This window comes from Meles meles, chromosome 20 (genome assembly GCF_922984935.1).
Source record: "Meles meles chromosome 20, mMelMel3.1 paternal haplotype, whole genome shotgun sequence".
In the NCBI taxonomy this organism is placed as follows: Eukaryota; Metazoa; Chordata; class Mammalia; order Carnivora; family Mustelidae; genus Meles; species Meles meles.
Window position 1 is genome coordinate 13,904,528 of NC_060085.1, and position 136,250 is coordinate 14,040,777.

Below are 136,250 nucleotides of genomic sequence, written 5' to 3' on the forward strand. Positions count from 1 at the left end.
TGACGAAGGAATGATCACTTGGGAGGGGGTGGCCATGGTGGCGATCCAAGAGTCAGCCAACCACTTCAACGCTCGGTCCCCAGCTCCGAAAACCTGAATGGCTCGACCGTGGCAGATGAGGGGCGAGGAGGCTTCCGGGCGGGGTCTTCAGTTCTTCCGGTTTGGCCCCTTTAAGGGGCGGGGCCAGCGGGGTGGGCGCTCGGAGCGTCAGTGCGGCGCGAAGATGGCGGCGGCGGTGGTGGGTCCCGAGGCGGCTCAAGCGCCGAGCTCGCTGCTGCTCGTGGTGGGCGGCGAGTGCGGGTGCTCGGGTCTGCTTGCCTATGTGCTGGAGGAGCTCGAACGAGGTCGGGCCGGCCTGGGCGTGGGGTGCGGGAGGCGGGCGCGGTCGTTCGTCTCGGCCCGAGGGCCGGGGGGTGGGGCGGCCGGGTTGGGGGCGGGGAGGGAATAGGATTCGGGGGTGGCGGGATCCTGGGGCCGGGAGGCTCGGTCCTCCTCACCGTTAGGCGCATGGCGCGGGCTGAGGCCTTTGGTGCTCGCGGAGAAGGCGGTGCCCGGGCCTGGGTTGGGCTGGGCTGCCCCGCCCCGACCCGACCGGGGTGCAGCCCAGGGACGGGACGCGGGGCCGGGGCTTTGGGACCCGCGTGATTTGGCAACGGACGACGGCTCTGCTTCACGCCAGACTGGCAGGCCGAAGGGAGGGTGGGGTCACCTCGAAGTACCCGGTCTTAGCATCCTGGACGTTCTGGAAGGAGGAACAGGGGTGCGGAGGCTGGGCCTGGAGCCCCAGGGCCCACTTTCCGTTGCTCCACAAGGAGCTTGCTAATTGGGGTGTGGGCGGGCGCGTCCTGGCCAGGGGATTTGGCATCAGGGGAGGTGAGTCATAGATGCACCTGCAAAGTTCACCTGCAGCCACTTGGCACGGTGGAACTGGCGGGCGTGGTGCACCCCACACCGTGTTTGGAGGGCATTCATTCCCCACCCCCCAATCAGATGGACAGGGCCTGCGGTCTGGCTCCTGTAAAATGGGAGACAGCACACACTTCGGTTCTCATGCTTGCGAATGTTGTCGTCTGTGCGTGGGTACACCCACCCCCCCCCCCCACCCCCCCCCACCCCCCCCCCCCCCCCCCCCCCCCCGCCTCCCGACCCATGTGCTGGGATAGTGTGGGGACCACAGGCAGGTTCAGCTCTGCTCTTACAGGGCCAACAGTCTGGTAGGGGGATGGACCCAAAGTGAGCGAGGAGATAGAACAAGTTTTAAGCTCACCTGCAGTCAGGAGTGTTCAGAACGGTGCGAACGGCTAAGGACCTGAAGGGTAGAAGCAGAGGGAAGGGCCTCCTGAGAGTGAGAGCAGCTGGTGCAAAAGCCAAGCGGTGGGAGTGTGGGGAGTGTGTCTGGCGGGGTGTAGAAGCTGTGAGACCAGTGGTGGGGGTGAGGGCAATGATGGAGGGGACGAAGTGACTGTTTAGGAGGTGGGAGCATTCTTGTTGATGTTGATTCTTCTCTTTGAAATGCTGAGTTATGCTTTGGGTTCCTTGAAACGATGCAGGAAATCCTAGGACACTTTGAGTGGTTCTGAGTCTCCAGGCTCTTGCACTGGGGGGCAAGTGGAGGAGAGGGGCTGGGATTGCTCCCACTTCCCAGATACTGGTTATTAAACCGTTCTCAGAGCCTGGGAGCCCAGCTGAATTCCTACCTCACTTCTCCTACCCCCTCTCCCCTGCAACAGGCATCCGGTCCTGGGACATTGACCCTGGCATTTGCAGCCTTGATGAGCAGCTCAAGGTTTTTGTGTCCCGGCACTCGGCCACCTTCTCCAGCATTGTGAAAGGTGAGACTGGAGACCCTACATGCCTGAGTTGCTCCCCTTCCACGCATGAGCTAGTCACGTGTTCTCTGAGTGCCAGCTATGTGCCAGGCATGGGGTCAGGTATGGCTATACGCAGCAGTAATAATACAGCTGCGACCTACAGCATGTGGAGCAGGGCGGGCCCTGACCCAGCTCCAGCCAGCTTACTCCAGCTGTACACCAGGCAGGAGCTTGTATTTTTGTTCCCATTTTGCAGATGAGGCAGTTGAGGGGTGGGGGACAGGGCGACCTCCAAGAGTGGGTTCTTTGGATCAGAGGCATCTGGGACTGATGTGTCAAGTGGATGGAAGGGCCCAGGCAAAGTGAGACGATACTTGGGAAGCGAGGGGCTGCAAAATGGGCTTGGAAGGTGGAGTGTGGGCCCCCCGTGGAAGGGACTGTGTCTTGCTCATGGCTGTGTCCCCTATAGAGGGCTGAGTGCACAGTAGGTACGCAATAGATGGGGAGCTGGGAGAGGAGCAAGATCAAGGAAAGGGTCAGATGGCGGGACTAGCCCCACAGAGCCCGGATGACCCACCGCACGGAGCAGCTGCTGGCTGGGTTCCAGGTGTTAACCGCGGCCCCTCTTGCCTCAGCCAGCCCATTGAGTCAGCCCCAGGCTGCTGCAGGAGGGGAAGGAAGTGTCCTTCGCCTCATTGTCCTGGCCGTTCCTGGTGGCTTCCTGACCCTTCGCAGGACTGAGGGGGGGCGGGGGCTGGAAATCCCATCTGCTCTGTGTGACCGCGGCAGCTACTTCCTCTATGCCTTGGTTTCCCCACTGGAATGGGGCAATATCCGTACATGATGATAAGCCTGTGATAAACTGATAAAAGGTTGCCCAGTGCCACAAGGTCCCCAGCCTCAGGCCTGGTGCTCCATTTTTGAAACATCTGGGATCTGGGGGGCAGACCAGGGTTCAGATTCCAGAATCACCTCCACTCCCCTCTTCATGGCCCAGGAGGCCTCCCTGCCCTCATGCTCCCCCACGCTCCCCTATGCTCCCCTCACTCTGGCCTCACCTGCCACTTCCTGATCCACAGACAGTCCTGCCTCAGCCCTTGCCCATGTCTGCCCTCTTCCTGGTATACCTCGTTGGCCCTCCCTGGGCTCAGGCTTCTTGCCTATAAGATGGGGGTGACGGCCCTATCCCCCATAGGGCTGATTGCTGTGAATTGGGGGTGGTGAGCAGTGGAGGTCTGTTGTCACTGTTGTTTCCAGTGTGAGGCCTGCCAAGGCGGGTTTCCTGTTCTTACCTCATCTTGGCCTGCAGCTCTGCCATGTGCCTGTTGATCCTCAGACGACCCCCCAGCTAGGGTTCCTGGGAAGCAGAGTCCTGGAGGGGCTTGTGGCTGCCTGGAGTCACACAGGGAGGGAGGGTTCGACCCCAGGACAGCCTGGCCCCACACACACGGCCCAGCCCCAAACTCACTGCGCCCAATCCTCCCACAGGCCAGCGGAGCCTGCACCACCGCGGAGACACCCTGGAGACCCTGGTCCTCCTGAACCCATCAGACAAGTCTCTATGTGACGAGGTAGGGAATAGTCTGGGAATCTGCTGGGACTGGCGCCATCCCAAGTCCTGCCTCCCTGCGGCCCTGGCTTTGTGCTGTTTGAAATCCTCTTGACACTCTCTAGCATCACCGCCTCCTTCAGGAAGCCTCCCCAGAAGGCCTCGGCTGTAGCTTATTCCTTCCTCAGTGGTGATGGTGGGAGTGGGTGAAGTCAGGAAAGACTGGAGTTTGGGAGGAAGGAATGAGCGGGGAATGCCTGGGGGCAGGAAGGTAGGACTTGACTGGTGCTTGCGTCTCGTGCCTCCCTCCTGGCTGGGCCCCCGGAGTTGTCTGACTTCTTAATACTTCCAACTTATGGACGTCTGTGTCTTTCTCCCCGTTACCCATGGGAAAGATGAACAAGATAGAGTCCCAGGACACTCCTCTAGAGACCCTTGTACAGGTTCATTCTTCTGATCAAAATTGCCCCGTTTTGTTCCCTTGAGGAGCTCTGAAGGGGATAAGAGTCAGACACAGAAATCCTCCTTCCCATGGCACTGGGCTGGGCCAGAGAGAGAAGTGGGCTGGAGGGAGTCCAGAAAGGTGGGCTTCTAGGAAGAGGAGGCACTGGAGCCTGGCTCTAGGTTGAGCGACAGGAGTTTGGGGGGGGGGGGGGTGCAGGGCTCCAGCTTCCTGTTGAGTACCAGGGCGGGGACAGGGGTGGGGTGGTTATATGTAGATTTGGGGTTGAGGCCATTCGGTTGGGGGGTGGGGTGTGCAGGCTTTGTCACTGCACAGAGTAGGGGCTTTAACCATCTCCCCTTCCTTAGCTCCGGAATCTTCTGCTTGACCCTGCCCCTCACAAGCTGCTGGTGCTGGCTGGGCCCTGCTTGGAAGAGACAGGGGAACTGCTGCTCCAAACGGGGGGATTCTCACTCCGCCACTTCCTCCAGGTCCTAGGGGACAAAGAGGTAAGCCACCTCCTCCTCATTCTGCTTCCCCTGGCTTGTCCCCATCGAGCTCTCTGGCCCTAGTGACCTGTTCCCACCACCCACTACAGTGTGTGATTTGAGGCCAGGCCTGTAGATGAGCAGAGCTCCCAGAGACTTCAAGTGGCTCCCGAGGTGCTAGGTCCCAGCAGGGTAGGGTCCTCTCTAGAGTCCTTCGTCTGGATGGGACAAATGAGCAAAACTGTCTGGTAAACCACCTTTTCACATTATGAGAGTGATGTAATGATGGGTGAGATAAGAAGCAGATACGGGGGTAGGAGCCACAGAAGGTCTCCCTGGAGGAAGCTGTGCTGTAGGAAAGAACAGCAAGTACAAAGGCCCTGGGGTAGAGAGAGTAAGAGAAAGGGTGGGAGAGGGAAGCAGGTGGTGAGGCAAGACCATACATTTCTGTCGACCATGGGAAGGGCTGGGTTTTGTCCCAAGGGTGACCGGGGTTGGGCAAGAGATTCTTCCAGGCCCAGGATGCAGGATGGGAGTATCCTGGCCTAGTTTTCCCAGGGGCTGCTCCTGTTACCCCTTTCGCAGATCCGGGATCTCCTGGCATCTACACCCCCACCTGCAGACCTGCCCAAGCTCACCATCACCTGCCCCACCTTCGGCGACTGGGCCCAGCTGGCGCCTGAAGTGCTGGGCCTCCACAGCGCGCTCCAGCTGCGATGGAACCCACCTGTGCAGCTGCCGGCATCTGAGGGCCTGCGCGAGTTCCTGGAGTATGTGGCTGAGTCCCTGGAGCCGCCGTCTCCCTTTGACCTGCTCGAGCCACCCGCATCCGTGGGCTTCCTCAGGCTCGCCCGGCCCTGCTGCTACATCTTCCCCGGCGGCCTCGGTGACGCCGCCTTCTTCGCCGTCAACGGCTTCACCGTCCTGGTCAATGGGGGCTCAAACCCCAAGTCAAGCTTTTGGAAGCTGGTGCGGCACCTGGACCGAGTGGACGCGGTGCTAGTGACCCACGCGGGCGCTGACAGCCTCCCAGGCCTCAACAGTCTGCTGCGGCGCAAGCTGGCAGAGCGCGAGGAAGCGGCGGCCGATGGAGGCTCCGGGGACGACCGGCTTCGCAGGCTCATCTCCCCCAACCTAGGGGTCGTGTTCCTCAACGCCCGCGTTGCCGCCTCGCGGCTGGTGAGTGGCGAGGACGAGGCAGAGCTGGCCCTCAGCCTCTTGGCCCGGCTGGGCATCACACCCCTGACTCTGAACCGCGGGCCGCTCCCGGCAGAGCCCACCGTGCTCTTTCAGAAGATGGGCGTGGGACGGCTGGACATGTATGTGCTGCACCCGCCCGCGGCTGGTGCCGAGCGCACGCTGGCCTCCGTGTGCGCCCTGCTGGTGTGGCACCCTGCCGGCCCCACGGAGAAGGTGGTGCGTGTGCTCTTCCCTGGCTGCACCCCGCCCGCCCGCCTCCTGGATGGCCTGGTCCGCCTGCAGCACTTGGGGTTCCTGCGGGAGCCCGTGGTGACCCCCCAGGACTTGCTGGGACCTCGACGAGCCGAGAGCAAGGAAAGCGTGGGCTCCCGGGACAGCTCAAGAAGAGAAGGCCGGACAACAGCACCCAGCAGGCCAACCCAGGAGCGCCCTGGGGTGGCCCGGAAGGACCCGCCTCGGGTTGAGGCCCCCCGCAGGGCTGAGAAAGAAGCCAGAGTCCCCCGAGAGGTGAAGAAGGACCCCAAGCCAAGTGCCCCTCGGACCCAGCCCCGGGAGGTCCGCCGGGTGGCCTCTGCTTCAGTCAATGTGAAGAAGGCAGGGGCCCCAGCAGCTCCCCGACCCCGCCGAGCACCCAATGTCTCTCGCCCAGGTGTCCCACCGGCGGCGAATGGGCCCCGCAGCCCCCCCAGCTTCCGGTGTGGAGAGGCCAGCCCCCCGACAGAGCCCTGCAGTTCCCCAGTGTCCCAGCTGGTGGCCACACCCAGCCAGGAGAGCAGCCTGGAGCTGGAGCTGGGGTTGAGCCCGGCTGGGGAAGACGGCAGTGCCTTGGAGGAGAAGACGCTGGAGCTTCTGCTGGATGCCAGCACCCCCCGGCCACGTACACCCTCACCTACTGGAGCCCAGCAGGGCCCAGCCGAGAGCAGCGGGCGGCTGTCGCTGAGCCCGCTGCGTGGTGGGGAGGCAGGGCCGGACGCCTCACCCACAGTGACCACACCCTCGCTGCCTGCCGAGGTGGGCTCTCCACACTCCACGGAGGTAGATGAGTCCCTGTCCGTCTCCTTCGAGCAGGTGCTGCCTCCGCCGCCGCCTGCCAGTGCAGGCGAGGCTGGGCTGAGCCTCCCACTCCGAGGCCCCCGGGTCCGGCGATCAGCCTCCCCGCACGACGTGGACCTGTGCCTGGTGTCACCTTGCGAGTTTGAGCACCGAAAGGCTGTGCCCGTGGCGCCGGCACCTGCCTCCCCCGGCAGCTCTGATAGCAGTGCTCGGTCCCAGGAGCGGGCTGGAGCACCAGGGGCAGAGGAGACGCCCCCCACATCCGTCAGCGAGTCCCTGCCCACCCTGTCCGACTCGGACCCCCTGCCTGCCGCCCCTGGGACCGCAGACTCAGACGAGGACATGGAGGGCTTTGGGGTCCCTCGCCGCGACCCGCTGCCCGAGCCCCTCAAGTTCCCCCCGCCGCTGCCCACCCCACCTAGCATCTGCATGGTGGACCCTGAGATGCTGCCCCCCGAACAGGCCCGGCCGGCAGAGGGCCTCAGCCGTACCCGGAAGTCCCTGGCTCGCACTAACCCCAGCACGGCCGCCTCCAAACCCACTCCAGCTGCCACTGCCAAGACCAAGGGACCGGCTGGTGGAGACCGAGCCAGTCGGCCGCTCAGCGCCCGGAGTGAGCCCAGTGACAAGGGAGGTCGGGCACCCCTGTCCAGAAAGTCCTCAGTCCCCAAGGCGGCCACTCGGGGCCCATCTGGTAAGTACCCAAGACCCAGGGTCCTACAGTGGGTTACTGGTCCAAGTCTTTGTTCCCTTCTTGCTGTGTGGCCTGAGCCACACCTACCCCCTCTCTGGGCCTCTGATTCTCATATAACACGAAGTTCTGGCTCGCTGTTGAGGCACGTGTACTTCCGAGGCATTTAAGCAGTGCCGTTGGTGCAAACAGAAGTGAGTTCAAGTTCCTCATGAACTTGCTGGGGCCATGGTGAGTAAGAAGAAACAGCTGAAATTAATTTTATAGCACATGTAACCCCTTTGTACGGAGATTCCCAAGCCCATCGAACCACCAGATTCAATGCTGGGCTGGGAGGACTCAATATACAGACTTCTCGTGGCTGAACTGTATTAGAGCAAAAGCGTATGGAACAGAATCAGCGAGGGTAAGGGGGCGGGGTTCCCTGGGGGGAAACCAGGCATAGGCTTCTAGAGCTACCTCCTGGCGTAGTAGTCACACCAGGTGCCTAAATGCTGGAGCAGCGAGCGGTGGTGACCCTTGGGAGTTGGTGCCTCCGGGAGGCTCATTAGAGACGGAGTGCCCAGGGTTTCTGACGGGGGCTGGTCACATTGGCCCCCTCTGCCTGACACACACCCAAATTCCGGGCTCCTCAGGGAGGGGGAAGCAGGAGTTCAGGAGCTGTGATGCTGCGAGACCCGTGGGCGCAGCGGGCCATCCTTGTCGCGCAGGCAGTGGGGACCTTTCTGAGATCTATTTTCCCCAGACTCCAGCCAGGGGCCACTCTCTAAGTAACCTCTGAGGCCGGGCAGTCTTGTGTATGCCGTGGTAACTTTTCTCCCAGTTTTCCTTAGTTGTGGTGAAATGTATGAGACGTGACCTCACCTTAGCCCTGCGGAAGCGCACAGTTCAGGGTCAAGCACATTCACATTGTTGTGCAACCATCGCCAGGGTCCCTGTCCAGATCTCCTTTTATCTTGCAAAACTGAAACTTTGTCCCCATTAAATACTAACTCCCGCTCCTCCTCTCCCAGTCCCCGGCACCCATCATTCATTCGTTCCACTTTCTGTTTCTGTGGCTCCGACACTAGGGATCTTGCGTAAGGAAAATCATACTTTATTTATCTTACTTCACTTAGTAGAGTGTCTCCGTGGTTCATCTGTGCTGCAGCCTGGGTTATAACTTTTTATAACTTTCTTCCCTCTTTTTTTTTTTTGGTTAAGAATTTCCTTTCTTTTTAAGGTTGAATATTATTCCGCTACGTGGATGTACCATATTTTGTTTATTCATTTACCTGCTGATGGACACCTGAGTTGTTTCCGCTTTTTGGCTACTGTGGAATCACGTTGCCGTGAACACGGTTGGACGGATATCTTTTGGAGATCTTGCTTGCGACTCTTTTGGGTATATTCCTGGAAGAAGGATTGTTGGATCATACGGCAGTTTTATTTTTGATTTTTTTTTTTTTTTTTTTTTCTGAGGAACCGCCATACTGTTTTCCACAGCCGCTGCACCATGTTAGACTCCCACCAACGGTGCAGAAAGTTCCAGTTTCTCCACATCCTCGCCAATACTGCTTTCTGTATTTTCTGATCGCGGCGGCGTGATGGATATGTGAGGTGGTATCTCACGGTGGTTTTGATTTGCTTTTCCCTAATCAGTGAGCACCTTTTTCCTGTACTGTCGGCCATGCTATTTATATATCTTTTTTGGAGAAATGTCTCTTCAGGTCTTTTGCCCCTTTTTAAATCTGGTTGTCTTGTTGGGTTGTGGGAGTTCTGCATATGTTCTGTACAGTAATCCTTTATCAGATATATGATTTGCAAATATTTTCTTCCATTCTGTGGGTTGCTTTTTTATTTTGGTGATAATGCTCTTTGCACAGAAGTTTGTAATTTTCATGAAGTCTGGTTTGCCTTTTTTTTTCCCCCTCTGTGCTTTTGGTGTCCTATCCAAAAAATCATTGCCAAATTCAATCTTGTGAAGCTTTTGCTTTGTTCTAAGAGTTCCATGGTTTTAGTTCTTATATTTTGCTCCTTGATGATTTGAGTTAATTTTTGCCTGTAGTGCTAAATAAGGGTTCAACTTCATTCTTTTCCATCTGGACATCCAGTTTTGCTAGCACCAGTCTTGGCATTCTTGTCAAACATCATTTCACCATATATGTGAGGCTCTATTTCTGGGCTCTCGGTTCCCTTGGCCTGTTACATATCTGTCTTTCGTCAGTAACACACTGTCTTGATTGGTATCCCTTTTCCGTGAGTTTACAAATCAGGAAGTGTGAGTCCTCCAAACTTCATTCTTTAGTATTGTCTTGCCTTCCGGAATCCCTTAAGATTCCATATGAGTTTTAGGGTAAATTTTTCTATTTCTCTAAAAGGCCATCACTGGCACTTGGACCATGACAGCATTGAATCCATAGGTCGTTTTAGGTAGTGCCAGCCGCTCCGTGGATGGTAAGTCCCCCAGTCTACAAATATGGTATGTCTTTCTGTGAATTTCTATGACTTTTTTCATTTCTTTCAGAAGTGTTTTGTAGTTTTTGTGTATTTTATTTTCTTGGGTGAGTTAGTTTCTAAGTATTTTATTCTTTCTTGATACTATCGTAAATGGAATTGTTAATTTCCTTTTTAGGTTGTTCACTATTAGCATACAGGAGCATAACTGATTTGTATGTTTATTTGGTTATCCAGCTACTTTGCTGGATTTTTTTATTCTAGTAGATGGGGTGTATGTGTGTGTGTGTGCACGCTCACGCATCAGTTGCGTTTTCTACACATAAGAGCATATCCTCTGTGAACAGAGATAACTTTAAGGTATCCAGCACTGTGTTGACTAGAAGTGGCAAAAGCCAACATTTCTTGCCTTATCCTTGCTCTTAGGAAAAAAGCTTATATTCTTTCACCAAGTGTGACGTGAGCTGTGGGTTTCTCATGTATGGCTTGTATTACGTTGAGGCAGTTTCTTTTTCTTTTTTTTTTTTTTTCTAAATTTATTTGACACACACAGAGAGAGAGAGATCACAAGTAGGCAGAGAGGCAGACAGAGGGGGAAGAAGGCTCCCTGCTGAGCAGAGAGCCCGATGTGGGGCTCGATCCCAGAACCCTGAGATCATGACCTGAGCCGAAGGCAGAGGCTTTAACCCACTGAGCCACCCAGGTGCCCCCGTTGAGGCAGTTTCTTGCTACTCCTAATTTGTTGCGAGTTTTTAATCATCCAAGGGTGTTGAGTTTTGTCTAATGCCTTTTCTGTAACAATTGAAATGATTGTGTATTTTTTTTATCATTCATTCTGTTAATGTGATGGACTGTGTTGATTTTTCTCTTATTTGAAGATTATGTTTTTAAAGGGCCCCTGGGTGGTTTAGTTAAGCATCTGTCTCCCTCTTCCTCTGCTGCTCCTTCGCCCCTGCTGTGCTTTCTACTCTTGCTCTCTCAAATAAATAAATAAATAAAATCTTAAAAAAAAAGATTTTATTTTCAAGTAATCTCTACACCCAACATGGGCCTGTATATTTTTTTTTTTTTAAAGATTTTATTTATTTGACAGAGAGAAATCACAAGAGAGGCAGGCAGAGAGAGAGGAAGGGAAGCAGGCTCTCTGCTGAGCAGAGAGCCCAATGCGGGACTCTATCCCAGGACCCTGAGATCATGACCTGAGCCGAAGGCAGCGGCTTAACCCACTGAGCCACCCAGGCGCCCCAACATGGGCCTATATTGATTTTTTTTTTTTGGTATGTTGAACCATGCATCCCAGGGATAAATCCTGCTTGATCACAGTGTCTGATCCTTTTAATATGCTGCTGAATTTGGCTTGCTAATATTTGTCGAAGATTTTTGCATCAAGGTTAATAAGAGATATTAGTCTGTAGTTTTCTTCATAATGTCTTTGACCTTGGTATCACTGGCCTCGTGGATGAATTAGATGTGTTCCCTGCTCTTCAGTGGTTTTGGTAAAGTTTGAGAAGGATCGATGTTAGTTCTCCTTTAAATGTTTTGTGGAAACTTAGTGAAGGCAAGGTTTTAATTACTGATTCGGTCTTAATAACAATGAATCTGCTCAGCTTTTCTGTTTCTTTGTGATTTGATCTTGGTAGGTTTTGTGTTTCTAGGAATCTGTATAATTTTCTCTAGATCATCCCGTTTGTTGGTTGTACAGCTGTTCACAACACTCATAATGCTTTTTACGTCTGTAGACTCAGTAGTAGTGTCCCTGTTCTTACTTCTGAGTCTTTGCTCTTTTTTCTTAGTCTAGCTAAAGGGCTGTCAATTTTGTTAATCTCTTTGAAGAACCAACTTTCGCTTTTGTTGATTATCTTTTGTGTTTTTCTCGTCTCAATTTTTAAAATCTCTGCTCTTCTCTTTATCATTTTGTTTTTTTGGCTAGCTTTCCTTTTGTTCTTTTTCTAGTTCCTTGGGTTGAAGGGTTGTCACATTGAGTTTTGTTTTTTTTTTAAGATTTTATTTATTTATTTGACAGAGAGAGATCACAAGTGGGCAGAGAGGCCAGCGGGGCGGGGGGGGGGGGGGAGCAGGCTCCCCGCAGAGCAGAGAGCCCAGTGCAGGGCTCGATTCCAGGACCCTGAGAATCATGACCTGAGCTGAAGACAGAGGCTCAACCCACTGAGCCACCCAGGCGCCCCAAGAGATCTTCTTTTTTAATATAAACATTTCTAGGTGTAAACTTTCCCTTTATCTCTGATTTCTCTCAAAGGGATTCCCTCTTTGTCTTTCAGCAGTCAGATTATAGTGGGTCTCACTGCGGATCTCTTTGAGGTCATCCCACTTGGAATTTGTTGAGCTTTTTGGATGTTCATACTAACACCTCTGATCAACTGTGGAAAGTTTGGGGCTGTTATTTCTTCAAATAGTCATTCTACCCTTTTCTGTCCTGGGACTCCTTGTGCGTGTTGGCCCTTTTAATGGTGTCCTGCAAGTCTCTGAAACTGCTGCTCACTCTCTTCCGTCATCTCTCCGCATTCCTTGGACTTGATAATTGCTCTCATCCTATCATCAAAAATCACTGTTCAGGGGCGCCTGGGTGGCTTAGTGGGTTAAAGCCTCTGCCCAGCTCAGGTCATGGTCCCAGGGTCCTGGGATTAAGCCCCGCATCAGGCTTTCTGCTCAGCAGGGAGCTTGCTTCCTCCTCTCTCTTTGCCTGCTTCTCTGCCTACTTGTGATCTCTGTCTCTCAAATAAATAAATAAAATAAAATAAAATAATCACTGTTCGAATCATGAATTGAATTCTTCTGGTGAATTTTCATTTCAGTTATTGTACTTTTCAGCTGCAGAATTTCTTTCGGGTTTATTTCTGTGTTTCCTGCATCCTTGGTGACATTTGTTGCGTTCATGCGACGTTGTCTTGCATGTCTTCCTTTCTTTCTGAGCGCCTTTAAGACTGCTGTTTTCAAGTTCTTGTGCAGCCGCCATCGGGCCTTTCTGCTTTCCACTGATTTTTTTTTCCTTTTTTTTTTTCCTTTGAATAGGCTGTACTCCTGTTTCTTTTTATGCCTTGTGGTTGTTGCTGTTGCTGAAAACTGGACATTCAGATTTAATAGTGTGTTAACTCCAGAGATCCAAACCTCCCCCTTCCGCAGGGGGAGGTTTATGTGGCTTCTCTGGTTAATGCTGGGTGCTGCTTCCGTGCTGGAGGTCAGTCTGTGGGGGAATCTGAGAGTCTTCTCAAGTCCTCTCTGAGCCTGTACCTTTCTCCTGTGTGTGTGAGGACTACGCTAAATCCCCTGTATGCAAAGTGGCTTTTGTTTTTTTAATTAAGTTTTTTATTTTAATACCAATCTAGTTAACATTCAGCGTTACATCAGTTTCAGGTGTACAATAACAGTGATTCAGCGCAGTGGCTCTTGAATGACTTAGTCCTTGCATGTCTGGCTCCCCAAAAGGGGGAAAAAAGTGAAAAAGGAAGGGAGGTGGGAGGGAGAAAAGGAGAGAAAATGTTTCCCGTCTTTCAGTCTCACGTAAGTTGGGCAGCTTAAGTTGGGGAGGGGCTGCCGGCGCGACTCTCCTGTCCTCTGGGTCAAAAGGCAGATTCCCACCATTTCCCGCTGTGCCATCAGCCCTGAATCCTGCTGATTTCACTCTGTCCTACCTACCGCTCTATCGGAATATTCTAGTGTGTCATCGATATGAAAAATTACTAGCTAGTTCTGCTTCCCCTTGCCACACCATGTCCTGGATGCCTGGGGGCGCCTGGTGGCTCAGTCAGTTAAGCATCTGTCTTCAGCTCAGGTCATGATCTTGGGGTTCTGGGATCGAGTCCCGTATTGGGCTCCTTGCTCAGTGGGGAGCCTACTTTGCCCTCTGCCTGCCACTCCCTCTACTCATGCTTGTGCTCTCTCTCTTTCTCTCTCCAAAATTATGTCTTTACAAAAAAAAAAAAAAAAGCCCTGGGTGCTTGCATGTGTTTTGCAGCCCCTGCTCGTCTCAGCGCGTACCTGCCACATTGCAGTGGTTGGTGACACCGCAGAGGGCGGTGCAGGCCTAGAAGGACCCAGGGGCTCGTGGGAGAGCAGTGACGACAGTTGGCAGTGATCGTAGCTCGAGCTCGTGTCCCTGAGTGCTTGCTCACCTGTTCCTGGTGCCTGGGTGTCCCTGACCGTGGCTCTGGCTTCTCTCGACCCGTGGCCTTTCGTTGGCTCCTAGCCTCAGTGCCCACCTGAGCTGCCACTTTTACCCTTGTTGGGCACATTCCAAGGGAGGCACCTGACGAGCCCCTGTGAGATTTGGTAGGTCAGGGGTCCCCAGCACGGTAGCAGGTGGCTCTCTGGGCCTGTGGGGCTGGGCTAGCACCTGGAGGCTGGGAGTCCTCTAGGGCCCGGTCTGCCGGGCCATTTGGCCACTTGGGGTCTCCTTCTCCTACCGCCTTGGACAGACCGACCCTCTGTGCTAGTGTCCGTGAACCGCGCCTCAAAAGAACCAGAAGATGAACGTTTTCAGCTCTGCAGGCCAGATGGCCTCTGTCCCAACAACTCAACTCTGCGCCGTGGCAGAAGAGCAGCTGAGGACGTAACTGGACGGGCGTCTGGTAGAACTGCATGCATGACAGCAGGCGGCGCGGCAGGCCCCGCTCTGCCCCTGCCCCGCTCCTCTGCGGCTTCTCTTCGCTCTTCCGCCTGCACGGCTCCTCTCTCCTGTGAGCCTCCCGTCGCCATAGCGGCTTCTCTTCCTGAGTCTCAAGATCCTCACCACCACTGTTCGCAGCAGTGAGTGAGGGGTGCTGCGTGCCCAGAGCTGGGGGAGTCATTCATTCCGCAAATGCTTCGGCAGCCCTCTGGACCCACACCCTGAGCTGGGCAGTGTGTATGATCATAGGATGCCAAGCATCTGGCCACTTTCCTGGGCCTAACAGCCAGGTGTGTCCTCAGTCAGTTGCTTATGAGACACACCGAGGACTGGGGGCCTCATCCCCCTTCACCGAGGCTCTGGATTCAAGGCCATGGGTGAGGCTCTGAGAGCCATGCCACATCCTAGCTCTTTCTCTTGCAGTTCTGTCCCTTCCACTCCCACTCTGTCTTCCCATTGCCCTTGGCGGCAGGGATTTTTGTCTCTCTTGCTTACTGCCATGTCCCCGGTGAGTATTGGCCAGGAGGGCTTGATAAATGCCACTTGAGTAGTTGAACAGATGGATTTCTGTTCCGTTCTGCAGAAGCAGCACATTGTTCTAGGTACCAGTTGCTTTGGGAGCCAAAGCTCTAAAACCTCCTCTTCCAGGAAGCCATCCCTGGTTGCCCCGTCCTACCCTCCTTACCTTTGGCCCTAGATATGTCTGCACCCAGGGACTGGCCCCTGAGGATATGACCAGGGGTATCTGCAGAGCTCGCTGAGTAACTGTCCATACCAGGGAGAGCTTACCAACTATAAGATAGTGAGAAAGGGCCTTCTCCTGAGGAGGGAACCACTTGGAGAGGTGTAGGGGGAGCTGGGGCTCGCCTCCTTCCTGGTTCCAGGAGCTCAGGACTGACGTCGTCCTTCTCACCCGCAGGGTCAGCTGGCAGCCGACCAGGTGGGTCAGCAGCCCCTCCTGGCTCCCCTGTCTACCTTGACCTGGCCTACCTGCCCAGCGGGAGCAGCGCCCGGCTGCTGGACGAGGAGTTCTTCCGGCGGGTGCGTGCGCTCTGCTACGTCATCAGTGGCCAGGACCAGCGTAAGGAAGAGGGCATGCGGGCAGTCCTGGATGCCCTGCTGGCTGGCAAGCAGCAGTGGGACCGTGACCTCCAGGTACGTGTCTACCCCAGGGCCTCAGACAGTCTTGGCACAAGGTAGGGTCCACACCTCCTGTGACCTTCTCATTGAGCATCATCTCATGAGGTCTGTGCGACCCTCAGCCATCCAGGGAGTGGGGCTCAGAGAGACTAAGCTGTGCCCCCAGGGCCACGGAAGTGAAAGCAGGCGCAGAGGTCCCATCTGCTCCCAGGACTCTGTCCTGTTGCGTCCACATGGTCTGTCAGCAGCAGCCGGGGGGCGGGTGCTGGTTGGGGAGGAATAGGCGGGGTGTCCCTGCGACACAGTGGAACGTGGAGCCTTTGGGCTGCCGTTTTACTAAGAGGAAGCCTTGAGGCAGAGCCTTGGAGCAGGAGACAAGTTTGGGTGGAAGCAGGAGCTTCCTGGCCCCGGTGCTGCCTGTGAGCGGGCTGGCACCCAGCCTCGCCGGGAGCCCCCCAGCCCGGAGGGAGCTTGGAGGGAGGGGCCCAGGCGCAGGGCAGGGCGGTCGAGCAAACCTGGCTGGTGCAGGGGAGGAGCTGGAGGGAGGCCTGGCCTCTTGTGTTGTGAGAGACTACCTTCCCCTGGGTGCTGCAGAGAAGAGAAGGGACTTCGGGGCTGGGCTGGCCCCCAGCTGCAGACATTTGGGCAGGAGAGACGGGAAGTCGAGCAAACGTGCTCAGAGGAGGGCCTGAGGTGCCGGGAGTGGAGCTGGGGACCGGGCCAGGAGGGCCGAGGGTGCTTCCCCTCACCGCCGGGCCATCTGTCCCACCTGCAGGTGACCCTGATCCCCACCTTCGACTCGGTGGCGATGCACGAGTGGTACGAGGAGACGCACGCACGGCACCAGGCTCTGGGCATCACCGTGCTGGGCAGCAACAGCACCGTGTCCATGCAGGACGAGGCTTTCCCCGCCTGCAAGGTGGAGTTCTAGCCCCGTGCCCGCCACCAGCCCCTCAGCCCGGAGTCAGCCACTGCCTGAGAGTCCCCCGCATCAGAAATAAACCAGGTACCCCACTTGGCTGTAGCCTCCATTCCTTCTGCTGACAGGAGACTTGGCGGCGTCTGGGGCCGTCATCGCCACTCTGCTGGCCTCCCAGTTCAGGGGCAGCCCCAGGAGCCCCCAAGTAAGACACACTCCGGCCTCCATGTTGCGTGTGGATGGAAGGACCCAGGCCGGGGGTGGGTGGGCCTCTTGGGCAGGGACTGCCAGCAGCTGCTGTGTGCTGCTGACCGTGAGGGGCTGATTTTCCTCGTGGGGAAGCTGGTTCCCCTGGGCAACTGCTGGACCTCCATCACACGCGCGGGTCCGTGACCAGGTGAGATTTGAACCCAAGGCTCTAAGCTCCAAAGCTGGGAAAACAGGTTCCTCTTCGTTTCTAGAGATGATTGATGTCATGGCAGGAGAGTCCCACACGACAGAGAGGTCTTAAGAATTGGAAGGAGCTTTTCCATCTGGGCTGCCGACATGCCTTCCAGACTGAGGAAGACCCGGAAACTTCAGGGCCACGGCCACGGCCGCATCGGCAAGCACCAGAAGCATCCAGGAGGCCGGGGTAATGCTGGTGGCATGCATCACCACAGGATCAACTTCGACAAACATCACCCAGGTTACTTTGGAAAAGTTGGCATGAGACATGACCACTTAAAGAGGAACCAGAGCTTCTGCCCAACTGTCAACCTTGATGAACTGTGGACCTTAGTGAGCAGACACGGGTAAATGCCGCCAAAAACAAGACTGGAGCTGCTCCTATCATTGATGTGGTGTGATCGGGCTACTACAAAGTTTTGGGAAAGGGGAAACTCCCAAAACAGCCTGTCATCGTGAAGGCCAAATTCTTCAGTAGAAGAGCAGAGGAGACGATTAAGGGTGTCGGGGGCGCCTGTGTTCTAGTAGCTTGAAGCCCCGTGGGGGGAGAGGTTCATTAAATGCTAACAAGTGCTTTTCTTTAAAAAAAAAAGAATTGGAAGGAAACCCAAAGGTTACAAGACATCAATTCCTGAAAGACCCACCTTCCTTGCCCGCCCCCGCCATGTGGGGAGACCTAGAACGTAATGTTAGAGAAGGTGCCATGTGCACTGGCTTAGACAGCAACCCATAAAGCATGTGTCTGTCCTGTTACCCGATGTCCCTGAGCGGGACTGAGTAGAGAGATGGAATTAAGTGAAGGATCTTGGGATTATCTGGATGGGCCCTAAATCCAATGACAGTTGTCCCCGTAAGAGACAAAAGAGGTGACGCTGAGAGAGGAAGGCTGCGTGGAACGGAGGCAGAGCCTGTGGCCCTCACTGGAGCCTCCAGAAGCTGGGAGTGGGGAGGGGTGGTCCCTGCTAGAACTTTCTAAAGGAACATTGATTTCGGAGTTCAGCTTCCAGAAGTGCACGAGAAGGAACTGCTGTTGTGCTTTGTGACGGCGGCCCCGGAGGAGGCGGTCAGCACAGGGCTCCCTTCCCTGGCTGCAGTGGCCTGAGTCACCACGTGTGGCTGCGGTGGGTCTTCCACCGAGGACTCGCTCGTTTCTCACAACATTGGAGGCTGGGAGTCGGGGTGCCGGCTCGGTCGGGCTCTGGTGAGGAGGCGTCCTGGCTGGCACATGGCTGCATCCTGGCCATGTGCTCACGTGGAGAGGGAGGGGGCGTGGGGCGTGTTCTCTCACACCCCCTTCTTAGGAGAGCACGAATCCCATTGTGAGCCCCCCCTTCCACTACCTGATGCTCCCCTGGAACCCCCATGTTCGCAGACACCATCACGATGGGGAGCTGGGCTTAAACATTGGAATTGGGGGGAGGGGGCTTGAACTGGTTAGGTCTCGGCCAGCCAGTGTCCAGTGTCTGGTTGGACTGGCCCTTGTGGTTGCTCCCCCTTCAGCAACAACCATCAGGAAACTGAAAAAAATAAAGGTTTTTTTACTGGCAGGACCTGGAGACCGCAGGGCATCCCCTGCGCCACACAGTGAAGGGGCGGGGAACAGACACGGGGCCACGTGGTCACTGGTTGGGCTCTGCCTCTGTTGGGGTCCAGGATGGGAGCCTGGGGTTCCCAGGGGTCATTGCTTAGCGCTAACCCTAAACCACGGGAGTGGGACTTTAAAGCGCCAGAAGGGAAAAAAACAAGTGGTCCCAAAGGCCAGTTCTTAAAACCAACCAAGGGACGCCTGGGTGGCTCAGTGGGTTAAGCGTCTGCTTCAGCTCAGCTCATGACCCCGGGATCCTGGGATCGAGCCCTGTGTTGGGCTGCTTGCTCAGCTGGGAGCCTGCTTCTTTCTGTCAAATAAAATCTTTAAAAAAGGAAAGAAAGGGAAACCCAGACCTCTCAAACAAGGGAGCCTCAGTGCAGGGGGCCCACCTGGCTATCTACCCATGTGGCCGGCAAATAGGTTTATTCCAGACGCTCCAGGGGGCACATGGTTCACTCCAGAGCGGGCAGCGTGGCAGCAGGCGGGTTGGTGTGGGGACCTGACTGCTCCCTGAGGGAGCTGCTGAACCATTGTCGGGCTGTCCTCTTGTGGGATGTTGGGGCTTGATGGGGCCAGGCTGTCGGGAGGTGCAGAGGAACATCAAGGGAGCCCGCCCCGGAGCCCAGAGAGGGGACAGGACTCACCAGGGTGCCATAGGTGATGTCGGGGCCCAGCTCAGAATGCAACATCCCTGGGAAGGGAGGAGCAGCGGTCTGGGGGAGCTGCTCAGCACCTGGGACCTCGATCTGTGACCTGCGCCCACTTGGTTGTCTCTGTACCCGCCTCTCACCTGCTCACAGGGAAGGGGGTACTGGTGTCGCGCCCAGCTGGTATTTGGTGTGGGGACAGTCAGGCCTGCTACTTCTGCTGCCGGGCACGCAGCCTGTGGCCCCTTGCCCGCTTTTTCCTGTTGCTAGGTAAGGGGGGCGCTTCTTAGCCCTGGGTCACAGGGTGGGTCACTGTGTATACGTGAGGCCACAGGGCCGGAGGTTTCACTGTGACCAAATGTTGAGTGACAGGTGCTGCCTCCCATCCTCATTTCATTTGTTTTATCACCAGGTTTTCTAAAATGTGCTTATTTGTAATTGGCTGCTTCGACTGTTTTCTTACATGTGTATCTTTTTCTCATTTATATATCATAATTCTGCTTTTTAAATATACATTTTAGGGACGACTGGGTGGCTTACTTGGTTAAGTGCTGCTTTCAGCTCAGGTCATGATTCCAAGGTCCTGGGATTGAGCCCTGCATCATCGGGCTTCTTGCTCAGTGAAGAGCCTGCTTCTCCTCCTGCCTGCTGCTCCCCCTGCTTGTACGAACGCTCTCTCTCTCTGACAAATAAAATCTTTTTAAAAGGGGTGCCTGGGTGGCTCAGCGGGTTAAAGCCTCTGCCTTCGGCTGGGGTCATGATCCCAGGGCCCTGGGATCGAGCCCTACATTGGGATCTCTGCTCAGAGGGAAGCCTGCTTCTCCCTCTGTCTGCCTGCCTCTCTCCCTACTTGTGATCTCTGTCTGTCAAATAATAAAACCTGTTAAAAAATACACTTTAAAAAATTTTCAGTTGTGCTAAAAAACATCTTAACAACATTTACCGTCTTAACCATTAAGCTTTTTGTGGTGCGCTTTTTTTTTTTTTTACCAGATCGACCTCTCAATTTCATGAGCACTTTTTCTGTAAACATTTTATTTTTATGGTTTTCAAACCACTGTTTTTAAATGTCTTTCTTTTCATGCTTTGAGAGGCTGTTCTTGCAGCTGGCACAAATTCTCCCGTGTTTGTTTTTTTTCTCTCTGCTTATAATTTTAACTTTTATTTTCATCCATCCAGGCCTTATTTAGGGATGAAGAGAGATGGAGGGGTTGCCCCAGCCCAAAGAGCCAGCGGATGGTCCCCAGGCTGGGTACAGATTTGAAACGCTCCCTCCTCCCTATTAAGTTAAGACCCTAGTGTGCTGGCGTCTGTTTCTGCATCTGCTCTAATCCGTCACCGGCTTTTCTGGTCCTCTCCTGGCTATTTCCCGGGTGTAGTCCTGTGCGTCTTAATAGCTACTCAGCATGTTCTTTCTCCTTAATTTTATTTTTTCCCTTCTTAAATTCCCAGCTGTTTTCGCATGCTCCCTCTTTTTGGAGTTCTAGAATGTCCATGGAGGGGGCCCAAACACATGCTGTAAGAAGCGTTACAGGGGCGCCTGGCTGCCTTAGTTGGTAGAGTGGGTGGCTCTTGATCTCGGGGTCGTGAGTTTGAGCCCCACGTTGGGTATGGAGATTACTTAAAAAAAAAAAAAAAATCTTAAAAAAAAAAGGTTCTGCTTTTGGCCTGATAGTAGACTAGATTCTCAAGCTGATCCTCCCAGAAAATCAATGAAAATTGCTGGATAAAAATGAGTTAAGTCTGGATTACTGTGTCAGTGAGCAACCAGAGGGTAAGGAGCCGTCAGAGACCAGAATATCAGCCTAGGCAGGAGCTCCAGGAAGGAAGCAGCTTATGTGTTAGACAAGGCGGGTTTGGTCTTCTGTCTTCTCGGGCCTTCAGTATGGTGGCTCTGTTAAGACCTCAAAGGGTGGAGTCAAAATCAAAATAAGATTTTCCCAGGAATGGAAAGGAAACTTGGTTATCTCTAGCCTGGCTGTAGGGAGGAAGAGTGGGGAGAATCTAGCCTGGTGGATGGTGACCTTGTTTGAGTGTGCAACTCCCAGCATTCCTTGCGTGGCCAGAGGCCTCCGGTGGACAAAATGGTCTAAAGCTGTCCAGGGTGGTGATGACCGTGGAGGTCTGCTGGATGAGCCCTCAGCCCCAGCCTTGAACTCTCCCAGTCCCATCCTGGGAACTGCGAATGACCGGCATCAAAGTCACAGTGTGTCCTCGTGTGTGGGAGCCAGAGGACACAAAGGCAGCAGAGACCTCCAGTGGCGGCATCATCAGACCCAGAACCTGTGTGTTTAATCCTGAAGTGTGAAGAGCAAGACATTTGTAGAAGAGCCAAATAGAACTAAGAGAAATTAGCAGATGGTGGAGACTTTGAACACTGGACACGGCCGACAGTGGATTTGAGCTAGCCAAAGAGAAAACTGGTGAGCTAGAGGATGGAGTGCAGTGAATTTCCCAAACACGGGGAGAAAAGGGAGGTTAAGAGATGGAGAGAGAGCAGAGGCAAACTTTGAAGAGGATGAAGGTGGAGAACTTTCCAGAACGGATGAGAGACACCAATTTACCAGGTTTCAGAAAGCCAGCCACATAAGCAAGGTGTATAAAAAAAACAGCTGATTCAGGACTGAAAACCACAGGCAGCAAGGAAATCGAGAATCACGTTGGAGAGCCTTCTCCGTCCCACGGCCCGGAACTCAGGACCCAGGGAGGCACCACCTTTAAGGCTCTGAGAGAAAACAGCAGCCCAGAGATGCTGACGCAACAGAAATACCTTTTGAGAAGGACAGAGAAGGGAAGGCCCTCGCTGAACAAAATGCTAAGGGAGCCGTTTAGGCAGAAAGAAAATGAACGAGGTAGGCGCGTTGACATGTAGGAGGAGACAGCAGAAAGGTGGGAAATGTAACTGAAAGAACATCACCTTCATTAGCAAGAACTGTAATGTCCACTGTGTAGCATTAAAGTCCCAATTACGTGAGACAACAAGGGCAAAAAATAGTTGAGTAAGGTTTTAAAATCTGTATATAGGCCAGCCTCATTTTACTGCGTTTCTATGAATCGAAGGCAACTCGGCTGAGCACGTCTACGAGCGCCATTTTTCCAACAGCAGGTGCTCACCCCGTCTCTTTGTCACATTTTGGTAATTCTTGGCAATATTTCAAACTCTTACTCTATTTGTTAGTGATCCGTGGTTACAACTCTGAAAACTCAAATGACGTTTAGCATTTGTTAGCAATAAAGTATTTTTAATTAAGGTATGTGCGTTGTTTAGATGTAACGCTATTGCACGGTTAATGGACTACAGTATGGTGCGAATGTGACTTTTACGGGCACTGGGAGGCCACAAATTCATTTGTTTGGCTTTATTGGAATATTTGCTTTATTGGGGTCACTATCTGGACCTGAACCCACAGTATCTCTGAGCTGTGCCTGTATTGTTTGAGGAGAGTGGAACATAGTACTGGGTTGAGTGGAGTAGAAGATAGTAATAGTCATGGTAAATACTAAGAGAATAGAACTAGTCTATAACTTCCAAACTGTTAAGGGACAAAAATTGGAGTGAAAAACAATCCAGAATAATTCTTCCATAGCAAAGGAGGTTCCAGTAGCCCCAAATAACATCATGGAAATACATACAATTTGCCAGCAATTACAATAAATGGAAACGGTCAAGCTAAAGGACAAAAGGTAGACTGTTACCTTTTTTTTTAATTCAAAATTTTAAGCTATTTACAGGAAATACCTAAACATGTATGCTTAGATGCTGAAAATTTTAAGGGATGAGAAGAACCTGGCAAATAAGAAAGAAAGCTGATCTACATTAATAAAGTTATGTTGTATATTTTTAGAAATAAGGATTATCAAATTAGAGCTTTTATTTTTTTAAAGATTTTGTTTATTTATTTGAGAGAGAGAGACAGCATAGGCAGGGGGAGAGGAGGGGCAGAGGGAGAAGCAGACTCCCCGCTGGGCAGGAAGCCCCAAATGGGGCTCAATTCCAAGACCCTGAGATTATGACATGAGCCCAAAGCAGCCACTTAACCAACTGAGCCACTCAGGCACCCCTCAAATTAGAGCTTTTAATTCACTAGGAAGATAAGAGTATAAACTTATTTGCGCTAATAATGGGACCTCAAAATAAAGTTAAGAACCACTGGAGGATAAGTTTATCTTTCTTTTTAAAAAAACACTATTAGTAGATTTTCTAACACTGATTTATCCTTACATTCCTAGGAAGAACTCCACTTTGTATTTTTATTTTAATAAACGGGGGTGGGGGTGGGTCTGGGTTTTGCCCTTAATACCAGGTGGATCTTTCCCTGCCCTTCTGATTCTGATGTTGCTGTTTCTCAGCACGGTCACTCAGCTCAGCATTACAGCGCTCCTACCACCTAGAACGTCAGGTGGCGAGGGGGGACAGGAACATGGTTAATCAGGCACGGGTTCCTAAGGGCTTAACTACCAGGAAGTGACGTCCCACTTCTTTCATTTCGTTGACCAAAGCAGGTCACGTGACTGCCTGATTGAGGCGCTGAGAGGTGCACTCCTCCCTTGTACCTGGAGGGAGAAGAATCAGAAATGGTGAAAATCCGCTGATTACTGACAAGTGCCCCCAGCAAAGACAGTTTTGTCTTGGTCAGGGTTTGGCAAACTTTTTCTGTAGAGCCAGACAGTGAATTTTTTCAGCGTCGTGGGCCCTGTGCTCTCAGTTCGGACAACTATGCCATTGGAGCTGAACACAGATGGAAAAGACTGGATTCCAGTAAGACTGCGCGAAGAGGCTGTAGGCTTGATTTGAACTGTGGGCTGCGAATTGCCAGCTCCCCGTCTAGGGCATTTATAGCTGGAAGGCCTGGGGCCTAGGGTCTCCCTCCTCTCCTCTCCTGCTTTCTCCTCTTAGTTTTTTTTCTTTCTCTATCTACTTCCTCCCTCTCCCCCAATCCCTCCTGACAGCTGTCTGGCCCAGCCTCTGCCTGAGTGCGCACTAAAAATATCGCCACAGCAGCCGAAGCACCTGGGGGCCCTGCCTGGAGCATGCGCCGGGAGCCGGCTGTGCGACCTTGGCCCGGGCACCCACTCTGCGCAGCCGGCTCACGGGCAGCCCCTCCCTGATAACCCGAGCCAGAGCCACAGCTGCCCCGTGATTTTGCCATGTTCCTGCGACATTTAGATCACACTTAAGGCCTTTGCACCCACGGTGTCCTCTCCCTGGGATGCCCACCAGCCGGCCACATATCAGCCAGCATGCTGGATGCCGCCCTCACGGGGCAAACTGGCAAGCGGGGGAGTCACACAGGAGGCTACAACAACCCATGGTGTCGGGTGGGGATGGGGGGGGGAGCACGATGCCAGAGGAGGACCCACATGCCGCTTGGGGGTGAGAAAAGGCCCCATGAGGAAGCGGAGGATTAAGCCATGTTGGGGGCAGAGGGAGAGCCCATCTGGCAGGGGACCCACAGAGGCCCAGGCTTGGTCTTTTAAAGGAACCGAAAGAAGACTGGTAATATTGAAGCTCCCCAAGGGGAGGCTGCGGGGTGGGGCCGGCCCTCTAGCTGCCCAGACATCCCGCTGAGCAGCTGGGACTTTCCCTTCAAGGGGCTGGGGGTGGGGCAGGGGAGGCTGGGGGGCTTTTCTGGGAAGATCCGGGCTTTTAGGAGGTAATGGTGGAGGAGGGGAGGGTTGCCTCTCCCTGTAATAGTGCAATAAGCTCTAATCTTCCAGGCCCCACCTGCTAGGGCCCCTCCTCCAAGAAGCCCTCCATGTTCTCCCTCTGGTTCTGGCCTACTCCCCCCCCCCCAACTTTTGGCTCTTCCTGAACTGCTCCCTTTAAGATGCCACCCTGTCCATCAGCAAGTCACCCTCCTCTTTCCTTCTAGTCTGTAACAGTCTGGGTTGCTGCCAGGACAGGACAAGGCCGGCACCCGCCTACACACAGTATGTGCCTTCCCCGACCTGGCACATAGTAGGTGCTCAGGAAATGGTTGCACTTCTGGTGACCTGGGGATGTTACTTATCCTCTCTGTGCCCCCCCCACCCTCCTTCACCCCCCATCTCAGAAATAAGAAAATTGGCCTGGACCCCCAGATTTCCTTCCCCAACAAACAGTTCTGCATCCCGTCCTCCCCATCCCCACAGCATTGTTTTAGGATCTGAGGTCAAGGTGGGTGGGCGCTTTGGCACCAGTGAACCTGAGTTAATTCTTTTTTTTTTTTTAAAGATTTATTTATTTATTTGACAGATAGAGATCACAAGCAGGCAGAGAGAGAGAGAGGAGGAAACAGGCTTCCCGCTGAGCAGAGAGCCCGATGTGGGGCTCGATCCCAGGACCCTGGGATCATGACCTGAGCCAAAGGCAGCGGCTTAACTCACTGAGCCACCCAGGTGCCCCAAACCTGAGTTAATTCTTGTCTTTGACATATCTTTGGTGTGTGACTTCAGAGAGTAGCTTGCCATTGACTTGCCATTGAGTCCCAAGACTCAGTCCCCTGTTCTATAAAATAAGATATCACCACCGCCACCCCCTTCCCCCTGGTTGGGGACTGGGGGAGGTGTGTATGGGGAGTGTAAATACATTTGTCCCATATGAGTGGTGCCAGGGCCCCCATGAGGCTTCCAGCCTTTTGGGGGAAGAGATGACGCCCAGCCATGCCCTAACCCTGGGGCGGGGCGGGTTGGGGGGTTGTTCAGCATTGGACTGGAAGGAAGCCTGACCAGGGCTTCTGTTTAGGAACTAAGAGCTGAGTTAATGGTCAGATGTAGAGCTGGGAGGAGAGCACTGCGGCCAAGGGAACAACAGGGGCAAAGGCCCTGAGGTGGGATTGATTTTGTCAGGTCAGCAGTGAGCCGGCAGGGAGAGACGAGGACAGGGCTGTAGACAGTGTCTGGCTTCACAGGCCTGGAGGGCTGTGGGAGGGCGTGGGGTCTTTACTGAGGGTGCCAAGCCCTAGAGGAGGGTTTGGAGCTGCGGAGGAAGGTGATCCGTCCCTGTCTGAAACCCTCACCATGGGACCAGGTAGACATCCTGGATCCACCGAAATGTGCACTGGAATGGAGCAATTAAGTTAACGGGGTGGGTGGAGGGTGGGAGCCAGGTTTTTCACATTGGGCTGGAGGTTCTAGACAGGCAAGGGGAGGAGACTAGAAGAATCCATTTGCTAATGCATGAGGTGTAGAGACGTCTGCATGAATTCATGTGTAACAATTCAGATGCAGACCGTTATGTGTGGAGCTATTTACAGGTCTGTGTGTATATACAGGTAATAGACACATTTTGTGTCCTTGCTGTCAGCTGTGAGGCCTAGAAGCAATGATCCCCAGTAGCCAGCAGCACACGAATGCCCCGATCTCAGTTTGTGTTAGCGCAGCAGTGTTCCTCTGATCTGTGGGGAATATGTTCCAACATCCCCGGTGGAGGGGTGCCTGGGTGGCTCAGTCATTAAGCGTCTGCCTTCAGCTCAGGTCATGATCCCAGAGTCCCAAGATGGAGTCCCACACCCCGCTCCCTGCTCAGCGGGGAGTCTGCTTCTCCCTCTGACCCTCATCCTGCTTGTGCACTCTCTCTCAAATAAACAAAATCTTTTTTTTTTTTTTAAAGATTTTATTTGACAGCAGGAGAGCACAGACCAGGGGAGCAGCAGGCAGAGGCAGAGAGAGAAGCAGCCCCCACTGCTGAGCAGGGAGCCCGACAAGGGGCTCGATCCCAGGACCCTGGATCATGACCCGGGCCGAAGACAGCTGCCTAACCAACTGAGCCACCCAGGAGCCCCAGTAAATAAAATCTGAGGAAAAAAAAAAAAAAAAAAAAAAGATCCCCAGCGGATGCCTGAAACCAATGAGAGCCCTGAGCCCTATATTTATACTATGATTTTTCCTATACATACCTATGCTAAAGTTTAATTTATAAACTAGGCACATTATGACAATAATATTATAATAGAAGTTTATGTGAATGTGGTCTCTCTCTCAAATTCTCATCTTGTGTATTCGCCCTTCTTGTGATGATGGGAAATGATAAAATGCCTACGTGAGGACATGGAGTGAGGTGAATGACTTGGGCTTTGTGACATAGCGTGAGGCTGCTGTTGACCTTCTGACCATATGTCAGAAGCGCCATCATCTGTGTCTGGAGTGCGGGTGACCACGCTGTGCAAAAGGGGAGACAACTGTATTCTCCAGCAAAAGCTGCTTCTTGGAGAAAAGGCTGATTCTAGGACTGGAGCAGGAAATACAGGAGATGAGCGTGAAGCATTTTGTAAAGACAAAGTGAGGAGGTGCTAAGAGGGGAAAACCACCGATGGGACGGGGGAGTGTCAAAGAGCCTGAGAACTAACCCAGGAGCCTCTGATGGCCAAAGCTGGAACCATTTGAGCAGGAAAAACAATAAAGTAAGAGCAGATTTTAACCCAAAGTATAAAATAAATATCCACGAGTGCATACTGATGTGAATGATAACAGGGAGATGAGAGGAATTAAAAATAATTTGTGCAGGGGGGAAGCCCGACTCCTCACCCCTTCAGTATGGGCTGTGCGTGGTAACTTCCTTCCGCAGGGCAAAGCACCAGAACCCTTTGGAAGAGAGTGACTTTGCGGTGGAGACACAGAGGCCACCTCAGCCAGGTGATCCAGGTGAACATCATCGTAAAGAGTCAGGCTGATGGCATGTGCCCTGGACTTGGTGTGACAAGCAGGCTGCTTCACCTCTGTGTTCCTCCCCAAAGCTGTCACCCCCAGGCCAACCTTGAAAAAACACGAGACGGGGCGCCTGGGTGGCTCAGCAGTTAAGTGTCTGCCTTCTGTTCAGGTCATGATCCCAGGATCCTGGATTCTAGCCCCGCATCAGGCTCCCTGCTGGGCTGGAAGCCTGCTTCTCCCTCTCCCACTCCCCCTGCTTGTGTTCCCTCTCTCATTGTGTCTCTCTGTCCACACCTGACCGGTTCTCCTCAACATTGCCCGGGTCATCAACAGCAAGAAAGTCCGAGAAACTGTCTCTGCCCAGAGGAGTCTCAGGAGGCCTGAGGACTGTATGTAACCTGCAGTCTGGAGGCAGAGAAAGGATATTAGGGAAAACAGAGAAAATCTGAATAATGCATGGACTTTAATAATAATGTCCTGGGAGCGACAGGGGGGCTCAGTTGGTTGGGTGTCTGCCTTTGGCTCAGGTCAAGATCCCAGGGTCCTGGAGCGCCTGGGGGGCTCCTGGATTAAAGCCTCTGCCTTTGGCTCAGGTCATGATCCCGGGATCCTGGGATCGAGCCCCGCATCAGGCTCTCTGCTCCGCGGGGGGCCTGCTTCTCCCTCTGCCTGCTGCTCCTCCTGTCAAATAAATAAAATCTTATAAATAAATAAATAAATAAATAAATAAGAATAAAATATAATGTCCCAGTATCAGTTCACTAATTGTAACAAATGTTTCATATTAATGTAAGGTATTAATAATAGGGGAATTTAGGTGTGGGATACACAGGAATTCTGTACTAGCTTCACAATAATTCTGTAAGCCAAAAACAGCTCTAAAATCATCTATTTAAAAAAAAAAAAGTCTACAATTGCCATGGGAGCAGGGACTTTTCTGGGCAGGGGTGGAGGCAACAAGAGGCCCAGCTAAGAAGCCGAGACAGCCTCTAGGCCTGGCCTCGGGCCATGGAGGGGGATACAGGAAAAGGGACAAAGTGGGGTGTTTTGGAGACATGGCGTCAGCAAGACCAACGTGGAGGACGGGAAGAGAAGCCTGTGGGACTCCAGAGGCCCATGCTCCTGGGCTGCCCTTGCTAAGCAGTGAACAACAGTGGAGAGGCAGACCTGGGGCGGGGAGGTCACCCCAGTGTTCCAAAGGAGGGTTGAATGGCAGGAGCGTTGTATAAAACTCATTGTATGGGGGCCCAGGTGAGGGAGATGGAAGTTTTTCTGACTTGTGACAAGACAGCATTCTTGGGGTAGTTCTTCCCAGTCCTGGGGCCGGATCCCAAGACTGCCTTCAAGGATGCGGACTTGCTGTGTGGCCTCCTGGCAAGTTCTTGTCTTCGCGGTGTCTGTTTCTCCACCTGTAAAATGGGAATCGATAACGTCCCGCCCACAAGTTTGGGGGGGACAGCACATGAGCCCAGTTTAGTGCCTGGCACACAGTGGGACCTCAATAAACTGTGATCACCCTTTCCTCCTCCCTCTGGGTCTCAGGTGGCGGGAGACGAGCCTGCCGCTTTAACTTATGCAAATACACTGCGGGTGGTGGAAGGGGGGGGTAATAAAAAGCCTGGTTTCTGGATCAACCAATCAGCTCGCGGGACTGAAGGAGCTTCTAAATGGCCCAATGGCGGGCCGCGAGTATTCCAAGCCCGCCCCTGCCTCCGGGTGGCGTCTTGTGGGTGGGGACTCTCGACGCCACGCCCCGGGGGCGGAGTCAGGCGGCAGCCGCGCCGCAACCGCGGAGGTAGGGGCGGGGCGGGCTCGGGTGTCAGAGACCGAGCCGCAGGTGGCGGCGGGCGTGGGGCTCGGCCAGAGCTCGGGAGGTGAGTGCTCTCCCCGGGACCCCCCCCCCAATACCCTGGCCCGCGCAGCCCCTCATGCACACCGCGCCCGGTAGCCCCGGAGGCCACTGGGGGCAAAGGCGCGGCGGGGCACGAGGGATGGCGAACTGGGGGTGGGGGGCTGCGCTGTGGGACCCCCCCCCCCGGCCTCCCAGCGGCCATCGTTGACGGTCTTTGGAGTGAGATAGGGACCCCTCTCCACGTCCCCCGTCTCCTGGCCTAGAACCAGAGCGTGCAGGAGGGTGGCTATGACGTGAGACCCCTCCCCAAATCCCTTTATTCTAAGCCTGGATCTGGGTGTAGGTTCCAGGGTTGCAAAAATGGGGGTACCGCTCTCCCTCCAGTCTGGGACCCAGGACAGCCGAAGTGGAGACCACTCTCAATTTCCCTCTTTCCAGCTCTGGTCTGCAGACCCCTGAGGACCGAGATGGAAGGACCCCCTTCCCTTTTTTCTCCACTGTGAACCCTTATTAGCCGGGAGGAGGAGCTGGGGATCCCCGGGCTCCTCTTTTAGACTGCTCTATCCCAGTTTCTTACTGCCAGGATGAGGTGGGGGGTGTTTCACTGGCATCTTCGGCAGGGACCCCCAATGTTGGAATTCTGGGGAGGGGGCCAGTGTTGGGCCCCTTGCCTGACAGGGCCTGGCCAGGCCAGGCCTGAAAGGGCCTGGAGCATGGACTTGGGGGTGGTCCCTGCCTCAGTGGGGGGTGGGCAGCAGCATCTGTTCTTGGGGATTAAAATAAATCGAGGTAAATTAGTATCTTGCGGGAGGCTGGCTGCGAGTGGGGTGCGGAGGAGGGTTGTGGGGTGGGCGGCCCCTCCATCTGTCTCGAATCTGGGAGTTGCCTGCCCCAGCCGCAGTGGGGACCAGGAGGCAGCTTTGATGGACCTGCCTCACTGGTGACCTTGGGCAGGTGACAGCACCTCTGTGAGCCTTGGTGTTCTCCTTTGAAAATGGGGATGAGGGCTTCAGAAGCTGTATTCTACAGATTCTGAAACCTGCACACCCCATCATATGCCAAACTCTAACTGCCCCCTTCGCTTAAGCTGTCAGTGGCTTGGGTGAGAGGGCAGTGGGTTTGGAGACCCTCCCCGACTTGCCTTGCTGGCCTCCGAGCCTCAGTTTACTGCACTGCAAAATGGATTCGTGGTCACTCTGGCCTTGCTGGAAAGGCTATTCTCCCAGACAGTAAGACACATAACCAAGCCGCAATGGTTGAAACAGGGGCTCCACTACCCTGGTCTTACCAGTGGGACTGCCTGGGGCACACCCTGACCCATATATTGTCACCCACGCCAGGAGCGAGCCAGTTCCTGGGTGGGGTCGCGGGTAGGAGGAGGTCGAAGCCACCAGGCCAGCCTATCCCGACTCTGCAGTGGGCACAGGGGTGAGCTCAGAACTGGCTGTCCAACACCCCCAGGTTCAAATGGATTCTTCCCATGTGTGGCTTTGCCTCCCGGGGCCTTGGTGTATTCTTCTATGGAATGGGCTGGATCCCCCTCGGAAGATCAGAGGAGATGGGTGCCCTGTAAATACAGACACGGTCATTAAAACAGTAATTACAATATCAGTGACCGTAAATGGGGTCACAGCTGACCGGGAGCAGGGAGAGAGAGAGGAGTCAGCCAGGGTGTTGCCAGCCGTGTCTCTAGAGCCCGGCAATTAGGTACACAGTTGGTGTTCAATAAGTGTTTGCCAGATAGATGACAAAGAGGGAGGTGCCTAGTGGGGGAGGATGGAAAAATTCCTGAGCTTGACAGCCTGGTCACTGTGTGACCTGAGGGCCAAGATGAGACACTGCCTCAAAGTGCCACTGTAAGAATCAAGCCAGATTGTGTAAAGGTCACTCACTGGTACCTGGGCCTAGAAGAGAGGAGGCTCATGAGAGGACAGGTCATTGAAACAGCATGGCCAAGAGGCTGGCTAGTGCCTGGGAAGGAAGAGAAAAATCTCAGATTGGCCCCACTGTGCACAGGCTGGAGTCTGGGGGAAGTAAAACGTCGGGGATCATTTCAAAGGATCCTGGAGGTGCCGAGGTCAGGAGAGGCCCAAGGTCACAGCATGCGAGGTCAGGGGCTCTGGACAGGTGGCTTAGAGCCAGGGAGCTCTGCTTTCTTTGCTGACTCCATCCCTGTCTTGTTCTGTCTGCTCCCCGGGCCTGCTCACATGCTCCAGCCGGTGCAGAGCTGTGGGTTTTTGGGATTTGGTGCTGGGGAAGCAGGATGTCCAGGCAGCGCCTGGGGCTGGTGTCAGGTACCCCCTGGAGGACTCTTCTCTCTTCTGGGCAGCTGACAGCCTGCTATGTGACCTTGGGCAAGTCCCTGTCCATCTTTGCGCTCTGCCCTGGTGCTCTGGAGGCCCAGAGTCCTGGGTTCGAGCCAAACGATTTTCTCCATCAGATACAGAGGCGACTGTGTCTTGGACATACTACTTTCAGAGGCCCATAATGAGCTTTGGGGTAAAGGAATACATTTTAATACATAATATTAATATATTTATCTCTGTGCCAATGTAATTTGTAACATATAGTTTAAATGCTTTTTTTTTTTTTTTTTTAAATTAGAGGAAGGGGGCCCATGAAAGTTTTCATGCAGCCCTAGCTTTGAGTCTCGGCTGTACAGACATGAGCCTTTCCACTCCCCTCTCTGAGCCTTGGTTCCCCCTCCGTGAAGCAAGAATCCTTAACCCACCCCCAGGAGTGGTGGGATGTGGAAAAGGTTAGCCCGGGACAGACGCTGTGTGTCGCCTGCTATTATTTTATCATTGTCATCATGATTATTATTTGCTAGGTCCCAGGCTGGGGGCCCCAGGCTCAGGTGCCTCCGTTTACCTATCCATGGCCAGCCCAGGTCCCAGGAAGTCCCAGGGGTGCTGGCCTGGTGGGGGAGGTGAGATGGCAGTTGGGCGGTAGGCGGGGCAGGGTAAGCTTCCTGTCCCCCACGCACACAGGCCTCCGCTGGGTTGGTGCTCACGGAAGTGGCAGGGGCCGCGTGGCCATCTCCTGATGCCCACCCCGTCTGTCAGGGGACCCAGCTCTACTCGCTGCCCCATCTGGTGAGTTCCAGCCCTGTCTGGAGGCCCCCATTGCCCTTCCTCTCCCCTCTCAGAAACAGAAGCCTCGCCCCCACCCCCCCCCACCCCCTGTCTGGCCTGGGGTTTCCGAGAGAAGCAGCAGGTGTCATTTCCTGGGCCGGGCAGGAACCTGTGGGGGGGAGGGAGGGGCCACTCTTCGCTCTGGCCCCCTGCCTTCCATTAGGGTTCTGAGTGATGGGGCTGGCCGTGGGGCAGTAGAGGGGACACGGAGACCCAGAGCCACCTGCAGTGGTTCCAAACAGGAGTTCTTTGGCAGACAGATCAGGGACAAAATCACAGTGACCCCAGGTCAGTGAGTTTCTTCTCTGTGCCTCAGTTTCCTCATTGGTAAAGGTGGGACTGGACCCCATGGTGTGGCTATGAAGGATGAATGAGCTGGTACCTGTTGGGGGGTGTTGGCTACAGCGCCGCACACATACTGACCTTCAGTATATAGTGGGGGAGGGGCCGTCTACCAGAGTTGTGAAAACTGTAGTGAGATCCTCGGTTTCTGGGGAACTTGGGCCCACGGGCTCTTCAGATCCTCTAAGAAGCATCTTCCTGCAGAACTTTCCTTACCTGTGTGGTCTAATATGGCAGCCACCAGCCCCGTGAGGCTACTGAGCCCTGGAGCAAGGTTGGCCCCACTGAGGAGGTGGGGGGTTCATGGTATTTAATTTATTTAGTTTAAAATTAAGTCAGCACATGAGATTAGTGGTTCCCATATCGGTCAGCGCAGCTCTAAGGGATTTGGATATTCTCAGGGCCTAAATCCCGGCCAGAAATGAAGACATGAGATGGAAATTGAGGGCTTTTCCCCCTTGGGTCATCAGCCCAGCATGCCCTCCCCCCACACACCAGAGTTTCTTCAGGGACAGGGCCAGTGACAGTTTTCTCAGGGGCCCCAACATCACCCAGCCCAGGGTGGTCATTGGGAATATTTGTGGAATCAAATAATTTTTTCCTGGTGAACTCCTATTCATGCTTCAACCCCCCAACTCCCATGCCCACTCCTTTGGTCCAGGCTCCCACAGCCCCTTCTTCCATTTGGCCCAGCCCTGAGCCTGCAAGGCTGGTATGTCTGTGTCTAGCTCTATGCCCCTAGACTGGGGGCTCCTCAGGGACCAGACCCAGGAGTGAATCATCTCACAGACTCTGACATTGTCCTTGTCTTGTGGATACATGTTGGTTGCTGGGTGACTTATAGAAGTCAACGAACCTGGGGCTAGAGAATAATGGTTCAAATTAAACTCACTTTCAAGATTAGGTAAACAGAGGCTCAGTGAAGGCAGCCTTGTCCAAGGTCCTTGCTTGGTCCTTTCCTTGTGAGACCCAGGAGTTTTCCCATTTACGGTCACTAGCCCTGTCCCTGCTGCCACTGTGCCTCCAGGGCTCCCAGCTGCTGCTGAGCTGCCCGAGGGGTCATGAATTATGGATGAGGCCTGTGGGCTCCTGTGACAAGCCCAGCCTCTAGAATGTGCCAAGGACACCAAGTGTCCCTCCCTTGCCAGGCGGCTTGGCCCAGCCCCCTCTGCAGGGAGGCCTGGATTCCCTCAGCAAGACCCCTTCTAGGCATTCCCTCTTGTTTTGCAGATGGGGAAACTGAGGCACAGAGCTGGATAGAGTGACTCAGATATCAGGTGAACACTGGCTTCTGGGAGTCAGGGTTGGGACTCATGGGGGCCCCATTGCCAGATGGGTCATCACGGTGAGGGGTAAGCTCTCCATTCCAGGAGTGTGCATAGGGCGGGGACTGTTGTAGAGGATCCTTGGGGACACTTCAGGGACCCCAACCCCCATGTGGCTGATCACAGTCCCAGTGCCCATATCTCAGCAGACCCTTTCCCTACAGGAGCTGCCCAGCGTGGAGCTGAGTGCTCCGGTCTTGATTCAGCTTGCCCAGGGTGCAAATCTACTGGCATTTCCTGTCTCTGTGACCTTGGCAAGTGGCTTCCCCTCTATGGGGGTGGAGGGGGAGGGTCTTGGTTTTCCCATCTGTGAGATTTTCTGCTTAGGCTGGAGCTCATCCAGTACTCTGCCCCCAGTGAACTCTTATTTGAGCTTGAAAACCCCAACTCCCATGCCCCTTCCTCTGGACTAGGCTCCCCAGCCCCTATTCCTTTATCCAGTCCAGCTCTGAGCCCATAGAACTTGGGCATCTATATCCAGATCTGTCCCCCTAGAATGGGGGCTACTTGGGGGCCAGGCCTGGGGATGAATCATCTCCGGGGCCCTGGCATGCTCCCAGCTTTGGGGCTTTTGGTTCCTCCTCCATCCTCTCTCTTCCTCCTCCATGGGGAGGACAATTGGAATTTCCCCTCCTTAGACCCAAGCTGGCCATAGCTTTAGATTTGCTTCTCTCTTTGGACAGGCACTAAACAGGAGCCTGTGGGGGTCTCCACAGAGGGCATCAGGATGTCGTATTTTGGGGAGCATTTTTGGGTAAGTAAGACCCACTTTTATTTTGATGGGGGCTCCTGGAAGGGCTATGGGGCCTTTTATGGAGATGAGGGGACTTGGCGGCTCAGGGGCAGAGCCTTGGATAGGTGAAGTTCTGTGACTCGTAGAAATTAAAGTGGGAGGAGTCAGGCTGGGTTTGAATTTACATCTTCCCATTTCATGGGCCTTGTGACCTTAAGCAAGTCACAGCTTGAACAATGGGGAGACTAAGGTCCAGAGTAGGATTCTTTTATTTCAAATTGCCTCGTGAGACAACACAGCATCAGGACTTGAACGCCGGGCCAGAGTGAACTTCCAGGATCCAGGGTCATTTCAGCCAGGGAATTTCCACATCTTTCCCATCCTGGAGAGTTGGGGGGTTTCTTGACTTGGTCCCTAGTGGCCTCCTCACCCCTCTGCCTTCCAGTCTGAGGAGCACATACTGTGACCCAAGAGGGCTGAGACAAACTTGTTTTCATTCATTCATTCATTCCCTCCCTCCCTCCCTGCCACTACCACTCCACACCCAACCAACTGTGGAAGGTGCCATGAAGTCCCCAAGAGGCTTCATCCTGACTCTGACCCCAAGGAGCTCACAATCTGGGAGACATAGAGCCAGTCAGAAGTCTTTAGCCCTCCAGGGTCAGGGCTGGGCCCAGCCTTGGGGGCAACCAGAGGAGAGGTCAGGACATGGAGCTATGTTTCCTCTGGGCTTTGAGGGCTGAGATTTTCCAAGATGTAAGAAAGGCATTCCAGGCAGGGGGAATAGCCTGAACGAAAGCCCAGAAGTGTGACACGGGTGACCAGTTGAGGGCACAAGGACTCCTCTTACAGGCCCAGGCGAATGGAGAGCCACAGAGGATGTATGAACAGAAGGGTCTAGGAAGGACCAGGGCTGTAAGACCCTTCCCCAACTGGGCCCTGAGCTTGCCAGAGAAGAAGCCTGTTGCCAGGCAACTGGTTGCCCCTGGCAACAGGCCTGTTCCCTCCCTTTCTCCCTCCCCAGCTGGGGCCCCTCTTACTGCCACTTGTTTTCTTAAAGGGGCCTAACCCCCTTGCCACCTGCAGGGAGGGCTGTGGGCAGAGGGGGGATGGGGCCTGACCTCCACCTTCTGCCCAAGGGTCGGATTCCCTGGATTTGTCTCTGAATGTGTGACCCCAGCAAGGGGGTGCTCCTCTCTGAGCCCCCTTTTGGTGCCTCTAGGTAAGGGGGTTGACTATTTGATGATCAATTTGTTTTTTTTTTTTTTTTTTTTTTTTAAAGATTTTATTTATTTATTTGACAGAGAGAGATACAAGTAGGCAGAGAGGCAGGCAGAGAGAGTGAGAGGGAAGCAGGCTCCCTGCCGAGCAGCGAGCCCGATGCGGGACTCGATCCCAGGACCCCGAGATCATGACCTGAGCCGAAGGCAGCGGCTTAAACCACTGAGCCACCCAGGCGCCCCTGATGATCAATTTGTTGCCCACGTTTTGGAACCCTGACAACGGCACCTACATTTATTTTAAAATCTGTTTAATGGCGTGAGGCACCTACATTTATTTTAAATTCTTTTTACTTGCACAAGGCTTGCAAGCTTGCTGCAGAAAATTCAGATCAGCAGAGAGAAAATAGAAGCCACCCACAGTGCACTCCCCACCCAAAGATAGCCTGGTGCAGAGTGGATAAGGGCTTTGAGTTGAGGATTTGATCTGGGCTCTGCTGAGAGCGCTTGGGCAAGTGATTTGGTGTCAGCGGGCCTCAGTTTTCCCATCTGAGAAAGGGGATGAATTCCTGTCTCCCTAGGTCTCAGGGAGTATTCTGGGATGTCTGTCACTGGCAATGTTTCTTTTGATCAATTGTTTGTATCGGTGACTCTTTAGCTGGGTGGCACTGGTGACCTGGCTGGCCTGAAGGAGGTTCCAGTTAGGGGACCTCAAGCTGGATAGGGATGCCCCCGTCCTGCTGGGCCAGGGCAGCCTGGAGACCTCGAGGGTACTGGGGAGCCATGGGGGAAGTATGAGCAAGAGAGGGATACGATCAAGCCGTGTTAGAAAGATCCCTCTGGGGCTGGCATAGGAGCGAGACTGGAGTCCAGAGGTTCTGATAAGAGACACAGACCCAAGACAGCCCCTCCTAAGACCCTCACTGCTAGCATAGCCTGAGAGAGGCAGATACCACTGGGGGCCTTGCCAGGTCTGGGAAACGGGCCAGTGGTTGGCTCCAAGTCAGCCCCAGATGTTGGCCTGGGCGGCAGTGCCTGGTGCAGCCTTACCCGAGGATCCCCTGGGTGGGGTTGAGGGGGGGAGTTGTGCTGGGTCTGTTTGCTGAGCCCTCACCATGGTGCAGGAAGCCCTGGGTTCAGCACTGTCCCAGGCTCATCTCACCAAAACCCTTCAGAGGTGGGTACTATCATTGGCCCTCTTTGTCAGATGAGGAGACCGAGGCTCAGAGAGGGGAAGTCACCAGCTCAAAGTGACCCAATGTATAAAAGAAGGCTCTGACATATATTCCTGGGAAGCTAGAGGGAGCCACGTTGAACATTCAGGGAAGTGAGGGTCTGAGATGATTCTTTTTTTTTTTTTAAGATTTTATTTATTTACTTGACAGAGATCACCAGTAGGCAGAGAGGCAGGCAGAGAGAGTGAGAGGGAAGCAGGCTCCCTGCTGAGCAGAGAGCCCGATGCGGGACTCGATCCCAGGACCCTGAGATCACGACCTGAGCCGAAGGCAGTGGCTTAAACCACTGAGCCACCCAGGTTCTTGAAGGGGGTGGGCCTGGAAATGATCCTTGAGAGGTGGAAGGATTTGGATGGGTGGGAAGAGATGTAGCCTGGTGAGCTGGTTTGCAGGAACAGCCCAGGCAAATGTCCTGTGGTAGGAAGGCACAGCCTGTCTTTGCGCTCCTTGCCATTTTATGGCGAGGCCAAAAGGACTCTGGGAGATGAGGTTGGAAAGAATTCAAGCTAAGGGCTTTACACTTAAGCAGCTGGTGGGAAATAGTGAGCTATCAATGATTCTAGGATGAGGCATGACCTTTGGGAGATTTGAGCTTCAGGCTGGGTTGGGTCTGTCCGTCTTAGCTTTAGTTTCTCCATTTATGCAGCAAGAGGTGTTATCTTGTTATAACTTCTAGTTTCAGCCTTCTGGTTTCCAGGTAAGTGGGAGGATAAACTCAGCAGGTTGGAGGAAGGTGGAGGAAACCACTATTAACGGAGGATCTAATCACTTCAGTGATTTGTGTTGGAAGTTAAATAATGCTAGATCTCCCCACAAGCATCTTCTTTTGGTCCGACTCACAAGGCCCTGTTTGGTGCTAAGATGTTTCCAGTTCCCCAGCTGATCTCCCTTTTTGATGAACAGCTCAGTGTTCAGACGTGATGCCTTTCTCATGTCACAGGATCTGGCCGGGATAAAAACAGTTGTTGCCTTATTTTTCCCTATTCCTTTCATTATGGCATCAGGTCCAGGGCTTCCAATTAGAATAGTGGTGAAAGTTGCCTTTTTAAGTCAACATATTTGGAGAAGAAATGAGCGAAGTTAACACAAAATGTTAACTAATACTATGAGTCAGCAAAAACTAGGGTTGCCTTTGGGAATTTGGGGAACCCTGATGTGGATCACCTTGGTGTTTACTTCATCTTCATATGAATGGTGGATGACTTCCCCGTCTCATCTTAACATGAACACACTAAAATTTCAGAGAGGGACAGTAACTTGCTCAGATCACACAGCACAGTCCTTGTGTCCCCCACCATGATGACCCCACGACTGGGAGGAAAGAGGTTTGGTGGGAGGCACCCGGATAGAGACACTCTTCCCAAAAGCCCTAGGTGACAGCAGAGTAGCTCATTTGTTCATTTATTCCACAAACTCCAATCCCCTTTTTGGCCTCCCCCTATACTGGACATTGCTGGGTCCTGAGAGGGGCATCAGACCCAGACTGTGCTCTAGGGGGTCTCAGAGAGGCTGTTTCTATGTTAAAGGGAAACAGAAAACAGCGACTTAACCAAGAAGGGTTATATTGGCTCACAAAGGTGAAAAGTTGTAGGGAAAGGCGGCTTTCAGGCTTGGTTTGCTCCAGTAACTCGACTCAACGTACTTTTTATTCAGACTCCATCAGGTTCAGCTGCTTTTCCAGTATCATGGTTTCCACGTGGCATCCGATATCTTCTATGCCCCCATATTCCTCATTTATGGAAAGGCGCAGACAGAAAAGCTGGGCAAGAGATTGACTGAGACAGAAACAGAGGCAGAAAGACACAGAGAAACATAGAGAAACAAAGAAACAAAGGGACAGAGACAACCCGCGGAAGAGAACGTCTCTCCCTCAACCATGGGACAAAACCTCCAGGCTTCTCTCTGATTGGGCTAACGTAAGGCCCATGAACCAATCCTTGTGACCAAGGGGATAGGCTACAGGCTGATTGGCTGAGGCCTGAAGCAATCCCTGCTTGCCAAGAGGTTGGGCTTCTGCTGGTTGGCTCCTCCAGCCACGCCCCCGTTGCTAAGCAACCGTGAGGTCTCCTCCAGCCCTTTACTCAGTCTCCGCCCCCATCCCCTGCAGGGTGAGAAGAACCATGGCTTTGAGGTCCTATACCACAGCGTGAAGCAGGGGCCCATCTCCACCAAGGAGCTGGCCGACTTCATCCGGGAGAGGTGAGGTCCCCACGCTCCGCCCACCCCTGGCCACGCCCCACAGTCCCCGCAGCCTCCCCTACCTCGTGGCTCCGCCCTGGCTCCTCCCCACCTCTCCCCTGCCCAAGCCACTAGGGCCACTCCACACCCAACCTGCTTGAATGTCCTGGAAACCAGGGGTTCTCGGCACTGTCAGCCCCGATGCCCGCCTGTCAACCATTGTCAGGTTTCTGACGCCTCCTCCTGTAGAGATGATATGACCTACTTACAAGGGGAATTTTGAAAACTCAGTTTCATACGATAGAACACATGTATGATGAAGTCATCTCCATTCTGGCACGTAACTGCTCCGACATCCATATCCCAGAAAACATAATATATTCAAACTGTCAGACAGCCTTCTACATCCCGGCCGCTCACTAGCCGAACACCCATTAAATCCAAGCAGAGTTCAAAAGATTATAACCAGGTTTTTCTCTCTGTGGCTGTTTCGCGAGACCTGTCCAAGCTGTACAGGACAGAGGCATCATTTTGAGAGCTACTGCTCAGGCATTTGAGATGAGGAAACTGAGACCCAGGGGGATGGAGTGTCTCCCAACGAGGCCCGGAACCTTCTGCATCTTCTCTCTGTTCTACTCAGGGCCACCATCGAGGAGACCTACTCAAAGGCAATGGCGAAACTTTCCAAACTGGCCAGCAATGGGACCCCCATGGGGTAAGTGGGCTGGAGCTGAGGTGGGAGGTCACCGAGGCTGTAGGGTCCTGGGGTATCAGGAACCCACTCTAGGGTGGACATCTCTTCAGACAAGTGATATGTAGACTAGGGAGTCAACCCTCCCCCACTTAAGGGGCTCAATAGACAGAGGAATGTAATTCATTCATTCACTTACTACCTCATTCATTCATTCAACACGTATTTACTGAGTACTTGCTATGTGTTGGGCACCATTCCAGGTGCTCGAGACCCAGCAGCAATCAAGACAGATAAAGTCCCCAGTCCCCTTCATGCCATGTTCATGCCATGTTACCTGTGGGGTGTATGGCAAAACAGGTGTTGACTGCAAACATGAACAAAAGTCCTTTCCTAGACTGAAAAGCTTCAGGAAGAGGATGAAATAGGAGCCCGAGAGGTCAGGTGCTTCCTCTGGCGTTGGGCTTGGTTCCATGAGCTGAGACCTTAGTAATGAGATGGAGCCAGCTACAGGGGTATCTGGGTCAGAGACCTGGGTAGACAGCTCAGCCAGTGCAAAGGCCCTGAGGCATCCATAGATTCTGCATGTTCAAGGAAGAGCAAAGAGGCCGGCATGGCTGCAGGACCTGGGTGCCCTTGAGTATTAGCTAGGGCCTGGAGTCCAGAGTGAGGACTCCAGGGCCTTGGGGCCTGGGTTTAAATTCCAGCTCTGATAATTCATTTCTGAAAGGACCTTGGGTGAACTGTGGAGGCTCCTATGCCTCTGTTTCTACATTCATCCCAGGCCTGTCTTGTAGTTGTGGTGCAGGTGCTTAGCAGGGCCTGGGTACAGTAAGTGCCTCTCTGAGGGGGCCCTGGGGGGGTTGGGGCTGATGGACCCTGGGTGTGACCTGTTTCCAGGACCTTCGCCCCACTCTGGGAGGTCTTCCGCGTCTCCTCAGACAAGCTGGCACTCTGTCATCTGGAGCTGACCCGGAAGCTACAGGACCTCATCAAGGATGTGCTCCGCTACGGTGAGGAGCAGCTCAAGTTGCACAAAAAGGTGTGTGCTGGGGGGCACTGCACAGCCAGGCGGAGGGGGGGAAGGCAGCGACTGGAAAGATCTGGGAACTTCTGGGGCTTTTGACCTTCCTGCTCCTGGTGTGTCCCCTGAGAAGTCTGTCAATTCCACATCAAACCCAGACTCCCACATACCTGGGCACCCTCAAGTTTCAGACTCAAAACTCTGGATCAGGGCTCTGCAAACGATGGACCACAGACCAAATCCGGCCTGGTTTTGTAGAGCCTGAGAGCTAAGAATGGTTTTTACATTTTTAAATGGTTTGTGTGTGGGGTGCGGCGCAGGGGGAATCAAAAGAAGAAGAAGATTTCATGGCAGGTAAAAATTACATGACCCTGTGCTCACTTCGGCAACACATATACTAAAAATTACATGACCCTTGGATTTCAGTGCCAATAAAGTTTCGTTGTTTTGTTTGTTTTGTTTTGGCCCAGAGCCATACCTATTCCTGTTTAAAAAGGGAGTTGGGGGCGCCTGGATAGCTTAGTCGATTAAGTGTCTGCCTTCGGCTCAGGTCATGATCCCAGGGTCCTGGGTTTGAGCCCCACATGGTCTCCCTGCTTAGCAGAGCCTGTTTCTCTCTCTCCCACTCCCCCTGCTTGCGCTCCCTCTCTCACTGTCAAATAAATAAAAAAAAATCTTTGGGGCACCTGGGTTAAGCCTCTGCCTTCAGCTCAGGTCATGATCCCAGGGTCCTGGGATCAAGCCCCGTATCAGGCTCTCCGCTCAGCAGGGAGCCTGCTTCCCCCTCTCTCTCTGCCTGCCTCTGCCTACTTGTGTTCTCTGTCAAATAAATAAATAAAATCTTTAAAAAATAAATAAGTAAATAAAGTCTTTAAAAAGAGAGAGAAAGAGATCATGACCTGAGTCAAAATCAAGAGTCAAACTGTTAATTCACTGAGCCACCCAGGCACCCCCACTATGATTTTTTTAATCTGGGGACAAAGAGGGGGTGCCCAGTATGGAGGCTACTTAAAAAAAAACTGGGGGGACAAGGGAGTTTTCTGTGGGTTGATACAGAATAATTTTGGGAATAGATTATTAAGCTGGAAAAGCTGAGTTAAACAGACATTGTGCCTATTTGTCATTTAAAAAAAAAATAGGCTAGAACAAACACATTTGCTTGTCTATGTGCTGATTATTTCTAGAGACCTATTGACTCCCAGGCAGAAGCCTGGGGGGCTGGGGATCAGGGAGTGGAAGTTTTTCCTGAGCTCATCCCTTACAACTATCTGCAGTAGGAACGCTGTGTAAATATTTCCTATTCAAAGAGCTAAAACTTTTGAAATTAATAGGATACTCATAAAAGGTACTCTGTGTGGGGCGCCTGGGTGGCTCAGTGGATTAAGCCGCTGCCTTTGGCTCAGGTCATGATCTCAGGGTCCTGGGATCGAGCCCCGCGTCGGGCTCTCTGCTCCGCGGGGAGCCTGCTTCCTCCTCTCTCTCTGCCTGCCTCTCTGCCTAGTTGTGATCTCTCTCTCTGTCAAATAAATAAATAAAATCTTAAAAAAAAAAAAAAAAAAAAGGTACTCCGTGGGATCGGGAACCCCGCAGAGTGTTTGGGAAGCTCGGAATTTCATGTTGTGCCCCTGTGGTCTCCTCAGGTCCTGCACCCCGGAGCGGTGCGGGGCGGGCTTCAGGCGCTACCCACGCTCCCCCTTTCCCACCCCTGCAGTGCAAAGAGGAAGCCGTGGGTACCTTGGATGCTGTGCAGGTCCTCGCAGGTGTCAGCCAGCTTCTGCCCAAGTCCCGCGAGAACTACCTGAACCGCTGCATGGACCAGGAGCGGCTGCGGAGGGAGAACACCAGCCAGAAGGAGATGGACAAGGTGGGCGCACCCATCATAAGTCCCCAGCTGCCCTGCGCCCTCGCAGGTCCAAGCGATGTGCCCAGGGGCGACGGGGCTGTCTTTGGGAGTATGAGAACATAACCCAGAGCATTGGCCATCGAAACTTCTTCACACCCTGGGTGCCCCAAGGAGTCTACCTGCTGGATGATGGGCCCCCAGGGCGTGGAGGGCAGGAGAAGAAATGCCCATGTGTGCCCTCCCGCCCCCATCCCCTCCCTGTGCCTCGTAGGCAGAGACGAAGACGAAGAAGGCAGCACAGAGCCTGCGGCGCTCGGTGGAGAAGTACAACTCTGCCCGCGCTGACTTTGAGCAGAAGATGCTAGACTCGGCTCTGGTAAGAACCAGGCATCAGGACCTTGGAGACCCATACAGTCCTTGGCCCAGGATATACGGGCCTCGGAAGTCTAGGACCTCTGAAACCCTCAACTCCCAGGAGCCTCAGAATCACAGGTTTCAAGCCATAGGCTTTTAGAGCCAGTTAGCTATTGGGATTATTGTTGGCGTTGTTATTTCAAAAGCCAAACCTTTTTGTGCTTCAGTCTCCCCATCTGCAAAATGGGATTAGCGATAGTACCTGCTTGGTGGAGTTTTGTGGAGATTAAACGAGGCCCTACATGGGAAGTTTTCAGACTAGTACTAGGCGCCTAGAAACCACTTTAGAAGGTATTATTATTTCTATTATTATTTAAAATTTGTTTGTCTGTTTGAGGGGGAGGGGCAAAAGGAGAGGGAGGGAAAGAGTCTCAAGCCATCTCCACACTCAAGGTGGAGCCCAGCAGGAGGCTAGATCTCAGGATCCTGAGACCATGACCTGAGCCGAATACAAGAGTTGGATGCTGAACCAACTGAGCCACCCAAGTGCCCCTATTTCTATTTTTATTGGCAAGGTTTTTGAACAGGGTAGGACAGGGTTTATTTATTTATTTATTTATTTTTAAGATTTTATTCATTTATTTGACAGAGAGAGATCACAAGTAGGCAGAGAGGCAGGCAGAGAGAGAGAGAGGAGGAAGCAGGCTCCCTGCTGAGCAGAGAGCCCGACGCGGGACTTGATCCCAGGACCCTGAGATCATGACCTGAGCCGAAGGCAGCGGCCTAACCCACTGAACCACCCAGGCGCCCTATTTATTTATTTTTAAAGATTTTTATTTATTTATTAGACAGACAAATATCACAAGTAGGCTGAGAGGCAGGCAGAGAGAGAGGGAAGCAGGCTCCCCACTGAGCAGAGAGCCCAATGCGGGGCTTGATTCCAGGACCCTGAGATCATGACCTAAGCCAAAGGCAGAGGCTTTAACCCACTGAGCTACCTAGGCGTCCCTAGGGCAGGGTTTAGAAGCTGAGAGTCTACTGACAGTTCATGGTGGAGGAAAGACCTGGGTTCTGTTCCAGCCTCCATTCTGTACTGGCTCTGTTACCTTTTTTTTTTTTTAACTCTCTTTTTTTTGGGGGGGGGGGGTAAGATTTTACTTGTTTTTTTGTCAGAGAGAGTGAGAGAGGGAACACAAGCAGAGGGAATGGGAGAGGGAGAATTAGGCTTCCCGCTGAGCAAGGAGTCTGACACGGGGCTCGATCCCAGGACCCTGGAATCATGACCCAAGCTGAAGGCAGATCTGGCTTAATGACTGAACCACCCAGGCTCCCCAGCTATGTAACCTTTTTATGAGACACTGTATTTCTCTGGGACTCTGTCTACCCAAATGTATAAAAAAGCAGATTGGAATCTCAAGATTAGGAATCAAATTTTTTTTTTCCTGATTTTGCAAGTGATAGAGAGTTGCAAATGAAAGAAACCTTCATTTGAACTGACAAGGAAGATTTATTTATAGGTTCAGGGAAATGACAAGTTTGAGGGGAGAGCTTCAGGCAGGGCTGGATCAAGGTACTCAAGTGGTGTTGGCAGGAAGTTGTGACTCTCTGCTTTTCAAGTCTGTTTTTCTCCCTGGGGGCTTCACTCCCAAGTAGAGATGCCCTCCTGGGTGGTTATAGGGGTGTGTATGCGTGTGTGTGTGCACAGCAAAGAGGTCACCAGCAGCCCCCACATGAATCCCACCAACTCACTAACTCAGGGCACAAAAGTATCTAATTTCCCCTAGTTTTAGCCGAAGTCCCAGGTTAAGATGCTCCTTGGGGCTTCCTCACACCATCACTGAGACCAGGGGGCTGGAACATTCTGATTGGCCAGGCTGGGTCACCTGGCCACCCCTGGTGGCCTCCATCTTCCCACTTCCCTCTCCCCTCCCGACTCAGCGCTTCCAAGCCATGGAGGAGACCCACCTGCAGCACATGAAGGCACTGCTAGGCTCCTATGCCCACTCGGTGGAGGACACCCACGTGCAGATTGGGCAGGTGAGTGGCACCCAGGGTGGGAAGCAGAGCAAAGGATACCAGGCAAGGGGCCCTGGTTATACACTTCCTTTTTACCTGGTCCAGGTGCATGAGGAGTTTAAGCAGAACATTGAGAACGTCAGCGTGGAGATGCTCCTGAGAAAGTTTGCAGAGAGCAAGGGCACAGGCCGAGAGAAGCCTGGTGAGTTGGGGCATCTGTGGGCATTGGGCTCTGGGGCCACAGCTTTGGGGAAAGAATAAGACTCAGGGCACCTGGGGGGCTCAGCCAGCTAAGCATCTGCTCAGGTCATGATCCCGGGCTCCTAGGATTGAGCCCTGTGTTGGGCTCCCTGCTTAGCAGGGAGCCTGCTTCTCCCTCTCGCTCATCGTTGCTCACTGTATGACCTTGGATGCTTGTCTTGACTTCTCTCAGTTTCTTCATCTGTAAAGTGGGGATGATAATAATCCCCACCTAATGAAGTTATGAATGTTCAGTAATTAGATGCAAGTAAAGGGAAAACTGAAAAAAATTAAAAATAAAGGGCGAACTGAGTCCCTAACATACAGGAGGCATTCAATAAATGCTGGTATACAGTTTCTGTCCCCAAGTCAACCACAAACAACTATCTTTAATCCCTCCTGTCTCTATAAGTCGGCCCTAGCTCAGGCTGTATCTCCTGGTGTGGGGCCCCACTCTTGCTTTTCATTGGCCCCAGATCTGTCACACTCCTGCTCACATACCCTCCATGGCTCCCCATCGCCTTTGAAGAGAGTCCCAACCCCTCATCTTGGCACTGAGGTTCAGCCCACTGCACAGACTCATTGTCCATCCCCTGACCCACTCAAGTGCCTGTGAGAATTGCTGGAAGTAGAAAAAGTAACTTGGGCATTATCCCCTCTGGTCCATCCCACGGTGGGACCAGAACCCGTGGCCCACCCCTCATGACTATCTCTGGGGCTTGTTCAGCATCTTGGTTTGTGCACTGGACCCTGACTGGCCTTGAGCTCAGACCCAGGTACCTTCGTGATTCCCAAAGTGCGCTGCTCTCCTTCCCAGACCCGGTCTCCCAGCCAAGCTGAGTTTCTCACTCTCTCCTATCTCAGGGCCTCTGGATTTTGAGACATACAGTGCGGCTGCCCTGCAGGAAGGCAAGTACGTCTGGGCCTGGGTGCCCAGGCTGGACGGTGGGGTTGAGCGAGGCAGACCTGAAGGGGAAGGGGGCACCCCCGGGGCTCAGTGGCATTCCCCTCATCTGTTCTCAGCAATGAAACGTTTGCGGGGAGCCAAGGCCTTTCGCCTCCCAGGACTGAGCCGGCGGGAGCGGGAGCCACCTGCAGCCGTGTGAGGAAGCACCCCCCTGCCCAGCCCTGGCCCAGGCTAGCCCAGGATCCCTTCCCCCTTCCCAGGCTCTCTTATCCCAGAGGTTCCCTGCAGAGGGTACCCCAGGACAACCTCTATCCCAGGCTAGCTCAATATTCTCACTGCTCAACCTAGTCCAAATTTCTTCCTTTGCCACGGCTAGCCCTATCATTTCCCTGCCGAGGCTAGCCCTACACCCCCTACTTTTTCAAGCCAGTCCTCCGGACTAGCTCCAGGCTTCCTCCCTGCCAAGCTGTTTGAGAACACCCCGAGCTCAGTTAACTGCAGACTCAGTGCAACACCCCCCCACCCAGGCAAACCCCTGGGCCTCATCACCTGGGGGACTAGCTCAGGACAACATCGCAGCCCAAGGGCCATGTCCAGCGTTGGGCATTGGGGGCGTGCAGATGAGGTGGGAGAGCTGACCTGAACGTCTCTTTCTCCACCTCCAGAGACTCCCTGGAGCCTGATTCAGGGGTGAGTATCATGGGAGGGGCCAGGCGGGGCTGCACATGGGAGGGGTTTGGTCCCGCCTCGGGCTCCCAAGTCTGAAAGCCAAGCCTGGAGCTCAAGGGGCTTCATCTCACCTCACCTGCAAACTCCCATGAGCCTCGTGGGAGGGACTAACGTCCCCACTTAGCTTCAGTTTGCGGGTTCAGTCTCACCACCTCAGGATAGGCAATGGTGTACTCTGTTCCCTCAAGAACCTGACCACCGCAGGGAAAGCTGTTGTTGCCGTCGGGGCTGTTTTTAGATCTGAGTCAGGGCACAGAGGTGGAAGGGGGTGAGAGGGGAGGTTCTGTAGCTGGGAGCCTGACTCACTGCTTATCCCCCTAGACGTGTCCAGAGGTGGATGAAGAAGGTTTCACTGTCCGGCCTGATGTGACCCAGAACAATATCCTCCTGGTGCCCCTGGGATGGGGTAGGGGCAACTGTCAGCACAGCAGGGACAAAGCTCAGCCCACAGGGATCCCTCTCTGTGTCCCTCCTGCGGGGAGCTTGCGGTGTAGACAGAGCAGAATCAAATAAAGACACCTGCCTTGTGGGGTCTGGGCTGAGCAAGAGGGAGTGAGGGGCAGCCCAGAGGATGGGGGACCAGTGTTGGGGTTTAGCATCTGAATGAGAGTTTGGGGTTTGCTTGTGCAAAGACTTGGAGCAAAAACACCATCGGGCAAGGCCAGGGTGACAAGTAGGGAAAGACGGGATCCTGTAGGGCCTTGAAGGGTGTGAGTAGGAAGGGGTGGGTTTGAGGGCTGAGCCAAGGGAGATGCTGGGATCAGCTTGGCTCCTTGACTGTTGCGCACGCACGGTGGAGCCCACCCGCTTTTCCTCCAGTGACTCGGACTTCGATGATGAGGAGCCCCGCAAGTTCTATGTGCATATCAAGCCCGCCCCTGCCCGGGCCCCCGCCTGCAGCCCCGAGGTTGCTGCTGCCCAACTCAGGGCCACGGCTGGCAGCCTCATCCTTCCTCCTGCCCCAGGGGTGAGGCATGGGAGGGGTCTTCTGGTTGGGGCAGGTGGGGTTGGCGGGATGCACCTGGCCTGATGCCATGCACTTTGTCCACAGGGCACCATGAAACGCCACTCTGCACGTGAGCAACCTGTTAAGGGGTCTTCAGTTTGGGGAAGAGCACATGGAGGGGAGGCTGGGCCTGGAGTGTGAGTGCGGGGCTGAATCCCAGCTCTGCTGTGTGATTTGGGGCAGGCTGCTTACCCACTCTGACCCTCCGTCTCTTCTAGAAAATGGGGTCATTATGCGAATTAAATGAGAGCTGAAGGAAGGAGCTGGGGCTGGGAAAGAGGCCAAAACCTGGAGACAGATTGGCTTAGGCTCAAACTGCTCTCTGCCTGACTTGCTGGTCACCTTGGGCAGCTGGCTGGATGGCCCCAAGCCTTAGTCTCTTGTTCTGTGCCAGCAGGGGTGAAGGGGTGGGTGGGTGGAGGGGAACAGTAGACAGGGTGACGGGAAGGCTCAGGGAGGTACATCTCTTGTAGGGGACGCTGCCAAGAAACCACAGAGGCCTCGATCTGCCCCAAGAGCCAGCAGGTGGGTCCTACAGGGGTGGGACATCCAGCCAGCATTGAGTGGGGAGGTGGGGGTCACCCCCAACTCCTCTCTCCTCCTCTCAGCCTGGCAGGGAGCGTGCTGTTTTTGAGGAACCACTTAGTCATTCATTCAGTGAATATTTATTGAGCACCTGCTGTGTACTCGTGCTATTCTGAGTTCATAAACGAACGCCCAAGACAGGTATTCCTTCTCAGATTCGCACTGTAGTGGCTCAGATTTTAGGAACAGCAAATAAGTTAGAGCATGTTCCAGACTTCCAGGTGCTGTGAAGAGATAGAGCAGGCGATGTGGTGGAAGGTACCAGTGGGCAGCTTCAGCTGAGAAAGCAGAGGCTGCTCTGCGGTGGGGGAGCCAGGGGGACTGTGAGCTGAGCCTCGAAGAGAGCAGGATGTGGCCTCAGGGAGAGATGGGGACACCGGGAGCTCAGGAGTTAGAACAGCCTGTGCAAAGGCCCTGAGTGGGGAGGAGGCACAGGAAAGACAGAACCCATCCCTCCTGTCCACTTCGTCCACAGCTGTGCTGAGAAGCTGCAGTCAGATGAACAGTTTTCCAAGAACCTCTTTGGGCCGCCCCTAGAGTCGGCCTTTGACCACGAAGACTTCACAGGTGATGGGGGCTTTAGGGACATAGGCTTGGCTAGCAGGAGGCTGAGTGGGGCCAGGGTAGATGGGAGGGGGGGCCAGGCGGGAGGGAGCATTTGGGGGTCCTGTGTGGGTCACTGAGAATGCAGACTGGTCAATGGGGTGGTGGGCGGGGCCACAGCGTGAGTGGGCGAGGCCTTTGTAGTAGTGTAAGCGACCATGGGTGGATGGGCGGGGCACCAGTGGAGATGGAAGTGACCAGAGGGCGTGGCCTGGGGGGGTGAGGCTTTGAGTGGGCGTGGCCCGCAGGAGGAAGGACGGGGCCTCCATGTGGGCGGGGTCTGGAGCTGGCACCCCCACCCCCACCCCCCCCTCCAGGCTCCAGCAGCCTCGGCTTCACCTCCAGCCCCTCACCTTTCTCCTCCTCGTCGCCCGAGAATGTGGAGGACTCCGGCCTGGACTCGCCATCCCACGTGGCGCCTGGCCCCTCCCCGGATTCCTGGGTCCCCCGCCCGGGCACCCCACAGAGCCCACCTAGCTATAGGGCGCCGGCCTCCGAGTCAAGGGGGACACGGTCCCTGCCAGCATCGGACTCGCCACAGCCCCTCGCCCCATCCCCGGGTCCCTGGGGGCTGGAGGCTGTGGCTGGACGAGGTGAGTCCAGGAGTTAGAGTTATCAGAGCCCTGGGTGGGGAAGACTGAGCGCCTGCTCAGTCCAGGGCCTGAGCGGGGTACTGGGGACACAGCCCAGAACCCTCACCCTTGCAGGGACATTAATGAGATGGCTATTTCACAAGGTGGCAGGTGCCTGGTGAAGGCTCAGAAGTTTGGAACCTCCCTGAGGAGTGATCTCTGAGCTAAGATTTGATAGAAGTGAGGAAGGAGCCATTTAGATGTGTGGGGGCGGGGCCTACACACACACACACACACACACACACACACACACACACACGCAGGAGGCAGGTCCTGTGCAAAGGCCCTGGGGTGGTAGTGGACTAGGCCGGGTGAGGCTGGAACAGAGTGATGACAGGGAAAAGGAGAGAGTGGAAGGAGATGGGTCCAAGCAGGGCCTGGTAGTCTGGGAGTGATGTGAGTGTTACCCCTGGCAAGGCCTGAGCCACAGAGCAGAGCAAGGGCCCGTGACTCAGATTGCGGGAGCTCTCTGTCCACGTGGGGGGTGGGAGCAGGAGACCAGGGAGGTGGGTGAGTCCAGGGAAGTCGTGATGGGGTAACAGCTGGGGAGAAGGGGGCATGCAGACACAAGGCAGGGGAGGGGTGGGGACGGTGGGGGGGGGTTGGGGGAGGTGGGAGGATCAGGGTGGAGTGCTTGAGGGCAGCTGGGCATTCTTCCAGGGAGGGGCAGAGGGCTGGGAATATGGGGCAGAAGTAGCTAGAGTGGGGAGTGGGGGCCTTTAGATGTCAGGTGGCCAGTGGACCCCAAGTAGAGGGGAGGCCAGATTGGAGCATCCCATGGGCAGCTGTGTGAAGCAGGAAGGGAGGGCGCCCACGAGAGGGGAGGGCCCAAGGTGAGCTGGAGCAGGGCTCCAGGTTGGGAGAAAGAGGTGAGTTGAGGGGAGGGGGACCCTGAATCAGTGGGCTGTGACCCCATGAGGTTCCCGGCAGTGGTGACAGGTGCTTGGCACCATCCTTGATTAGAGAAAGAGCCTGCTGGGAGCTGGGTCAAGGGAGGCCCCCAGGAAGTAAGTGTTGAACATGCGTGCAGAGAGTCAAGTGGGGTTGTCTGAACTATAGAACTGGGGTTCTCCACCAAGCCAGTTCTGCCCCCTAGGGGGCACTAGACAATGTCACCCCTGATCTTGGATTGTCACCACAAGGGGAATGGGGACTAGGGACACCTGGTGGGTGGAGGCCGGGAATGCGGGTCAGCACTCCACAGTGCACAGGACGGTCCCCCAGAAACTGCCTGGGCCCGGGTGTCAGCAGTGCTGCGAGAAGCCCTGGGGTAGAGAGGAGCACCCGTGGGGTGTAGGTGGGAGGGGACAGGCCTGAGCAAGCGTCTGTAGATGGAGCAGAGCGGGGCACCTGAGTGTTAGGTAGTGATTAGTGACCTTCGCGGGTGAGACTCAGACACAGGCCAGAGCCAGAAGCTGCGTCATACTCGCAGAGAGGATGAAGGTCACGGAATCACTGATGTTGGATAGAAACCCTCTGCCAATCCCCCTATCCCCGCCCTGGGGCCATTCCCCTCCCACCCCCCACCTCCAGAGCACCCAGCTCTGGCTTGCGTATCCCCAGGAATCCCTTACTGGGCCGTCAGTCTGGTGTCTGGGAGGCTCAGGCCGCGGATGGCCTCTGCAACCCTGGCCAGCCCTCTCTCTCTGTGGCCCCAAGACTTCAGACCCAGGCGGTCTCCCCCAAATAAGCCCGACTCCTAGTTTTGGGGAGAAATTCCTTCTCTGGGAAGGCCCGAGAGGCCCATGGCAGCATCTCGTCTGTACAACTGTCTGTCTCTCACTCCCTCCCCAGAACTGGTGCCCGGGCCTGCTGACCCTGCAGCCAGAGAGGGCCTGGCGGCGCCCCCCCGGAGAGCCCGAGCCAGGAAGGTGGCCTGCCCACTCACGCGCAGCAACGGGGACCTGGTAGGGTGAGGGGGTGTGGCTGGAGCGGGGCCTGGGGTGGGGTGGGGGGGCACCTCTGGTGGGGGCGGGCAGCATCAGGGCACTGCTCCGGGGCGATACAGCCTGGCCTGTCTCTCTCCCCAGTCCCGGTCTCTGAGCCCCTCCCCGCTGGGCTCCTCTACCACCAGCACCCTTTCGGACCGGCCCAGCTTCTCATCACAGACGGCACACGGTATGGTGGGGCGGCCCCGGGCCCCTCTCTCGGCCTTGCTCTCACCCTCTCTGGCCCGGGTGTGTGGCTAAGTGAGGCCCTGGAGGCCCTGCTGGCAGAAGGTGGGTTCTGGAGCCTGGGACCTGTGCCCACTCTGTCCCTATTCCCTCCCCCTGCCCCCACCAGGAGTCTCCCGGGGACCCAGCCCTGTGGTCCTGGGCTCCCAGGATGCCCTGCCTGTAGCTACCGCCTTCACTGAATACGTCCACGCCTACTTTCGAGGCCATAACCCCAGGTACGCAGTGATGGGGGGACAGTGCCAACAAGGACAAGGACAAACAGGGCTCTCTGTGGGCCTCTGGATCTAGGTTTCAGGAGAGACAGACTTTAGGTGTGTTTCTTGACTTGCTTTACCATGGACGGGCCTGGAACTCTGAGCCAAGCAACCAGGCCCCTGTCACGAGGGGAGTGGGAACCATAGAGGGTGTTAGAGCAGGGCAAGGCCTCGTTGTAAGCACAGGTTAGAGCAGCTCCTCTGAGGTCACTCTGGACATCACACTGAAGGGAGTGGGACCAGAGGCCTGGCCCTTGGAATCCTGGGTCAGGGGTGAGTTGAGGGGCCAGGAATAATCTGAAGGCAGCGCCCAGCAGGGAAGACCTTAAGATCAAACCACAAATAGGCCTGAAACCCAAGGTCACAACAGTTCTAGAACTGAATGTTTTGCTTTGAGCTTCCTGGTGGCCAAGGGGTAAAGAGAGTTAGTGTGAAGGGAGGCACATTCCTGCCTCCTTCAGCCCAGTGTGGTTTCTTCCTGGCGCGTGGATTGCTGTCCAGGCAAGGACACAAGGAGGGGACGTTGGGAGTAAGAACGCTGGGCACGGTCAGAGCCTGGCTTCTTCTACGGGGCTCGGGAGCTGCTGGCTGCGGTGGGGCTGCAGTGGGGCCGGGAGGGAGGGGAAGATGGGTTGCCAGAAGGGCCTGGAGCCAACACCAGGTCTCCTCACTCTCCCACCCCAGCTGCCTGGCTCGAGTAACCGGCGAGCTGACCATGACCTTCCCGGCTGGCATCGTGCGTGTGTTCAGTGGGACCCCGCCCCCACCTGTCCTCAGCTTCCGCCTCGTGCACGCGTCCGCCATTGAGCACTTCCAGCCCAATGCCGACCTGCTCTTCAGGTACTGGAGGAGTGGTGCGAGGTCAGAGGAGGGGGTCCCAGAGGCTGGTGAGGTCCGGGAGCTCCCTGCCTGTGAATTCCAGCTCTGTCTCCCCATATGCGCTGTGCAGCTCTGGGCAAATCACTCTCCCTTCCTGATCTCACTGTACTCTTCTTCTTCACTCCCCCCCCCCACAACCCCCGGTGGGGGTGGGGGCAGGTAGGCATGCTGTATTGGGCCCAAGGTGAGCCAGGCAGTCCGCCTCTAGGAAGCCCATGGCCTAGGTCAGATGCAGGGGGGACTTGGGTCTCCCAAGGGCTGGGGTGATTATTGCCGGTCTCTGTAGTGACCCATCCCAGAGCGACCCCGAGACCAAAGACTTCTGGCTCAACATGGCAGCCCTGACCGAGGCCCTGCAGCGCCAGGCGGAGCAGAATCCGGCCGCCTCGTACTACAATGTGGTTTTGCTGCGGTACCAGGTGGGCCACTGGGAGGGGACAGGGCAGCGGGCTCGGGCCTGGGGAAGGGCTCAGGGCCAGGCAGGGTGAGCAGGTGGTGGACAAGGAGGCCATGGGTAAAGAGAGTAGAGTGCGCGCTGGGGAGGGGCGTTGGGGGGATGGATGTAGTTAGTGGGGGTAGGGGGCAGCTTCAGTTCGTGGGGGACTATTATGTAAATTAGGAGAGACCCCATCCCTGGAGCCTGAGGGGCACCCCTGTCGGAAGGAGGCGCTCTCCTGCCCTCTGCTGGAAACGTGATGTCCTACACTCTGATCGAAACAGAAAGAGGGAAGGCCCTCCGAGGAGTGGTGCAGGCAGTGGAGAGACTGCCGGGCTGGGTCCGAGGGGGGTGGAAGAGTGCTTGGTGCAGCAGGACAGGACGGCCTGAGCTGTGTCCCCTGTCGTGTTCTTGCTGCTCCCAGTTCTCCCGCCCGGGGCCCCAGTCTGTGCCCCTACAGCTGAGCGCCCACTGGCAGTGCGGGACCACCCTCACTCAGGTCTCGGTGGAGTACAGCTACCGGCCCGGTGCCACAGCGGTGCCCACTCCGCTCACCAACGTCCAGATCCTGCTGCCTGTCGGGGAGCCTGTGACCAACATTCGCCTACAGCCAGCCGCCACCTGGTGAGGGTGTGCAGGAGACCGAAGGAGGCTCTGCAGTGACCCTAGAACCCTCCCAGGCCTCTCCTTGATGCAGCAGCTGAAGGGTGCACCATAGGTGTGACCATTCAGTCGTGAGCGCCCCTTGCTTAGAGCTAAGGGGGACGTTATTAGCAGTAATAATATTGGACACCAAGAGCTGCCTGTGTGTCGGGCGTGTACCACGTGCTCTGTATACATGGACTGGCCCAGGGCTTTTAACAAACCCTTAAGGTGGGGACCACCGTCGTTCCCCTTTGTGGGCAGAGAACTGAGGCAGAGGGAGCCCAAGTCACTTACCTGCGGTCACACCAGGATTTGAACCCAGCCACCCACTCTCTGCCCTGGGTGCTTAGTCCCCCCCACCCCATTGCTTTTGTTTTGTACAAAAGGTAGAACCTGCCACAAAGAAGCCAGATTTGAAGGACAAAATGCATTATCTAAAAATGCTGCAAGGCTATGGGGTCCTCAGGGGCCAGCTCTCCATACCCCACATACATTTTACAGATGGGGAAACTGTGGCGAGGGAGAGGATCTGGCTTGCTGGGGTCAGGGAGCTGAGAGGGGACCCAGCTGGGACCCTCACCTCCCAGTGTCCTCTCTGGGAGAGACCTGACCAAGCTTTTCTTGATGCCAGGAATCTGGAGGAGAAGCGACTCCTTTGGAAGCTACCAGATGTGTCTGAAGCAGGGGGTGAGTTGTGGTTGTGCATGAAAAATCATGGGTTTTGGGTGGGAGGGGCTTGTTTAAAATGGGGGAGAATTGGGGATGTGCCGGGGAGAAGTGTAGAGAGGGAAGAAAGCTTTATTAAAAGGGCTTTGGCAGAGCTGTGGGAGAGGAAATCTGGGGGCAGTCACAACAGGTACAAAGGCCCTGCGGCAGAACTCTTTTGTAATTTACACATGACCCTCAAGGAGCCAAAGGAAAACAGTACAGGGTCTCAAGAGGAGGTCCAGAAGAGACAGATAGGGGTTACAGATCAAGGGGCTTGGGAAGTGCTCCCGTCCCAGTGGGACTGAGGGTGGGGCTGGGGCATTGCTGACCTCAGGCCTCCCCAGGCTCTGGCCACCTATCCGCCAGCTGGGAGCCATGCTCGGGCTCCAGCACACCCAGCCCTGTGGCCGCTCAGTTCACTAGCGAAGGGACCACTCTGTCGGGCGTGGACCTGGAGCTGGTGGGCAGTGGCTACCGCATGTCTCTGGTGAAGAGGAGGTTTGCCACAGGTACTCACCCTGCCCTCCCCCTGTCCTGCCACTGACCACCTCTGAAGCCAGGACCGTACCAGGCCCTGAGCCCCACCCCCTGCTTCTGCCAGGGTGCAGGGTGGGGGGGGGGGGGATGGGGGCGGGGGACAATGTTGGGGAAGGCTGGTGGGGTTGGGCCTTGGAGGCCCCTGATGGTGGGCACAAGTTGGGAGGGTCAAAGGACCCCCATAGGGCGTCCTCGTGGGGACCCAAGGCAGGGAGCTGAAGGCACACAGCCACACTGTCCCCAGTCCATTCTCCTGGGGCTGCTGGTGCCCGTGGGGTGTTTGGAGGAAGATCTGGAGATCTCAGGGTAGGGACAAGGGACCCCCTCCCTTCATCTCACGGGCACCGCCCCTGCAGGGATGTACCTGGTAAGCTGCTGAGCCAGCAGAGGCCCCCAGCTCTGCACTGAGTCCTGGTGCTCGCTGACTGACCCCTGCCTTCCTGCCGGACCCTGGGATCCCACCCCGGCCTCCCTCGGGGCCCTGACTCCATGGGGAGGAGCCCCACGCCCAGCCTGGCAGAGCCGGAGCAGGGGGGTCACTCCTGCTCAAGCCAATTCCCACGTGGGTCCTTGGACTTTTAATGTTCTTTGAATAAACTTTATTTTCTAATAAAATAAGGAAGCCTTTTCCTGCTCCAGGAAATTTCCTTCACATCACCAGAGGGGAGAGGAAGACAGATGTGTGGGGAAGATGTAAGATCCCTAACATCCCCCATCACCCGCACCTTCCCCCCACTAGCCTGTGCAGGGTGGCACCAGGGGCGAGAAAAAGCCAGACACGGACACCCCAAGCTCCATGGACATCCGAGCTCTGTGGGCTTAGCGCTGAGCTGGTGGAAGCGACAAGGACTCGAGGAATCCAGAGCAGGAGTCAGACTCTTCCTAAGGAGAAGGGCATTATGAATAGGGCTCTGAAGTATGTATAAGAGTTTGTGAGATGGGGATGGGCATCCCAGGCAAAGGAACGGGGAGCTATGAGATTTGAGAGAAATCTATTAGTCCACAAACATTGAGTCCATGTCCCTACGGCAGCTGGGACATGGCTGTGAGCAGGACAAAGCTCTTGGAAGCCATGAGGCTATGAAGCCAGAAGGCCTGGGTTTAGAGCCCGCTTGGCCACTGGGGGCTGTGTGACTTTGAGCGAGTGACTCAACCTCCCTGGCCTCAGTTTCCTCATCTCCAACTCACCTTACGTGGGGCTCTCAGGAGGTTGCGAACCTTGGAGAGTGCCTGATGGAAGAGTTGCCCCCAGCAGTGGGAAGCTACGGTGGGGGGGGGGGGGCAGGGGGGTTCCTGCGGACAAGGGATGGCCTGAGTGGGGCCCAGGACAGGTGAGGTAACCAGCACACTGTGGTGGGAAGCAGCTCTGAGTTCAGTGGACAGTCCTAGATCCCAATGGACACGTGAGGAACCCAAGTCCCACACGGATGCCGTGCACCAAGCTGGGGCCAGGTGAAGCTGGGGTGGTGGGGGGTGGGGGAGCAGGCAACAGGATTTGACCTTCACTGTAATCCTCCCACTCTGTCCTCCAAAGACAGAAGAGCATGAGGGGTCAGGGGGAGGGTCTGGCTGTTCCTCAGTTTCCTCATCTGCAAAATGGGGGGAGGTCCTCTAGCTGGGAGGTGTCTGGGAAGCATCCACAGTGCACCATCAACACTGCCTGCGTGACCAAAGAGGGGTGGTCCAGGCAGTGAGCCCCCCCCCCAATATGCTCGCTTTCCTGCCTGGAAAAGGTACAGTGCAAGGACCCCAGAGCCAGCCGAGGTGGGTCCCCCCTTCCCCGCCCTGCTTGCGGGGGGCCTCAGCTCCTCAGCTTTAACGTCAGATCAGCTGTGGTTCCCTGAGCTCGTGGGTCCATAAAGGAGCCGGAATCACATGTCTGAGCCAGTGGGAGTGTGCCCTCCTTCCTAAGTCTGCACGTGTGTGTGCGTGTGCCCAGGGGCCTCCGTGCCTCCAAGGCGGTCCCTGTACCTGCCCTATGGGGCTGAGTGGCTGGGGAGCCACCTCCCCGCCATGGGCCACTGTATGACAGGACACGGTCTTATCGGTCCGCCACATCCTAGTGGCTTTAATTTGCCTTTCTTCAGGTCACAGGTGAGGTCAGGTACATTTTAAAACACAGAAGGCATTTCCTAGCTGTGGCGCTCTAATGGCCAGGCCTTCCAGAGCTGGTGTGACTTGTGTCTTTCTCTGGAGGATGATTCCCAGGAAGGGAGAGTCCCAACAGAGAGGGCGGGACCCCCGCCTAACTGGCCAGCCGTGGGCGGGCAGTCTGTCTGGTGGAGGGTTGCGATGCCCTCGTCTCCTCCTATGCCTGGGAAGCTCCCAGACCTCCGTTTGGGGCAGGAAGCAATGAGGTCACTTGCCTCGGAGGCCACCCCCAGTTGGTGGACAGCCTTGCTGGGTTTTCTTTTTTTAATTGAGAGGAAATTCAATTAAAGTGACAGGAAATGAACCACTGAAAGTGAACAATTCGGTGGCACATGGCGCATTCACCGTGCTGTGAAGGGACCACCTCAGTCTGCTTCCAGAACTTTGCCATCACCCCAGAAGGAGACCCCATCCCCATCAGCTGCCACTCCCTCTGCCCCTCCCCCAGCCCCTGGCAACCACCCACCCGTCTACTTCCGGTCTTTATGAACTCACCTGTCCTGGACATTTCATATAAATGCAATCATGCATCGTGTAGCATTTTGTGTCTGGGTTCTTTTACTCCCCCGCATGTCAGTGCTTTATTTCTTGTTATGGCCAAGCAAGAGTCCACTGGAGGTGTCGTTAACCTTAAATTTAAACAGCCGGTTATTTTACCAGCAAAACCGGTTTCTTTGGGAACAGCAGGGGAACCACAATTTGGGGACGTGCAGGCTGCATGTTCATGTTCAATAAACAAGGGAGAGGCGCGTTATTTTATGAGAAGGAGGGAGTTGGGAGGGCTTGTTTTGAACTAAAGTCTGTTGGAGAGAAGCAGGAGTTCAGGGTGATGATGGTTCATCATTGGCTAAGTTACTGGGGTAGTCAGTTTCTTGTAGGAGATGCCGGGTCCTGTTTCCTGTTGGGGTCTGTAAGCTCATGATTCTTTCCTTGTTGAGAATTCTTCCTTTGGGGCTTTGACACTTCTCCCATTGCGGAAAATAATCAGACCTGCCAGAGGCCAAGTGCACTCGGAGAAGCAGGAGAACTCGGATTTATTTTACGCCGGTGGACCCAGATGAGCTTGAGCTCCAGGTTCTGGGCACCTGGCAACGGAGTTATAGGGATTTTATAGGGCGCTGCAGGCAGTCAGGTTCCAAGGGCTATGCTGACTGCTGGCAGGTAGGTTTAAACTGGGGGAGTGGGGGCTGCTTTAGGCGAGAACAGTAGAGCAGGGAGCCTATGGCAGGAAGCCTGTTTACAGAAGCAGAAACAGCTGCTTATCTTTTGCTCCCAATAGGGGGCTTCTGATTATCTCTTGCTTATTAGTAGTAATTTTCCATCTTCTTCACTTCCTATAATTGACGTTGAGAGATAGGACTCCCCTACTCACTTTCTGTGAGGTCTCTCTTTATGAATTTTCACATTTCCCCATTTGAATCAAGCTCTTCCTTCAAAGGCAAGAGTGGGGTCTTCTTGGAGTGGGTGTGTGGCTCTGTTGGTTAAACATCCAACTCTTGATCTCAGCTCAGGCCATGATCTCAGGGTCATGAGATCGAGCCCCACATCCAGGTTTTGTGCTCAGAGGGGCATCTGCTTCTCTCTCTCTCTCCCTCTGCCCTTCCACCAACTCTCTCTCTCTCTCAAATAAGTAAATCTTAAAGGTCAGGTTTTCTTAGTTCAGAAACTTTGTATCCCTTGATGTCAGAAAGGCTCTTTCCTAGATGCCATGCCCCATAACTACCCAAAGGTCAATTACACAGAACAGAAAACTACCGAGGTCACATTGGAGAAGCAAGTGTGGGTCTCAGGAGAACACTCGGGCATTTCCCATGTGTGGTCCATATTTATCAAGATCGTAAGCACTGCAGATCGTCTCCTTAGTGGGTACGTCATTCTTACAAAGGTTTGACAGGCAGCAGTTACAGAAATCAAAAGTAACAACTCCAAACTCTATGATGGCTCTAAACCAGGACCCTAGATCTGAGAGTTGCCAACTGAAAATACTGATGGGCCCTAATCCAGATGGGAGAAAAGTGCTCTCTATGGAGCCAAACCGGGAGTCACATTCACATCCCCCTCCCAGAAGTCCCTACTTAAAGGGGCCATGACAGCAGAATCCTGACTACCACTGGAGTGCCCTGAGGAATTATTTGGGGAAAATTGGGGATATGCATTTGGGAAGATACAGTGCAGGCATAAACAAGAGATAGTAGCTAATGAATTTTTTGGCAAAACAGCAACACTTCAAACACATACTAAACGGTACCGGGGCGCCTGGGTGGCTCAGTGGGTTAAAGCCTCTGCCTTTCGCTCAGGTCATGATCCCAGGGTCCTGGGATCGAGCCCCGCATCGGGCTCTCTGCTTGGCAGGGAGCCTGCTTCCTCCTCTCTCTCTCTCTGCCTGCCTCGCTCCTTACTTGTGATCTCTATCTGTCAAATAAGTAAATAAAATCTTTAAAAAAAATAAAAAATAAAAAATAAAAAAATAAATGGTACCGATGTGTGCCTGGGTGGCTCAGTTGGTTGGGCGACTGCCTTCAGCTCAGGTCATTTTCCTGGGAGTCCCAGGATCAAGTCCTATGTTGGGCTCCCTACTCAGCGGGGAGTCTGCTTCTCCCTCTGACCCTCCCCCGTCTCATGCTCTCTCTCTCTTTCTCTCTCTCTCTCAAATAAAGTCTTTAAATAAAAACAATAAATAGACGGTACTGTTACCTCCAAAGAACTGTTTGGAAACAAATGCTCTCCAATAACACAGCCGGCAAGTTTGCAAGTTCTGACGCCGTGAAGTCGGTCAACAGTTCACAAGAAAGAAAAGACTTTGGTGAATTTTCTTTTATTTTTTAAAATTTTTTAGACTTTATTTACTTAATTGAGAAGGAGAGACACAGCAAGAGAGGGAACACAAGCAGGAGGAGTGGGAGAGGGAGAAGGCTTCCTGCTGAGCAGAGAGCCCATTGCGGGGCTCGATCCCAGGATTTCGGGATCATGACCCGAGCCTCAGGCAGAGGCTTAACGACCAAGCCACCCAGGCATCCCGACTTTGGTGAATTCTGAACCTTCTAACCCTTCAGAAAAAGCAAGTGAGGAGCACCTGAGTAGTTCAGGTCATGATCCCAGGGTCCTAGGATCAAGTCCCACATCGGGCTCCCTGCTTGGCATTGGGGGGGGGGGGGTTCGTGTGCTTCTCCCTCTACCTCTCCCTCTGTGCTCTCCCTCTCTCTCAAATGAATAAATAAAATCGGGGCACCTGGGTGGCTCAGTGGGTTAAGCCTCTGCCTTCAGCTCAGGTCATGATCTCAGGATCCTGGGATCAGGCCCCACATGGGGCTCTCTGCTTGGCGGGGTGCCTACTTGTGATCTCTGTCTGTCAAATAAATAAAATCTTAAAAAAATTAAATTAAAAAATGAATAAATAAAATCTGAAAAAAGAAAAAGCAAGTGAAAACTTAATTTGTTACTGGATCATTATGAAACCATTTATGAAGGTCCATTTTCAAAAGAAGAGGTTTCCCCCGTTTCGCAAGGACTTCAGAAATGCAGATGAGGGCACTGTCTTTCCATGAAATAAAGGAAAAACATCAGTCTGGGTTGCGCCAGACATCTTGGGGAAGCTGCCTTGGCAGATGGCGTCAGCTTCAGTTCTGGGAAATCTTTACTTACTCATCACCACGTGGCACACAGACCCAGCGAGGGCTTGGTGCTTTCTTCAGATCCGTCACGTGAATCCAAGAGTCTGTTCTCTGGACTTTGGTGGCATGAGGAAGATTAGCGGTGCCTGAGGAGGTCCTATCGAACGAGGTTGAAGGGAGCCTTTCTGGAGGGTTCTTTTCCAATAGATGAGATCACCAGCATGCAAGGTGTGATTCTCAAGGTCATCACTCTCCACCCCACCCCCCAGGAAGTATACTGTGAAAGATTGCTCTGCTGAAGCATTTTTTTAAAAAGATTTTATTTATTTATTTATTTATTTATTTGACAGAGACACAGTGAGAGAGGGAACACGAGCAGGGCGAGTAGGAGATGGAGAAGCAGGCTTCCCGATGAGCAGGGAGCCTGATGCAGGGCTCGATCCCAGGTCTTCAGGATCATGACCCGAGCCAAAGGCAGATGCCTAATAACTGAGCAACCCAGGCACCCCTAAAGCATTTTTGTTGTTGTTGTTGTTGTTTAAGAGAAAGAGAGACAGTGCAGGAGCCGAGGAGGATGGGCAAAGGGAGAGGGAGAGGGAGAGAATCTCAAGCAGCTCCAAGCTCAGTGCAGAGCCCAACTCGGGGTGGTAATCCCGGGACCCTGAGATCATGACCTGGCTGAGAACAAGAGTCAGATGCCTAAACCTACTGACCCACCCAGGCGGCCCTAGCATGGTTATTTTTTCATCCAAGCAATTAGGACTTTACAATATTGAAGTCTATCTCCTTTATCAACTGTAGGGCAAAAGAGGCAGGAGTCAAGAGGACATCCTATGACCATCTCCGGGGTGAGAGTCTAGGAGTTCCAATGGGGGTGCAACAGAGATTTCAAAAGACCAATGGGAATGCTTTCAGCCAAGGCATTTGGAGGGTCCCTACAAATTCTGTGGTCCTAAACAGTCTTTTTCTTTTTCCTTTTTTTAAAAAAACTGAGCTCTATAGACAATGTGAGGCTTGAACTCATGACCCTGAAATCCAGAGTCACATGGTCTACAGACTCAGCCAGCCAGGCACCCCTTAAGTTAATGAGGCTGTCAGTGTGCTTGGACTAACCCTGAGATTTGGGGACGGTATGCCCCATGAACGTAAAGCCAGCCCCTGTCTGGTTAAAATAGGTTCCCCGATCGCTAGGAAGTTCCAGAGGAGTTTCAGGGAGAGACAATCTTTTCTAAACCAGCTTTTAGCCACAGAAGAGACAGTGGCCTGTCTACGAGGGAAAGCTTCCGTCCAGTGAGAAATATACAAACCATGACTAAAACAGATTTATACCCACGAGACAAGGAAGCTCTAGGAAATCATTTGTGCAAACAGGTTTCCCAGGACTGTACTTCGAAGAGGTGAGATGAGCTAAGTAAGTACTCGTTGTGGCCTTATTACTATGTCCCCACCAACACGGGCTCAGTGATGCTCTCCCTGTGTCAGCGGACCAATGGGTTAATGCATATACAGCAGTAAGTACTGGGACTTTTACTAGGTAGGGCTGAACTGTTATTTGATCCAAACCAGAGTTCTCTCTTTTTATCAAACCAACAATTATTATTAGATTTCCAAATATTGTTTTTCCTTTTCTGGGGCCAGTTATTGGATGCCTCTGTTCAGTTTTGGGTTTTTTTTTTTTTTTTTTTTTTTGCGGGGGGGCAGCATTTCTTTCTTTCTTTTTTTAAAGATTTTATTTATTTATTTGACAGAAGGAGATCACAAGTAGGCAGAGAGGCAGGCAGAGAGAGGGGGAAGCAGGCTCCCTGCTGAGCAGAGAGCCCGATGCGGGGTGGGGGGGGCGGGGAGGGGCTCCATCCCAGGACCCCAGGATCATGACCTGAGCTGAAGGCAGAGGCTTTAACCCACTGAGCCACCCAGGTGCCCCGGTTTTTTTTGTGTTTGTTTCCAAATTATCATTTGGGAGAACATCTCTCTGGACCATAACAGAGGTTTGGCAATTGGCTTCCCGGAGAGCAGCATTTGGGGCAGAAATATCAGTAAGATGGTGTATTTTGGCCTCCAGGGAGACGAGTCTGGGATCTTACTAATGGCCAGAGCAACCGATAAAATATGGCGTCTAATACATATTGGACGTAGGAGCCATTTTGAATTGTTCTCCTGTTGGAGGGAAGGGAACTTTGCTGGTTCTAGAACATCGCAAAGTTACGGGCTACCCTGAATGCGTCCTGACATATGTATGGAGGTAAATGTTTGCAGTTTTGCCCTTGGCCAAAAATACAAGGAGGGACTCTGTGAGACTATTTCTTCAGTGGCCTTAGCTCAAAGGGCAGTGGCCGGAAAGGGCTCTGTGGCCAGCGGGATGTCCCCAGGCTGCCGGTATGGCTGTCGGCTCTAATACCCTCTGGGTGGATGACGGTCCCTGGGATGAGGGAACAGAAGGCAAGCTGAGGGCAAAGTGTAAGGTGACACCCCTCGGATCCCCGCCCCCCCAGGTGGGGGGTGTGTGACATTCCTCGGGCACTCCAGGCTGCCCTAAAACTAAGGGAAGGGAAAACAAAGAGTTAACTCATATTTTCCTCCCGGAAACCCCCAACTGTCTTAAGGTTCGTGCTTTACTAGAGGGAAAAAAGACTTGAACTTGACAATAGCCAGGCCCCCAGGATCCTGAGAGCCTTCTTTAGCATATAAAAATATCCTTTAGCATATAAAAATATCCTTTTAAAAACCTGGGTGGCTCAGTGGGTTAAAGCCTCTGCCTTCGGCTCAGGTCATGATCCCAGTATCCTGGGATCGAGCCCCGCATCGGGCTCTCTGCCCCGCAGAGAGCCTGCTTCCTCCTCTCTCTGCCTGCCTCTCTGCCTAGTTGTGATTTCTCTCTGTCAAATAAATAAAATATTTTTTAAAAATCCTTTAAAAAAAACACTCCCTTTTTCCTGACCTCCCACAGCTCCAAAGTACATAATCAGTCGTCCCTCACAACCCAGGACAGCGTCTCTTTCTGTTCACAGATCCCGGATCCCGTCCCCCTGCTTTAATATAATCACCTCCTTACACAAAAGACGTCCCAAGGATTCTTTCTTGACCGTTGGACCTCACCAGCATTCTGGAACTGCATCACCCGTATTGCTGGATGAGCAGACCAAGGGCACCCCCGTCCCCCTCGCAAATAAACATGCAAAAAATTAAGTAGATAATGAGGATGACCTAGGGCAAGGGGCTTTTTTTTTTTTAAAGATTTTATTTATTTACTCGACAGAGAGAGAGATCACAAGCAGGCAGAGAGAGAGGGGGAAGCAGGCTCCCCGAAGAGCAGGGAGCCCGATGCGGGAACTAGATCCCAGGACCCTGAGGCCATAACCTGAGTCGAAGGCAGAGGCTTACCCACTGAGCCACCCAGAGGCCCAGCAAGGGGCTTTAATAGGCTTTTCTTTAAAGCCTCAAAGACTATGTCACCCCTGTCTTTCCAAACAATAGGGTTTGGACTATCATATTTTATTTTATATTAAAGATTTTATTTATTTATTTGACGGGGGGGGGCACACACAAGCAGGGGGAGCAGGAGAGGGAAAAGCAGGCTTCCCCACGGAGCAGGAAGTCCAATGCCCAATGCCCGAGGTGCCCTGGGAGTTAGGCTGATTATCAGTTGGAGACTTTGTCCATAAAGAGGATGGTAACTGATCCCACAGGGACAAACGATCAGGGTCCACAGGCTCGGCTATCAGCTATCGTGTTGTCAGAAAGCAAATAAAAGATAGCAAAGGTTTTGGGCCCCTGGGTGGCCCAAACTGCCGAGTCTGACTTTTCAGTTTGGCTGAGGCCATGATCTCAGGATCTTGAGATCAAGACACAGAGAGATGCACTCCCAAACTGGAGAGGGGGTTCTCTGAGTCAATTAAGAGGGGAAGAACCCTGCCTCTGGGAATTAGAAAGGGCATCAGAAAGGCTTGCTAGGAGACAGAAGGCACCTGGAGCACTTACACTGGTAACAATCTTTTTTCTAATATTCTAGCCCTCGGCGATAATAGAAAATAGGGGGGATGGGGGAACGTTCATTTGCTGGAGTTGAAAATTGAGAATTGGGGTGCCTGGGTGGCTCAGTCGTTAAGCGTCTGCCTTGGGCTCAGGTCAGGATCCCAGGGTCTTAGGATGGAGCCCCGTGTGGGGTTCCCTGCCCAGCCCGGAGACTGCTTCTCCCCCTGCCTGCAGCTCCCCCTGCCTGCGCATGCTCTCTCTGTCAAAATAAAATCTTTTTAAAAATAGGAGAAAAAATTGAGAATTAACGGACTTCCTTCTAGGTGACTGATCTAAGATGCAAGCGAACTGGTTTGCCAAATTCACTAAATCTGGAATGGAGATAGTTTCCCATTCCATCCTGGTCCTTTTAACTAGAAGGAGAAAGATCCCAGTTCAGCCCATTAATAAAGAGTTAAATGCTACCCAGGTGGATTCAACATCTAAAAGAGGACCAGATTGGTCTTTATTTTTTTAAAGATTTTATTTATTTATATGAGAAAGCAAGAGAGAGCACGGTGAGAAAGCATGAGCACGGTGGTGGGGAGTGTGGGGGTGGGAGCCAGAGTCGAGCCGGGAAGCCTGATGTGGGGCTCAATCCCAGGACCCCAAGGTCATGACCTGAGCCTAAGGCAGACACTTAATCCACTAAACCACCCAGGTGCCCCCCAGAATTTTCTTTTTTTTTTTAATATTTTATTTGACAGAGAGAAATCACAACTAGGCAGAGAGGCAGGCAGAGAGAGAGGAGGAAGCAGGCTTCCCGCGGAGCAGAGAGCCCGATGTGGGGCTCCATCCCAGGACCCTGAGACCATGACCTGAGCCAAAGGCAGAGGCCCTAACCCACTGAGCCACCCAGGCGCCCCAGCCCCAGAATTTTCTTTAAAGACAATTTGAAATTGACTCTAAAGGTCATGAATTAGTTCACCAGGCTTTTGTGTGTGAGCCTGAACTTTGTTCCACAAGCTACCAGAGTTGCTCAGTGGAGATTTCCAGCAAGTGTTTAGCATCTAGCCAAAAGTGAGGAGTCTGTTTCTCTAAATCCCTTTCAGGTTGTTCCATTCCGGCTAGTTTATCCAGTGTTTGGCCTGGCCCTCACCAACAAGCAGGTGTCCTAATTGGTTTAAATCTCAGAAGCCAGCTTGGTAAGTTTGAATAACCAGGTTAAATTCTTCAGCAGACCAATGGGGGTCCTCAGTCGCCTTAGGAAACTGACTAGCTCACAGTTCAGCCTTAGTCCCGGGAACTGTAAGAAATTGGCGGTTTCTTTTGTTCCTCAGAATACTAACCTTAAAAAGGCAGGGGTGTGTGTGTGTTAAAGATTTTATGTATTTAGTTTTTTTTTTTAAAGATTTTATTTATTTATTTGACAGAGATCACAGGTAGGCAGAGAGGCAGCCAGAGAGAGGAAGGGAAGCAGGCTCCCCACTGAGCAGAGAGCCAGATGCGGGGCTCGATCCCAGGACCACGACCCGAGCCGAAGGCAGAGGCTTTAACGCACTGAGCCACCCAGGTACCCTATTTATTTAGTTTTGAGAGAGAGAGATCACAAGTAGGCAGAACAGCAGGCAGAGGGAGAGGGGGAAGCAAGCTTCCCAAGGCAGGATTTGATCCCAGGACCCTGTGATCATGACCTGAGCCGAAGGCAGACAGACGCTTAATCAACTGAGCCACCCAGTGCCCTGAGGTTTTCCTCTATTAATTTTCACAGAGTACACACCACACTTTGTTCATCTATTCATCTATTGATGGACACTTGGGTTGTTTCCACCTTTTGGCTTTGATGAACAGTGCTGCCGTGAACGGTGTGTACAACGATTTGTCCGAACACTTGTTTTCAATTCTCTTGGGTAGATACCTGGGTCATAAGATACTTCTAGCCCAAATCTGAACCCAGGCCCTCTAGCACCATAATCTGCCCTGGAAGATTTTGGGGCCCCTCCTGCTGTTTCCGTGCTTCCACCTTCTGACCTGGCAGGCCTCAGTTTCCCCGAGTGAGCAGGGCCGGGTGTGCCCCAGCTCACTTCCTCCACCATCACTCTGAATGCATCAGGAGAGTAGCATAAGTTTCCAGGGCAAAGGGTGCAGGGAGTGCCTGTTGTGGAGGGGATGAAAGGGACACTCCCTCCAGATCAGACTGGTGGTTCCACCTCCTTGTGGGGCCCATAAACTCAGGGGTGTGGTAGGCCCCACAAGGCAGGGAGGAACTTAAGCTGAAGCCTGAGCGGTGTCCCCCTCTGGGGGAGTGGGGCGCGGAGAACTGACTTCAACAGGCTCCCAAGTTCAGCATTTTTCGTGGCAAGAAAGCGTGTGCACCTGCTGTCGCTTCCACCCGAAATGCCCACGTTGGGTGTAGTGACATTTGATGCAATCGCCCTTCATACCCACAGAGTATAGATCGTGCCCTTGCCCTGTGTTGACCCTGCTTCCCTGACCTCCCCCAACTGGAGGGGCCCGGGCTTAGATCCTCCATTTTACACAGGAAGAAGCTGAGGCACCCAGGACCCCCCCCCCCTTTTCCTCTGGAAGAAGTAGGGATGGGGGAGGAGGCAGGCGGTAACTAGAACCACCACGAGGTTCACACCTATGGATCTGGATCCCCCCCCCCCCCAGACCTCCTGACCCTAACACGTCTAGACTAGAAATTTCTAGAGACTCAGACGCAACACGGAGCAGGATCCGAATCTTCAACAACCCCAACCTGCAAAAGCTTCATATCTGACTTCCAACTTCCAGAACCTTTCCCATCCGGAGGGCTGTGGGCTCAGGACAGGTTTTAGGGTTCTGGAATCTTCGAACCCCTTGTAGAGATCTGAAGAGCCCCTGGATTCATCCTGCCTCCCTGTTCCCCCTCCAATCATTTCTTCAGCAAACACACTTTAGATCACCCCTCCAAAGGACTCCGCGCCAGGGAATGGGAAGGCGCTGCTTTCACATCTTCAGCCGCAGGGAGCTCACGCCCCAGCCTCTTGGGTGGAGTGAGCCCCAAGAGGTGAAGAGGAAAGCTGCGGTGGGAGCTGGCCCGCAGAGGTGAGGGGCGGGGTCGAGAATGGAAGGAGGGAGAGGTGGGCGGGGTGAACTTCTACTGGGCCACAGAGAAGCTCAGCGGGTTTGGAGAGGGGGGCCTGGCGGGAGGTAAGGCCAGGAGGAGGAGGCAGGAAGGAGCCAGACCTGGGTGGGCGCTCACGCTCAGGTGAAACTTTCCACCTGCTCGCAGCCCGGAGGAGCTGAGATAAGAGGTCGAAGGCTGGGCCGTCGCTTGGGGTGAGTGTTGGGGGCCCCTGAGGATCTGGCGGAGGGTAGGGGAGGAGAGGATCGGGGTTCCAGGGAAACCCCGGCAGGTCCCTGGGGTCAGGTCTCCGCCGCGTTTACCCCCAAGATGCCGGGAGATCCTGGAGCGGCGGGTCTCAGAAACCCCGTTGCCCTCGCCCATCGGCAATAGTAGTCGCCAGCGAGCGTTTCCAAGGCCGGCTCGAGCCCGGCAGGGAAGGAAGTCGCTCCCGGCACCGTCCGGCCGCTGCGACGGACGTCCCTGGACCTCTGCCCCTGCCACCACGCCCGCCTCTCAGGCTAGGGCAGAATCAGGATGGAGAAGTGGAGGGTGCTGTCTGCTCTCCGGCCGTTACTGTTACTGTTCTTCGCGTGGAGATGGTTAGCGCGCTGATTGGGAAGATCCGGCAGAAACAGCACCCTGGTCTCCCCAGGTTGGGTTTTGTATTGAATCCAGGGGACCACTGCTGACCCCCAGCCTTGCCGGGCGCTGGGCCAACGTTCCTACCTGGGGACCTCAGCTCATGGCTTCCCCTAGGGTTCAGTTTCGCCCCCTGTTCAGCTGTGGCAGAGCTGTGTGGCTCAGGCAGCGTCCTCCTGGGTTTTGAACATGCCTCGGTTTCCCCTCCCTGACTATTACAGTGACCAGCTTCCATGAGGGTGCCTGAGATGTTCAGCCGGTGGAAGCTTTTATGGGGGGGCTTGTGGCCCCCTGGGGGAACCTCAAGTAAGTGACTTTGGGTCTCTGAGCTCCTGTTTACCTCTGGGTCAAGGGGGACTTGTACCTGACTGTCTGTGCCTCTTAGTGGGTACCCAGGGAAGGACAGCTGTCACCATAACTATATTAATAATAATAATAATAATTATTATTATTATTATTATTATTATATCACGAGCCACCATTCCAGGTTCCTGACCAACTTTCCCTCTGGGTCAGAGTTTTGTTTTTTTCCCATGGTCACTTTTCAGATGGGGAAACTGAGCCCCCCACTCCCCCACCCCACCCCACCGGAGCCTCCCGTAGTCCAGATCTGGGCCCAGGGGGAGCTGCTCAGATTGGAGCTGGGTCTGGGACTACAACTTCCTTCCACAGCCCTGTTGGTTCCTAAGGCTGTCACCCTGCCAGGCAGGGCTGAGGAGTCTAGAGAAAGAGGTGTGGACCCTGGGACAGGCAGCTGGGCCCCCACTTGACCTAGGTGACCAGATTACGTTTATTCATCCCTGCCCACCCCCACACCTAGGGTGTGGTGATTCCTGCCAGGTACTGGGTGTGGGAGGACCAAGAAGGGGCCTTGGAGCATGAACTTCAAGGAACTCGAGGATTTCAGACAGGTTTCTTTGACCCAGGAACCCAGGGGCAGAACTGGTCAGCCCTAGGGAAGGAGGAAAGGTGTCAACTGGGCGGTTTCTCTTCCTGCCATTGCCTCTGAGGCTCAGAGTGGGGCAGCAACTTGTCCCCATCCCCATGGTGAGAGGAGACCCATTGTGGTCCCTCCTCCAGCTGAAAGCCTGGCTCTGCTTGATTGCTTCCTCCCCATGATGGGGAGCTCACTACCGACATAGCAAACTGAAGGAAACCCCTCCTTACCACCACCAGGTGGTGGTTAAAGGCAGAGATTGGGCTCCCACTTGACCTTCCTTGAATAAGTTCCTTGGATGAGCTCTCTGTGCCTCAGTTTCCCTATCCATAAAAAAAAAAAAAAAAACCGAGGCTAAAAAGCCCTACCTTCCGGCTCAGGTGTGGTGGGTAGAGGAACAGCTGGAGGAAAGGCCACACACAGGACTGCTGGGTTAACTTTAATCCTGATGAGTTGGTGGCTCATTGTGCTCTCATTTGTGGTGTTTATCTTTACAAGAGAGAAATAATGTAAAGGGGCAGGGCCCCAGCACAAGGCCTGGAGGAGGGATCCGAGCAGCGTGAAGGTGTGGGGGTCTTTCAGGCGTCCCCACAGACAGAGCCCAGGAGGCCTCAGTTCCTCCAGCTGGGAAATGAGTCCAGATATGCCCTTTGGAGACTCAGCAAGGGCCAGGCCTGGCATTTAGTTAGGGGCATCCGTCGGGCCCCAGATCCCCACCCGGATCCATCCCAGGTACCATGAGCAGTTTCTGAGGAGGTGGGCTCCCCAGGGTCAGTTGCTTCAAATGAGTCACACTTGATGAGCCCAGAGAACTAGAAACAGAAGTCAAAGGTCTAAAGGCCATGTATCAATCACCCCATCCCTACCCCTGCCCCACCTTTTTCCACAACCTATCTTTGCATAAAATCAGCTTCTGCCTTCTGCTCCCTGCTCCAGGGGAAGCCTGCCTCCCCCTCTCCCATTTCTCTTGCTTATGTTCCCTCTCTTGCTGTCTCTCTCTGTCAAATAAATAAAATCTTTTAAAAAAGAAAAAGAATCAGCTTGCTCACCTCAGGGTCTAGCCAGAAGGAATGATCTTGACTGGGCTTTTTCCTCTTCTCTCTTCTCTCTCTCTTTTTTTTCCCTTCCGTTTATAAAAGGAGTTTATGATCCTTGCCAAAAGGATCCATCATTACTGGCAGGCGTAGCTGGTACGAACAGGTGAGGGATCACCCTTGGGTCCAGCAGGTTGAGGTTCAAATCCTAGCAAGGGCTCTCGGCCTCAGTTGGCTGTGGGACCCATGTTGTGGGGGCAGGGGGGCTCCGCCTTTCTGCACCCAGCTCACCCACCTGGTAACTGGAGACCAGCCCTGTCCACCAGGGCTCAGTGAATCACAGGGCTTGTCTACAGGCCAGGCAGGGGCTCACACTGTCTCCTGCAAAACACCTTCTCCCCAAAACTATCTTATTCACTGTCTCTCTGTCTTACCCCCCCCCCCAACCCTGTTTGTACATCAGCTATGGGAGCACAGGCCTTTCTTGCAGACATTCTAGGCTGCATGTCCAGAACCTAGACCAGGGCATGGCCCCCACTAGAGTCTAGGTGCTCAGTGCTGGCTCAGAACGGTCATGAACATGCACGTGACAATGGTCACTGACGCTGATGTTATTGTCACCGTCGGCGTATCGTCAGTGTGTGCTTTGGAGTAAAGGCCCGCATTTGGTCCTACGGCCTTTCTCGGGACTCAGGTTGTCATGTGCGCAAATGGGCTTCTCCAGTCACCCCCACCCCTCCCCGTTGCCTTTTGGAGGTTCCAGAATGTTCCATGCTTGTCTCCTTCGAAATCCCAGCTGGGGGCTCTTGGGAAGTACAGAGCCAGGAAGACCACAGCGATGCTGATGTTCAGCACCTGCTGGAAGAATCGGGAGCTGGCCACTGACCCCAGCTGGTTTTGGAGAGGATGCTGTGGCCCAGAGCGGGCTGGGCACTTGTCCCAGGCCGGCCGATGGTCAGTAGGCAGGTCGGGTCTCTCCTGGGAGCTGTGGCAGTGGCCTCAAGGGCATCAGCTCGCAGTCTTCCCCGCTGCTGGGCAAAGGGACATGAGCCCTCGTTTTCCTGATTTCAAAATTGAGACCCAGCGACCGGGCCCACTGGGGTCCCTGGAGCTGGAAGTGAGGTCGGCAGGGGTACGCGGGTGGGTCTGTGTCTAAGGAGCCAGGAGAGTGACTGGGGACTCACCCTCTCCGAGTCTCACTTCCTCATCCTGGAAAATGCGAGTGTCTTGTGGGATATCGCCTCGACTAGATGGGAGCCTCCACGTCCCGCGGGCAGGCCTGTCCTGGTATCGTGCTAGCGCAGAGTGGGTGGGACACATCCGGGCTCTGAGGGGTGAGCAGGTGGGGGACGCGACACGCCTTGGTTGTCAATGGGGGATATAGGCGGAAGATGTAGGATCTGAATCCTGTCGCTAATGAATTCTGTTGAGCGCTTGGCCCCTCTGTACCTCTAGTACCTCATTAATATTCAGTGAATCTGGGGCACCTGGGGGCTCAGTCCGTTCAGCATCTGCCTTCAGCTCAGGTTATGGTCCCGGGGTCCTGGGATCGAGCCCTGCACCCGGCTCCCTGCTTGGCGAGGTATCCGCTTCTCCCTCTGCCCCTTCCCCCGCCCTTGCGTATTCCCTCGCTCTGCTCGCTCGCTCTCAAATAAATAAAATCTTAAAAAAAAAAAAATACTCAGTGTTGGGGCACCTGGGTGGCTCAGTGGGTTAAAGCGTCTGCCTTCGGCTCAGGTCATGATCCCAGGGTCCTGGGATGGAGCCCTGCATCAGGCTCTCTGCTCAGCAGGGAGCCTGCTTCCTCCTCTCTCTCTCTCTGCCTGCCTCTCTGCCTACTTGTGATCTCTGTCAAATAAATAAATAAAATCTTAAAAAAAAATACTCAGTGAATCCTTAATGTTCAGTGCTGTGTGTTTGCAGGGAAGGTGGATAGTCAGTGACAGTACGTTGGTGTCTTGGGGTGGTTTGGTGGCCTGTTCACCTTCCTCATGATGATGCTCGTTCATGCATCACGAATGTGCCTTTCCACTCCTCCTTGTTGCTGGTAAACTATTTCGTGTATGTGCTGGGTGCCTCCTGCATATTCAGCAGGCCATTAACAGTATTTGCTGGCTTCGGGCTTCTTGCTCCTTAAATGCACGGTTTTCCAGTGGTGTGGCTGTTTGGCTCTTCAGGGCATGAGCACCTCTTGGTCCTGTATCAGCCACACACACACATTTGCTAACTGACCGCGACTGAATGGCCGGCATCTCCCAAGGCCCGAAGGGCCCCGGATGGGTCAGCGGCAGCTGTCATTGGCAGTGGGTTTGGGCTGAAATGAGGCAAGAGGAAATCACTAATATGTGGGTCATCATTCATAGGTTTCCCTTGTTCCACAAGCACCGGCAAGTGTCATATGGGGTTGGGAACATGGCTGTTGGGGACAAGATCCTTGGCCCCACCCCGGGGGCTCCAGGCTGGTGGGGGAGATAACAGGAGGGAAATGAGTGGATTTCCTGTGTGCAGTGGTGGTGAGAGCTGCAGAGAAAACCAGAGCCAAGCCAGGGTGTTTTAGGTGGGAGGTCGAGGCCCTTCTAAGAAGGCCCGGGCGGGGGAGGGGCACAGTCTGTTGAGCTGCTGACTTTTGATTTCGGCTCTGCTTCTGATCTCAGGGTGGTGAGATTGAGCCATGCATGGGCTCTGCGCTCAGGGGAGAGTCTGCTTGAGATTCTCTCTCTCCCTCGGCCCCCGCCCCCCACATGTATGTGTGCACATGCGCTCTCTCTCAAACAAATAAATAAATGCTGGGGAAAAAAATTTAAAAAGCAACATTAGATTGAGCCTAAAGATCAAAGAGAATCGGGGGAAGAGCAGGAGTCTGGCAGGTGCAAAGGGCCTGTGGCAGGACTGAAAGAAGCTGAAAAGGCTGGAGCAGCTGGAGCAGACCAGCTGGGGCAGAGGTCATTGGGGGAGGGGAAACAGGGGCTGAGAGGTCCCACACCTGGCAGCTGCAGCCCAGGGAGAGGCTCTTGGGTCTTGAATGTCATGAAACAGATGGCTTTTATGTGTATGTTAGAGGAAGCAGTCTCTGGGTGATAGTGAAATTGCACTGGTGTATGGAAAGCAAACAGGCGGGAACAGGATCAGCTGGTCTGGCAGTGAAGGTACCTTGGAGTCAGCCTGGTTGTCCCTGAACTGTGACTCTGTCCACAGCCACTGTGTCTTATCTGGAGAGAGAAACATTAAGGAGACCCTGCCTCGTGCAAGCAATATAAGGAAGTATTCATCAAACACCTGTTGGGCCTTCCTGGTTCCCTTGCCATTGTGTCCCCACAGCTCTGGTCTGGACACCACACCTGGGTCACCACTGCCCCGTAACATCCCATGGGAAAGGCTCACAGGCTTCTCTGTCTGTTCCTCCTGGTCCTTCCTTCTCCATCCTCCCCACCTGTGTCCGGGGGCTTTAAACATCCATGACCGCCTTCATTCCATTTCCTGAACCCACCCCCTTCCCAGCACCTCGCCGACCAGCTCCTGTCCAGACCCCCAAATATTTCTGGCTGCTTTCCTGCCCCAGCCTCTACACCTGCCCTGATTGTCCTTCTCCACTCCGTGGCCACAGAGGGCTTCTTAAAAGCATATGTCGATCTTCTCCCTCCCCTGCTCACGCACCTTCCATGGCTCCTGTTGCTTCTCTCCTGCAACATAAGAGGTTCTGGGCCTGCTCTAAGTCCTCCCCACCCAGTCCCCTGGCGTGGACTCGCAACCCACATCCTTTCCCTCCTGTCCTCTTGCTGCAGCCACCCTGGTCCCCCTGTATCTGCCTCCAGCCCCTTACATTTGTGGTCTGGCCCTTTGCAACTATGCTCTTCTGGGCCTCTGAACTTGTCACGCCCTCGGCCTAGAATGCCCTTCCCCCAGCGCTCTGCTAATTCCTTACCATCCCTCAGGATGTCCCCAGGCTGATCAGGTCCCCCCACCATGGACCGGGACTTTTCCTTCTCAAGTGTTTATCACTTCGCTACAGCACTCATCACTTCTCCCTGTATTAACGTCGTCAGGGAGGGGCTGATCTCGGCATTGCCTGTTCACAGATTCACTTGGGATGGCCCGGCAGCAGAATGTTGGCTGCCCCGGGCCCCCGGTTCTCTGTCCTTTGTGAGATGTGTAAGTGCATGGTTCCTTGTGACAGATTCTGGAAGGCTCTGAGTTTTGGTTGGGGAATCCCCCAGAAATGCCACATCATGGGAAGGATAGGATAGACAGACTGACGGACCCCACTCATTGGGGTCCTGGGTTCCAGTCTGCTTTATGCTGAGTCTCAGTAGCCCCGTCTGTAAGCAGGGACTCTGGGGACACTAAAGGAGCCAGTATGATGAGCCAAGGTCACCGAGGGGTTGCCACAGGGCCAGTGTGTGCTAAGCCCTTTGACACACAATCCCGTGACCCCATGGCATGTGTGTGTGTGTGTGTTGGGGTCTCAGCACTCCCATGTCCTGATGAGGAACTAGACGGCAAAGGGAAAGTGACTGCTCAGGGTTTCAGGGCAAAGAGGAACCATTCATTCAACAACAAAACTGACCTTTCCCATCCCTGCTCACATACCCTCTATGGCTTCCCCTGACCTAGGAGACAGCCCCACTTCTCAGTCTGGAGTTCAAGGTCTTTACCAGCCAGTTGCTAGCCTCAGAAATCACCCCCTCTCCAAATTTTGCTTTTCATCAGAATAAACTACGGGTGATCCCTTAGAATATGCCTTGTTCGCTTTCCCCTCACGCCTTTGCATTTGCTCTTGCCTTGACCTGAACTCCTCTGCATCCGTCAAAGCCTGAGCTTCAGTATCCTTGTCCCTTCTTCGGGCCCAGCTCTGATCCCATGGGTGTCTGGATTGGTCTCCCCCAGATTGGGAGCTTCTGGGGGGCCAGGCCCAGGGTTGAGGCTTTTCAGGTTCCCCAGACCTATTTGTTGAATAAATGAGTGAGTGAGTGAGTAGTTTCTTATTACGTGCATTTGGGAGAAGAGCCGCTGAGATCCTTCTCAGGACGGAAGGACCTGGAGACAAAGCAGGTCGTTTCTGTGGTGATGTGAGGCACCCCCTGCACACACCCCCCGAAACAACTCCCCATCTATGAATCACGGCTGGTGATTCCCCCAGAGGTATTCCAAACCCACAGACTTTACCAAGTGAGATGCCATTCGGGCTTCTGCAAATCCAGTCGTTCTGCCCAGTGAGAACTGGAGACGGTGGACCACAGAATCTTAGATACGGTCAGGGAATCAGACCCAAGCCGCGAGGAGCTTCTCATCAACTCCCTCGCCCAAGCAAAGGCCCCAGAGTCGCTTGCTCCTGCTCAGTTGCTTGGAGGAAATACTACCAAGAAGCTTCCCCTTCTTGGTGGAGCTGAGCCTCCAAGACCCTTCCCCTGTGGACAGTAAGAACCATAAGGACAGATCAGTGACTACCTAGGGCCTGGGCTGCAGCCCGCAGAGACACCCAGCAAGATTTTACTTATTATTTGCCAGAGGGAGAGAGAGAGAAAGAGAGTAAAAGTACACACGCAGGGGGAGAAGCAGGCTCCCTGCTGAGCAGGCAGCCCAACATGGGACTTGATTCCAGGACCCTGAGATCATGAACTGAGCCAAAATCAGACACCCAACCAGCTGAGCCACCCAGCGCCCTTCCAGAAGTCTTTCTTATGCCTGTCCAGTGTGAGATGTTATGAGGATAGCAACATGACCTTCTTGAGGGCTTAAGGGGCTATGAGTTAGGAAGGGCCTTGGTGGATGGTAAAGGGAAGGGGATCTTGGATGCATTAATAGAGGTCTAGTATAGGGAGGAGGAGAAGTGAACCTTTCTTCCCTGCCTCCAGCTTGAGCTCTCATATGCAAATTAGGAACCTCATGGGGCTGGGAGAGTAGAGTAGCAGAATCCCTCCATTTAATTTTTTTTTTAGATTTATTTATTTATCAGAGAACACAGAGGAAGAGGGAGAAGCAGACTCCCTGCTGAGCAGGGAGCCTGATACAGGGCTCCATCCCAGGGCTCTGGGATCATGACCTGAGCTGAAGACAAATGCTCAACAAACTGAACCACCTGGGCACCCCAGAATCCCTCCATTTAGAGAAACCTGAGACCTGGGGAGAGAAAGTTAGGAATGCTGGTCGCCAACAAAGGGCAAGTATTCCATATGCAAAGCGTTCTTATAAATAAACAAGAAAGGAAAATGCAAGAAAAAGAACATTCATTAATGGAACTAATTAAAACCAAATGATGACCCCAAGAAGTTCTCTTTTGCCCTGATACCCTGGTAAGACTCATTCAGTCATTTCAGTTTTTCTCATAACTTCCCCTCCCCAAAGCCCGAGTTTGGCTGAGTTATAAATATTTGTATTTGCAGAAGTATCTTCCTTTGTTCTGAAACCCTTGTTTGGGACGAACAAAACACATTTCCAGTGAACTGGTCCTTGGCCACTTAAGTTTAATTTTCTATTTAATAGATGTTTAGGGATGCCTGGCTGGCTCAGTGGGTTGGGCGTCTGCCTTCTGCTCCAATCATCATCTCGGGGTCCAGGGATCAAGTCCCACATCAGGCTCCTTGCTCAGTGGGGAGCCTGCTTCTCCTTCTACCTGCTTTGTGCTCTCTCTTCCTCTCTGGCAAATAAATAAATAACATATTTAAAAATAAGGGCACCTGGGTGGCTCAGTGGGTTAAGCCTCTGCCTTCAGCTCAGGTCATGATCTCAGGATCGGGGCTCCATGCTCCGTGGGGAGTCTGCTTGTCCCACTCCCTCTGCCTCTCCCCCTGCTCATGTGTGCACACGCGCACACGCTCTCTCTCTCTCAAATAAATAAAATGTTTTAAATAAATAAATAAAATTTTACAGATCGTTCATGAGAGTGTCTCTTGCTCAGGAGTTTGGTTCTGAGGCGTGCCATTGTTTTACAGGATCTATGGGTCTCCCGCCACAGGTGTGGCCCAAGAGAACACAGTGGCATTTTTAGTCTGATTTGTGGTGACGTCATCTTTCTGTTACAGCTTGTGTGTGGTTTTCCTAACCTTGAAGCTTGGCGATCTGCCCAGTTTTCCCCGGGAGCACTCCTTTCCCCGGCATCCATCCTGGACTCGGTCTTCTCCTCAGCTCAGGAAAATGCCCTTCGAGGATTCAGGGCATTCTTGTATTGCATTCACAGTTTCACACCAAGATTATTTGCCTTTTCGGGTCTCCCAGACCTGTCCTCCAGCAGATGAAGCCCCAGGGCGGGCAGCTCAATCGGGATGTCCCAGGAACGAGACAGGCCCTATGGCCCCCGCATACAGGGTTCTGACACTGCTTAGTCTCTGCTGGCTCATTGCACCTGCCGTTCCCGCCCCTGGGACCTTTCACCCAGACCTCAGCCCTGAATGGCTTTTCTGTGCCATTCATATCCAGCTTAAATGTCATCCAGACCTCAAAATCCAACTGCCACCCAACTACATTTCCTCCTGTGGCTTTCGTCACCTTGTATCATTTCTTTACTTCTTCTTTTTTTTTTTTTTTGGAAGATTTTATTTATTCATTTGACAGAGAGAGACACTTCGAGGAGGGAACACAAGCAGGGGGAGTGGGAGAGGGAGAAGCAGGCTTCCCACTGAGCAAGGAGTCTGACGTGGGGCTTGATCCCAGGACCCAGGAATTATGACCCAAGCTGAAGGCAGACGCCCAACGACTGAGCCACCCAGGCACCCCACTTCCTATCATCTCATTGAGGTTTTAATTAATGCTTGTTGCCTCTCCTCCGACGTGCCGAGCATGATTCTAGGGCCTGGTGATAACGTGGTGAACGAGACATGTCGCAGGGAGCTCAAGTTCGGGTGGGGGAGATGAAGGTGAAATAAGACATGTTAAAAGTTTTTATCATGTATTTTAGGAGGGGAGAGGTGCTATGGGAGGAAAAAAATGTAAAACATGGTTGGGGATCAGGGAACTATTGTGTCCTGAGGACTCCTTCCTGAGAAAGAGACATTGGAAGAAAGAGAAGAAGTGAGGGAGGGAACCATGCACACAAACAGAATCAAGAGTATTCCAACCAAAGGGAAGAGCCTGTGCAAAAGTCCTGAGGCAGGATCGTGCCCAGCATGCTCAAGGCTGAAATCCCCACAACAGCACTCTTACATGGGGTTAATTCTCCCCAGTCCACATGGAGGCTCAGAGAGGTCAAACTTCTTTCCCAACGTCACACCGCAGAACCTGTGCGGTAGGATCTGAGCCCTGTCTCTGGGAGACAGCTCGCTGGAGAGACTTGGCCAGGCAGTGTTCAGTGACAGCAGTGGGTGTGTTGGGGAAATGGCCTCATGGGTCCAGGAGGAAAGCCCTATTCCCACCTCTGGATGGCAATGGGAAGCCATTCTCTTCTTTGCTTCCAGGCAGTAGCCGGGTGGGGGTGCCTGGGGAGGAGAGAGCCTTCCAGAACCCACTGACTGCGTCACCTTTTCCAGGTGCCAGTGGGAAGAACAGAGAGACCCCAGAAGAGCACAGACATCCCACGGCAGCCCGAGGTAAGCTTGAGCTGCACATATATATTCCATAAATCCTTGTGGCATGCCCCCTCAGTGCCACATGCTGGCAGCTCCCTTCCTGCTTGCACAATCCTGGGAGCTGGAGATGGCTCAGATGCCCCCTTTTTACAGCCAAGGAAACTGAGGCCCAGGTTATGGAGGGCACACAGCCAGAAGGTGATGGAATTGGAATTGAAACCCAGGAACTGGGCTCTAGAGTCTGCACCTGTCTGGGTGAGTCAGTAAGTGTTTGAGAATGGCTAAGTCCTGCCTTGGGTCTAATCCACTACTTGCCTGGTGCTGGAAAACAGACCTTCAGGCTTAGGGCTGAGAAATAGTGCAGACACTACCTCTCCAGACAAAAGGACATTAAGGGAATCCAGGGAAGCCGGGGAAAGGGACACTGGAAGGCTGACCACGGGCTCTGCCTGGATATGGGGAAGGAAAGCTTCTAGAAGCAGGTGACATTAGAGCTGGGGTTTTGAAAGATGAATACGAGTTTGCCAGAGAAAACCTTAATGAATTTACTTTTATTCATAAATTTTATTTGTTCAAACACTCCCTGCTTCCCCCATGTGTCTGCCTCCTGTTGGGCCATGCCAGGACCTTCAAAACTCCCCCAGTTTTAAGAAAGACAAAGCTAAACCCAGACACCCCCATGGGATCAAGCCTGGGCCAGAGGGGTAGATGGAACTAGAGGTGCCAAACAGAACCAGTACCATTCCTGAGGGGTTCAAGAGAACTTTCCAGAGAATAATCATTTAAGATGGGGTTTAAAGGACATAGGAGTTTGGCAAGGAAGACAGCTCTGTTTGAAACCTGCGGGGCCCAAGGGATCTGTGGGGAGCCAGGGGCCATGCTCAGGTCACAGGGCCATCAAAAACAGGCACGAAGAGTGGATGATGGTTTGGATCAGCATTCCAGAAGTTTGGAGCTTCCTGGAGGGGCAGGGGAAAAAGGGAAGCAGGAAAGATCCAGTAGTGATCAGTGATAAAGGAGCAGTTTTTGGCCTCCTTGGGGGAGGCTCCTGGGCCATCTTGGAGGCAGGGACATGAAGAGGACCAGACTGAAAGGATGGATTCTGGGCATGTGGAGTCTGGGACGCTCACCTTGGCGTCTCCATGCCTCAGTCCTCTGTGTAAGTACTTAATCCCCAGCAGGGCCTGGGCAACTGTCGGAGCCAACAAGGGCTGAGCAGGTTGGAGGAGGTTGGGGGGTGCAGGGAGGGGGAGATAGGCAGGGGGATACATTTCAATCCTGCATGGACCTTAGCACCTACGGGGCTAGAGGCCAGGTGTTGGGATCCGCCCGGAGCTCTGGGAAAGCGCTTGGCCCATCCCGGCTCTTCAGTGCCTATTATACTCCTCCCAGGAACCGCCCAGGCTGACCAGGATGAGGTGTCGCAGGTGCTCGCTGACCGAATCCCGCCTGGCTGTAGCTCTGGGCATATTCACGCTCCTAGCCCTCCTCCTCTTCAGTCTGCACGCCTCACCACCCACCTTCCAGAGCCTAGAGAAGCCCCGGGGCAGCCCAGTGGCTTTGGCCTGGCCGGCTCCGCCCTCCCGCCCACCGCCCAGCCCCTGCCTGCCCAACACCTCTGCCGCTGCTCTGCCGAGCTTCGCGGGGCTGCCGCAGCAGGTGCAAGACTTCCTGCTGTATAAACACTGCCGCGACTTCCTGCTGCTGCAAGACGTGCGGCCCGACAAGTGCGCACAGCCTGTCTTCCTGCTGCTGGTCATCAAGTCCTCGCCCAGCAATTACGAGCGCCGGGAGCTGGTGCGGCACACCTGGGGCCGCGAGCGCCTGGTGAAGGGCGTCCAGCTGCGCCTCATCTTCCTGGTGGGCACAGCCGCTAACCCCCTGGAGGCGCGCAAGGTCAACCGGCTGCTGGCGATGGAGGCGCGGGAGCACGGTGACATTCTGCAGTGGGACTTCCATGACTCCTTCTTCAACCTCACGCTCAAACAGGTGGGCCAGTGAGGGGGGTTGGGGGGTGGTCCGCTGGTCAGGGCCACCCATCCTTCCTGCCCGCTCCCCATCACCTCCTCTGATGGGACCCAGGGAACCAGACGTCCCCACCCGCCCCATCCCCCCCCCCCACTTGTCCTGGTGGTGGTCTGAAGTCTTCTAACTGGGCGGGGGGGGGGGGGGGCGGCGGGGGGGGGGCGCAGGAAGAAAGGGCCTGAGGTTACAAGGCCAGCTCCCAGAGCCAGGATCTGGGTTTGAATTCAGGCTCTGCCTCCTACTTGCTGTTTGCCTTTGATAATCATTTACCTCTCTGTGCTCCCTTCTTTCTGGCCAGGGAGGAAATGGCCGGCCTCTGAGGGCTTCTGGAGGGTTTTCAGGAGGTTATTTACAAGGCAGCGGAAGAGCTCCTATAATCTGTGTGGGTGGAGGAGCACTGGACAGGACCACCTTGTTTATTTCTTATTCTCTGACCCCTGAGGACTCCATCTGTGCAGGAGGTGGTCAGGAAAGACCTTTTTTTTTTTTAAATTTTAAAGATTTTATTTATTTATTTGACAGAAATCACAAGTAAGCAGAGAGGCAGGCAGAGAGAGAGGGAAGCAGGCTCCCCACTGAGCAGAGAGCCCGATGCGGGGCTAGATCCTGGGACCCTGGGATCATGACCTGAGCTGAAGGCAGAGGCTTAACCCACTGAGCCACCCAGACACGCAGGAAAGACTTTTTGATGGACAAGGACCCACAGGAAGTGGAGGGAATCCTACTTATTCTTTACAGATAAGGAGTAAGAGTCTCTAGAGACCCACCCAGGCATTGGGGGGGGGGGGTGCCCAGGGCAGGGTCCTGCTCACTGTAGGCACAGAAAAGTCTGGCTCGAGACCTTAAATTGCTACTTTCCTGTTGTGTGACCTTGTTCCCTGGACTCTTTCTGGAGAGCCTCTATCTCCTCATCTGTAAATGAGGTTGATGACCACACCTGCCTCCTAAGCTTGCACGAGGGATTCAAGGCAGCACAGGCATGGAGAACAGAGCTGGGCATGCGGCAAAAGTTATTACAGGGAAGTAGAAGCCGAGGCGGGTCGAGGGCTAGAACCTCTCAACATGCCATGTTCTTCATGCAGAATACAAAAGCACGTAATCAATGTCCGTTGGACAAGCATGAAATCCAGTACCTATGAAGTTATGACCCACAGGAGGTGCTGGGGAGATGACACAGGGAGGGGAGACACAGCCCCCGCCGGGGGGAAGCCTAGAGTCCAGTGGGGAAGGTAGATGCTAAGTAACGATGACACAAGTAATTATTTAACAGCAGTGCTTGGCCAGGCAGAGTCCGAAGGAATAACAATAAATGTAAATGGGACAATTTTCAAACACTTCTTGGTGCTTTACAGAGCATCATTTCCACAGATCCCCAACACCTGCCAGGGGCACGTCCTATGATGAGTTCTGTCTGGAAAGTTGAAAACTTTCCAGAGGCTTAGGGTGGGGCCTCAAACTCAGGCTGGCCTGGCGGCAGTTGTGGGGGAAGAGCCTATCCTCATCTGGGTTGTGGAGGCTCACAGGGACCCCAGGCCGATGGCCCCAGCCCTCCAGCTTTTATGCCCTGTCCACTTCGCCTACAGGTGCTCTTCCTACAATGGCAGGAGACTCGGTGCACCAATGCCAGCTTCGTGCTCAATGGGGACGATGACGTCTTCGCACACACTGACAACATGGTGTCCTACCTGCAGGACCACGATCCTGACCACCACCTCTTTGTGGGGCAGCTGATCCGCAATGTGGGCCCCATCCGGGTTCCCTGGAGCAAGTACTATGTGCCAAAGGAGGTGACCCAGGATGAGCACTACCCACCCTACTGTGGTGGGGGTGGCTTCCTACTGTCCCGTTTCACAGCCGCTGCCCTGCGCCGGGCTGCCGTCACACTGGACCTCTTCCCCATTGACGATGTCTTCCTGGGCATGTGCCTGCAGCAGGAGGGTCTGGAGCCCGCCTCCCACAGTGGGATCCGCACAGTCGGCGTTCACGTCCCCTCGGCCCGCATGTCCTCCTTCGACCCCTGCCTCTACCGGGAACTGCTGCTTGTCCACCGCTTCTTGCCATATGAGATGCTGCTCATGTGGGATGCGCTGAGCCAGCCCAACCTCGCCTGCGGCAAGAAGTTACAGATCTTCTAGGTGGTGTCAGGGCCCCTAGCCTCTAGGCTCTGATCTCCACCCCCATGGAAAGGGGCAGCATCTTCCTCCCTGGCAGGGGAAATCTTCATTCTTCTAAGCAGGTCAGGCATAGGGGAGTGCCAGGAAGGGTTTGATGAGTGCCTAGTCTAGCTGGCAAACTCGTAGATATCTTTCCAAACCCACTGGTACTTGAATCATGTTTCATCATCCTCCCTAGGCTCTCGGCTGAATGGACCGTCTCTTTCTGGGAGCTAATTGCAGAAGCCCCTTTCCTAGGGTTCTGGGTTGCTGCTCCTGCATCGATCCCATCTGAGTCAAGGTCACATTTCCCAGCCCTGATCTTGATCACAGGCTGGACCTTAAAGGCTGACCAGCCCCTCCTTGGTCATACACCTAGAGGGGTTTAGTGGTATGTGAGTTCCAGCCATGGTTCAAGGTCAGTGGAGGAACTTCTAGTTAAAGTGAGCAGTAGTTTTCAGCCTAGGAAAGGAGTTTTGTTCTCAGCCTCCCCAGGGTCTCCATCCACCCGAGATGGCGGAATCGGTCAGAGAAGCCATGAGTGGGACCGCCCCATCCCTGCCGGTGATATCCAGTGCTCTGATGGCTGATGCATTGGGCAGAAGAGGGAAGAAGCTGTGTGACTCAAGTGAAACCAGTTCCAAGTTTCTGGGAGTCCCTAACAGGGCCCAGCCCCCCCACTTATGCTCCCCAAGAATTCAGGGAATGATGTGGGGCCAAAGGGTCTTCACTGGGCCCAAGGTCAGCATACACACTCACCCCAGTGCCCAGAGAAGGGAGAGATTCTGGTCCTTGGGTGTTTCTGAGCTCTAGGAACCCAGGACCAGCCCTTACCTCAGTAAGCCTTTCAGATTGAGGAGATCCAAGCAAAATGGTGACCACCCCCCCCAAAAAAAACCCTGCTGGCTCTGAGTGGATGTCTGGGGCCTGGACTTCCGAGGCATTGGAGTAGTGCTTGGGACGTGGGGACGTGGGGACCCCAGACAGCAGAATGACCACTGGGAAGTGGGTACTCAGGGAATAAAACGTTTTGTGAAGACCTGAGGGTTTTTTTTTTAAAAGATTTATTTATTTGACAGAGAGAGACACAATGGGAGAGGGAACAGAAGCAAAATGAGTGGGAGAGGGAGAAGCAGGCTTCCCACTGAGCAGGAAGCCTGATGTGGGGCTCGATCCCAGGACCCTGGGATCATGACCTGAGCCGAAGGCAGACGCTTAACCGACTGAGCCACCCAGGTGCCCCTATTTTCTTTTTTTTAAAGTGATCTATAAGTTTTAATTCAGACCAGTCTCTAATCAATAATTAAGCCTCATTTCTAGTAGAAAATATGCGCCAATAAAAATGGCCTGGGTGAAGTAGGAGCTGCAGGAATTTCTGTTGGACAGATCTGACGTCACCCTGCCTCAGCCCACACACCCTCCATGGTTCCCTATCACCTTCAGATCACGTCCCACCAAGACCTGGTCTCACTGCCAGCTTGGCAGCACGCTCAGGAGAGAGAGGCAGAGGGGTGGGACTGCTGTGGGCGGTGAGAGACAGTGGGCCTGCTTTGGCCTCTTGCTTCCAGCAAGGCTCCTTCCAAACACCACCAGCCTCCCCTTCTTCACCAGACTCCTGTCCCACTAGGACTGTGGCTTTATTATCTTCTGTCCCACCTCCTTTCCCTCCTGTAAGTATTTATTGTGTACGTCCTGTATGCTATACCCCTTGCCCTATAATCCTGCTCCCAGCCCCACTAGGACGGCAGATATCCACCTTACAGTGAGAAAACAAACCCGTGAACAATCAAATGGGAAGTTCTCAGAAGTGGTAAGAGCTTTGAGAAGTCAAATGAAGCAATCAGGCACACGGTGATGGGAACAAGTATCAGCTGAGAAATCAGAGATCTGGGACTGAGGGGGGACATTAGAGCTGGGGCCTGAAGAAAGAGGACATGACCTTAGGAAGAACTGGGAGAAGGGTGTTCCAGGCAGAAGGCATAGCATGTGCAAAGGCCCTGAGGTGGGATAATCGGGAAGCATTCGAGTTGCAGCAAAGAGGCAGTCGCTGGAGCTTGATGAGTAAAGAGGACCTGGAGGGAGGAGAGGCTTGAAGTCAGAGGGGCTGGCCACATGGGGACTTGTGGGCTGGGGTGAGGAGAGAGGGAGTTATTTTGAGAGTGATGGCACCTTTGGAGCAAGGAAACAACATGATTGATTTTTGAGTTTTAAGTACCACTGTTGGAAAGGGAGGTGGAAGCCGAAGCAGCACCCAGGCCGAGGAAGGCGGGCCTGGATGAGATGGGGGGGGCTGCGGGGGTTTCTAACACAGTTCTGACCTCATCCTGTCCCTGCTCATCAGAGGCTCCCCATCATCCTCAGGAGAGAGTCCTGCTCGCCTGCTGCAGTGGCTTGAAAAGTATACATCTCCCTGCAACCTTAGAATATGGCTTTATTTGGAAATAGGGTCTTTGCTGGGGCGGCTGGGTGGCTCAGTTGATTAAGCATCTGACTCTTCATTTCAGCTCAGGTCATGGTCTGGGGTGGTAAGATGGAGCCCTATGTCAGGCTCAGCGCTCAGTGGGGAGTCTGATTGAAATTCTCCCTTTCTGCCCTGCCCCCCACGCACGCGCACGCGCGCTCTCTCTCAAATAAATTACATCTTTTTTAAAGATGTAATTTTTAAAGATGTATTTTTAAAAATTTAAAGATGTAATTTTAAAAAATTACATCTTTTTAAAAAGATGTACGTCCTTTTTTAAAAGATGTAATTTATTTGACAGAAAGAGCATGGGAGAAGGAGGGTCAGAGGGAGAAGCGGACTCCCTGCTGAGCAGGGAGCCCAATGCTGGACTCAATCCTGAGACTCCAGGATCATGACCTGAGCCAAAGGCAGTCGCTTAACCCACTGAGCCACCCAGGCTCTCTCGAATAAATAAATCTTTTTTAAAAAAGGGGAAAAAGCCCTGGGTGGCTCGGTGGATTAAGCCTCTGCCTTCAGCTCAGATCATGAGCCCGGGGTTCTGGGATCCAGCCCTGCATCAGGCTCCCTGCTCAGCGGGGAGTCGGCTTCTCCCCTCTCCTTCCCTCTAGCTATCTCTGTCTTTCTCCAATAAATAAATAAAGGTGCCGCTTCCAGTCAGCGAACGGGAGAAGAATTAGGCACAAACAAGTCAGCTGCAACAGATTGGGAGCAGGGGACGACAGTCAAAAAGACTGCTGCCCCGAGCAACTCCACAGTCTCGCTTTTATTAGATAGAAACAGTAACCAACAGAAGAGTCGATGAAGGTCAAATACTAGTCATACGTCTTGTAGATAAACAAGAAGGAGGGCAGAATATGTCTGCACAAGCAGTATAAAGTTTATAGTTGAACAAGCACATTCAAAGGACTTATCTAAGTAGCCATGGGTGCTCTCCAAGGGGAAAGGGGAGATAACGGAAAAATGAAACAGGAACTGTTCTGCCCTGAGCGGGCCGGGCATCCCCAGCTGCTCAGCTTCAAGGCCATATATCGTCCTCTCCCCCAGAGGCCTGTTGCAGTATCTGTTTACTAGTAAACTTTACTAGTTTACTAGGAAACTTTACTAGTTTCCTAGTAAACTAGTAAAATTTCCCGGGGGTTATATTTTAAGTAATACATTGTTCTGAGGGGCAGTTGTATTTCCCCCTTTTTGTTTGTGAAGAAGTAGAAAAGTTGATTTTGCAGCTTCTTGATTCTTCAGGCATTGGAGGGTTTTTCCGCGTGCATCTGAGGACTAAGCATAAAAAGATTATAGCAATAAAAAGAATAATCATTCCACCTATAATGCCGAGACCAGTTTGTTTGATCCAAGTAAAAGGGTTTAAGTTAGATAGAATATCGTTCATCCTTTGAGTAAAACTCACTCCTGGAACTGATTGTAATGATGCGTGAGTAATACTTTGAATAGTATCTTGAAGTTGTCTAATATCTGAAGTTAGATTATCACCATAATGATTAGTGATATGCCGGCGAATTTTGCTCCAAGATATTTCTGATTCATCATAGGCATGGGGAGTAACACAGAAGGAAGAAACCTTCCAGTCACATAAAATGTGAAGCCTAAGCTTTATATTTTGAAGATCGTCTCCTACATATATCATGGCTGCTTCTAAATTAGAAACACTTTCATCTAATTTTTGATCTATGATTCTTTGTTGATTCCAAGCTTTGATAACATTCTCGTGCCATTTTTGTACAAATCGTGTGGTTTGTACAGTTCGATGCAAGGCTAGTCCTGCAGTGGTAGCTGTAGGAGTAATGGCTGTAATCCCTAAAATAGCTGGTATAAGCAACCCAAGAAACCTTTTTGTTCTAGGGACCCAGTCCTTCAAAACTGTTAAAAGTACATGCATATCTGGAGAGCTTTCCCAAACACGGTGGTGTTTCACCGGTAACCGGATGCCTAGTTTTCTTCTAGCTATGAGAATGATAGAATTGTCTGTATAAACATTCTTATCTACACAGGTGAACCTTTTATATTTGAGACCGTTTATTTCTCTATTGCTATGATCAAAAGTCATTTTTCCAATAACAAAAACATAGGGATCTCTAACACAAGCTTTTACCCATTCTTCCTCCATTAGGGAAAAAGAAAATGCATAGTTATTAGACTGATGAATGTAAGAGCCGTTCCAAACTCTTATGTGATTTAAAGTGGTGGTGACCTTCCATAAATTCTTTTGTCTTTTATGATAATGAACAAAAGGAGATGACATAGTCCTTGCCCAAGCCAGACCAGGGGTGCATCTCCTGACGTTAAGGTTTGTAGTAAAATGAGATCATCAAAAACTTGCCATTTCAAGTTTCGATGAGAGGAGCAGGGTCTCCAGTGTAATTGGTGACTGCCATCCCCTTAGGGGACCAGTCCCATACAATTCCATAGGAATCATTAATAACAATACTGGAGTGAGAAGCTCAAAATCCTCCCATGAAGGGCGAATTCCCTCATCAGACCACATTTGCATTAGTTTGCATTCGGGAATGGGGGTGCTGCTGTGTTATAGCTAGGACCCCGATATTCATGGGCTAGGAATCCCTTAGTGGAGAGTAAATGTAACTGAACTTTAGTCAGATAATTATCAGTGGGAAAGTCCACCAACCTTGCCGATACATATCGGTCTATTTTGATATCCAAAGGTAAGATTAATATTTGTGCCCGCCTCTAAGGGCAATCTAGGATCCAAAATTCCAGGTGCCCATTTTGAGGCATCCAGATAAATTGGTATTATATCTTCTCCCCATTCTACTGGACGGAGTAGGGGAGGGTTGGGTATATAAGCCCAGTAAGTAAAGTTATTTATTTGTGCATAACATCCAGGAAGACTTACGGTTACTGCGATGAGGGTCATCATATTACATCAGATGTAGAAACAGTAGTAGTTCGATATGCTGTAAAACATATACTGTCTATAAAGAATCAGATAACAGATTAAGTGCAGAAGAAATGTTTTGAAACAATGCAATAACCGCCATTAATTCTGATTTTTGTGCTGAGAGACCGGTAGTAGATATAATCTTCGAAGTAGGACCATAATAACAAGCTTTACCTTTGACAGAGCCATCAGAAAAGTAAGTAGGGGCATCTGTTATTGGATTTTTAGAAGTCATCTTAGGAAGGACAAAAGCAGTATGTTTTAAAAAGGAAACAACAAATGGAAAAAAAAATCTTAAAAAAAAAAAAAGGAAACAACAGGTAAAGATGGGTAACGAGAAGAAGTGTTTCCAGTAAAGCCACGAGGGCACTCTGCCAATTTAAATTATTTTGGAATGCCGTTTCAGCTTGTGTCTTATTTAAAGGCAGAACAATAACCTGTGGATCATAGTCCTGTATTTTTCATCTTTTCCATTAAATGGTGCCTTCTTTTTTTTTTAATTTTATTTATTTTTATTTATTTGACAGAAATCACAAGAGAGGCAGGCAGAGAGAGAGGAAGGGAAGCAGGCTCCCCGCTGAGCAGAGAGCCCGATGTGGGACTCAATCCCAGGATCCTGAGATCATGACCTGAGCCGAAGGCAGCGGCCTAACCCACTGAGCCACCCAGGCACCCTAAATGGTGCCTTCTTATAGAATGGTGAAGCCCATGGCAGCAGTACCATTTGCACCTTTTGTTCCATTATTGGAGGAGGAGGAGGAGATTCCTCCTTTATATATTCCTTTATGATGGCCTTAGTAATTTCTTTCTCCTCCTGGATGGCATGTTCAGGTTCCTATTTTTTTAGTTTCTCCTGAGCATTCATCATCGCTCTCTGAATCAGGGGTTTGTAAAGGCTCCAAAACGGAGCAAATGAGGGGCGCCTGGGTGGCTCAGCGGGTTAAAGCCTCTGCCTCCGGCTCAGGTCATGATCCCAGGGTCCTGGGATCGAGCCCCACATCAGGCTCTCTGCTCGGCAGGGACCCTGCTTCCTCCTCTCTCTCTGTCTGCCTCTCTGCCTACTTGTGATCTCTGTCAAATAAATAAATAAAATCTTGAAAAAAGAAAAACGGAGCAAATGAGGGTCCAAATTATTGGAACTGGTTTTCCTTTAGTATGCAAAAGTTATAACTCCTGACCTACTTTTTCCCGTGTTTGTAAATCTAAAGTCCCTAATATAGGAAACCAGGAGCAATGTTCTTTACTTAGCTTTAAAAGCTCCGTAAGTTGGCCCTCGCTGACTTTTGTTCCTCCCTCCTTTAGGAGCCGTTTCAGTAAGCAAACGTAAGGGCGATAATCTTTTGTACTCTCTGATTTACTCATACCGTGCAATAAGTACCCACAACTCACCAGCGGGAAAAAGGCACGGCCGTGCAAAAACTCACATTGGGGCTTCTTCTGTTTTCTTTCTGGCCCCACGTTGGGCACCACTTGCCGCTTCCAGTCGGTGAACAGGAGAAGAATTAGGCACAAACAAGTCGACTGCAACAGATTGGGAGCAGGGGACGACAGTCAAAAAGACTGCTGCCCCGAGCAACTCCACAGTCTCGCTTTTATTAGATAGAAACAGTAACCAACAGAAGAGTCGATGAAGGTCAAATACTAGTCATACGTCTTGTAGATAAACAAGAAGGAGGGCAGAATATGTCTGTACAAGCAGTATAAAGTTTATAGTTGAACAAGCACATTCAAAGGACTTATCTAAGTAGTCACAGGTGCTCTCCAAGGGGAAAGGGGAGATAACGGAAAAATGAAGCAGGCGCTGTTCCGCGCCCTGAGCGGGCCGGGCGACCCCAGCTGCTCAACTTCAAGGCCATATATCATCCTCTCCCCTAGAGGCCTGTTGCAGTATGTGTTTTTCTTAAGGCCGTATCTAAACGTGCTTGGTAACTAGTAAAATTTCCCGGGAGTTATATTTTAAGTAATACATTGTTTTGAGGGGCAGTTGCATAAAGGATTAAAAAGAAAAGAAAGAAATAGGTTCTTCGCAGATACAATTAAGAATTCAGGGGAGATCACTCTGGGTTAGGGTGGGTGGCCCCAAATCCAATGAGAGTGTTTTTTTGTGTTTTTTTTTTAATATATTTTTTTAATTTATTTGACAGAGAGAGATCACAAGTAGATAGGCAGGCAGAGAGAGAGAGAGGGAAGCAGGCTCCCTGCGCCCGATGCGGGACTCGATCCCAGGACCCCGAGATCATGACCTGAGCTGAAGGCAGCGGCTTAACCCACTGAGCCACCCAGGCTCCCACCAATGAGAGTGTTTTGACAAGACACAGAAATGAACACATAGAGACGCTGGAAAGAAGGCCATGTGAGGACAGAGACAGAGCTGGAAGTCCTGCATCTAGAAACCAGGGAAGGCCAAAGATTGCCAGCAGCCACCAAAAGCCAGGAGAGAGACCCCGAGCAGATTTAGAGCCTCAGGGAAGGAAACAACCCTGCCCCACCCTGACTTCCGACTCTGGCTTCCAGAACTGCTAAGGGAAGACAGTTCCATTTTAGGACTCCCGATTTCTGGTAATTGGTGACCGATGTTGGGAAAATAATAACATGAAACTGGCTCACGTTGTCAAATGCCTGGTCATTTGCCCCCCGGGAGTCCTAGAATGCAAAGCTCCATCACAGGGTGAAGGGAGGGTGTGAATGAGAAAAATGGTCGGAGTTGGATCAGTAAGTGTCCACTGTGACTCATTTTGATGTCTGTATGTCTGTCCACTGTTACGTGGGCTTTAAGTGACCTCGAGGTGCGCCCCCCCCCCCGACATGGGTCTTGATAGATGACCTCAATTCAAATCCTGCACTTGGCCATTCCCTCCCTCTCTGACCTTGGCAAGCAGCTGTCTCCCTTGGCCTCAGTTTCCCCACTTTGTATTTCGATGACTCTCAAGTTGTTATCAAGTTCCTGAAAGGGGTGGTGGGTCCATGGCTGTGGGGGTGGGGGGAGGGGGACGGGGTGGGGGACAACCCACGCAAGGGCTGATGTAGCCTTGTCCCTAATTCTTGAGAAAATGCAAACAGCTGCTTCAGATTCTGCGGGGAGTTTCCTTTATTTACCACTGGGGAGATAGTGGGGGTTGGGGGGGAGACACAGATGCAGGGAGGTTGGCGCCTGCGGCTCCTCTGAACAGAGGAAGTTTGGCCCTGAGTATCTGGCATCTGGGCAAAACCAGGGCTCTTCCAAGCCAGGGTGCAGGTGTCATTTTTCTCGCGGTTGGCCCTGCAGAGGAAGGTGGCCTGGGGGACGTGGGGAGCACAGCAAGGTAATTGTCACTGTCCTCCCAGACAGGGCTTCGTGGTGCTGTGTGGCTTCAGGAGCTCGCCGGACCAGACCCCTCTGGGTCTCTGGATCCTCCGAGGCCACATCCGGGGGGAGGGTTCAGTGGGGACACAGGGTCAGCAGGTCCCCCCGGGTGCAGCCACTGAGGCAGCAGTGGTGGGCAGGGTTGGTGGCGGCTGCCCGCCTGCGGTGGTGATGGCGAGAGCCCTGGGGCAGGGGCTGTGGAATGAGAACCAGCATGGGGTCCCCTTCGGCCACCAGCCTGTGGAGATGTCGCCCTTCCAGCCACTGCAGCAGCTCACCTGAAGACAGAGCAGAATTCAGCGTGGGCAGGGGACCCTAGAGGACCTCTCCCCAATATATGCACACACGTCCCCCCAAGTGACCTGCCGAAAGTTCCTCTTGTGCACAAATAGAAGTGAGCACCTATTAAACCCTTACTGTCTACTGAGCACAGATAAACTCTCCCATCCAGATGTGTGCACTCTCCACCCACAACCACGCTCAGGTCCCTTGCTGTGCACGTTCCCGCAAGCCCTCTATCACGCAGACGCATAGACACTTCACAAAGCCAGAGACAGCAGGGGTGACATGGGACATATACATGGGCACACGTGTGCAGGCAGCGGGCTCACACGAACACATGCACACACAGGCATATACCCTCACAGCCCTTCCCAGCCCTCCCCCATGCGTGCCTCCGCACCTCCAGGGGCATCTGTGTCACAAAGACGTATGCACATAGGACGCATATGTGTGACACGCCGGCATACACATCCGTTTTCTACTCTCTGTACCAGGGCGGGGCGCAGGGTGAGAAGAGTGAGACCTGGCCTCAGTGCTCCATTTAAGGGAGTGCCCAAAAACTCAACAATGAAGATCGATCATATCTTAATGCAATTTTTAAAATCAAAATTAATGCAAAAATTCACGAAGATCAAAATACTGAAATCGTAAAGAAGGCACTTTGAAGACTGCCTCGCCCGCCACGCACTGGTTTCCTGCCCGGCAGGGGACGCATCCTTGGCGCGCCGGCACGCACAGCAGCGCCGCGGGCAAGTGGACGCCGGTAGGTGCGTGCAAACCCATCCACCCGCCCCGACGCTCACCAGCGCCACGTGCACCTGCCCCACCTATAAATCCCAGAGCTCAGTCCTCACCCGCCCCTCACTCACGCGCGCCGCCAGCCACCCGCCGCCCATCTTCGGAGGACCAGCGCGGGCCCCCGCACAGCCGCACCAGAGCGCGCACGAAGTGGTGACCGCACAGCTTCTCCCGCGCTTCCGGAGCGGGCGCAGTGCCCAGCGCGAGCGCCAGAGCGGTGCCCAGCAGCACCAGCGCCCAGGTGAGTGGGCGGGACTCCATGGCGGTAGGAGGCCGGCCCCAGCGGGGACCCCTTCTTATAGGCATCCAGCCCGGCCCCGCTGAGGACCTTGGATGGGGACAAAGAATTCCGAGGAAGACTCAGAGAGAAGGTCAAGGGCGGGGTGAGTGCTGAGTGCAAGGGTAGTGTAAACTCCCTCAGTTGGGGTTTTTCTCTCTTTTTAAAGCAATCTCTTTGCCCCAGGTGGGACTTGAACTCACGACCCTGAGATCTTGTCTTGCATGCTCCACCCACTGAGCCAGGCTTTTTGGTCGTGCCTGACTTAAGCTTTGATGGCTCAGGCATCCTCTTCAAAGATGGCTATCTGGAATAAACCTATTTGCTGGCCACCCAGCTAGATAAAGAGCCAGGCGTCCTCCCTGCACTGAGGCTCCCTTGTTTGAGAGGTCTGGGCTGGTTTGAAGAACCCGCCCTTGGGACCACTTGTTTTTTTCCCTTCTGGCGCTTTAAATTCCCACTCCTGTGGTGTAGGGTTAGCGCTAAGCAGTGAGCCCTGGGAACCCCAGGCTCCCATCCTGGACCCCAACAGAAGCAGAGCCCAACCAGTGACCACGTGGCCCCGTGTCTGTTCCCCGCCCCCTCACTGTGTGTGTGTGTGTGTGTGTGTGTGTGTGTGTGTGTGTGTGTGTATGCCCTGCGGTCTCCAGGTCCTTTCAGTAGGAAATCTTTATTTTTTTCAGTTTCCTGATGGTTGTTGCCGAAGGGGGAGCAACCACAAGGGCCAGTCCAACCAGACACTGGACACTGGCTGGCCGAGACCTAACCAGTTCAAGCCCCTTCCCCCCAATTCCAGTGTTTAAGCCCAGCTCCCCATCGTGATGGTGTCTGCGGACCTGCGGGCTCCAGGGGAGCATCAGGTAGTGGAAGGGGGGATCTCGCAATGGGATTCGTGCTCTCCTAAGAAGGGGGTGTGAGAGAACACGCCCCACGCCCCCTCCCTCTCCACGGGAGCACATGGCCAGAAGGCAGCCATCGGGCCACCGGGGATTCAGGCCACCGAGGCCAGGGAAGGGAGCTGCATGCCAACCAGCTCAGAACGTTAAATTCACACCGTGTCTAAAATCCACCAATAAAGAGTAAGCTGGGGAAACCCAAGCCCCCTTCACCAGTCCCCAATAAAAGCAGATCCCCAAGCCCTGAGTTGGCTCCCTGTTTCTACCGATGACCTCGATGTGGAGCCCTGGGTCAGCTCTGTCTCTCTTGCAAGTAATTAACCTTTACTTTTCCAGCGTTTCCTGATGGGTGGTGCTGAAGGGGACCTTGCAATCATATAAGACCACAAACAGTGGTTTTAACCTCAACACTGGTTATTGAGAGGCCGACCGGTCTCTCTGCCTGGGCCAGGGCCTTGGGTGCCTCCCCCCTGGTGGGGGGGGGGGCACTAGCTCAGGAGTCTTTTCAGCAACAACAGCCACTTTAGAGAGGGGAACTAGATGACCAGAGAATGGTTCCACAGGGTGGTGGTTGGGCAGCCAGCCATCTGAGACCAGGGGCAGCCAGAATCTTGTTGTCCTTATTCCTGTACCAATAAGGAAACAGCCTCAGAGAGGGATTGCCACGTTTGCCCATGGTCACAGGAGGCTAGGGCTGGGGCCGTTGGCTGGCTCTGTCTCTCCCATATTGGGGTCTCCTTGGACGGGGTAGGGACTGGAGGGCCCAGAAGGTAGCTGGCTGTGTTTGCTCATTATGACTTTGGTTTACCAAGGAGGGAAACTAGAGTGGAGAGAAGGGAGGACACTCCATCTGAGGCAAGGGAGAGCCTGAGCTAAAAACCCTCTCACTTGAGCCCAGAGCAGCCCCCTCCTGCTTTTCACCAAAGCAGGCGGCTTTCCCTGTGCTAAGAGAGTAGGGGAGAGGGAGGGAGACTGTCTCCCTCCTGCCCTGTCTCTCCCTCTCAATCTCTCTTGGTCTTTGTCTTTCTGTTACTCCTCGAATCTATCCAGCCATCCTGGGAGAGACTTGCTTGGCTCCCACTGATGTTGGACCCCTCCCCACAGCCTCCCACCCCAACCTTGCCCTCTGACCCCCCCAGAGCAGCCTGTTCCTTCCACACACCAAGAGCCTGTAATCAGTTCCTTAGGACAGAGCCAAGGCCAGCAGCTGGAGCTGGGGGTGAATTCTGTCCTCCAGGACCCCAGCCAATGCTCCACTGTGTCTCTCCTCCCTCGGCCAGCCCTGAGGCCTCCAATGTGTCCCCAGGGGATCTCCATCCCCCAGCCCTAGCCACATTCCTGCCCAGCTTATACACTCCCCCAAATTCCCCATCACCCAAGTACAGCAACACACTATTCTTTCCACTGAACTTTTATTCATTCAATGAATGCTCCCAGAGTCCCCTTTGTGCCTGTCCCAGCCCAGCCCCCGGGAGCCTCCAGCCTTCCGGTCAGAGGGAAGTACAGAGTGGGTGAGGAGGGAAGGCTGCCGGGAGGTGACAGCTGGGGTTTGGAGAGGTAAATAAGAGTTTTCCAGGGGGTAAAAGTGGCAGAAAAGATTGCAGGTAGGTGAGGAGTTGGGGATGGGGTGGCTTAACCTCCGCCAGATGCCTTCTCACAATCCTCCAGAAGCTGCCTGTGGACCAGGACCATTTATCTGCCCATTATACAGGGGATGGAACTGAGACACCCGTAGGGGAGGCAAGGTGCCCACCATCACATGGCAATTAAGTGGCAGAACCATGGGCTCCAACACCTGGGCTCTTAACTTCTTTTTTTTTTTTTTAAAGATTTTATTTATTTATTTGACTGAGAGAGATCACAAGTAGGCAGAGAGACAGGCAGAGAGAAAGGGGGAGGCAGGCTCCCTGCTGAGCAGAGAACCTGATGTGGGGCTCGATCCCAGGACCCTGGGATCACGACCTGAGCCAAAGGCAGAGGCTTAACCACTGAGCCACCCAGGCACCCCTGGGCTCTTAACTCCTGTACTCTAAGCCTCCTCACTCTCACCATGCTGTTCCCTCTGCCAAGAATGCCTTTCCTTTCCTCAGCTGCTGAAAAACTCCAGTAAGTCTCCAGCGTCATCAACTGCGTGACCCTCCAGTTAGGACAGAAAGGGTCCCAGTGTTCAAGTGGGCAAATGGAAGGCCCAGGACACTCTGGTACAGTTAGGGTGGACTAGGACCCCAGCCTCTCCTGTCCCCTCACAGGATCCCAAAAAGTCACACAGGCTCCCCCCCCCCCCCCCCCCCCCCCCCCCCCCCCGGCCCAAAGTGAATTTCCAACCCCGGCAGCTGCTTTTTTCTGGGGCTCCCTCCAGCAAAAGCAGGATGCGGGGGGGGGGGGGGGGGGGGGAGGGGGGGGAGGAACAGAAGGCTGAGATCGCATATTTAAAGCTCTGCAAGGTCTTCGCTGGCTTCGCTGGCACAGAAAGCTCAGGGCCAAACCCTGAGAGGATAGGAAGATGGGAGGGGCTTAAATCTGGCTCCTGGATTCTAGGGGCAAGGCACACAGCAGGTCCCACCAAGGCATTCATCTTGAATCTTTGCAAGTTCCCGAGGCCATAAGACGACTGCTGCCCCACAAGCCAGGGGTGCCCCTCAAGTGCAATGTCATTTGCCCCATGGGGGTCTCTGTGAAGCAGAAAGCCCAGAGAGGGGCAACCTTCTGCCCCAGGTCACACAGCCAGTCCGCAAAGACTAGAACCCAGAGGTGTGTGTGCAGGAGATATAAAAATGAAGCGAGTGGGTTTTCTCCTCTGGACAAGCAGGGAAGGCATGAGTTTCACACTCTCTGCTACCCTCGGCTCGCACTCCATAGTGCGTCCAGCTGGGGGCTCAAGGCACTGAATGTTGGTCGGTCTTTCGGGCTAGAAGCCCAGCACAGCTTCATGAGCTCATGAACCTGAGGGAGTGGGAGGAGACAACAGGGTCACATATGAGCAGTAGGAAGGACTCCTATTCACAGGCTCCAAAGCCTCCCATGGCTCCCTACAGGTCTTAGAACAAAATCTCATGCCCTCCCGTCTCCTTCCATCACCTCCTCTCTTTTCCCTGCAGCCACATCTGCCCACATCTCATTATTTAAATGCATCAAACTCATTCCCTCCTCAGGGCCTTTGCACATGCTGTGTCCGCTGCTGAGAATGCCCTCTCCCAGCTTTTCCCATGGGTAGGCTCCTCCTCCTCCTTCAGGATTTCTCCCTCTAAAAGGTCCCCCTGACCACCACCTCACCCCATCATTTCCTCCTGTTCAACTCTTCCTAGACACCAGTAACCACCAGAATGTTTTCGTTAGCCTCTGCTGATTACCAGGAGGATAGGGTGTTTCCGTTCTATCCCCTGCTGGGTCCCCAGCACCCAGCCCAGAGCACGGTACACAGTCAAGTGCTCAATAAACGTTTGTGGTCTGGGCAGGTGAATTTATTTATTGATTGATTTTTAAAGATTTTATTTGAGAGAGAGCACAAAGGAGAAGGAGAGAGAGGGGGGAGAGAATCTTGGGCAAACTCAGCCCCCAGTGCAGAGTCTGACATGGGGCTTGATCTCACCACCCTGAGATCACGACCTGAGCAGAAACCAAGGGTCGGTTGCTTAACTGACTGAGCCACTCAGGTGCCCCTGGGCAGATCAATTTATGAATGACCAACCTCATGTCAGACATTTCCACAGAAGTTGTGAAGATAAACTGTAAGAGTCATTAACACTTACGGAAAGTTGACAGTCAGCTGGACCCTAAGCTGAGCAAGGGAGAGGGGTCAACTTGTCTAAACTTCCGCCACCCCATAAGGCATTGTTATTCCCATTCTGGAGATGGGCAAACTGAGGGTCTGAAAGTGTTTGCGACTTGCAATGCAGTGAGAGAACTGCAAAATAGAAGCCAAAATCCCTTTCAGATTCATGCCCCAGGGTATGTTCTCAATCAAGAGATAACAGCAGGTAGGGAAACCCAAAGGGACCAGCTGGCTTCCCTAAGAAAATCCAGAGGGGGAAACTGAGGCAGGCCCTCCAGCACTCACCTCACCAGGGCAGGCAGCAGGCGCGGGCAGCCTCTGGCCCTCAGTCAGAAGCTCCAGGAGGCGGCAGAGGGCGGGGACATCTGGATCACATCCCATCATCCCCATCATCCGCAGGAACTCCTGGGGCCAAGAGGGAGAACCCGTGGTGGGGGAGGTGCCATCCATGAAGAGGGAGAAGGGGCGGCCCAATCACTGGGGAGGGGGGAGGGGTGGTGGGGCAGGGGGCAGCCATAGTGAAGGGAGGGAGAGAGTCAGGCGGAATGGGTAGAGGGGCCATCTGTGATGGAGGGGGAGGGGGCTGTCCGTGGTAGCGGGGTCAGCCTTAGGGAAGAGCGGTCCTCCCAATTATAAAGGGCCTGTATAATGCTGGGACAAGGTGACACTGAGCAAAAAGAGGGACTCCAGCACAAACAGGGCAGGGATGGGCCAGGAAGGTTCTGGCGATCCAGGGGCGCTGACTCACGGCTGAGGGGCTGCAGCTCTTGTTCCCGTAGGTGAAAAGCTCGTACAGGATGACCCCGAAGCTCCAGACGTCCGACTGGCGCGAGAAGATGTTGTCGGAGAGAGACTCTGGGGCGTACCTGGAAGGGGACGAGGAAATCTTGGGATGCGAAAGTGAGGGAGAGTATGAGAAAAGGAACAACCTTGGGCTGGGGGAGCTGGGGGTTAGCTGTGAGAGGTCAGTCCCAGCGCCGGGGTCAGAGTTTCCCTCCCTGCCTGTGGGATGGGGTAGTCTCCCAACCTACGGAAGGTTTGGGCGGGGTCCGGGCGGAGCCGTGACTCTAGGGGGCAGGGCCCAGTACGGAGGGGCGGAGCGGGTGGGAGAGGAAGTCGTGGCCCGGGAGGGGCCTGGGCTGCGGGAGGGGCGGGGCCGGGAGGAACCGGGACAGTGGGGAGGAGGGGCAGGCCAGTACAGTGAAAGCAGGGGAGGGGCCAGGGTAGTGGGGAGAAGTGGGGGGCCTGGGCGGGGTCAGGAGGGCCTTAGCAGTAGGAGCAGGGGCGGGGCCAGCGATGAGGGGCGGGACCAGCACGCTAGGAGGAGGAGCCAGGACTGTGGGAAGGCGGGGCCATGGCGGGCCCTAGAAGGTAGGAGGGAGGTGGGGGCCAAAGTCGCGAGGAGGAGAGGTGGGCCGGGGCGGGGGGTCCCCACCAGAAGATTGGGCTCTGGCCGGGCTCGCGGACCACGTAGTAGTCTTTGTCGAGCGGCAGCAGCTTGGCGAGGCCAAAGTCGGCGATCTTGACGTGCGTCTCGCTCTCCACTAGGATGTTACGCGCGGCAAGGTCGCGGTGCACGTAGCGGCGGGAGCCCAGGTACTCCATGCCCTGTCGGCAGAGCGTGAGGGCCAGACTCCAGCGCAACCCGCAGGAGCCCAACCTGGCTTACCTGGAATCCAACCCAAACCCATTCCAGAACCCAAGCCTAACCCTGCCCCGGACCCATCCTGCACTCCAGTCCCGACCTCAGCTCTAACTCAACTGCTCCTCCAGCCTGACCTGGACCCCAAACTTCCACCTTTAGCCTTCCCGGCGACTCCACACAGACCGGGCCACCTCAGCCCCCGGGCCCCCGGCACGCCCCGCACCTTGCAGATCTGCGAGGCGTAGAGGAGCAGGTGGCTGGCATCGAGGCGCGCGCGATGCCGCTGTAGGAAGTCCCGCAGGCAGCCGCTGGGCAGGTACTCCATCACCAGCCGCAGGCTCTGGCGGCCTAGGTGGCGGGAGAGGAGGCTGGGAGGAGTCACCACAGGTCCCAACTCTGTCCACTGCCCATCCGGATTCTTCCTCCGGGATCAGAGTGGGATCAGAGTACGGCGCTGGGTTCCTCCCAGCCTCAATATTGCTTTCTATAAAATGGGAACGGCAATCATGACGCTTATCACCAATGGCTCTTGAGTACTTTCCATGATATATATTGATTCATTTAAACCTGATAATGACCCCTTTTTCAGGTGTAGAAATGGACATGCAGAGAGTTTAAATCGCCTGCCCAAGGTCTCCCAGCTGCTAAGGGAGAGAGTGGGAATTCGAACCCGCGGCGATCCAGATCTGGATAAACAAGAGTGTCAGTCGCGCCCCTCCTGGTGTCCCCAGGCCACCCTAGAATGTCACTGCAGGAGCATGCGGGTGTGGGATTCGAAGAGCACCCGTTTGGGAGGTGGCTCACCTGGGCCATAGCTGACACCGCGGTACTTGACAATAAAGTCACTGTGGAGGGCTTTGAGGGTCTGGATCTCCCTCTGGAAGTCCCTCTGCTGGTCTGGCCCACTGTGCTGCAGCTGCTTCACTGCCACTAGGGCGCCTGTGTTGTCACCCAGCGGGTCATAGCGGCACAGTTCCACGCTGCCGAAGTTGCCCTGGGGGACAGCAGGGCTGGTGTCCACGTGCACGGGGGCTTCCCCGCAGCAGGGCTGGTGTCCGTGTGCACGGGGGCTTCCCTGCCCACGCCAGCCCGGCCCAGCTCACCTTGCCCAGCTGTGAGATGTACTTGAGGTGTCTCTCCTCAAAAATAGTAGGGTCCTGGTAGGCATAGAGCTGGGCGCCATTCCATAGCCCATCACGGGGTGCCAAGGCACCAGGTGTGGGGTCTGAGAGGAGCTCATAATCTGTGGGGCACAGGCAGTAAGTGACCAGTACACTGGGTCCTGGGTCCCCCTCCTAAGCTGACTTGCTAGGGCATTTTGATCCGCACACTTACCTTCTCTGCCTATTATGGCAGGCCCCTGCAAGCCTCAGGGTACCTTGCAGGGGGCTGGAAAAGGAGGCCGGCTGGGCAAAGGCAGACCCCTTATGTGTTCTCCAGGCTGTGGAAACTATGTATAGCTTTGGAGACAGAAGGGCATTTCCCAGACTCCACTGAGGTGAAATGTGGTACATGGTTGAACTCAGGCTGATGGGGGAGAAGAACTGGCTGCCCTTTCAGGCCTGGCACATGGTAATCTAGCATGGGACCCTCCACAGTCTCTCTCTCTCTCTCTCTGTCTGCGGAGGATGTGACAGGGACCTGAGGCCATGGGATGGGTGGAGCCAAAAAGGGAGAGGCACCTGTTGACCTGGACACCATCATGGAATGAAAGGTAAATATCCACCATGGTCAACCTGGAGCTTGGGGAGGGGCAGGGTCTGTTTGTTACAGCAGCGGCTGAGGCTCATGCTGACTGATACACTCACCAACCACTCCAACCCTGCCAAGCTCACAGGGCTGGCTCTGCATGCAAATTTCACTTTATTTTCCCCCCTCGGGGCCTCATATGATAGGCCAGCCCTGCCCACCCTGCCCGGCCCAATGGGCACCTGAAGTGATGAGGCTGTTCAGGTCGCGGATGATGGCACGGAAGGAGGGCCTCTGGCCTGCCTCGTAGGCCATGCACTGTTGGATGAGCATGGCGAGCTCCATCCACTTGGGGGCAGGGAGCTGCTGCTGTTCTTCATAAAACTGGAGCTTCTGAGGTTGAGGAGAGGGGATGATCACTCCCAGTGTACCCTCAGGAGCAGCCCCCTCGGCCCCCCCCCCCCAGACCAGCCCATCCTCCCCAAACTGGACCTTAGCCCCCTAGAGGCCAATACAGGTAGCACCAATACAGGTGCTCTGACCTTGGCAGGTTCCAGGGTGCTGATGGGTATCGGGATCCCGCTGAACACCTCCCAGACTGTGGCACCAAAACCCCACTTGTCAGCTTCCAAGCTGGGTGTCCAGGGCTTCAGGAGACACTCGGGGGCCACCCACGGGATCCTGTCTGTGAGCACTGGGGAGTGGGGCGGGGGTCAGGGGTCTGCTTCCCTGCCCCACTAGGTCCCTCCGTCCACCCTTCCAGACTTACTGTCCAGGCTTAGCACAGCAGGGCTGACCCCAGGGTCACTAAGCTTGATGAAGGGCAGGTTCCCATCAGTGCCTTCACGAGCCAGGAGCACCTTCCGGGCTGAGACATTGCCATGGAGGAGGCCTTTGTCCTCCTAGGTGGGCCAGGCATAGGGAATGCAAGGGAGGGTTTGCTGAATGAATAGTCTGGCTGGAAAGCCACTACATAGCCTTCAAAGCCCACCTGTGGCTGCTCAGACCATACTTCTAGACCACTCCCTAGACTACTGGCGGCCTGTCTTGCCTCCTCTGGTTCACCCCCCTATGCTGCCCCATGTCCCTCCTCTCAAACCCACCCAGAGGCTCCCCATTGCCTTTAGGATAAAGTCCAAAGTCCTCAGCCTAGCAGTCAAGGTCCTTTGAGATACTCCTTCACCCTATCTCTGACACTCTCTCTTCCACACCCCTACCCCGGCCTCCTGCCTGCTGAACTGCTGGAGGCATCCCAGGACGTGCACCCCATCTTCTAAGCTGCAGGCCTGAGCCCAGGCTGTGCCCTCAACCTGACACACCCTCTTCCTTTTCTCCGCTTGATGAGCTCCTAGTCAACCCTCAAGGCCCAGCCCCCATGTTCCCTCTTCTGGGAAGCCTTCCCCCTGCCCGGCCTTATGGCCCACTACTCCCCCTGAAGTCCACCAATGACCACCTGTTCCCTTCTCCCGCTCTTACACCCCTGAACCTGTACGTATGTTGTTCCCTCAGTCTAAAATGCCCTCCCTTTGTATCCTTGCCAAACTCCTATGCCTACCACAGAGCCCACTCTCAATTACGCCTCCATTCTGTGCCCAGAGGGTAGAGCAAGCAGAGGACCACTCACCAGATAGTTGAGGGCATAGGCCAGCTGTTTGATCACCTGCAGCTTCCAGCTGGCTGGCACCAGGTGGCCAGACTTGCGCAGGTAGGTGTCCAGTGCTCCCAGGTGTACAAATTCCTGCACCATGATACCTGGCAGCAGCAGGGAGGGGCAGGGCTGGGAGGCAGGACTGAATCCCTGCTGAACAGGCTCCGCCCGCCCCACTCCCGGTGGGTTGGGGGGCTCCGGAGCGCTCAGTTCTGAGGGTTCCCTCCGTCCTTACCCTCCTCTCCTCTCCTCCTCCTCGCTTCCTGTATGGGAGCTATTGCCCCGAGATGCCTGGATGGCACTGAACTCTGTCCACATCTCACTTCCAGCTCTTTGCATGTTCTCTCTGGAACATCCCTCCTCCTCTTCCCTAATTCCTAGTATCTTTGTCTTCTCTGCTTAGGACTTAGCTTTGCCTATCCAGAATCATTGCCTAACCTCCAAGCTGGGCTGGCGGCTTTTGACCACCCACAGTGCCCTGCACAGCCCCCGCGCCCACGATCACGATCACGTAGATCACGTATCACCCTGCCCTGCCTGTCACGTTCCTCGCTGTGAGTGCAGCTCCTGGCCCCTCCCAGCCCCCCGAGAGATAGCTACTGTACGGATCTGGTGGAACTGGGGCTTGGAGAGGTAACTTGGCCCTTGCAAAGCTGCAGGGGTTGCGGGGGTGGGGGGGAGGTACACAGGGAGGTGGGATTGGATCCCAAGCTCATTTGACTTGAGATAATTCTGCGGGGCTAGGTATCTGTGGGAGCCTGGAGCTGGCTGCCCCAAGAGTGGCAAATGAAGGACACAGGTAAGAGGGTGAGGGACCCTGGGGGATGGAGGAGTCCAGCCAGGCCGGGCTCTGCATTTGTATGGCTAATGATGTTTTAGCTGGTCTTAGTGGGGAAAGGTGAGTGCAGGGGCGAAAGTTGCTCACTGTCTCCGGCCATGCACACGCCATGGAGCAACACGAGATGCTGGTATGACACTTGGCTCATCAGACTCGCAGCTTCCAGAAATGACTGGGGAAAGGAGAAGGGATAGAAGGTCCATGGGTTCCTCCCCCTTCAGGGTCAGACCAAGCACCCCAAACTTGCTGCTCACAAATCAGCCTCAGGTGGAAGCCTCACCACAAGCCTCCTTTGACCTTGGAGGCCACCACTGGTACACACAGGACTCTGTATCTTGGTTTTCTGATGGGTGCTGGAAGTCCCCACAGTAATCTACCTTGGGTCTCTCACACAGAAGTGGGAGACTTGGGGTTCAAGGAGGGCTCAAGCCTTCCCTGGGTGGCCCAACCTGCTGAGGCTTCCATCCACATCACTCCCTTCTTCTCCTTTGATCACTCCTCTCCAGCCCACTGGCCCGTCTTCACTTTCTTTCTTTTTTTTTTTTTTTTAAGTTTTGTTTATTTAAGTAATCTCTGCACCCAGTGTGGGGCTGGAACTCACAACCCTGAGATTAAGAGTCACTGTGCTCTTCCAACTGAGCCAACCAGATGCCCCCTCCTCACTGTTCCTTAAACATGCCAGGCAGAGGGGTGCCTGGGTGGCTCAGTCGGTTAAGCCTTTGCCTTCAGCTTGGGTCATGATCCCATGGTCATGCGGGGAATCTGCTTCTCCCTCTCTCTCGGTTCCTCCCCCCAGTTTGTGCGCTGTCTCTCTGTCAAATAAATAAATAAAATCTTAAAACAAACAAACAAACAAACAAACATGCCAGGCACAATCCTGCCACAGGACCTTTGGACTGGCTATTTCTTCTGTTTAGTGCACTCTTTCTGTTTGCATCTAAATTCCCTGATCCCTCTGTATTTCATGGTTTGGAGATGCTGCAGCTACATTTCTGTTGTGTTAAAGACCCATGTGTTTTTAACTTTCTTTGAATCCACAATGCTCTCTCCAGCCAGTCCTGACCCCAAAGTCCTGGTTCCCATCACACTCACCTCCATGCAGTTTTTATGCTTGGCATCCATCACTTTGAGCAGCACCTCTGTCTCCCGGGCCTCTCCCTCCACGACCTCGTGGCGACAACCCCGGTAAATCTTGGTGAATGATCCATGACCCAGGTTCTCATGCTGGAGGGTGAGGAAGCAACAGGAGAGGCTGGTAAGGGGGCTCCTGGTGGGATCCTGGCCCCCAGTCCTGGCCCCACTTTACAGATAATGAAACAGAGGCACAAGGAGGTTACATCACATATTGAAGCCACACAGCACAGATGTAAATGAGATGCAATGCAGACCCAGGGTCTGGATCCCAACCGAGGTCCCCCTGCCCATTTCCTGGGGCCGCTTACCCACTCCAGGCTGTCATCAGGGATCTTGTGAAATGTCATCTGACTCAACTGGCCTTGGGATTGGGTCTGAAGAGGGGATGACGTGGGTGGGCTGCAACCCCTCCGTACCACAATCAGGTTGGACTTTTCTATGGGGAGGAGGTAGCAGGAGGAAGACAGAGGTCAGAGGTGCAAGGTCCCCTAAGGTTTGCTCACTCCCTACCTCAATTTGGGGGTCTCCTCCAGAAGCGGCCAACCCTGAGATGAGGACTCCAGGGTACGTGGTTTATTTGAGACTACAGGAAGCCCCAGTCGTGGGGCGGGGGGGGGGGGGGGGGTTCCCTATGAGAAGGCAATGCTGTGGGCAACCTACTCTCAGTCCTGCTAGGAATTCTAGAAGACTCTGAAGAACTCACAGCTCATAGCTGTCCCATGCCTATGGTTTGTCTGAGAGTGAAATTCACCCAGAGGAAGAGGCAAGAGATGGAGAGAGTCTAAGAGCCAGGGTCAGCTCTTGGACTCCTGGTGTCTGAAGATGGCATCTACACTACCAGCCCATAAACCCCTTTTTCTTCACTAACCCGTCTGGACCCATGGCTTCTGCCACTTGCCACACAAAGCAGGACCCCAGCTTGACTGCTCAGCTCAGGGGAGGGGACGGGCTCACCTTTGGGTTTGGGGGTGCAGCAGAAAGTGAGGCTTAGCGCAACCCCATCCACGTGCAGCCCGCCATCCCAGCAGGCTGCCAAGAGCTCTCGAAGACTGCTGTGGGGACGGCGGAGGCCAGCCAGGGAGAAGGTTCCTGTGGGGTCACAGCGGATGAGGCAGCCCTTGTAATCAGGACCCAGGGGCGTCTGCAAAAGAGGAGTGGTCCCTGAGTGCAAGTGGGCAGTACCTGCCACTCACCCCATCTTCCTCGAGCACTACAGGCTCATTCCAATCTCTAAGCCTTCGCATATGCTGTTCCCTCCACTAAGAATGCCTTTACCCTCCCCTTCCTCAAGGAGCAAAGATGAAAGACTCATCTTTCAGGTTTCAGTTCAAATGTCCCCTCCTTCAGGAAGCCCTCCCTGCTCACCTGGCTCCTAGTAGTGGACCAACCTGAACACAGACAGTGAGGAGGAAGCAGTCAAAATCCTGGGGACTGCGGCGGAGAACATAGGAGCCAGGACGTGAGCCCTGGGTCTTGAGTTTGTTGATGGCAAAATCCAGGCTGTGGAGAAAGGCGGGAGGAAAAGACAGAGACAGAGAGATGGAGCCGAGAAACCCAACTTAGACTTGGGTTCTAATCCTGGTCCCTCTGAAGCTCCAGGACCCTGGCCACCTAACATTCCCTGAATCCTTCCTATTTTTAAAATGAGCCAAAAAAGGGGGCACCTGGGTGGCTCTGTGGATTAAAGCCTCTACCTTCGGCTCAGGTCATGGTCCCGGGGTCCTAGGATCGAGCCCCACATCGGGCTCTCTGCTCAGCGGGGAGGCTGCTTCCCTCTCTCTCTCTGCCTGCCTCTCTGCCTATTGTGATCTCTGTCTGTCAAATAAATAAATAAAATTTTTAAAAAATGAGCCAAAAAGGGTGTCTGGGTGGCTCAGTCGTTAAGCATCTGCCTTTAGCTCAGGTCATGATCCCAGGGTCCCAGGACTGAGCCCAGCATCAGACTCCCTGCTCAGCGGGAAGCCTGCTTCTCCCTCTCCTGCGCCCCCTGCTTGTGTTCCCTCTCTAGCTGTGTCTCTCTCTGTCAAATAAATAAATAAAATCTTAAAACAAACAAACAAACAAACAAGAATACTTGTTTAAAAATAAATAAAATGAGCCAAAATTCAGGGCTCTACTAGAGGATTAGAGATCACAGGTAGAACCTGGTGCCATCCATCCCAGTAATCCACTGTGGGGCACTGAGGAATCAAGAGAAAGGGAAGCTGCTGTGCAAAAGGGAGAGAGCAAAAGGGAGAGCCTAGTCTCATTGAGTGCCAACCATGAACCAGGCACTGTTCCAGCACATGACCCCTGTCCAACGCTCCTGGGGAGGGGAGGACGCTGAGACTGTGACCAAGATTCGAACAGAGTTGGGCGGGGGGGGGGGGGGGGGGGGGATAGACCCTTACGTGATGGGGCCATGGCACTGCTCGGCCACTTCCTCCAGCAGCCTTGGCGGCGCAACCTCCTTGCAAAAGAAGTGCCTGGAGTCGGAGATCAGCCGGAAGTAGCCATCGACGAGCGCCACGAAGGACAACGCGGCGGGCAGCCCCGGGAACTCAGCCTCCTGTGATGATCAGCGTCAGTGCCCGCTGCGGCCCGAAGGCGACCGTGCCGCATCCCCGCAGTCAGGGTTAGGCGGGAAAGGAAGAGAGTCCAGTACCCACCAGGATCTGGTTGTCCGTCTTGGTGACGGTGACCAGGCGGTGCTCTCCGGCCGGGCCAACACGCGGAGCCTGCTTGATGCTGATGTCCACAATTTCTGGAAAGTCACAGAAGGGCTGGAGGGCCTGGGAATGGGGTTGGGGGGTAGGGCTGAAGCTGGCGGTCCCGTCCCCTCGGAGCCCCCAAGTCCGTCTTGGAAGCCTCGATCCCACCAACACACGGCGTAAACCTTGACCTTCTCAGCCTCTCCCAGCCCCGGTCCCTTTCCACGTCTCCCCTGCCAAACCCCGGACCGTTCTATCAATCCCACCCCATCCCCAATGTCTCCCACCCTACCTCTGCTAAAACCCCATCTCCTTAGGTCGTCCGGTCCCCTCCCGGAACCCGCCCATCGCTTAGCTCCACTCCACCTCTCCCGCTCTCTCAGTCCAGCCGGGAGCCCCGCCCCGTCTCAGCCCTGACTCCTCCCCCAGCCTTCCGCTAACCCGGTCCTGAGCCCGCCGCGCAACCACTCTCCTCCCTCCCAAGTCCCGCCCATTTTTTTCATTCTTGCCCGCACCCCGCTCAGCCCCATCTCTCACTCAACCCGCCCTGGTGGGAACCCTCACAGTCTCTCCCCTCCTTCACCCCGCCCCCTCTCCTGCCCCTCCCTCCTATGCTCCGCCCCCGCCGTTGGCCCTGCCCAGCAGCCGCCCACACCTCCTGTCCTCCCGAACTCCAGGCGATGCCGCTGTCACCAGCCACTCGGAGCAGCCCCTGCGCATCCTCACCACCAGCAGCCCCGGGGAGGCTCACGGGGAAGGTCTCGACCGCCCTGGCCGGGTCGAGCCTCTCCAGGTCCATGATGTACTTGGCCATGAGCGAGTGCCTGTCAGCCTGGCAGGCGGTCACACGGCGCAGGGCCCGGTGCACTGTCCTCCGGATGCGCTTCCGCGTCACGAAGCTCAGGCCCTGGATCAGGTCGCGCAGGTCGGGGGGCAGGCAGACCTTGTAGCTAAGGGGGGGGGCGGGTAGCGGGTCCTCACTGTGGGAAGGGATCTCCACAGGTACGGACAGGGACACACACAAACCCAAATTTTAGCTGAAAGGCTGAAGAGTGGCCTCACTTGGGGGGCACGAGGCACACACAGAGACACTCATGGACATGTCTGGGGGAAGGATCTCAGTGTGGGGAGAGCCACTGGGCTTCACCAGACAGACGGACATAGACACACACACGCCTTTAGCCGCAGGAGGGAGGTAGGGACTGGAGCCTCAGGGGTTGGTGGGGTCCTGGGTCACATGGACACACCGCAGGCTTGTGGGTGAGGAGCCTCACGGCATCCTGAGCTCTAGGGATGGCCCGGCGGAGCCATGTTTGCTCCCTCCCAGCTAGACGCTGGGTATCACAGGCTGGAAACCCTCACCTGACAGTCTTCAGCAGCTCCTCGGGCTGCTGAACCTGCTCTCGGGCCATCCGGGCCAGGTCCAGCACCGCCAGGCTGAGACATTCCCCCTGCTCCTTGAGACTGAGGCCCACGGAGAGGCGGCCGCTCACCAGGTCATTTCGATGCTGGGGGCCAGTCATAGGCCAACCATGAGCCCTGATATTGCACTACAGACTCCCCCCCCACCACCACCCTTGGGTCAATTCCCAACCCTGGGCTGCCATAGAGAGGGTCAGCCAAGGCCTCCCAAACTGCGAGCCTTGTTATTTCCTGTGGACCCTCCACACCCACCCCGGGCTGAGCCTCATGCAGGCTTTTACCTGAGCGAAGAGGTGCTCCAGGACTGGTAGGTCAAGGATGGCGCTGGCCAAGTCCTTGCGTAGCCCAAAGCGGTGGCACTTCTCTAGCCCAAACCAGTTGGGGAAGTAAAAGCTAAGCAGAAGGGGAGAAGCCTGGAGTAGGGGTACAGAGGGGGTGGAAGACCGTGCCAAGACCTCACAGAGCCCAGGTCATGCCATCGCCTTGCTAAGTGACCTTGGGCAAGAAAGGGACACCCTCTGGCCTCAGTCCTTCATCTGGGCCATGAGCAGGGATCACCAATTCCATGGGGGTACCCGCTGGGAAGTGCAGGGAGATGATAAGGTTGTAGGATTACTGTATTAAACTCTCCTTGCCCTCAACAAAAGACATCCCCTCTGGGTAACATTTAACCCATGGCTGTGGGGGTAGGGGCGATGTACTTCCTACCGGAGCCTGTAGACCAGGACTTGGGTGCTTGAGTCCTCCACGGAGAAGATGTGGCTCGGGGGGAACCAGCAGGACAGGTCCTCCGTGGCCAGGGCAAAGAGGGAGTGGTACACAGGCAGGATGCCTGAGGGAATGCCCCCATCAGCACCCTCCTAGGTCTCCCCATCTTGTCCCTTGCAGGGCCGCCACGGTTAGGAGCCTCATGCATCCCTGCAGGGCTCTTTCTCACCTTTGGCTCTCACCCTGAGCACACTCCATGGCTTCCCATTGCCCTCAGCAGAGAATTCACACACAACCTGCTTCCTGGGGCCCCCCGCCCCTCTCCCCAGAGTGTTCCTCCCACACTGTACACCTTATGTCAAGAGATGCCCTCACGTGCCTCTGAGTCCTTTCACAGCCTTTCCCTGAGCACCTTCCTCCATTGCCAAACTCTTATTCATCCCTCAAAGCCCCAGCTCTAAAGCTGACTCCACTTGACAGCTATTCCGGCTCCCAATCTGGGTGTCCCACAGCCCGACCCCTCCCTTTGGCCCAGCCTTCTAGGGAACCACTCACCACTGGCCTTAGCAGCCCAAACACACAGCTCTTCAGCTGAATGGTCCCCAAAGGAGAAGGATAGGCGCTGTGGGGGTCCAGGGCCCCGAGGGGGCAGCAGCACGTGCAGGGCACCAGCCTCTGATGATGAGAGGCTGCAGGAACGCTGAGGGATCAGGGGTGTCTCCTCGCTTGGAGGCGCCATAGGTGTAGCCTGTCTGGACACACAGAGGCAGCGACTCAGTTCTGGCCAGACGGAACAAGACTACGAAGCTTCTAGGGGTGTGTGGAGGAGAGAGATGCTGCAGGGGAGGTAGGGCTGAAGCTGATTTAAGAGGGAGGAGAAAGGAACAGAGACACACAGAAAGAGAAAGAGACAGAGAGGGGCGCCTGGGTGGCTCAGTCAGTTAAATGTCTGCCTTTAGCTCAGGTCGTGGTCCTGGGGTCCTGGGGTCCTGGGGTCCTGAGATCGAGCCCCACGGCAAGCCCCACATCAGGCTTCCTACTCCGTGGGGAGTTTTCTTCTCCCTCTGCCCCTCCCCTGCTCATGCTTTCTCTCAAATAAATAAATAAAATATTTAAAAACAAACGAACAAAGACAGAGATAGAGAAAGAGAGAAACAGGGTAGCTGAGTGTGTAAGATAGGTAAGGAGCCATAACCACTCCCCCACCAAGGGCTATACTGGGGTCTGGAAGATACTCTACACTCTAATTTGTGTGAATTCTTTTTTTTTTTTCTTTTCTTACTATGGTTGATGCACATAATTTGTGTGTATTCTGGTCAGTCCAGGGCAGAGAGATCAGCCAATCTGCAGCGTTTCCCACCTTCATGACCGCAATGCTCCTGCCCCAGGCAGGCATGAGCAATCAATCACAAGTGTACAGATTTGCTGACCAGGAAGCAGATAGATACTGGTTCTGTGTACATGGGGGTTTAAGGGAATAGGGGTGGCCCATCACCTCCTGCAGGTCTAGGAGACTCAAGCTTTTCTGGGGCTGGGGCTGGGGCTGGAAGCTTTGGCAGCCAGTATGATGTATTCTTTGTGACAGGCATCAGATCCAGACTGATGACTCTGTCGATAGGAGGGACCTCTTTTTTTTAAAGATTTTACTTACTTATTTAACAGAGATCACAAGCAGGCAGAGAGGCAGGCAGAGAGAGAGAGGAAGAGAAGCAGGCTCCCTGCTGAGCAGAGAGCCCAAAGCAGGGCTGAATCCCGGGGTCCTGGGATCATGACCTGAGCCACAGGCAGAGGCTTTAACCCACTGAGCCACCCAGAGGAGGGACCTCTGTGTCTTATCTGCCCACCACCATCACCTTCTCTGTACCCTTTATCACTCCCACTGTTTAAGCCCCTGTAGTAAGAAGCCCTCCCTGGAATGAGCCCAGGAGGAAATTGCCTCTCACCCTTTATTCCCAGACCCCAGGACCCCTGGTTAGGCAGAGGGAAGGGCTGGGCTTCAAGCACAGTGGGGAAAAGGCAGGAGTAGATGGACAAGATCCACTTACACTGACCTGAATAAAGAAGATGCAAAGAAAATATTGGATAAAAAACCATGTTCCTGGGGCACCTGGGTGGCTCAGTGGGTTAAAGCCTCTGCCTTCGGCTCAGGTCATGATCCCAGTGTCCTGGGATAGAGCCCCGCATCGGGCTCTCTGCTCAGCAGGGAGCCTGCTTCCCCCTCTCTCTGCCTGCCTCTCTGCCTACTTGTGATCTCTGTCTGTCAAATAAATAAATAAAATCTTTAAAAAAAGAAAAAAAAAAAAACATGTTCCAGGGGCACCTGGGTGGTTCAGTCAGTTAAGTGTCTGCCTTTGGCTCAGGTCATGATTCCAGGGTCCTGGGATAGAGCCCCAGATCGGTGTCCGTACTCAGCAGAGGAATCTGCTTCTCTCTTTCCTTCTGCCCCTCCTCCCTACTTGTGCTCCTGTGCTCTAACTCTCTCTCCCCCTCACTCACTCTCTCTCAAATAAATAAAAATCTTAAAAACAAAAAACCACGTTCCAGAATAATAGTAGGAGGTGGGGGGGGGGGGACAGCATTAATGAGGTTTTAGCAAATCCAGCCTATAAGCCTGGAGCTGGGAAGACCCTAGGCTCTGGGTTCAAATCCCAACCCCACCATATTCAAGCTTCGTGATCCTGGCAGGGCTCCCATTGCTGACATGCCACTTTCTCAGCTGTGAGATGGGCTGACTGCCCACCTCTCTTGGTTTGCTGAGCTGAGCCCAAGGGGTCAACGTTTTTAATCCGTACTAACTGGCACTGTCTTTGGTGACATGCCCAGCGAGCACTTGACCGAGGCCAGCCAAACCGAGAGGGAAGGTCCCTGACACTGTGGTTTAGCAGTTCCTGAGGAGGAGGGAGGGCGTGAGGGGCAGGGAGCTTTTCCCTAGGGACACCCCCATGTCACCAGCTCCCAGACAAGGAATTCCCAGTCCCAGGAGCCCTGGAGCCTCTCTCACTCCCCGCAGAGGTCGTCACTGTCCTATTTCTAAGAGTGGACTCAATCATGGTCTTTGCACCTTTATGTAAATGGAATCACACAGTTTGTGCATTTTGTTTAAAATCAATCTTAAAGATATGTATCTATTTTATATATTGAAGGAAAAAAAAAAGGAAAAAGTCAGAGGTGGTGTTTGGGACAGAGAAAGATTCCCTTGCCTTAGCACCCAAAGTCCCACAAACGCTATAGTTGGTTGGTCACCCAGGGCTCTGGCCTGGGTCCTGGGAGGGTGGAGGAGGGGAATTGTGCCCCTGGGGGCCGTGAACTCCAGGCGCAAGGCACAGGGATTCATCCAACTCCAAAGAGCTGGGAATCTGATGTCATTTTATGCAATAAAAGCTGAGGCCCGGAGAGGGGAGCACTGTACCAGAGGCCACCAAGCCCGCCACCCCAGCCCTTGTCTGTCTGGTATCTTTCCTCAGAGGCCTTGCCTTGTCCCCAGCCACAACCCTTTGCACAGTACCCCCAACCCCCACCCCAGAGCCATGTGGCCCCACCAGGTCTTACCTGGCAGCTGAGAAGCCCGGGCTAAGGACAGGAAGGCAGAGCCGGGCGGCAGCCGGAGGAAAGTCCCACTAGGCTCCTTCCTGTGTGGGCCCCTCAGCTTCCTGAGCTGCTGTCACTTACCGAAAGTTGTGGCCATGTGGGGGATGGGGACGGGGAGGGGAAAGGGCCTGGCCGCAGAGGGGCAGAAAAGTTCCAGAAGCCTCTGTGGTCAGTGGCCCTCCTCAGACAGGGTACTGGAAACCCTGAACTAAAGGGAGGAGTGACAGCACAGAGAAGGGCCCCGGTCACAGAGGGGTTCTCAGCAGGCTCTGGACTGCTCATTCCCTGGGGGGCCCTGGTAACGCCCAGCTCCTTGGGCCTCAGTTAACCCATCTGAGGCACATCTGGGTTGGGTATTTAAGCAGAACTAATGTTGCACCCAGGGAAGGAAACTGGGCTAGATCTACCCAGGAAGGACTCAGGAAAGTTGCCAGATGAAGGTCAAGTTCTTCAGGTATTTCTCCCATGAGACCCTAGGAGGAATGATGGGCCCGTTCTGTGCACCATGCCCTATGCCCAGCCTGGAAACAGGCTCACCTCACCTTCTGGTCTGCCAGAGAGACAATTACTAATTATGGATGGCAAGGAAAGGAAGGCGATGGCAGTCGAGGGACCTCTGTGCAGAGCTCATGATTAATTGAGCTGGGATCTGAAGCAGGAGGAGCAAAGAGCACACCTGGTGGAGGTCACCACAAGTGCAAAGGCCCTGAGGTGGACTGAGATGAGCAGTTTGAGCCAAGAGGAGGCAGAACGGCAGGAAGAGGTAAGAAGTTGGAGGGAATAGAGCCGTGAGCAGGGTCGGGTCTGATCACTTTTTTCACGCCCCTGAAGTTGTCATGAGTGGAGGCTGCAGGCTAGGGCAGCATCTCCGTGAGACCTGGTCCAGTGTCCTTACCCCAGAAAGTAGAGTTTGGGGGATAGATTTTTAAAAATATTTTATTTATTTATTTGACAGAGAAAGACATAGTGAGAGAGGGACCAGAAGCGGGACAAGTGGGAGAGGGAGAAGCAGGCTTCCCACCGAGTGGGGAGCCTGATGCCAGGATTGATCCCAGGACCCTGGGATCATGACCTGAGCCAAAGACACGCTTAATGACTGAGCCACCCAGGTGCCCCTGGAGGATAGATTTTAGAGAACTCTTTCATCTCCATAATCCCATTACAGGTCCTGGCGCAAAAATGGCTTTGGGGTGCATCTGGGTGGCTCAGTCGGAAGAGCATGTGACTCTCAATCTCCAGGTCATGAGTTCGAGTCCCACATGGGGTGCAGAGATTACTTAAATAAACTTTTTTTTTAAAGATTTTATTTATTTACTTGAGAGAGAGAGAAATAACAAGAGAGAGCACAGACATGGTGGGTGGAGGTGGAAGGGAGAAGCAGGCTCCCCACCAAGCAGGGAGCCCGACATGGGGCTCGATCCCAGGACCCTGGGATCATGACTTGAGCTGAAGGCAGATACTCAACTGACTGAGCCACCCAGACACCCCTAAACAAATAAATAAACTTAAAATAATAATCATAAACCCAATAATTGTCTCAGGGGCCCTCCCAGGCTGCTAGGAGTCTGGGAGGGCTTCCTGGAGGAAATGGCTTTGATACTGAAATCCAAGGACAAGTGGGATTAGCCAAAGAGTAATCTGGAAGTACGGGGAGCTCCTGCAGAGGGAACAGCCCAGGCAAAGGCTGGGAAACTGGACCAGGTCACAGTGTTTCTGAGAAGGGCAGTGTGTTAGGGACCTAGTGCTCTGAGACTTGCCTGGAAGCATCCCTGGGGCCTTGTGGGTGGAGGGAGGGTTATGAGTGTAACCTCGGTGCAGCGGGAGCCCCAGCAGGCTAGAGGCAGGAAGTCCTGCACAGGGACTTAGTGGTAACGTTCTTCTTTTACTTCCTGGGTAGCTTCAGCAGAGAGGAATGCAAATGTTATTCCCATCCCTGGCCCAGAGATGGAGGCAGTTAAGCATCTGCCTTTGGCTCAGGTCATTATCCCAGGGGTCTGGTATCAAGCCCGGCATCAGGCTCCTTTCTCTGCAGAGAGCCTGCTTCTCCCTCTCCGTCTCCTGCTCCCCCTCCTTGTGCTCTCTCCCGATGCGGGGCTCAGTCTCAGGACCCGGGGATCATGACCCAAGCCAAAGGCAGAGGCTTTAACCCACTGAGCCACCCAGGTGCCCCTAAAATATTTTTTAAAAACCTTTAAAAAAATACACAGTGAAACCATATGATCATTTCAAGGGATATAGGAAAGATTTGACCAAATTCAACAACTATTCATAAAAACTTTTAGCAAAGTAGGTGTAAATTGAAATGTCCTCAATCTGATAAGAAGCATCTACAAGAAAAAACTATAGGTAATATTTTACTTAATGTGAAAGACTGAATTGTTTCCTGCTGCGATTGGAAAGAAGACCAGGATGTCCATTTTCACCACTTCTATTCAACGTCCCTCTAGAGGTCATAGTCATTACAATGAGGCTAGAAAAATAAATAAAAGGTAAAGGATTAGAAAGGAGGAAGTTAAACTTCCTATTTGCAGATGATATGATTATTTATAATGTAAAAAGTCCAAGGGAATCTATGATAACTACTAGAACTAATAAATTTATTTAGCAAGTTCACAAGTTAAAAAGTTAATATACAAAGTTCAATTGAATCCTTATATACTACATATGATTTTTTAAAAAGATTTTATTTCTTTATTTGACAGAGAGAGAGAGAGTACAAGTATGCAGAGCAGTAGGCAGAAGGAGAGAGAGAAGCAAGCTCCTCACTGAGCAGGGAGCTCGGTACGGGGCTTGATCCCAGGACCCTGGGATCATGACCTGAGCCAAAGGCAGACGTTTAACTGACTGAGACAATGCCCTATACTATATATTCTCTTATATAATAGCAAACAATTGGAAAGTGAAATTAAAAAAAAAATCCTATTTGCAACAGCACCAAAAAAAATTAAATATCTAGGAGTAAATCTATCAAAAGAAGTATAATTTCTGCACTAAAAACTACAGATACTACCAAGCAAAATTCATGGAGACCTAAATAAATTGAAAAATGTACCATGTTCATAGATTGACTGATTCAGTGTTGTTAAGATGTCAATTCTCCCCAAACTGATTTCTGATTCAGCAGGAAATTTTTTTCCCAGAAATTGGCTCTGACTTTAAAATTTATATAGAATTACAAAGGACCTAAAATAACAAAACCCATTTTTTTAAAGATTTTATTTATTTATTTGATAGAGAGAGGGATCACAAGTAGGCAGAGAGGCAGGCAGAGAGAGGGGGAAGCAGCATCCCTGCTGAGCAGAGAGCCCGATGTGGGGTTCGATCCCAGGACCTGAGATCATGACCTGAGCCAAAGGCAGAGGCTTTAACCCTCTGAGCCACCCAGGGGCCCCCAAAACTCTTTTTTTTTTTTGAAAAGTGATTTATTGATTTTTTTCCATTTTATTTATTTTTTCAGCGTAACAGTATTCATTGTTTTTGCACAACACCCAGTGCTCCATGCAATACGTGCCCTCCCTATTACCCACCACCTGTTCCCCCAACCTCCCACCCCTGACCCTTCAAAACCCTCAGGTTGTTTTTCAGAGTCCATAGTCTCTTATGGTTCGCCTCCCCTTCCAATTTTTTTTTTAAATAAACATATAATGTATTTTTATCCCCAGGGGTACAGGTCTGTGAATCTCCAGGTTTACACACTTCACAGCACTCACGATAGCACATACCCTCCCCAATGTCCATAGCCCCTTCCCCCTCTCCCAATCCCACCTCCCCCCAGCAACCCCCAGTTTGTTTTGTGAGATTAACCCAAAACTCATTTTTTAAAAGATTTTATTTATTTATTTGTCAGAGAGAGAGAGAGTGCACAAGCAGGGGGAGCAGCAGGCAGAGGGAGAAGCAGTCTCCCTGATGAGCAAGGAGACCAATGTGGGACTAGATCCCGGGACCCTGGGATCATGACCCAAGCCAAAGGGAGATGTTTAACTGACTGAGCCACTGAGGCATCCCAATCAAACTCATTATTTGTCTATTTTAATTTAATTTAATTTTTAAAATATTTTATTTATTTATTTGACAGAGAGAGAGACATAGTGAGAAAGAGAACAGAAGCAGGGGGAGTGGGAGAAGGAGAAGCAGGCTCTCAGCTGAGCAGGGAGCCCAATGTGGGGCTCAATCCCAGGACCCTGGAATCATGACCTGAGCTGAAGACAGACACTTAACGACTGAGCCACCCAGGTGCCCCCAAACTCATTTTTTAAAAAGAAAAGTCACAGGACTTATTTTACCTGATTATTATAAGGGTACAATAATCAAGGCAATTTAGCATTGATAAAAAGATACACATATAGATCAATCAGCAGAATAGATAATATACCCACATAAGTATAGCCAGTTGGTTTTTTTTTTAATATTTTATTTATTTATTTGACAGACAGAGATCACAAGCAAGCAGAGAGGCAGGCAGAGAGAGAGAGAGGAAGCAGGCTTCCTGCTGAACAGAGAGCCCGATGCGGGGCTCGATCCCAGGACCCTGGGATCATGACCTGAGCCGAAGGCAGAGGCTTTAACCCACTGAGCCACCCAGGCGCCCCAGCCAGTTGGGTTTTAACACAGATACTAAGGCAATTAAAAGGAGAAAAGGAAGGTCTTTTCAGCAAATGGTGTTAGAACAACTGGACATTGGGGGCCTGGTTAGAACAACTGGAAAATGGGCTAGAACAATTGGACATTGGGGTGCCTGGGTGGCTCAGTTGTTAAATATCTGCCTTTGGCTTAGGTTATGATCCCAGGGTCCTGGGATCAAGCCCTGCATTGGGCTCCCTGCTCAGTGGGGAGCTTGCTTCTCCCTCTGCCTGCTGCTTCCCATGCTTGTGCTCACTCTCCCCTCCTCTCTCTCTTTCTGACAAATAAATAAATAAAATCTTAAAAAAAAAAGAACAATTGGACATCATGCAGAAAATAACATTGACCCTTACCTCATAAGATATAGAAAATTAACTCAAAATGGGTTATGGATCTGAATGTAAAATTAAAACAATAAGATTCTGGAAAAAAAAAAGGAAGAAATCTTAGCAAACTTGGGGCAGACGATGTTTTCTTACCTGGAAAAAAATGATATATTTGGCTTAATCAAAATAAAAACATTTTGCTCTTCTAAGATATCACTGAGAAAACAGAAAGGCAAGACACAGATCAGGAGAAAATACTAATAATGTACGTTAAATAAACAAAATATCTGTATCCAGAATCTATAAATAATCTCTACAATTCAATAATACAAGACAACTCAATTAGAATATGGACAGGGGCACCTGGGTGGCGCAGTCAATTAAGTATCCAACTCTTGGTTTAGGCTCAGGTCCTGATTTCAGGGTCATGGGATCAAGCTGTTGGATCCCACGGGATGGATGGGTTGGTGCTGGGTATAGGGCCTGCTTGAGATTCTCTCTCCGTTTCCTTCTGCCCTTACCCCCTGCACTCTCCCCCTCTCTCTCTCAAGTAAATAAACAAATCCTTAAAAAATAATAATATGTGCAACAGATATGAGTAGACATTTCACTGAAGAGGATATATGAATGGCCTCAAAGCACACATAAGATGCACAAAATCATTAGCCAGAGGTAAACGCAGATATAAACCAATGTGAGACAGCCCTTTACACCCAGTAGGATGAACAAAACTAAAAAGACAGGCAATGGGGCACCAAGGTGGCTCAGTCGGTTAAGCATCTGCCTTCGGCTCAGGTCATGATCCCAGGGTCTTGGGATCGAGCCCCACATTGGGCTCCTTGCTCAGCAGGGAACATGCTTCTCCCTCTCCTTCTGCTCCCCCTGCTTGTGTTCTCTTTCTCTCTCTCTGTCAAATAAATAAATAAAATCTTAAAAAAAAAAAAAAGGCAACAGCAAGGGTTCCTGATGTGCTGCTGGTGGGAATACAAAATGGCACAGCCATTGTGGTGAGCAGTCTAGGCGTTTCTTACTGTAGGACCCAGCTCTTTTCCTCCTACGTATTTAGAGAAGTTAAATCCTGTGTCTCTACAAGGGCTTGTGCATACATGCTCATGGCAGCTTTATTTGTAATCCTTCTAAATAAAAAACAACTCAGATGTTCTCCCAGCTCAACAGAAGAACCCCCTGTGGTCCAGCCACACACACAGTGGAACACAACTTGGTTAAAAAAAAGGGAGGTGGGTACCTGGTGCTTCAGTCAGTTAAACGTCCAACTTTTGCTCTGGGTCTGATGCCAGCCATTCTCAGCACTGAATACTATGTGGCTGTGCAAAAGACCTCCGGGATCCTTGGCGAAGGAAAGAGCACCGGCCCCGGGGAAAGGGAGCTTTTCTTCATGTAGGAAGAGCTGATGAGGATGCGGAGACCCTCCGCAGGGAGACACCAACATAATTGTATAACCTGTTCCCGTGGTAACCACTGGGGAGCCACGGTAGGCAGAAGAGGGAGATAGTTGCCCTTTACCTTTTCATGCCTGTTGAACTCTGTGTTTGTTAATACCATCGAAAGGTAAGTGTTTAATCAAAAGAGGGAACATATGTAAGCACATGGGATGGGGGAGGAAAGAGGAATAAGGAGAGCCGCTGTTCAGAAGTTGACGGTGAACCAAAGCAATCATATTGATCATGAGAAGAGCAAACACATCTTGTGCTCACCAGTGCATTAGGGCTTTGCATGCAGAGTAACACTTTAATCCCTGTACCCACCCCAGAGGCGTGCACTGTGCCCGCCCCCCACAGGAAAGGGAGGGCGGGGGTGGGGTGGACAGGCTCAGGAACTAAGAGCCTCCAGCTTGGCTTGCTTCCCTTACTCGCAGTGCCCTAGGATCCTCCTCCAAATAGGCTGAGAAAAGGGACATGGGGTCTGTCCCCTGGCTGAGGATGGGGGGCAATAATTGTATGGAGCCCACGGCAACCCCTTCCTGTTGATTTTTCTCACATTCTGTTGTGATGCCTATTACTCTTATTTTTCTTGTTTTTGTCCATTTTCTCCCAATAGTATGTCAGCTCTCGCAGGACTGGAGTTTTTGGTTGTCCTGATCACTGCTGGGTCCCCAGTGCCTGGCACATGGAGGTTCTCGAATGAATGAATGAATGATTAGAATGAATGAATGATCAAATTAGGATGAAGAGCCTTAGGTGATTTGGGAGCAGAAACAGTTAGGGGCAGGAGAGGAGGGGCTGAGAGTGGAGGAGCTTGAGGCATCTGGAGTCCAGGGGTGAGTGGCTTGGGGCATTTGCAGGAGGAAGGGACAGGAGCAGAATCTTGAGCCAGTGCATGGAGCCCTGGAAAAATGGAGGTGCTGGTAGCCCAGATGGGGAAGGTGGGGCAGCTAAGGTGGTGATGGGCAGGGTGGGGATCCAACCTGGGTTGAGGCCCGGTGTGGCCCAGGAGCCTGGATTAAGAAAGGGCGCCTTCAAGGTCCAATGGAATAAGAAAGACTGGGAGGATCGCATCGGGGAGCCCAGGGCCGCCCATGCCAACCAGGAACACAGCTGGGCCTGATTGAAAGGCAGTGAGTGACAGAGGCAAAGGGACACTAGCCTAGAACAGCTGATGGGGCTGGGCTCCCAGCTTGGCCCCCAGAGCGGAGCATCTGGGAGGGAGGGGGAAGAAGGGAGGGTCAGGGGATTGGCGGGCTGGGGGTAGCCAGGGCCACACTCACCCAGCAGAGCCAAGAAGGGAAAAAAATGCTTCTTAACAAACTTTAGACAACACACACCCCCTCTCTCCCCGGGATTCCTCCTTCCGCTCCAGCTGCGGGAGTCACCCTGACCCAGGCCTTGAAGATAGAAGTGCCTGGCTCCAAGGCTGGGACTGAGCCTGGAGTCCTTCTCTCCTCCCTACACCTCCCCTCTCCCTTCTCCTCACCTGCCATCCCTGCTCCCTCTCCTTTGGCCCCCTCTCCATCCCTCCCAGCCCTAGATTTGTGCGGCCGGCCTGCTGTCGTTTTCCAGTACTTCTTTCTACTCTCACTCCCTGCCTGCAGCCTGGGGAAACTAAGGCCCGGCGCTGGCAGTTCAAGCGGGCTGGAGCAGCACAGCTCCAGGGCTAGGGCCCCTGCCTCCCCAGTCCGAACATTATATGCTATTTAAATCTCATAACCTATTATTAGAGACTGAGACTATTATTAGCCTCATCCCCCAAGGATGGGGAAACTGAGGCCCGAAGAGACAATACGCCCGGGAACCATCTGTGGGTTATGAACTTATTCCTGCCGCACCCACACCAGCGTCCAGGCTCTTGGCCTCAGCGGCGCAGCCAAGGCAAGAACTCTGCTGCCACCTGGTGGACACTAGCGGCACGGTCGTCAGGATGGAGTCGCCTGTTGCCTGTTGTCCTGAGCAGGAAAGAAGTCAGAGGCAGTAGGAGGCAGGCCGGGTCGCCTGACTACACTCCATCCCTCATCCTCCTCTCCCACCAATCTTCTGGTTTTTCAAGATCTAAATGTCCACCGAGAAGGCACCACCTAGCTCATTTCCTGCCCATGTTTGGCTTGAGACTACTTTAAGTACGAAAAGACCCTAAATGTTAATTCTAACACTCAGGAAAAATGAAAGACTACAGAAAAAGATACATCTATAATTATAAAAGGCAGCACAAATGCATTTTTTGGTCTCTTAACTGATTTTATTTTATATTATTTTTTAGATTTTATTTATTTATTTATCAGAGAGAGAGAGAGAGCACAGGCGGGCAGAGTGGCCAGCAGGGGCAGAGGGAGGAGCTCCCTGTGGAGCAAGGAGCCTGATGTGGGATGTGGGATTCTATCTCAAGATGCTGGGATCATGACGGGAGCCGAAGGCAGCCGCTTAACCAACTGAGCCATCCAGGCATCCCTCTTAACTGATTTTAAAAAGAAATTGTGTGAAAATAGGGGCGCCTGGGTGGCTCAGTTGTTTAGGGCCTCTGCCTTCAGCTCAGGTCATGATCTCAGGGTCCTGGGATCAAGCCCCGCATCCGGCTCTCTGCTCCGCGGGGAGCCTGCTTCCTCCTCTCTCTGCCTGCCTCTCTGTCTACTTGTGATCTCTGTCTGTCAAATAAATAAATAAAATCTTTAAAAAAAAAGAAATTGTGTGAAAATATATATTAATTATGTCATTGGGCCTATAACATGTAGAAATGTATTGCACTTGACAGTAGTGCGAAGGAGGTGAGCAAAGTATATGAACAAGGAAATGACACCAGGTAGTGACGCTAATTCACAAAAACACGTGAAGAGAACCAGAAATGCAAACAGAGAAAATTAATATGACAAACTCTATAAATACATAATTTCCCTCTTCTATTTTCTCACATTTTTTAACAGCCATAGAATTTTTTAAAAAGATTTTATTTATTTGACAGAGAGAAAGATCACAAGTAGGCAGAGAGGCAGACAGAGAGAGAGAAGCAGGCTCACTGCTGAGCAGAGAGCCTGATGTGGGGGTGGGGTGGGGGGGTGGTGTTCAGTCCCAGGACCCTGAGATCATGACCTGAGCCAAAGGCAGAGGCTTAACCCACTGAGCCACCCAGGCACCCCAAGCCATAGAATTTTAAGTGACAATTACAACAATGTATTTAGGTTTGGAACATATGTAGATATAATACGCTTGACAATAGTTACAAAATAATAACAATAATGAGACAAAAGGGGGGGTAGACGAAATTAATCACATAGTAGTAACATTTCTAAATCTCATTAAAATTAAGGCAGCAGGGGCCCCTGGGTGGCTCAGTGGGTTATGCCTCTGCCTTCCGCTCATGTCATGATCTCAGGGTCCTGGGATGGAGCCCCTGTCCTGCTCTCTGCTCAGCAGGGAGCCTGCTTCCCCCCTCTCTCTCTCTGCCTGCCTCTATGTCTACTTCTAATCTCTTTCTCTCTCTCAAATAAATAAAATCTTTTTTTTTTAAAAATTAAGGCAGCTAAGAGATTCTAAATTAAGATATAGGTGTTAAGCCCTAGAGCAACCACTAAGGAAATCACTTAAAAAATGTAGGGTCCCAGGGCCTGGCTGGCTCATGGGTGGAGCATGAGACGCCTGTTCTCAGGGTTGTGAGTTCAAACCCTAACTTGGGTGTCAAGATTACTTAAAAATTAAATATTAAAAGAAAAATATTAAACACATATAAAAATCATTAAAAGAATTAAAATATTACACTAGAAAATAGTCACTTCATGGAATATAAAGCAGTAAGGAAATAAATTCTACACGCCAGTATTCCCTGCATTCCCTGGAAGTGGAACGCTCAAACTACCACCCAGACCTTCCCGGGGCCTACAACTCCCGGCGTGCTGCGCACGACGCTCCTTTACGGCCTTGGTGGAAAGGGAGGGGCTAGTGGCGCTCCCTCTTGTGTAGTTTCGCTGTGGAAGAAGGAGGGGCTGTGAAAGGTTGGTGGATCTGGAGCCAGTGAAAAAGCAGGTCTTGTTGAGCGTCGGAACAAGAAGCCAATGGGCGCGCAGCTTCCAAGAGGCGGGACTTCCGTCAACGAAGTCTTGGTGAGCGGATGCGCGAGGAAAGCCACTTCCTTTCTCGTGTGGCGGCGAAAGTGGATAGAGCGCCATGAAGGCCTCGGGCACGGTAAGGCGAGCGCGGCGGGCCCGGGGGCCGGGGAGTGCAGTGCGGATCGAATCGGGGGCGCCAGCAGGTGGCGTGGGCCGCGTAGCGGGAGAGCGCTCTTGGCTGGGTCCCGTGCTACCGCGCGCCATCGCCCCCAGGCGCAGCCAACATGGCGGCCATTGCGGGCGCCGCGTGGGGAGGCTGGTGCTATGGTTCCGACCCTCAGGGTAATTTCTGGGGCCGGAGAGGTCGGCTCTCCTTTCCAAAGGAAAGGGTAAATTGCGCGGCTTGGACGTTCGACCCACGGGACGTTGTCGACCTTCCAAGTCTCAGTTTCCCCATTTGCAAAGTGGTCAGGGTGGGAGGAAACGTTAATATTTCTTGTTTCCTGACGGGGCTGTAAGAAGTAGAAGAAAACTAAACCCGAGCTGACAAGGGGAGGTTTGTCGTGGCAAGTGCTTAGTAAAATCAGAGGGCGCTGTGGCGCAGAGATGGAAGAGCGAGCCCTCGGGAGAAACAGGGTGGGGGCCCTGTACAGCTCCCCAGCCTCAGTTTCCACGCTGGGGAAGAGGCCAGCTGCATCGGTCCCTTCCTGAGCAGGTGGTCCGCGGGGCTGATTAGTCACATTGAGACATGGAAGTAGGAGACAAGTTTCCGATATTTGGGGCCATCCTTCTTATATTAATAAAATGATTGACGAGTCATTTACGAAGGTGCGTTCGTTGTACTATATCGCAGTGTTTGGCTCTAGCCGACATTTTTGTCTTTGCATCTTTGTAAATGGGGAGAGCACTGGGAAGTCCAAACCCCTTTGGACTGCTGCTGGGAATACTGAAGCAGCTGCAGGTCCCATGGCAGCAGGCCTGGAAAGGGAACTGGATACTTGTCCTGGTTCTGCCTGGAGTGGGCTGTGAGATCCCAGGTTGGTCACTGTCTTTGGGCCCCAGAGTGAAAGAGCATTTTGGGAAGATGTGAGCTGCAAAGATGTTGTGAAGGAAGGAGCCGGCAGGTTTAGGCTTCAGCTGCTTTCACAGGAATATAAACGGAAAGGGAAGGACAGCCAAATTGACAGCTCTGCCCAGCTTTCCTGAGACAAGGCAAAGGGTATCCAGGCATCTTAACCATCCCCACCCTCGATCCCTGTTCTGGGAAGGCTGGGACAGTTGGCATGACCCAGTCACTGGGATTCCATATGGATGCTCTGTGATGGGACAGTCTGTTCTCACTCTCCTGATTTCAGTTCTCACCAGGCTTGGGAAAGGAAGCAAGGTGAATCTCACAGTTGGCCTCAGTGCTCTGGGTCAGGCCCCACTTCAACTCCTGTTTGTGTTTCAGCTGCGAGAGTACAAGGTGGTGGGGCGCTGCCTGCCCACCCCCAAATGTCGCACTCCGCCCCTGTATCGCATGCGAATCTTTGCACCTAACCACGTCGTCGCCAAGTCCCGCTTCTGGTACTTTGTGTCTCAGCTGAAAAAGATGAAGAAGTCCTCAGGGGAAATCGTCTACTGTGGACAGGTACGAGGTGTCCGAGAGCAGGGTGGGGTCTGGAGTGGATTGACACCTTCCCGTGGGCTCCTCACCCCACAAAGTTCCCAGACTTCATAAACCCTGGCTTGTTCATGTGTGGTAATTAAGCCCTAGGTTGGGATGGGATGGATAACCTCAGTGCCCTTTTCCTGATGAGAGAGCCCAAAGCCTAGGAAGCGTGTGGCGGGTATGCCCGGACACCTCAGCTGAGGCCAGCGCTTTGGCCGAGTCTCCTACATGAAGTAGGCAGAGGTGCTGTCACCCGAGCACGTTTGCTGTGATGGGCGCTGGACTCTGCATCCAACACCTGCAGGCTGGTGGCTGCTCTTGGGCCCAGGTAGTCTTGGGAGAGGAGTGTTTGGGAGGACTCGAGTTGGTGGTCCACATGGGGGAGGTGGTGGCCTGGCTGGCCCTGTCCGTTCCACTGTTGCCGTGGGGATTTGCCTAGGACTGCAGGTTGCTTTCCTGTGCTCTGAGGTTCAAGGACCGGGAGACAGATACTAGAGAGGCCTGAGGCAGAGGAATAGCGAGGCTGCTGGTCTTCTTGTCTCAGCCAGTGTCTCTGGCACGTAGGTGTTCGAGAAATCCCCCTTGCGAGTGAAGAACTTCGGCATCTGGCTGCGCTATGACTCAAGAAGCGGTACCCACAACATGTACCGGGAGTACCGGGACCTGACCACTGCGGGTGCCGTCACCCAGTGCTGTGAGCTGCCGGGGCCCGCACCCAGTCCTCCCTTAGGGCTCCTGTTGCGGGGATCTGCAGCCCACTTAGCCTGCGCCCTGCTTCCCACCCAGTCCCTGCTTCCCACCCACTCCCTGCCAAACTGAGGCAGGATGAGTGCCAGAGGCTTCTGGGATTAGGGGATCGGGCAGTCCAGGGGTGGTGGTTGGGGGGCGGGAGTGGAGAGGTTGCTCCAGGCGCCTCTTCTTCTGGAACCTGCCAGTAGGTGGGGCTTTTCAGGGTCCTTCACTTCTGCAGACATAATTCCCACTCAGAGTCTAGCCCCTATTCCCGGCCCTGTCTGTGGGGATCTGGCGCTGGTGGCCCCAGGTGCTCCTAGGGCGGGTTACCTGCCAGAGGCCAAACCCAAGCACCTCAACCCAAGAACTGCTGTTTCTCATAGCAGCGGTTTAAACAGAGGTGCTAACAGCAAGTGGATCTCGTCGCCTTTGGGGGCTGTGGCCGTGCCCCTCAAAGTGAATTTGGAGGTTCTACACCCCTGATACGCTAGTGCCTGCTGGGGCCAGAGGCTACAGCCACCCAGTCCCCAAGTTGGGGTCCCTCTAGGCCCGCACTTGGTGGGAGGTTTGAGGAATGCCCAGACCCTGGGGTGCACATTCGCCCTGCCTCTTTCCCTGCAGACCGAGACATGGGCGCCCGACACCGTGCCCGAGCGCACTCGATCCAGATCATGAAGGTGGAGGAGATTGCGGCCAGCAAGTGCCGCCGACCAGCAGTGAAGCAGTTCCACGTGAGTGCCCAGGGCCCTGCTGGGCAGGCTCGGGGGAGGGGGGCTTACCTGGACCATGGAGCTGGCCTAGCTACTCCCCTGTCCCCCAGTCTCTGGAGCTGCAGGGAGGCACTGGGTTTGACGCAGGAGCCCAGTGGGGGGTTGCCACACCTCAGTGGCCCTTGGAAGACTAGGTTGAGAGGCTTCCACCCCCCCTCACCCACCTCTCCTTATCACAGGACTCCAAGATCAAGTTCCCACTGCCCCACCGGGTTCTGCGTCGCCAGCACAAGCCACGCTTCACCACCAAGAGGCCCAACACCTTCTTTTAGGTGCAAAGCCTCTGTGTCTCCAGGTCTGCCCAAATAAACTTGTTGGGAAAACCAGGGTGCTCAGATACTTATTTTCTTTGTACACCCTGCAGAACTCAAGAGGGCACAGCCAGGCTGTGAGTTCTCTGCTTGGGGAGGGGTCCTCCTCTCTGGAAGTGGGGCCCAGGCACCTGATTTCTCCAGAAAGGGAGCCCCAGGAGTGCCAAAAGCCAGACCTCCAAGCGCGCTCCTGCCCACTTCGCTCCCCAGGGTTTTCACCCAGCAAAGGGCTCTCGTGGGCAGGGTCCTGGAGCCAGAAGGCCCAGTTTGCCGCCCCAGCAGGTAGCCTTCTGCTGTGAGCTTTGTGGGGTGTCTTGTAGGCCCCAAGGTTTGGCCCCTAAACCTGTCCCACCTTCTTACAAGAGGCCTCAGCTCATGTCTTTGGTGTTATGTGGCAGTCAGATGTCAGATGGGGTTGGTTCATCCCACCTGCAGTGTTTCCCCTCTCAGAGCCTAGTCTTTAGTTCCAGGATCCTCAGAGCAGACACCAGGGGGCACTGGAGAGGGCCATGAGCTTGCTGTGCTGTGCTGTGCTGTGCTGTGCTGGTTTCTCCCTTCACTAGGTGCGGGCCCCTTGAAGGACACCCTGATCCTGCCCAAGAAGTTCAAGGTCTCACCATTAGTATCAGTCTCCAGGAAACCACTTGAGGCCCTGGGGAATTCCAGGCATGAAGCTAATCCCACCCTGGCTGAGCCCCTCAATCAGGAGGCTGAGGCACGGCTAGGAGGGCAGTTCTTGGGATGTGTCTGTCCTTGGTGTGTGACCTTGGGCAGCCCTGGCCCACACTGAGTGAGTCCTCATCAGAAAGGGCACTCGGCAGATTTACTCAGTGGCCAGTACTTGGAGAGTCAACTGTAGGCACTGGGGGCAAAGGTCAGTCAAGATCTGCCTGCTGTTGCAGAGAGCCACAGAATTGGGGTGGGGGTCTGGGGAACAGTCAGGCGTGGAGTGTCCCGGGCAAGGGTACAGCCTCCCTTCCCCCACTTGAGGTGGGATAGCTCGTTGGCATGATCAGTCCTGGTGGTTTCCAGAAAACTGGCTCACTTCAGGCGCCACTTGTGTTTGGAGAGGTGCCCAAGGCAGAGTGTGGGCACAGCCAGCCACTGTCCCAAGAAGGACCTGGGGACAGAGTACCAGGTTTCCCAGACCTGCACTAGCTGCCCCCGCCCCCACTCTTTCAAACGCCTTCGCATGTTCTGAGCCTTCTGTCTGGACGTCTACAGATCATCACTGGTTTGGCCTCGCAAAGGTTTGTAAGCCACACATGGATTCCAGGGACAACAGGTGGATTTTCTACGTCCCCCCAGGTGAAGTCTGAAGAGGGCAGAGACCACGTGTGTTTCTCCTCAGCTCCAGGACAGGATTAATAAGTGGGAAAAATGTGAGGACAGCCAGTGACTGTCCCTCCCCTGTGTATCACATGGAGGAAGGACAGTGATAAACAGGGTCCCAAGTGGCTGGACCCAAGTTTTTAATTTCTGACCCTGCCAACCTCCCCCCCCCCCCCACCCCAACCCTGGAGGTACACCAATTTACTCTCCCCATAGTATTTAATAAGGCCTGTTTTCTCCCAGCTTTGCCAGTACCATGGGTTAGTAAACTTTGATGGCCGGAAAAAAAATCACATTTTAGGGATTTATATTTGCCTGCTTAGGAAGTAGGCACTTCTCTCTAAAATGAATTTGTATGGCTTTGTCTCCATGGGGCTGCTGGTCATTTTTGGTTTGTTTTTTTTGTTTGTTTTTAAAGATTTTATTTATTTATTTGACAGAGTGATAACAAGTAGGCAGAGAGAGAGGGGAAGCAGCTTCCCCGCTGAGCAGAGAGCCCGATGTGGGACTCGATCCCAGAACCCTGAGATCATGACCCGAGCCAAAGGTAGAGGCTTAACCCACTGAGCCACCCAGGCGTCCCTGCTGGTCATTTTTTAAGTTACTGTTTTGTAAAAGCGCTTTTCATATGTGGGGCAAAAACCTGAAAATACATGTTTTTCCCCATATATGCTGCAAATTCTTCCAAGGCACTTGATAGTTTTTAAGCTGTATTTTGGGGCCCGGCTAGAATTCTTTGAGTTTTTTGCCTTGTTAATGACATTAATCTTCTGTGACTTCAGGCAGACCCCTCTAGTTGTCCCCAAATACTTCGTCCTCAGTAATAGGATCTCCATATCTAGATGCCACCCACAAATTAAAAATAATTTCCCAGCCTTTTCATTTAGGGGTAACTGATACTAGCCACAGCAATGTGTGCCATTTCCAGGAAATACCCGTCTGGCTGGAATATAGGCACAATGTCTGGTGCTCCAGCAGCCATCTTTGGTCATTAGGAAGCCACACTGGAGCAATAAGGTAGTAGAAGGACTTTGGGTATCAGCCTGTGTCTGTAATAAGAGGAGAGAGAAGGAAACAGCAATACAGCTTAGGCTGTAATCTGGAGGTTTTCTGTCATTTGTGACTTGGCCCTGACATGAGCCCTAATGGTTGTGCCTGGGGTGAATCACTACCCACTCAGCTTTAGTTTCTTACTGTGTAAGGTGTGGTTGGTTCTGGGTGCGGGAAGACTAAAGATGAGCTAGAGATAGGATACGTCGCCAGGAAAGGGGAAGGCCTGGGCCCCGCAAAGGCCCACTGTGCACCTCCATCCCACCTTGGGGCTTCATAAAGGCTTCATCCATGTTACAGCCTGGGAACCAGGTGGGAGGGCTCTGCCCCAGCTCTCTGATACATCTGGTCATCCACTCGCCCTGCCATCTACTCATTGTCAGTAAGTTTGCCCACAGACCCCTCCACTGTGTAACCATCTACCTGGGAATCCGCATTGCCCGCCCACCCTCCCACCCCCAAAGAGCGGTTGCCTGGGCGCTGGGTGGAGATAAGGGCTGCTGAACAGAGCCCTCTCCGGAGATGGTTGAAGAGTGGGAACCAAGCAGAACAACAGCAAAACTGGAGACTGGCAGTAACAAGCCCTTCCATGTGAGGCCTGTGAGGCATTGCTGGCCTCCAGGATCGTTGACGGCCCCTCTGGTTGGCTGAGGGCTCCCAGGCCCTGTCCCAGGGTTTGCCCAGGTGCCAAGTGCCACACCTGGCAGGACTGGAAGCCGTGGGGGAGAGATCACAAGTCGCCCCTCACTGCACTGCCCCCACTCCTGAGTCAGGACCATTGAGCAAGGGCAAGCACCAAGATAAGACAAGCCGGGCAGGGGTCCCAGAAGACCCGAGCCAGATCGTGAAACCAGAAGAGACGACCTAAGAATCGTGGACACCTAGAACCACAGTTGGAATCCTTGGGGCTTAACAATGGTGGACTCTCAGGAAGCTACAGCACCATCAATAGAAATGGTTTGCTTTTACTGAGTGCAGGGGAGAACTTCAAAGCCAGACACCCAGAAGGTCCTGCTAGAGCCAGAGTAGCTCACAGCCTTTCACCCCTGTCCCCTGCCATGTCTCCAGGGAGCCCTGGGGGTACCCGGGCAGCAAGCAGGGGTGGGAACAGCGGGGACAGCAGACAGCCATGCAAACACACTGACATTCCTGCCCCTTGTGCTCAGACTCCAGCTGTGGGCCATGGGGGAATCTCCCTGCCCCTCCCCCCTCACCAACGGGGTCCTGCCTGCTCCCTGTCCATGTGGGAATTACACAGTCAGGGAAGGTCCTACTGCATCTCCCCAGCCTGCTCCCTGTACCCCTCCAACCCTAGAGAAGATGGTCCTGCCCAAACTCTGGGCCCCCTCCCACATCCTGGAATTCCAGATCACATTCCGAATCCACCCATTTCTTCTCACCCAACAGTCACTGCCATGGACATGGTGGGCTTTTCAGAGTCTTTAAGTCTCATTAGGTCCCTCTTGCTCCAAACTCTCCAATGCCCTCCCCCCACCCCCCTCAAAATAAAATCCACACCCTTGGCCAAGACTCAGCGTCCCTTGTGGCCTTCCCTGTCCTCATTTAACTCTGTTTACTCCACTTGTTTGTACCTCAGGGCCTTTGCACTGGCTGTTCCCCCTGCATCTCTCCAAGCTTGGTTCATCCCTGACTGCACGTCTGCACTCACCTCCTCCAAGAGTTCCCACCCCATAGGCCCACATAAAGTCGTCCCCCAGGCCCACTCCATCTCTGACCTTGCTTCACTCAACCATCAGCTTCTGAAACCTATGTGTGTTTATTTGCTGGCTTGGTCAGTGTTAAGTTCCTGTGAGTGATATGGTTCCACCTGGATCCTGCTGAATCCCCAGCAGTGGGCACACAGACATGCACACAGTAGGTGCTCAATGAATGGGCCTCAGCCCCAGCGTCTGTCTGTAGCCTCCCACTTCACAGTAGAGGAAGAGAAAGACTGGCCATGGATGGTAACCACTTCTAGAACCTCCCTGGGGAGGGAGGACCGGGTTTGTGTGTCCTGTAACAACTTGCATATATTTAAATTCACTTGCGTGGCTTTTTGGGAAGGGGATCCCCTCCAGAATTTTTCCTTTCCCATCAAATTGTCCAAAAGGGTGCAGTGCATCCAGGCCTGAAAGAATGAAGACGGGAAGGAAAAGGAACACAGTGTCCTCCCTGCACCCTCCTAGCTGGGGTGGAGCAGTGCATGCCAGTGGGCAACAGATCTATCGGAGTCTGGGGGCGGGACTGTGTGCAGTCCCAGTCTGTGGGCAGGCCGGCCAGCACCCGGTTGGGAGAGGGAGAGCCCCAGGGAACAGGAAGGGTTGCATGGGAGATGCTGCACCAACTGGAGTGGCGCGAGTTGGCTGGAGACCACCAGGAGGCGGCAGAGGCTTGGAGAGGACTCCGGGGCCCACATGAACCCAGCAGAGGTCCAGATCCCTCCTGCTAGTGGAGGAGGGAACCAGTTTCCAGACACCAAGTCAGGACTCGAACCCAGAAGTCAGAGCTTCCAGAGGCCAAAGTCCCTCAAGACCACCAACGAAGGGCCCCAAGACGACAGTGTGTGGGTCCCTTGTAGCACAACCCGAGGCAAGGGACTTCCCTCCACAACCTTGGTCTCCTTCCTCATTGTGTGATGGGGGACATGGCAGACACTACCTCCCAAGGAGTCATGGGCCCCCATTGGGCCACTGACATGTCCCTCCCCCATGACCTCTATTACACACTTAGCGCCTGGCACAAGACAGCTGCTCCATAAGTATTCCACGCAGGAAACAACAAATGAATGAAGACACCAATGAATGAATGAATGAATGAATGAGTGAGTGAAGGCTTTACTCTGTGCCAGGCTCCTACTATTAGGTTCGATTTATTCCTTGGGGCAGGGACTACTTTATCTCCATTTATAGATGGGGAAACTGAGGTCCAATGACAAGCAAAGACTCCCCCAAGTATGTCTGCATGTAGCACCTGAACCCCAATGTGTCCCACTCAGCTTAGCCTGGGCTGGGGTTTGGTGATTTCCTCTCACTAGGTTCTGAAGAAAGGGAGTGGATGCAGGTGCCCGTTGGGGGAAGGGTTCAAGCAACAAGTTTTCCTCAAGCGGCAGGGCAACCCAGAAAAGGAACCCCTGGTTTGTGGGAGACTGAGCTCCCCTTCCCTTAAGGTACAAAAGCACAGCGGGGATTTGACTCCTGAAGCCACAGCTCCCAGTCGTGTGGCCTCAGGTGAGTGTGACACGCCTTCCCGGAGCCTCAGTCCCCCACCTGTCAACGGGAGACATGAACAGCTTGGGGTGAAGGGATAGTGTCACCGAAGTAAGAAGGGGTATTTGGGAGCCGCACACCACCGCCACCCCCACCCCCAGCAGCCACCCACGTGGCCGGCCTTGGCCTATCTGACCAGTCCCGGGCGGAAAGGGTGCGGGTCCTGCCCGCCCCCAACTCCAGGGGCGGGGTTTCGCGGACCCGGGAGCCCAATAAATCCACAGCCGGTCGTCGGGAGCCACCCCTTTAAAGCCCCACGGAGACCTCCAGTCGTCCGCGCAGAGCACGGCTCCCAGGGAACGGGACCGACGGCTGGGCGGTGGATACACCGCTGTCAGGGCCAGCCCTGCCGAGCGGGAACGAGGTGCGCCGACAGACAGACGGCAGAGGCAGACGCGTAGACGAAGAGGAGGGACGGGGTGGGGGGGCAACGGACCGCAGCGAGGACCCAGAGATTCCTTGCCCAGGGAGCCCCTGCCCGAGTCGCTTTCGCTGCCTCCCTTCAGGGGCCCAAGGAGACAGGTGTGCAGCCTCGCTGCAGAGGCCCAGCATCCTCCCGTCTCCACGCAGCCCTGCCTCCTCGGTCGCTGCCAGTTTCCCTTACGGGGGCGGGGGGAGGGGGTTGCAGGGGTGGGGGTGGTGGACACGCGCGCGTGGCTGGAAAGGCCGAGGACGCCCTTGGCCCCAGCACCTGCACCTGATGGCTGTCGTCGAGGCAGGAGCGCGGGCCACGTTCGGAGCCTGGGATTACGCGGTCTTCGCGCTCATGCTGCTGGTGTCCACGGGCATCGGGCTGGGGGTCGGGCTGGCGCGGGGCGGGCAGCGCAGCGCCGAGGACTTCTTCACCGGGGGCCGGCGCCTGGCCGCCCTGCCCGTTGGCCTCTCGCTGGCCGCCAGCTTCATGTCGGCGGTGCAGGTGCTGGGCGTGCCAGCCGAGGCCTACCGCTATGGCTTCAAGTTCCTCTGGATGTGCCTGGGACAGTTGCTCAACTCCCTGCTCACCGCCTTCCTCTTCATGCCGGTTTTCTACCGCCTGGGCCTCACCAGCACCTACCAGGTACCAGGCAGAGGCCCGGAGACAGGAGCTGCCTGGCTGAGAACGCAGGGTTGTGATGGGGAGGCCCTGGGGCTTTGACAAGCTGTACAGGGGGCCGTGGGCGGGCTCCTTGGGGCTTTAACGGGGCAGATGGGTGCGGAGGGTTCTGGGAAGTAGCCCCAGGCAGCGGGGTGAGGGGCAGGAAGGAGGAAGAGGAGCCGCCGTCCTGGTTCTCCTCTGTGGAAGCCCGCGCAAGGCGGAGCCAGGTGTGCACCAAGTGCGGACAGGCACAAACCTGCCCCTCACATGCTCGGGCTTGCGCACACCCGAGCGATCGCCGGACAGTGGGCCGACGGTTCGAGACCCGACTTCCCCGCTTACTCTGCTCCGGCTTCTCAAGTGACAAACTGGGCTAATAAGAGGACTTCCCTCCAGGGCGGGCGGTAAAGTGATTAAAATCGTGACCGGTATACAGTAGGCCACCAACGACAGCTGGCCACAGGCTCTGTAGAGTCCGCTTGTTAACGCAGAGCGGCGCCGCCCCGGGACCAATTAGCCACCAGTGGGAGTGGAGGAACGTGCGTCTTTGATTGATCCGTCTTCCTGGGCACACCTCGCGTGCCCAGGAGTGGGGGTGGCTCGTGTGCACAGGTGTGTGCACACTGGTCGGAATCTGGGGCTTGGCGCCCCCCCCCCTTCCTCCACGGGCAAGAATGGAGAGAGAAGTTGGCCTCCGGAGGGAGGGCAGAAGCCACGAGGGCAGATGAAGTACCCCAGAGGCCTCCATCTCCTGGGTAGGAACTGTCCAGGTGACCACGAGCCTCGACTTCTCCTTGCAGTACCTGGAGCAGCGCTTCAGCCGCAGCGTGCGGCTCTGCGGGACCCTGCAGTACCTGGTAGCCACAGTGAGTGGCCCCGGCCCCGCCCTCGCCCTCGCCCTCAGGGTCCCGCTCAGATCCCTTCTGCCTGGGTCCTGGTCTTCGTCGGCCCCGCCCACAGCCCGCCCCCATCCGTCACGACCCCGCCCCGTGGTTTCCCCCCAACCCCTATCCTGCAACGCCCTTCCCAGGCCCAGCCTCAAGCTTTCTGGCCCCGCCCCCTGCGGCCTGTTCTGGAGGTTTGGCCCGAAGGCCCGCCCCCCGTACTCCAGGCTTGACCCCGCCCCACCCTGTGTGGGATTTCCCCCTACTCACCCGACGCCACAAGCTCCGCCACCACTATTCTCTCCTTCCCCCTCCTCCGTGCTCCGCGGGACTCACCTGGTCCCGGCTCTCCACCCGTAGATGCTGTATACCGGCATCGTGATCTACGCCCCCGCGCTCATCTTGAATCAAGGTTCGGCTCTGGGAGATCTAGGGAGGGTGACCCGGAGAGAGCAAAGGCTTTGAGACGAGACCGAAGGAGAGGGAAGGGACAGCGCCGGGAGAGACTCGGGGAGGGAAGAATCCCGGAGAGATGAGGACCCTAGACACTAGGGGCCAAGTTTGCACCCTGCCTGGATGCG

The 136,250-nt window shown here is 53.8% G+C and overlaps 7 protein-coding genes, 1 non-coding gene and 1 pseudogene across 23 annotated transcripts in view; 7 read left to right on the plus strand and 2 right to left on the minus strand.

The window, feature by feature from the left end:
- The first annotated feature begins 207 nt into the window (after positions 1 to 207).
- Positions 208 to 16,452, plus strand: MAP1S (microtubule associated protein 1S). The gene is made up of 7 exons (XM_045991534.1): positions 208 to 344; positions 1,731 to 1,832; positions 3,300 to 3,382; positions 4,171 to 4,311; positions 4,876 to 7,237; positions 15,214 to 15,449; positions 16,210 to 16,452. The coding sequence occupies exons 1-7, from the start codon at positions 224 to 226 to the stop codon at positions 16,363 to 16,365; spliced, it is 3,201 nt and encodes a 1,066-aa protein (XP_045847490.1). The 5' UTR covers positions 208 to 223; the 3' UTR covers positions 16,366 to 16,452.
- A 308-nt stretch (positions 16,453 to 16,760) lies between these two features.
- Positions 16,761 to 18,350, plus strand: LOC123932865 (annotated as a pseudogene).
- Positions 18,351 to 29,443: 11,093 nt separating this feature from the next.
- FCHO1 (FCH and mu domain containing endocytic adaptor 1) lies at positions 29,444 to 56,576 on the plus strand. 7 transcript variants are annotated; one of them, XM_045992144.1, is made up of 30 exons: positions 29,497 to 29,537; positions 32,506 to 32,610; positions 34,222 to 34,268; positions 34,481 to 34,570; positions 35,000 to 35,070; positions 39,612 to 39,703; positions 40,323 to 40,397; positions 41,274 to 41,415; positions 43,109 to 43,261; positions 43,512 to 43,616; positions 45,533 to 45,631; positions 45,716 to 45,812; positions 46,715 to 46,759; positions 46,874 to 46,952; positions 47,423 to 47,447; positions 47,808 to 47,865; positions 48,275 to 48,453; positions 48,538 to 48,562; positions 48,966 to 49,017; positions 49,553 to 49,644; positions 49,998 to 50,273; positions 52,107 to 52,219; positions 52,343 to 52,430; positions 52,596 to 52,704; positions 53,428 to 53,583; positions 53,909 to 54,041; positions 54,483 to 54,682; positions 55,335 to 55,390; positions 55,756 to 55,920; positions 56,305 to 56,576. In XM_045992144.1, exons 5-30 carry the CDS (start codon positions 35,044 to 35,046, stop codon positions 56,325 to 56,327), a joined length of 2,664 nt encoding a protein of 887 aa, XP_045848100.1. In that variant the 5' UTR covers positions 29,497 to 29,537; positions 32,506 to 32,610; positions 34,222 to 34,268; positions 34,481 to 34,570; positions 35,000 to 35,043; the 3' UTR covers positions 56,328 to 56,576. The 7 variants fall into 7 exon arrangements, with proteins under 7 accessions (XP_045848102.1, XP_045848106.1, XP_045848107.1 ...); XM_045992146.1 differs by lacking the exon at positions 32,506 to 32,610 and having other exon boundaries at positions 29,444 to 29,537; XM_045992149.1 differs by lacking the exon at positions 34,222 to 34,268.
- Positions 56,577 to 65,522: 8,946 nt separating this feature from the next.
- Positions 65,523 to 85,098, plus strand: B3GNT3 (UDP-GlcNAc:betaGal beta-1,3-N-acetylglucosaminyltransferase 3). 4 transcript variants are annotated; one of them, XM_045991417.1, is made up of 6 exons: positions 65,523 to 65,692; positions 66,774 to 66,866; positions 68,591 to 68,751; positions 79,843 to 79,902; positions 81,274 to 81,870; positions 83,490 to 85,098. In XM_045991417.1, the coding sequence occupies exons 5-6, from the start codon at positions 81,295 to 81,297 to the stop codon at positions 84,039 to 84,041; spliced, it is 1,128 nt and encodes a 375-aa protein (XP_045847373.1). In that variant the 5' UTR covers positions 65,523 to 65,692; positions 66,774 to 66,866; positions 68,591 to 68,751; positions 79,843 to 79,902; positions 81,274 to 81,294; the 3' UTR covers positions 84,042 to 85,098. The 4 variants fall into 4 exon arrangements, with proteins under 4 accessions (XP_045847373.1, XP_045847374.1, XP_045847372.1 ...); XM_045991416.1 differs by lacking the exons at positions 65,523 to 65,692; positions 66,774 to 66,866; positions 68,591 to 68,751 and adding an exon at positions 68,798 to 68,985; XM_045991418.1 differs by lacking the exons at positions 65,523 to 65,692; positions 66,774 to 66,866; positions 68,591 to 68,751; positions 79,843 to 79,902 and adding an exon at positions 68,794 to 68,985.
- Positions 85,099 to 92,648: 7,550 nt separating this feature from the next.
- Positions 92,649 to 94,118, minus strand: INSL3 (insulin like 3). The gene is made up of 2 exons (XM_045991419.1): positions 93,929 to 94,118; positions 92,649 to 93,055 (listed from the first exon to the last, which is right to left on the minus strand). Exons 1-2 carry the CDS (start codon positions 94,116 to 94,118, stop codon positions 92,853 to 92,855), a joined length of 393 nt encoding a protein of 130 aa, XP_045847375.1. The 3' UTR covers positions 92,649 to 92,852.
- A 2,350-nt stretch (positions 94,119 to 96,468) lies between these two features.
- Positions 96,469 to 114,224, minus strand: JAK3 (Janus kinase 3). 7 transcript variants are annotated; one of them, XM_045991942.1, is made up of 24 exons: positions 114,126 to 114,224; positions 111,132 to 111,328; positions 110,577 to 110,700; positions 110,150 to 110,261; positions 109,809 to 109,954; positions 109,102 to 109,396; positions 108,405 to 108,527; positions 108,147 to 108,304; positions 107,145 to 107,256; positions 106,711 to 106,897; positions 106,065 to 106,192; positions 105,715 to 105,846; positions 104,710 to 104,794; positions 103,761 to 103,888; positions 102,906 to 103,038; positions 102,679 to 102,830; positions 102,379 to 102,529; positions 101,551 to 101,690; positions 101,252 to 101,441; positions 100,671 to 100,795; positions 100,238 to 100,410; positions 99,551 to 99,668; positions 99,088 to 99,207; positions 96,469 to 97,973 (listed from the first exon to the last, which is right to left on the minus strand). In XM_045991942.1, exons 2-24 carry the CDS (start codon positions 111,313 to 111,315, stop codon positions 97,866 to 97,868), a joined length of 3,324 nt encoding a protein of 1,107 aa, XP_045847898.1. In that variant the 5' UTR covers positions 111,316 to 111,328; positions 114,126 to 114,224; the 3' UTR covers positions 96,469 to 97,865. The 7 variants fall into 7 exon arrangements, 5 of the variants coding, with proteins under 5 accessions (XP_045847898.1, XP_045847899.1, XP_045847897.1 ...); XM_045991943.1 differs by having other exon boundaries at positions 108,405 to 108,499; positions 109,173 to 109,396; positions 111,132 to 111,324; positions 114,126 to 114,202; XM_045991941.1 differs by having other exon boundaries at positions 111,132 to 111,324; positions 114,126 to 114,202.
- A 10,371-nt stretch (positions 114,225 to 124,595) lies between these two features.
- On the plus strand, positions 124,596 to 128,077 carry RPL18A (ribosomal protein L18a). Its single transcript, XM_045989760.1, has 5 exons — positions 124,596 to 124,734; positions 126,049 to 126,228; positions 126,814 to 126,943; positions 127,603 to 127,712; positions 127,931 to 128,077. Exons 1-5 carry the CDS (start codon positions 124,717 to 124,719, stop codon positions 128,021 to 128,023), a joined length of 531 nt encoding a protein of 176 aa, XP_045845716.1. The 5' UTR covers positions 124,596 to 124,716; the 3' UTR covers positions 128,024 to 128,077.
- On the plus strand, positions 127,329 to 127,460 carry LOC123933298. Its single transcript, XR_006816546.1, has one exon. It is a non-coding gene; the product is annotated as a small nucleolar RNA SNORA68 (small nucleolar RNA).
- A 6,326-nt stretch (positions 128,078 to 134,403) lies between the features above and the next one.
- The window catches only part of SLC5A5 (solute carrier family 5 member 5), an 11,348-nt gene continuing 9,501 nt past the window's right edge, over positions 134,404 to 136,250 (plus strand). The window contains exons 1-3 of the mRNA XM_045991475.1: positions 134,404 to 134,767; positions 135,586 to 135,651; positions 136,030 to 136,081. Of these exons, the coding sequence (XP_045847431.1) occupies positions 134,411 to 134,767; positions 135,586 to 135,651; positions 136,030 to 136,081 (475 nt within the window). The 5' untranslated portion in view covers positions 134,404 to 134,410. The remainder of the gene's footprint in view (positions 134,768 to 135,585; positions 135,652 to 136,029; positions 136,082 to 136,250) is intronic.

Excerpts from the sequence above, each read along its gene's own strand:
- JAK3 (XM_045991942.1), bottom strand. The coding sequence starts at position 111,315 with ATGGCGCCTCCAAGCGAGGAGACACCCCTGATCCCTCAGCGTTCCTGC. Across the intron at positions 109,955-110,149 it reads TGGAGCACCTCTTCGCTCAG|CATCGAAATGACCTGGTGAG; the intron begins GTAAAAGCCTGC and ends ACTGGCCCCCAG. Across the intron at positions 107,257-108,146 it reads CAGTGCCATGGCCCCATCAC|CCTGGATTTTGCCATCAACA; the intron begins GTAAGGGTCTAT and ends CTTTCTCCACAG.
- FCHO1 (XM_045992146.1), top strand. The coding sequence starts at position 35,044 with ATGTCGTATTTTGGGGAGCATTTTTGG. Across the intron at positions 48,563-48,965 it reads CATGAAACGCCACTCTGCAC|GGGACGCTGCCAAGAAACCA; the intron begins GTGAGCAACCTG and ends CATCTCTTGTAG. Across the intron at positions 49,645-49,997 it reads TGACCACGAAGACTTCACAG|GCTCCAGCAGCCTCGGCTTC; the intron begins GTGATGGGGGCT and ends CCCCCCCTCCAG.
- MAP1S (XM_045991534.1), top strand. The coding sequence starts at position 224 with ATGGCGGCGGCGGTGGTGGGTCCCGAGGCGGCTCAAGCGCCGAGCTCG. Across the intron at positions 1,833-3,299 it reads CTTCTCCAGCATTGTGAAAG|GCCAGCGGAGCCTGCACCAC; the intron begins GTGAGACTGGAG and ends ATCCTCCCACAG. Across the intron at positions 3,383-4,170 it reads ACAAGTCTCTATGTGACGAG|CTCCGGAATCTTCTGCTTGA; the intron begins GTAGGGAATAGT and ends CCCCTTCCTTAG.
- RPL18A (XM_045989760.1), top strand. Across the intron at positions 126,944-127,602 it reads GGGTGCCGTCACCCAGTGCT|ACCGAGACATGGGCGCCCGA; the intron begins GTGAGCTGCCGG and ends CTTTCCCTGCAG. Across the intron at positions 127,713-127,930 it reads CAGCAGTGAAGCAGTTCCAC|GACTCCAAGATCAAGTTCCC; the intron begins GTGAGTGCCCAG and ends TCCTTATCACAG.
- B3GNT3 (XM_045991415.1), top strand. The coding sequence starts at position 80,083 with ATGGAATTGGAATTGAAACCCAGGAACTGGGCTCTAGAGTCTGCACCT. Across the intron at positions 80,137-81,273 it reads TAGAGTCTGCACCTGTCTGG|GAACCGCCCAGGCTGACCAG; the intron begins GTGAGTCAGTAA and ends TACTCCTCCCAG. Across the intron at positions 81,871-83,489 it reads TCAACCTCACGCTCAAACAG|GTGCTCTTCCTACAATGGCA; the intron begins GTGGGCCAGTGA and ends CTTCGCCTACAG.
- INSL3 (XM_045991419.1), bottom strand. The coding sequence starts at position 94,118 with ATGGAGTCCCGCCCACTCACCTGGGCGCTGGTGCTGCTGGGCACCGCT. Across the intron at positions 93,056-93,928 it reads GCGGGTGGCTGGCGGCGCGC|GTGAGCTGCTGCAGTGGCTG; the intron begins GTGAGTGAGGGG and ends CTCTGTCTTCAG.